General features: G+C 46.0%; 1 protein-coding gene across 4 annotated transcripts; it reads right to left on the bottom strand.

Annotated features, from left to right (window-relative positions):
* Positions 1-8,876: 8,876 nt before the first annotated feature.
* LEF1 (lymphoid enhancer binding factor 1) lies at positions 8,877-110,491 on the bottom strand (the record flags this gene model as incomplete). Of its 4 annotated transcripts, none has more annotated exons than XM_080915585.1 (11): positions 8,877-8,956; positions 23,065-23,113; positions 26,743-26,850; positions 31,071-31,233; positions 32,698-32,820; positions 34,699-34,782; positions 36,304-36,394; positions 41,233-41,365; positions 106,474-106,607; positions 108,111-108,177; positions 110,285-110,491. In XM_080915585.1, the coding sequence occupies 11 exons, from the start codon at positions 110,489-110,491 to the stop codon at positions 8,877-8,879; spliced, it is 1,239 nt and encodes a 412-aa protein (XP_080771711.1). The 4 variants fall into 4 exon arrangements, with proteins under 4 accessions (XP_080771711.1, XP_080771713.1, XP_080771712.1 ...); XM_080915586.1 differs by lacking the exon at positions 8,877-8,956 and adding an exon at positions 22,447-22,481; XM_080915587.1 differs by lacking the exon at positions 34,699-34,782.
* Positions 110,492-124,634: the final 14,143 nt, after the last annotated feature.

Here is a 124,634-nt window from a genome sequence, read left to right as displayed (position 1 = left end):
CACCTAATGCTTTGTGTGTATGGCAGAGTGAGAAAGTGCACACCTAATGCTTTGTGTGTATGGCAGAGTGAGAAAGTGCACACCTATATGCTTTGTGTGTATGGCAGAGTGAGAAAGTGCACACCTAATGCTTTGTGTGTATGGCAGAGTGAGAAAGTGCACACCTAATGCTTTGTATGGCAGAGTGAGAAAGTGCACACCTAATGCTTTGTGTGTATGGCAGAGTGAGAAAGTGCACACCTATATGCTTTGTGTGTATGGCAGAGTGAGAAAGTGCACACCTAATGCTTTGTGTGTATGGCAGAGTGAGAAAGTGCACACCTAATGCTTTGTGTGTATGGCAGAGTGAGAAAGTGCACACCTATATGCTTTGTGTGTATGGCAGAGTGAGAAAGTGCACACCTATATGCATTTCTGCCTCAGCAGCACCTGGCTGATGATTGGCTGATGATACTCTTACGTAGTGCCTGGTCCCGGGAGGGAGGCTCTGTGGGGGACTCTGCCCCACTGTTTCTGGGTCACCTGTGGTCTCACAGCTCTGCTTGTTCTCAGGCTAGCTCTTAACCTTTGCTGTGACCCCCGGCCCACAGGTGTCAGTTTGTCACCCTCTAACCAGAGTCTACAGAGGATGTGGGCACTCATCCTGAAAATGGCCACGCTGTTTCTTAACCACTAAGTTTCAGGGAAGAGAGTGCCCTCGGTAGTGTAACCGTCGACTCCCAGGGTGGAGAGAGACAGAGCACTGTGTCTAGATGGATTATTAAATGTACTTTGACCCTTCCAGATGCTCAGAATGCTCAGCCTCTGAACTCCTTTGCTATTGTATAATATCTTTCCCACAAATTCTGTTCTTGGGGTGTGACCAAGTGGAACCTGGAACCTTCTCTGAGTTAGCACTTGGAGAATAGGCTCCTGTGCCCTTCCATGGCTCTGCCTGAAAATCAGACCTTAGTAGGACCCCCATCCCTGAGCTTTTTTGCCTTGCTTTTGGTCACCCTTGTTGGGGATGAGCCTGGTTCTCAGCTCCTAAAGTTGCCTTCTGTTAGCAGTATGAATCTTTTATAGCATTTGGAAGTCAATACCAGGTTTTAGGTAAAAGACAAGAACAACAAACAAGGAAACAAGCCATGCTCCTTCCACAGACCTCCCGGTGACATTAATTCCTCTGACAGATGGGGTAATTTCAAAGGAAATTCTTTGGTTATTTTGCAAACACGTTACAGAACAAAATCTTTTCAAGATTTAAGATTTATTGTTATGGTTAACAACAGCGACTGAGGGGGAAACATTGTTTAACTTGCTGACACCAGGTCTGAGGTCTTTTTTTTAGGAACTGTTGATTGATGTAGCAGGAGGTCACAGGGAAGCTGGTGTTAGCCCAGTGTGGGGGGTGGCACTTGCCTGTAACCCCTGTACCTGGGGGGTGGAGACAGGATGATTGTGAGTTCAAGACTGATGTGGGCAAACCTACATCTTGCAAAGTCATTCAAAACCTTTTCTAAAACTGAACACTGCCAGGTGGTTAAGTTTGGCTAAGGCCAGCTTCCAGGAACTCCTTTGAGATTGGGCTGTTTGCAGCTGAAGAAAGTAAAACCGGTATGTGCCGGTTGACTTACACAGCTGCACACACGGCTGGTGCCCGCTCTAGGTGAGTTAAACTGTTCCTACAGGAGACATGGGCTTTTGTCTTGTCCCGCCTTAACTTTAATCTCCTTAACATTTCAACCTAAGTAACTAAGTCTATTAAGAATACATGGTGTGGCTACAATTCCATGGGGGAAATTTTCTTGCTAACAAGCCTTGGGGTAACAAAAGTCATCTAGAAACACTTGCACGATGGCATCGTTGTTATGGTCCCTCTTACCCCCCACCTGGAGACAGCGTCATGTGTCCCAAGCTGGTCTCAAACCTCATACAGAGCCCAGGATAACCCTGAACCTTGATCCTACCGCCCCGCCCTGCCCCTTTGAGTGCTGGGAACCGAACCCAGGACATACTTTGTGCCTCGAAAGCACTCTGCCAACTGAGCTATAGCTTCAGCCCCATCACCATGCTTTGAAAGAACCCATTTGGTCATGTCCTTTTTTTTTTTTTTTAAATGTAGTCACCATGATCGTGGGTTTTTTCCATCGGTTTTGTCACCTTTTCTTAGTTACCCTGTTGAGATGACAAAGCCGAGTTTCACCACTGAAGATAGACCGCTGTCTGTGGCACTGATGCTGGGTTTTATTTCCAACCACCAGTTGGAGCTGCTGTTGGGTTGCCTGTTCTCTTCATACCCTGGGTTGTGGTCTTTGGCGGGTTGTGGTCTTTGGCGGGTTGTGGTCTTTGGCGGGTTGTGGTCTTTGGCTGCACTTTGCCTGAGTAACACAGAGGGGTTCATGTCTCGTATCTGGTAAGGTGGACACGGTGCTGGAGCCTTTCCTTGGGTTGCTGATGATCAGATCTCCAGGGGTGATACATATCTTATGTCCGAGAGAGCCACACTGGAGAGGAAGCCATGGGGTTACCACAGCCCTGAGTACTTTATACCTAGGCCTCCTTTATACTACTGGGCCTCCTGGTTCCTACATTTCCACGGCTACCAGGGAAGGGCTGGAGAAAAAAAGGAGTGGCTGTCACATTGGGAAAGGTGGCATGCAAATACGGTAGTAAGTTATCTTACCGTTTTGTGGTTTTATTTACATTCTTCTATTTTGTGTGTGTTGTCTACATATGTCTCTGCTTTGCTTGTGTGCTGTGCCTTTCGAGGCAGGAAGAGGGCATCATTACCCTGCATGTGGATTTACAGATGCTTGGGAGCCACCATACCATGTTGGTGCCCAGAATCAACCTCTGGTCTTCTGCAGGAGCCAGTGCTCTTAACCACAGAGTGGTCTCTCCTCCTCTTCACACACCATTGATTTCTTGGATTATATTGGATGAGCTGCTAAGGATTTCATGGGGACAGAACTGTGGGCGGAGTCCCCAGTAGGGAGGGAAAGCAGGATTGTCCACACTAAGGCTGATGTTGACTTATATTTTAGGGGGATTTGATACCATAACTGCCTGAAATAGAAGTCTATGTGTGGAAGGGAAACCTCAGGTTAGAGTACTGGTTAAAGCCTTTGGGGTCCTCAGACTGTGGGGTCTAGATGCTGTCTTCAGGTCTTGGTAAGATGCCTCGACCTCATTTTTGTAGGTGACTTTGCTGGAATGTTTGCCAAAGTCATGTCCTGTTCTTGGGTGGACAGGCATTATGGGAAACCCTCCAGTAACTGCCCCTGCTGGCCTCACAGGAGCAGTCGTTGACTCAGAATTACCAGGTGGAGATTCTGAAACAAAATAAAACCGGGAGAAAACCCAGAAAACTGAGTTTTCTACGTAGGGAGGTTTCGGTGAGTGGACTGTCCTGCCTCATTCGGGATCCATCAGTTCTGAGAAGACAGCAGAGAAGCTCTTGCCCAGGGTCACAGTCCCTGCTGCAGGGAGAGCCTTTAGGTTCTGCACACACTTCCTGTGGCATGGTGGATCTTTGGTATTATGTCTGCAAGAATCACAGGCCTAAGGGAAAGTTGTTAATACAACTTTTGCGTTACTTGCTTATGAGATGGAGTCTTCCCATGTAGCCCTGGCTGGCCTTAATCCCACTATGTAGATGAGGTTAGCCCACTTTGGGCAGTCTTAAGTCTTGGGTGAGCACACTTGTGTTAGGGATGGTTTTGTTGAAAGAGCAATGCTTGGCACCCTTGTAATTAGAATCAAAAGGATTCCGAGTTTGGAGGTCTGAGGGGCAACAGCTCATGGATGTGATCTGTAATTAGCAGCTCCCTCCTCTCCTGAGACTCTGTATCCCACAGTTTCTGGTAACACTTGACATTCCACATCTCCACTGGCTGAAGACCTTATCATCCAGTCTGAGATGCTAGTCTATAAAGGGGAGGGTGGGGAAGAAGGGAGGGAAGGGAGTGGGGAGGGGGGGAAGGGAGAGGGTACAGTGGTTTAAGCACATGCATTCTTGCAGAGGATCCATCTTGGTTCCTAGTCAGACCACTCACAGCTGCCTGTAACACCAGCTCTTGAGGATGCCATCTACTGGCCATTGAGCATTGCATGCATGGGTACAAATTCACACACAGCCAGGCATAATTTTAAAACAAAAACAAATAACCCCAAACCTTTAAAGTAGGTGGAGCTGCAAGGTGACTCACGGAGCATGAAGCAACGTGACATTTGCAAGGGTCATCTGGTGCATGTGAATGCTTTAGGTCAGAAACGGAGAGGGAGACTCTGCTAACTGGAACCCAAGGAAGGGAGCTGATATAATCTCCATTCCAGATGCCAGCAAGGGTCAAGAAAATTAGATCACTCACAGTTTACCTGTGGACGTGCTTAAGCTCCCCAAAGTAAACACCACACAGACCTCGTCTTGGGAGTTATACAAGTTGGGCAAGCCAGACCTGGGAACCCTTGTTCAACAGCATCAAATGAAGGAAAGCCTACAGTGCTGAGAGATGGCCTGGTGGTTAGGAGCACTAGCTGCTCTAACAGAGGACCAAGGGTTGGTTCCTATGACTCACAACCCGCCGTAATTCTAGTTCGTAGAACTCTGACTTTCGAGAGCACCAGGCATACACATGGTACATGCGTGCATGCATGCACACACCTGTACATACATGCAGGCAAAACACATATATAGGACTCCCATAAAATAGTAATTTAAAAAAAAAGCCTTAAGGACCAGTGGCAACAATAACTAGGCTAGTTTGTGGGGCGTTCTATTCAGTTGCCTCATATGCCCTTTTCCTTTCATGGAGATGACATCACAACAAAATATAATTCAACAATACCACTGACTTCAGATTCTGTGAGAAAGGTAGAAAATGCCCGCTCCTCCAATTCTGCCGTGATGGCAAAGACACACCGGAGATGACCTGGGGCCACATCTGCAATTCACGCGGGCTATTCTCCTTCCCATCTGGCACGTGTGTTTGATGCCAGTATCTCCCACACATCTAATCCGGAGATAAATTGATTTCGCCATTAACATCTCAAGCTAGACTCAGCAGAATATTTCATCTGTAACCTCAGCATTGGAGAGGTAGAGGCAGGAGGATTGTGAGTTTGAGGCCAACTTGGGAGCACCTAGTAAGATCCTGCTTAAACTATATGCTAGAGATCACAAGACGGCTCAGTGTGTAGAGTGCCAAGCGTGACGACCAGAATTTAGTGCCCTGGATCCACATGGTGGAAGGTGAAAGTTTTTACACGTTGTCCTCTGGTACCTCCCCTTGACAAAGTGCTATACCGTTCTTGAGTTCAAAACAGGCTGGTTAAGGCTCCCTTAATACTATACCCTGAACAAAACCGCACCAGCATTTTATGACTCAGGCTATACAGACAGGGCATTTTTACAGTGGACCGAAACATTTTTTCTAACAAACTATATGCCAAGAAGAAGTCCATCTCACATACTGTGGCGTAGTTAGGAAGTGCTCTGGGCTCTGTCTACGCGCTGTCTACATGCCTGGCTGGTCACCTCGGGACATCCTCATAGTGACTGATAGATGGTAATGAATATTGAAGCATCATTTCTTCAATAAAGAGAAACAAGCCACCCCCTTTTCGACTTGGGTTCTTGAGCGTATAAATTAAAGTTCTGTGTTGTTATTGCCTGTCGTTCGCACATCATGCCCCTTCTTCATCCTCTCTGAGGACGATTAAGTTTGTTCATTAAGCAGCAGCAGGAGATTAAAGCGGCGGCTTTAATACTGGAGAAAGCCAGACACCTTTATCATTAGAGATGTACGATCTCGTTCTTCTGGTAGCACTGAGATGCTTAGCTACTCACAACTCCTACCTGAAAGCAGTTCAGGCTAGTGAGTGAAGCGTTCAAGGGGCAGCTCTTAAAACTCCCTGGCACCTGGAATAGCCGTGTCCCATAGAGGTCCCAAGTTTAACTAGCACTCAATAATTTTGTATTTGCATAGTCTTTTCCTGTGGTATGGGAGGTTTGTGACATCGTTGCTATGTCCTGTGAAGTTTGCATTTCCCCTCTGTTGGGGTTATCCGTTCTTACTCCTGCTAAAGGAAAGCCACACAAACATCTTACCTCTGCTCCCCAGAGGTTTCAACATTGTTGCAGCCTTAGACCCAGCTGTGGGAGGAACATTGTTCGCATTTGGACAGCCACAGTCATGAAACAGTTGGAAGGTCCCTCCCCACTGGACAGGTAATCCTGGCAACCAAGTCAACTGAAACAGGAGGGAACACCCATTTCTAAGGATAGCTGTGCCAACTGTGACCTCAGGTAAGGTGAGGCTCCCAGAAAGGCTGTGCTTTGTGTTAGCTGCAGGGCAGGGAGACACATCACTTTTAAGATCAAACAGAAGTGGCCAGAAGAAGCTCTCCAGCCATGGGCAACTTTTGTAATGTCTCTTGGAGCATTGTCCTTTGCTAGGACAAATGCCTCCTGAAAGCAGGTTGGCAGATGGCTGGAAATGAGCCTTACCCTTAGCTGTATCTTTGATGAACATATTTTCCAGACTTGTAAACTCCACCCCATAACTACCTGGCAGTAGCCAGGCATGCTCTGCCCCAGTTGCCAGGCACTATATATGTATAAAAGGGGCTGCTTGCCCCCTCCTCAGTTTCTTGTTCTCCTCTTTACCTCTTCGTCCCCCCATTCACATGCTCATGGCCGGCCTCTACTTCTCTTCTGCCTCTGCCCCCACTACCCTCTTTACTCCCCTCCCCATGCCCTGAATAAACTTTATTCTATACTAGTGTGGCTGGTCCCTCAGGGGGAAGAAATACCTCAACATGGGCTGTCCAGAGGCACCTCCTTGTCCCCCACACCTCACCACACCTCCACAGAACATATCTCCTCTACTCTTTTTCCTAACATTGGTGCTGAAGCCCAGGACATATCTTTTATCTTTTTATAAACACATCAAGAAGAGATTCCATCTCTCTCTTGCAGAAAAGTAGTCCACCATATTTGCTCTCGAGGCTAACTCCCCAAGTAATCACCATGGCAGAGTCAAACAGAGCGATCCCTGAATGAATAGCTGAATATTAAACCTTTAGAACAAGTAGGACCCCAGAACAGTACGGTTTTTCCTGGTCTGGGTTTAGGATTGAATGGAGAGGAGTTGGAAGGGTTCCAGAGGATGGTAATGAAAATGATTAAAGGGCTGATGATGAAAGCCACAAGGACTCGGGATTACTTAGCCTGGAGAAGGGAAATCTGAGGGGTGATTTAGTGGCAATCTTCAAGTGCAGTATGCGGAGGGTTATTACAAGTATGGGAGCCAGCTGTTCCCCAGCTGTGTCCTCAGTTGAAAGAAGAGAACTAGGTTTCAGCGGGGATTTCAGTTAGCCCACCAGACTCAAGAGTCAAAGACCAGCATTTGAATACACGCAGTTCCTGCTCTAGTTTACGGGGGTGGGGTGGGGGGTATGGGCTGTCACTAAACACTGAGAACATAGATCCAGTGAGTTCCGACACGCACTGACGGTGAGCCTCTCCACACCGTGCTGGCGCCCCTGGTGTGTGGGGAGAAAGCCACTACCCTGTGGCTCTGGTGTCTCCCTTCTGACCACGCTCCGACTCTGTGCCTGACACTGACACAAGAGGAGACTCTGGAGTCGGCAGGTTGTACACTCAGAGCACCTTTCTGACAGGCAGCTGCTCCTGTGCCCACCAAGTCCTGGCCTTGGGCCCAGTTCACTGCCAACTTGCAATTATTAGCAACTTTATTCTTAATAAAATGACACTTTTAAAAAAATGTTTTATTACAAAGCTTCTTTTTAAAAATTGCTCAGCACGTTAACTCAAACCGGAATGACAAACGTTAAGATGACAGTTTGGGGACAGAGGCTGTGCCTTGTTGTTTGAAAAATAACAGGTACATCAATGCTCATTTTAACAACTGGCATAAATTCCCACTAATCGGCTAATAAAAACAGATACAAATACAGAACATTTAAAGTAAGAACAATTCAAATGCTGGGCTTTTTACAGGAGTGAAAGGAAAGAAAAAATTCCATTGCAAATGGGTTCGCTCCAAGGAGATGTTAAGGTTTGTTGTTATTAAAAAAAAAAAAAAAAGAAAAAAGAAAAGAAAACTTAAATGAGACGCATTGCCAAACGTGGCCTCTAACAAGAGTAGGTTTGGCTCTCTGTTTACCTTTATCAGACACATCACAGGGCAGAGGCCACCGTGTATCAGAGAAGCCACATACTGAACAAAATCTCTCAGAAAAAAAAAAAAGGCTTCTTTTCATCCTGTTTTTATTTCAAACTCTTCCAGACCTATGAATTTCATTTAAAAGCTCAGAGCTAGCAAAAAAATATACAAGGAAAATAAAAATTTTTTAAAAAAGGAAATTTAAAAATTCAAGTTAAAAAAAAAAAACGAAGCAAACACAAACTTGATCCTTGTGTACTGTTAAATAAAGACTTGAAGAGAGGAAAATGAAGACAGGAACAAGAGGAGTCTTCCACAACTCTCACGCCAGGATGCTGGTGCCTGCTCTGGTCGCTGGCTCTAGACGCACGTGACAAGGCAAACACAGCCAAGGTACTGTCTGTCCTTGCTGGAGGGTGACAGGTCTGCGCAGGAGATGCTCGAGAAGCGTACGGGGACCGGAAGCAATGCCACTCAGTGGGCACGGCCTGCTGGCATTCCCACGGGCTTTTTATTCTATTTTTTTTTCCTTTTTCAGAAACCACCATTTTCGGCTTTCTTTTGGAAGTCAGCGCTTGCAGTAGATAGAGGGGAGGGCTGGCAGTGACTGTGTCTGTGGGTCAGCGCTAGCAGTGACCTCAGGGTAAAGTTGCTGTCAGTGCTCCTTGGGGTCAGCCGGGCAAGCTGTGGAGACAGTCTGGGTTTTCAACAAGCTTCCATCTCCAGAAGAGGGCCTGGGGTCGCTGCCTTGGCTTTGCATGTTGGAAATGAGCCTCGTTTACCACCTCAGGAAGAAACAGATGAGATGCCATTAGTGTGAAGTTACCACAGGCCTTTAAAAGACTGTACCATCTAGACATGTTTACATTATCCATTTCCTTAAGTTCATGATGGCCAAAATGGATTGCTGGGTACTGACCAAAAAAACCCCAAATACATCCCAGGAGAGGTATTTTTACTTGGCTTTGTATAGGCATGTGCAGAGTTACGACATGGATTTAGAGTTGGGTCTTAGTTGAACAAACAAATGAAACCATGTTGGATAAAAAAACATCAATAGAAAGCTGGACAGGAATTGGAGAGGTGAGCAGGAGCCGGGTCAGGGTTCTACACAGGACCAGAACATTGCAAATGGTTCGAGCTTCAAACATGACAAGCCCGGCACACCCAGGAAATACAGTTTTGGTCCAAGGGGGTGGAAGCACCTCCATTTCCACATAAAAGTTCTCAAGAGGACTCCCTCCATGTAGATGAGAACTTTACTGTTAGCCTCAAATGAATTACTCTGCAAGTAATTGAAAAGAACGGATACTTTTCAAAACGAAGAACCCCTAGTCACCATAGTTTTAGCGACCAGAGATTTTACCAGGCGGTTGAAGGTTAAATGAAAGAAACACCGTGACAAACAGAGGCAGGGGAAATCAAAGTCAGTTCCTTCAACCCAGGATGGACTGGTCTCTACAGCTTTGAATCTGAGGCAGAGGGGCAGAAGCCCTGTGTCCCACCTGGAACCTGTGACACTCTCAGATGAACTCTCTGTGTTTGTGGTTGTTATAGACCTTTACAAGTAGACTATTCCTCTAAAAGATTAATTCTAAGCGGATGGCTCCTTCTGCTTTCACTGAAGAGGAAAGGGAGGCAGATCAGGCAACCAATAGAAAACCGTGATCATAAACACCTGATCCAAACTGAAGTGCCTATATCCCCTCTCAGCTACAGAGAAAAAAACGGAAGAAACCACCACAATACTAGAATAGTGAAGTCTCCAAAGATTTAAAATTCCTTCTCTGCAGAGCTAGGCTTTCCCTAGGTAACAGAGGAGCACACTGATCAGGTTGCAGATCTTTGTTATGAACCAAGCAAGCTGTCAGTCCTTCATACGGGAGGATCAAAGCTTTGAGAGAGGCAAGGCCTTTCTAAAGAGAGGAACAGGACTGGAGTCTGGCATGGGTGTGGGCCCCAGAGGCCCCTGTTTACTTTGTGCTTTTGCATGAAGGTTGTTCAAAGGCTCTGTCCAAGTTGCTCTTCCTGGGCGGTTTTCCTATGAGTCTGTGACAGGAAAATATTGTTTCCTAAGAAGGTACGGCCTTCAAGTCCCAGGCTGTTGGCCCAAACCAGGTTGTTGGGGGTAGATCTGACTGACACAGGGCGCTGGGGATGTCTTCTACCACAGGAGACAACTGTCTGTCTGCTGGGGTACAGAACTCTCTCTTGGACCCTAATTCTAGAGCAAAGCCACACCCCTTTCCTGCCTGCCTGCCTCACCTACAAGCTCTGCTCTTCCTCAAGTTTGGAGTTGGTCTCAGTCATAACAGAGATAGCATGGCTGCCTAGGGCATCATGGTCCTCATGGGCAGAATCCCCCCATCTCCCAATAGTCATTTCCCTACGCGCACATGGTTTGGCTGCCTTTGCTTCACTATTGTGTTGCCCTGAAACTGCCCCTGACAGGTTGGCTGTCCTCAAGAGGTCCCCTGAAAGGCAGCTTACCACCCTGGGGTTGCATTCCTGATGGAAAACTGTCCTAAAAAGTGTCAAGGAGCCATCATGACTGTCCTTGGCCACCCTGTTAAAAAAGAAGACCAACTCTTATTCCCCACTGGAGAAACGGGGCCATGAGTGTGTTGTCTCACAGATGTAAGTGGGTCAAATCAAGATCCGTTTGAAGAAACCAAGATCCAGAGATGGAGACTTGCTATGGTCTGCAGTGGGGATGGGTTGCTTGTTCAAGAGGGACAGTGCTCTACCCACTGAAGCCTTGCTGGAAAAGCAAAGCAGCACTTACCCAGCCCCCACCATCAAAGGGAGCTAGTAGCTCTCTTACAGATGTTAAGACCAGTGCCCTGCCATAGGCCACTTGTGCAGGACAGACACAAGCACAAAGTACAGATCCCTGCACACCCTGACTGTGACTTCCTTAAACCTCCAATCTGACTCACCACCTCTCTACTTAAGTGGAACCAAGACCTCATCTGGCTTATGAGGCACCTGAATGCAAAGGGCAGACCTTGAAGGCTCCTCCTGGCACATGAGAACTGGTCACTTCTGTAATGACCCCCACAGACCGCGTCTATGGTACAAAACTGAAGGGGTGGAGGGGAGGGGTAGGCAGGAGGAGGCCCTAACTCTATGAAAACCTCTGGAATTCTAGTAAAGGCCTGGAAATGTGGTCCTGGCCACCTATGCACGCTAGCAAGGAGGTTCTCTAGGAGCAAAATGCAAACTCTCATATTCTTTACAACAGGTTCAGAACTGGTACGCAACCAAAGGCACTGAATCGAGATCCCCTCCCCAACTCTCCCCATTCCCCCACCCCACCCCTGTCTAAATGATACCAGGCATTTCCTCGGGATGTAAGACCTAAATGATATGTCAGCTATGACATCATCTTCGGGGAGAGGGAATTAGAAATTAGTTTTGTGAGGGATGAGAAGTTTTAACTGCAAGAATTGCCTTGTGACAATACGTCACACCCCTGGTGCCAACTGTGTATTCTCTGCCTCTTATGTCAGGGCGTGGATTCCTGTGTTGTGTGCACCATCTGATGTGTGTGGATGTTGGCTGTGGAGGATTCCAGGGCAGGAGGCAAGCATGGCAGAGCCGTCTAGCCACATCTTTCTGCACAGAAGACTGAGGCAGATGGTGACAGGACAGGGCCAAAGGTGACCCCTCTAGCCAATCCCCAAGCATTCTGCTTCTATCGCCTTCGCCTAATAGTTGTCAAGGTGACTGCGCCTGTCGGAACCTGGCACTGGGAAAAACTTTACACATCAATTTCGTACTGCTGAGACCATGCTGGGGGTTCTCACTCATTGTAGGAGATCAAGATCACCAGGGAGGTGAAGAACTTACCTAACGTCACCCAGGCCACGATGGGGGACACTGCTGAGCTCAACACACACTCTTACCACCACGCTTTGCAATGATTTTATCATTTTATTCTTCCTACCTTCTCTCTGCCCATCACTAGGCAACCGCACCTTTCTCCTGACAATGTGCTTCAAATCTAGAATACTGTGGCTTTGCCTAACCCAAGATGCCGTGTGGTTTGCGAGCAAACCAGTAAAGAGGCTTGATGAAAAAAAAAATTTCATTTCATCACCCAATAAAGAAATCCCAGCCCCCTCTGAGCCTGGCTGTGGGTCCTTGGTAGTGAGACAACCTGGGCTTTGGGAAAAGGAAAAATGGAAATATGTGGTCAGCGAGCTTGACGCTGAGTTTTGTTTCTGCAGCTGAGTTAGTCCTGAGTTTCACTCTTAGGACTACTGTATTCCTGACCACAGAGTTGTGGGAGGGAGTCAGGAAGAGCCCTGGCTTTGGACTCAGATTGGTTCCAGGCAGGGTCGCAGTGTATAGCCTTCTCCTTATGTTAGCCAACTGTGACCAGCTAAATAATACTTTGTATCAAAGTGACTGACACAAGCCTGGGACTTGGACAGTAATGGCTGCAGGGCACTCTGCCTTCAATCTATACGTACAGAGGACACACACATCTTGTGGGAAGGCTGCAGCTCCAGTGACTGCTGGACCGATAACCTGCAGACACACTTAGGACAAGTTCTCTATCGGTGGTTATAAACCTTCCTCAGGCTGTGACCCTTTAGTACAGTTCCCTGTGTTGTGGTGACCCCCCCATAAAGTTATTGCTGCCACTTTGTAACTGTAAATTTACTGCTGTTATGAATTGTGACGTAAATACCTGATACACAGGGTATCTGATATTCGACCCCTATGACAGGGCCTTTTGATCCCAGAGAGGTCAGGACACAGATTGAGAACCAATGCTCCAGAGAAAGGTTATGAATTAAGAGAACATCAAAGCCCCGTTTCATTCCTGTAGCCAGAAGCCCACCTTTAAATTCTCTACCTAGTCCACATTTCTCTCATCTTGACAGAAGTTCTCCCAGAGAGGAAGAGACTAACTTCTCCTTATAAAAACGAGGCAACCAGATCCATGTGTGCTTCCTTTGTACTTTTACACTGGCTTGTGAATCAGTGTGAGTACATGGAGTGCGGAGAAGAGATGGTACACGTGGACTAAGACCCCACCCCCCTACCCCCGCCGAATACACAGGCCTGAGTCAGGCTGCGATCCAGGCCTTGAAATCATGATCTTCCTTTTTTCAGGAAGTCAGCGGTGTGCCCCAGACCCCAGTTCCTCCTCTGCAAGAGGCAGGTGCAGCCTGCTCTGGCTCCCAGTGCGTGGAGGGCGCCCTCGGGACAGCTAGCCTCGGCCACTGCCCTGGGATTGAAAGTGCATGTGTGAACACCACCACGTTACCCAGCAGGCACTGTGCGAGGGTCACAACCTCACACCCCAACACCACCCGCCAAAGGCTAAGGATGTGGGGTACCTAGGCTGTGAACACTAAGACAGAGGATCCGCAGGCTGACCGACAGACAGAGAACCAAGGCCAAGCAGCGAGGAAGCAAGATTTACGGAATAAAGAACAACGGGATTTCTGGATGTTTTCTAAAAAGACAACGGCTGAGAAGGCTGAGGCAGAACTGAAGTGTTCCAGACACGCAGAATATACCTAAAAACTCACGGACTATCAAGCCAGAGCTGAATTAAAATCCAAACTGTGAGCGATCTTGCTTTGGACTTTTCTATCACACGATGTTCGAAGGAACGATGTCTCCCTGCTAAAGCTTTGGGCACCCAGGCAGGAGAGCCCAGTGACAGCGCAGCTTCCAGGATGGAGAGCAGTGGGGAGGTGCTATCACAAGAAGCCACAGTGATGCCATGAAATCCATGCACAAACCCATCACATGTTGTATCTACACGGCACCCCAGCACCTCTAAGTCGGGGGGGGGGCCCTTTACTTTTGACTCTTACTATCAACAAAATTCACTTTTTGATTCCTCAACTCCCACTCCATATTGCAAGGAAGGTAACAGAAAATCAGAGACAGCAATTTAAACATTTCTATGTTCCTTGGAGTCATTCACAGTAATGCTGAGCCGTCGTACTCCATGTGGGACATACACTCTGGAGAATGACGGTGTGAAGTGCTGAGAAATGTCAGTGAGCCACGGTGAAAGCAAGACTATACTTACTGATTTCAAAACATATATTTTCTGTGTATGGGTGTCTGACTGCATTCGTGTCCCCTGGAGCATGACAAAGGCTAGAAGAAGCCCGATCCCCAAGGACTGGATCTGGTGTTTGCGAGCTGCTCTGTAGACTCTGAGAATCGAACTCAGCTCCCCTGGGTAACCAGGGCTCTTAACTGATGGACTATCTCCCCAGCCTCAAATCCCTTCTAAAATGTCCAAGGGAACCTCTCACAGCAGTGGAGCCTATTGTCTTTTGAGTTTTTGTTGATGTGATAAAACACTATGACCAAAAAGCAACCTGGGGAGGAAAGGGTTAATTTCATTGTCCACTGCCCAGGCCTAGTCCACCATCAGGGGATGTGAGGCAAGGGGCTGATGCAGATGACAGAAGCTCTGCTTAGCAGCTTGCTCCTCCTGCCCAGGGGAGGAACCACCCATGACCGGCTCGGCCCTCCCTCCTACATTAATCACTAATTAGGACAATGTTCCGCAGGCTTGCCGACAGCCGGTCTTGTGGAAGCCTCTTCTCAGTTATCTCTTGTGTCAAATTGACAAAGAACAACCAACCAACCAACCAAACCAACCAACCAACCAACCAAACCAACCAACCAACCAACCAAACCAAAAGCAACAACAACAACAACAAAAAAACCCACCAACTAACCAGGCTACCTAGAGCACACCAGGTCCAAGTTCTAGTCTTAGTACCACACACACACACACACACACACACACACACACACACACACACACAAAACGGTTTGCATGTTTTGAGTCTCCAGGTGTCTGAAAACTCTGATACTCAGGAGGTGGCATTTGCCATAGCTTCAGGTGCCCCAGGGAGAAAAGGATTCTACCAAAATGTGTCTAAAGCAATTCCTTATTAGATAGTGTTTCAGTGCTGAGGTGAAACTGCAACTCAATCCGTAAACACCGGGGCAACTCCAGATATAGAATAGCACAGGGGCGGTGGGGCGAGTGCCCTGTGCATCTTTTCATGCCCAGTTAAATATACTCTAAATGTTAATTTCTAATACTCTGCCTGTGTGTGTGTGTGTGTGTGTGTGTGTGTGTGTGTGTGTGTGTGTGTGTGTACCTGGTGCTTTAGAGGCAGGAGATGGACGGCGGTTCTGGGATCTGAACTTGATCTCTGGGCCTCTGGAAGGGCAGCTGGTGGTCTTAGCCACGGAGCCGTCTCCTCTGTCTCCTTGGTTAGGGTTTCCCCGACCTGACCAGTGGTTGCTAGCTGAGTTCTACTTCCTAAGATCCCAGCACTAAGGTCGCCGCTGGCTCCGCCAGATGGTTACGTAAGTCAGACACAGGCTGATCCAGTACAGTTGCCCCTTGGTATCCATGAAGGGTCCTTTGCAGTCATACACACAATGGCACATATCTGCACATGAATGTCCTTCCTGTGCTTCAAACCATCTCCTGATTGCTTCTGATCCCGAAAGCAAATAACACGCAACGGTTGTTCCTCTGCATTGCTTAGGGGACTGCATGTCAGGGTGAAATGGCATGCAACATGTCTGCTGCAAACACGACTGTCACAGGTTCAGCTCTACCGGGCACAGGCAAGAGAGAAGGATGATGTTCAAGAAGGTTGGAGAGGCCCACTGCAGGACAGCCCTACCAGACATCACAGAGCGAGCACAGCGCTAAACGTGCCACAAGCCAAGATTTGATGTTTTGGAACTTCCTGAAATTTGCCTCCAGAGTCTATAATCTACAGTTTTCTCCCACCACCGTGGATGCCAAGACCTGGAGATCTGACCGAGCCTTTCAATATGCAAAAGCACCCATCACAAGAAGACTATGGTGGTTTAAGGGAGAAAAGTCTTCCGTAGTCTCAGCATCTAAACTCTTAGTCCTCACTTGGTGTGGCTGGGGAGGCTTAGGGGGTCTGGTATTGTTGGAGGAAGTATGTCACTGGGGGCGAGCTTTCAGGTAGGCGTTTCTAGGTCACTCGGCTTCATACTTGGGGTTCAAGATGTGAGCCCTTGGCTTTCTGCCATGCGTCCCTGCCATGGCAGAACCACCATGAGCCCAGATAAACTCTTCTATAAGTTGCTATGGTTATAGTGTTTTATTATAGCAACAGAAAGTAGCTGAGATGCTGGCCACAGGCATCCTGGACATGGGGTCCGACTATGAAAACCTATCGTTACACAGCAGCAGCTTCAACCACATTGTTAATTACGTGACCATGTCTGTGACCAAGACTGTCTGAGGTCCAAACTTCCTGAGGAACACGACAGTCAAGAGTGCTGAATTTAAAAGTCTCTAAGAGGTTTCTACCCTTCTGTGACAGCCATTTGGACAAGAGGAAAGTCACAGGTAGGCCATTCCTTCAGAATGGACAAGTCAGGGACAGAAGCCATGGAAGAGAGTCCCTACAGGGCAAGATCTCCAGCTTCAAGAAAAGTGAGCCAGGGATCTCAGGCAAGACAGATGCAGCCCGCAGCCTCTTTCTTGTCTAAGATCTGAACTGTGTTATGAGGGGGGCAGAAGGTGGCCTCCGCTAGGGGGCGCTGCTGAGCACACAGCAACTGTGTGCCTGGGAGATGCTAACCCCAGCTGGGTGTGTAGTACAGACACTTGGCCTGTCTAACCTGCCTGCTACTCCTCTCCAGGCTTCTTTCCCAGAGTCTTTAACTCCCTCCCTTGTAACAACCCTTATCAGTGCTTCCTGTGTGTGTCACAGGATGAAAACGGAGACCTCGGCTCAATGTTTCCACTTTCTAGGTACAGGCAAGAAGAGTCTTCCCTGCTTTGGGACTCTGAACAAGTCGTAGGGTTTCTCAAGCTGTCTTTAATTCCCCTCTAATTTCACCATTTCAAAAAAGAAAAAAGGAATAAAGTCTGGCTTTGTTTTCTAACTGAACACCAACCCAGAGGACACCCAGAGGCTTAGACACCTAATGAGGTTGGCTTCATGTATACTTGTGGAGAGAAGGAGGAACAAAGATTAGGAAAAAGGCTCAAAGATGCCGGGATGAGCCTCAAACTATACAGGAAGCAAATGCTTTTTAAAAAGACTATGAAGAACGTTTGACCACCTCGAAGAGGGCAGGGTGGAAGGGGCTGCGTACCGGCTCTCCCAGACCCTTAGCTTCTGCCTTCTTGTTCTGTAGCTGGGGGGTTCTGTGGGAGGAATCACAGGACCCGGGAGCCTTGAGCGTTTAAATGCCATCATCAAACAGAAGCCAGAAACATGTTTTTTTTTTTTTGTTTTTTGCTTTCAACATAAATCCAAGCGCTGCACAATTAACTCCTGCAGCCTGAACTGTGCTGGCAATTACTTCTCCCACACAGCTCCTGGGCCCAGGGCAGTGAAGGCTGAAGGTTCTACTTGGTGATAAACACACTTCTTCATTTAGTCAGCAAGCCTCTGAGATAAGGATTAGGTCGAAGCCAAAATGGGGATGGGGTGGGTGGGGTGGGGGTGAGGGTAAGGGGGGGGTTCGTGGGCATCTGTGTCCTTAGGTGGGCGCTTCTGTGCCTTTAGCCAGAGGAGTTGTCTACCTCTGCAGCTAAATTAGTTTGTGGATACTATATAATCAGAGAGGCACTACATCCAAACCGTATCTCGGTGTAATTTTGGCTTTGGGGTTTGTTTTACTACACTAAACATTAATAAATTTGTTTACAGGGCTGGTTTTTAATTAATGAGCTCCAGTGATCCGTTTTCCTGATGTTTCAAAAGTTCTGATTCTTTGCTTACTTTCTTATGAGTCCTGACTGAGCCAGGAAGAAAGAAGAGTCAAACCTTTGATAATAATGTCTGACTACCTGCTGAGGTGTTGCAGGTTTCCAAATCAAACCCATGCCAAAGCCCTAAAACCTCCCAGGAAAATGGTCAACATGCTTCGGAACCTAGGGACCTCCTTGCCAATCCACAGCCCACCAACAAGAGTTTCAGAGTGAATTTGCATATGGAATGTTCGCATATATTCATTTTGGTTGGCTCACCTTCTCCTCCCCAACTTCTACACGGGGCTCGAGGAGGTCACAGAACAACTCCCTCCCGTGCCGCCTCCCAAAACACAGAAGCATAAAATAAAACTCATGCACTTTAAGGAGTAGAAACACAGTGTTTAAAGAACATTTTAGCATCTGAGCTGTATATTTAGCTGTTTAACAGGAATTGAAGCAGTCTGCGTTAGCACTGACTGACCAATGAAATGGAAGAGAGGACAGAAACAAACCCATGAACCCACAGACCACTGACTCTTGACAAAGACTCCATAAATGTATGCTGAAGACAACTACTTTAAGAAATGTCGGAGGGAAAAGTGAATACACACATCTCAAAAGGCTGGAACTTGACACCTAAGTCTTATACTATATGGAAAAAAAAGCATAATGTAAGGCCTGAAACTTTGAAACCACTAAAGGAAACAAACATAAAGAAAATGCTTCAAGAGATTGGCACACACACTGATTTCAGGACCAGGACTGCAGGACACAGAGAGTAAACAACTGTACACTGTAGCTCACTGAATTAAGGAAGCCTTTGCAATGGAGGTGACCTACAGGACAGAGGAAAAAATCTTTTCCAACTAAAACCTGATGGCGGTTAACATTCACAATATATCAAGAACAAACAAGGAGACCCTCTGGGGTCTGGAGATTGGGGCACAGTAGGTTAAGAGCATATACTACTTTTACAGAGGATCTGAGCTGGGTTTTCAGCACCCACATCAGGTGGCTCACACCTGGCTCTAACTCTTGCTTAAGGGGACTCAGCGCCCTCTTCTGGTATTCCCAAGCACTGCACTCATGCACATAACCCAAGTCATTTAAGAGCAAACAAAAACCCTCAAAAACCATAACGACAATGAAGAAGCAACACAATCGATAATTTACATGGGAAAATTATCCAAACAGATACTTGAGAAAATGTCCAATATCTTTAGCTATGTGTGTGTGTATGTGTGTGTGTGTGTGTGTGTGCGCGCACACACACACACACACACACACACACACACACACACACACACGCATGCGGGCAAATTAAGATACCCTGAGAGTCTATCTCACCTAGGTCAGGATGGCTAGACACACTAGTCACGACACATCCATGCAGGATGGGAATTCTTGCATATTGTCGGTGGTGATGTAAGTCAGAATGACCATACAGAGGCCAGTTTATTAAAATAGACACACTGTGTAATCTGGCTTCTGGGTACATGCCCAGAGTCAGCATACCACAGACATGCTGCCCACACCCATGATTCCAGAGGGAATGTTCACAATGGCCAGAAGCAGCCCAGGCGCTTGGCAACAAATGAATTAGATAAAGAAACCATGGTGGACAGACATACCCAATGGAGTACTATTTAGCTATAAAGAATAATGAAATTGAGTCATTTCTAGAAAAAAAAATAGAATAAGCTAGGAATGATAATGGTAGGCAAAATAATCCAGACCCAGACAGAACATGAATTTTCTCTCAAATGTGGAAGCTAGAAGTTGCAAATAGCACATGTATATCAAAGTATCACAACAGTGGTGGGGCAGGGTATCATCCAAAGTGAAATATCAAAATTCCATATGGAAACCCACTACTTTGTGAGCTAATTTAACAATAAAAATGAATCAGTTTTAAAAGAAAATTCTATAACAAACTTCATTATTTTGTGTACTAACCCAAAAAGTTAACTAATTTTTCCCTTAAAAATAAAAGAAAGAAGATCCTGAAAATTCAGGGGATCTACTAGAAAAAACAAAACAAAAACAAAGTAGAGGAGTTAAGGTGGGAGGTAGGAATGAGCAGGGTGTGTGTGTACTGGAGTGTCACTGTGAAGCCGTGAGTGTGGAGTTAGCTGTATGACTAAGGCCTCCTGGAGGCAGAGCCTCTGCCCGCTTCCTGCTCAGGCCCCTGTGGGTGGGTTAGGGGATCCGTCCACTCTGAACTGAAAAATGGCTGTGGGGATTCCACATCTCTTTCGAGGAGTGGCTCTCAACCTTCCTGATGCTGGGGCCTTTTAATATCGCTCCCCATGTTGTCTGTTGTCCCCCAGCCATAAAATTACTTCTATGGCTACTTCGTAACTGTAATCTTGCTACTGTTGCAAATTGTAGTGTGAATTTGGAGATAGAGGTTTTCCAGAGGGGGTCGTGACCCACAGGTTGAGAACCACTGCTCTACATAGAGTGTGAGTTCTAATCAAGTACTCCATCTGTCCTGGGCTTGCTTCCGAGGTGAAATTGCTCAAGCAAGACATGACCTTCCTACACCATGGGAGAAACCAAACCCACGTAATCAGCAGTACTTCTGAGTACCTGTGGGCACCAGAAAACCACTCCAGGGAGGGGAAGAGGCTTCAGAGGTGATCTGCGCAGGAAGTGACAACCGACTGTTACACAGAAACTATCAGGGTGGTGGCGAGTTAGGGAAGGGGGACCAAAGGGTGCCTGTGGCAGCACCATGAGGCAGTGCAGACCAGAAGTTAGATGAACTAGAGGCCGTGGCTTCTCTTCCTTTTCTCTCACCCTGTGCTGCCCCAAGACCAGAGACTATGAGGGGGTGAGGGGGTGCTCTATGCTCTGCTCCTCCCACAGGGCCTGTGAGAGACCTGGGTAGCCCAATTCCTGGTTTCTCGGTTTCGGTTCTTCCAGTGGAACTAGTGATTGTCACAGGGCCCTCCTGAGTACTTTCCTGAGGGCCAAGGACACTTTATTTTTATTTCAGCATTAGGTTTCTTGGTAAGACTCCTACATCAAGTGCCCTTGAGTGTCACATGACAGCGGGGCCCTTCTCTGTTCCTTGCAATGCCTTGCAATTCCAGGTCTTATAAAAACCTGGCTCACAGCAAAGGAAGGGGAGAGGTGTGGAGAGCAAGAATTCCACCATCACTAACTCACCGGGCTCTTTCTGGATGGCAGCCTGGGTGTCTGCTCTGTACCTATCTTGTGGCTCTCAGTTTTTCTCTGCACAAAAGGACTGGGATGTGTGTTTGTGTGTGTGTGTGTGTGTGTGTGTGTGTGTGTGTGTGTTTGTGAGCGCGCAAGCGCGTGTATACACATGTGTATATGCTTTGATGAGGTCCTCTTGCTTGGTCCAGGGCATCCATATGGCAGGCCATTCTAAGGGATGCTGCCCGGGTCGGCCTGTTCAGAGTGAGCAGACTTTCCAAGCACTGACACTGGCATAGATGGTGCCTCCACCTACTTGTGGAACTGCTTGCTAATTTTATCTGGACAGAGCACATAGGCCTCACACCGGCCAGTTTGGAAGTGAGAAGAAACCTTGAACAACTGACCTGAGGCACGAACACAGGACAGACAAGGCAGTGGCAGATCTCTACTAGGAGATGTGACTGTACCCTTCCAGCAGTAAGAACTGGATGGCTTTACGAAGCAACATCATTCATTCGTGTTTCAGGACTGTTTAAGGAAAGTCTGTGGCCATAACACAGTCCCAGTGGCTACAAATAGTAGTAATGTAAAAGAGTCACGGGTTGGATGGTCCAGAAAAGGCGAGAGGTAAAGAGGAACCAACGGGAGCCCCAAGGGCTGGGTGACTGACAGCACAGGGTTCTAGAGAAGGGACAAAGCAGATTCCAAAGTAACTGTTGTGGAGAACGGCTGTGCCCTGACAATTCAAACTTAACACCCAGCCTCATTTCTGAAGCCACTTTCCTGGGTCATGCGGTTAGAAATCAGAGACTTAGCATAAACATGACTGAGTTAGGTTTTATTTACAGATCCTAGGGTAAGGTCTAGCAATGGTTAGCCATGCAGAAAAACTCTCAGTAGGTGATACTTTAAGATAGAAAAAAAGCACATAAATCTTTCTCCCGACAAACTGTCCACACATCACTTCAACCGAGTCTTTACCATGTACCATGGCTACAGAGCTGACCCCCAGACTCATCCCCGCCGGTGGTGGAGAATGTAAGGCTGCTTCCTATTTTTTTTTTTAAAAGGCTGTTTTTTCACTGTTTAGTAAGAAATACCTGAGTAAAATACACATTGAGGGCAAGAGATCAGAGAAACAGCAGTGCAAAAGGTGTAGTAGAGGTGAAGGCACACTGTGTTGCAAACACAGCCAGGATAACAACTGTGAACGCGTCAACAGCATTAGACTGATTTGGGTGACGTTCTCCTCTTTCGGGAACGATGCTGAGCGGGGAGATCGGCAAGCCAGTGCCTCTTGCTAAGAGCTAAGTCAGCAGCAGGGGCCAAGAGAGTTGATCTTACCATGTTTCAGATGTAGGCAGCTGTCATTCGGGGACCTGTACCTGCAGAAAATTGTTCCTTTAACAAATTTTTATGGAGAGGTTTCCGTACATTGCAAACACGTAGTAGCTACAACATCATGTGGTCCTGCTCACTTTGCCCTTTTTGGTTCTCATGGTTTCTGTTTGTGCGGTGCATGTGGTGGCCCATTAATGGGAAGGAAAAGGGACCAACGTGGGCTCTCACTGTCTCCTGCCACACACAAGCCCTGGCACCGTGTTGTTTAGTATTAAAAACCCCAAACGCATGAAAGATTCTCAAGGGAATACGAGGTAGCATTCAGGGGTATGCAAACAGAGCGGACAGAAGCAAAAGAGAAAAGACAGCAGACGGGGAGGGGGGATCAACCACACCTCACAACTATGACTCCAGGGCACAGGGATGGGAAAGGAGTCTCTACAGGCACCTTAGCATTTAAAAGAAGAGTCTTTTTGAGACGTTAAAGAATCAGGAAAGAAAGCAGTAAGTTATGGGATCACACGTGACAGTCACAGAAGGCAGCAGCGTCTAGGAAGATGCGGACTATTTACCACGGGTCTGCCAGAAGCAGAAAGCAGCGCCAACAGAGGGCCACACGATACCTACCTGACGTAGATTCCTGGAGCTTCTCCCTCTTCCTCTTCTTCTTCTTGCCCTGGAAGGACAGAGACACGAGTCAAGTCAGAGGGTGAACGGGGGCATGCAAGGGTGCCCAGACAGAAGGAGGAGGCCAGCCAGAGAGGCACTGGCTCTCCCTTTCCTCACCACCACCTGTGTGTAAACACTGCTCGTGCATGTGTGTGACTGCCACGCTCAGATCCCAGCTCTGCTGGTGCCAAGCATGAAGCCCACTGTGAGATCCACGGCACCGTATTTCACGTCTGTGGTGTCAACTGAGTGTCCAGCCCCCAGTGGCAAAAAAAAAAAAAAAAAAAGAAACAAAAAAAAAAAAAAACCAAAAAAAACAAACAAACAAACAAACAAAAAAAACAACAACAAAAAAAAAAACAAACAAAAACACCACATGGTATCATAAGCAAGGAGAAAGGCAGAGGAGGAGGTGGAAGCTGAGAAACTGAGGCTGCTGCTTCAGACAGACATGGCACCAATACAGGAGCAACATTAAAAAGATCTCAATGACACGGTTAGAAAGAAATTGGTCATATTTTAAGTGACTTAAATTTTTCATTTCTCCTCGAAAACTCCCGTCTCTGCCCCACCTCCCCTTTTCTTTCTTTCACCTTGAAAAGCACTTCCATAGGGCTACAACCAGGGCCTACTCAAGCGGTTAGCCTGTAACAGGTATTTTCAGCTGAACCAACAGAACTTTCTTTGGAGCCTAAACACAAAAGCAAACAGCCTGGATCGGCGACCATCAAAAACCACCATCTTCAGTGTGACCAGAGGTCCTCCGGGAAGGGAGCAAACGGAAGAGCCTCCTATAGTCACCAAGAAGTCTCTAAAAAGACTTCCTGCAGTTCCTGTGAGGCAGTCTCACATTAGAACCTTCTGCACCCTGTTCTCTTGGCTCCTATTTGCATGGGTCCAAAGTGACCTCTCTTTCAAGAAATTCCATAGACTATATTTATTATCTTGGGAGGTAGGACACCTTCCTTCAAGAGAACGAATGTGCTGTTGCTCCACAAAAGCTTCATATGTTAGCCCAACTAACAGAAGTAACCTTCAACTGCAACGACGAGAGTGAACGGGCCGTTTGAACGCTGAGCCTGGATGTACGTGGAAAGGTCTCGGCAGAGCAGGAGGCATCCTCACTGCACATCCTGCTGCTGATGCTAAAGTCTGGTCAGCAATACTGTTAGTTAGCAAGGGTGCTCTCCCCGCACAACAACAAAACAGGACAGTATGAACAAAGCTGGGGTTTCCCTTCATTCAAGCTAAGCATTCACAAAACGATTTCCTGTACCAGTCCTGGAGAGCAAGATCTTTAAGGATAAACTCACAACCCATCAGCTTTCCTCAAAACTACTTTTTTTTTTCATGTGCGGGGGGAGCAAAAAACATGGAATAAGAAAGAGGAGAAAGGGAACACATGCCGGTATCTTGTGAAAAAGTTCTAAGACATCCGGCAAGCAGTGCTATGTATGTATAGAGACATAGCTTGGCACAGCTCTTTCGTGGGTCAGAGTCAAAGTCAGTGGTGTCCTAACAGGAAAGACACAGCCAAACAGGTGTGCGAGGCGGGATGAGAAGAGGACACTGCGAACCCCTTTAGGAGGGACTGAGCAACCCCCTTAAAGGGCGTGGCAAAGGCTGGGGCATGCACACGGTAATTACTGTTTAGGGAACAGTAAACAGGGAGCTAATCCTCAGGAGAAAAGCCTTGCAGAACATCAAGTCAATATTATGTGGGTTTAAATTGCAGTGTAGCGACCTTTTCCATGGCTGGGGACAAATTACCTAACCTCCCCGACCTCACACGCCCTGAGAGGCAATGACGCTGGCTGTCCAGTCCTGAGGATTAGAAAGCAACAAAAAGAGTGGAAAGCACTTTCTACAGTCGGCATATGGCTGTTATTAAAACAACCAAAATAACACCGTGGGAGAAGACTGTACCGTTGCTTCCAAGTAGCTGCCCACAGAACTCTATTTCCTGTGTCAAAATTATATCTGATACATAAACTCCAAATTCTGAACAGTAAAGTGGCATTTTCAGTAGAGTATAAACCACTACAGAGTGCACCATATTATAGAGGGGGAAACAATGTTCAACACATTCCCAGAAAGATGCATATGTGTTTAACTGCTGTAATGTCTGTTACGGGACATGTGACCTTAGACCCAACTTCTCATTGTCTCTATGGCAACAGAAGCTTCTACAGCAAACGCCATTGATAAACTGTACACTGGTTCATGGTTTCCCATGTGGTTGAAGGGACAGCTCGTATATATCAAGACTGGCCTGGAGGACATTTCTGCTGCTGGTCTCCTACTAGACCAATGTGTGTCCCCCACATCTCCTCCTGCTACCCTCCAGAGCGTGCTGGAATAAGGTGGAGCCTTGGGAGGTGGGCATAGACCCTATGAATAGACTTGTCCTTGGGCAAAGTGTAGCCAAATGCTTGGGAGTGGCCCTTAGACACCAAGAAGCTGGTGCCCTTGGTCTCAGGTATCTGAGCCACTAGAAGAGTGAGCAGTAACTTTTGCTTTTCCTAAGCCACCTGTTGTAGCGATCTGAGCTAAGAATAATTTTCAACGTATTCTAGTAGGAATCTAAGCAATCAAAAAATTAGCACTTTATACAAAATGGCAGAATTTTCTTAATAAAGAGTTACAGACAATGTGGGAAAGATATCCAAACTCTCCAGTAAGAGAGCTGGCAATGAGGGAGACCTTGAACAATAAAGCCAGTACACTTTAGGACTTGGCAATCCCTACTCTGCTTTTGGTCAAAGGACATAGAATATGAGATTAAAAAAACAAAAAACAAAACAAAAATCCCAAGTAGTTCTAAAACTGTGTCAAAGACATGGGGTAAGATTTGTAAAGCAAGTGTCACCTGGAAAGAAAGCTGACATGTTCCAAGAAGAGGCTAAAATGGTTTATTCTCTTACCATCCTCTTACTATGAATCTACCCTGGAGAGATGATGGATGGCACAGGGGAAAACCCCTATTTTGCACAGACATTTCCAATGCAGGGTGATTATGTCTCTGAAGGGGGGGGAAAAAAACCACCAAAAATATCAAATCAGGAGAACTCAGGAAACTGAGACATTCACTTAGTAGAATAGGGACATAAATACCACTTCAGAGAAGAAAAGTACATTTCTAGACAAGAACAGGAAACGTGATAAAAGATATATATATATATATATATATATATATATATATATATATACATACACATATACATACACACTTATATTTTACCTATATGCAAAACTGAAGCCACACAGAGAACACAGCAGAAAGGAATATGAGCAGTTGGCAAGATTAGTGATAACTATTTAATAGCTAATCTTGCCTTTACATGGTGAGGTTATAGAGGGATTTTTGTTATTTTTTTTAATCTTTTTTTCCTAGTATTTATTAACAATGATTTACGTTTTGAACTGCAAAAAAGCTTCATTTTACAAAGAAATTATTACTCATAGCCACAAAACAAAAAAAGCTTCAAGTTTTTGGAATGTAACATACTCATGAAATCTTTATTATACAGTTCGCTAATTCCCCAAAACAGGAAACAGTACCAACACATGCATCCTCCAAACATCCCTTCTGAGATGGAGAGCGGGGTAAGGACGAGGGATAGAGAAGGGTCTTACATAATTGTCTCTCGCTGACCAGCCTGGGTAGAGCTGCATATGTAGCTGTCTTTCTTTCCGTGCTAATTCATAATATTTGGCCTGCTCTTCCCGGGAGAGGGCGTGCCACTAAAACAAAAAAGGAAACGGGCAGAGAGAAAAGGTAAATGGGTTTGACGTAAGCAGTTAAACTCAGACTCCCGGCTTACTAACGGGGAGCAGCCCTGGCGCGCAGAAACCTGCCTGGAGTCTGCTGGCTGGAGTGACACTTACACTTTGGTTTCTCTGCCCTGTGGTCCTTTATCTTGTGCAACACATCAAAGCATTAGGAGTATAAGGATCTGTCACCCACCCTTCCCTTTTGCCAATATAAATAGGAAAAAACAAACAAACAAAGCACCTCTCACAGGTGAACTCTGATATCTAGCTTTCCGCTTTTATTATATGGAACTTACACTGATAACAGAGTCCAAACATCTCGCTTATTTATGCAAAATGTGATCATTTCCTGATGCCTTTTAGGACAAACCAATCTCCCCTTTCTACCCAGACTCTCTCCTGTCGTTCGAAGTCTGGGACCCGAATCACGTGACCAGAAGCCAGCCCGTCTCCTCAGACTTACATACATCTCCACGCCTACAGAGAACTGATAACATCGCTCACACAGCACACTCTGACTGTGCTTAGCTTCCGGCCAGTAGAAAGCAAGAAGCCACATCTAAATTTGTTTGTCATGAGACTGGGGTTTCTGATACAGAACACATCGCTGCTGACAACCTTTGAGGTTCCCCTCTCTCGACTTTTGAATGTAACCACCAATTAACAAAATTGTTATTCTGGAAGCAAGGTATCCATTTGGGATTGTGAGGACTTTACATCTTACATTTCTTTGCAAATATTTGTAAACCTCTTTCCTGGGTCCCCAGAAGATGGTTTTCTAGTATTTCCCCCAAATCTCCAGTGTCAGATCCACGAAGATGTGGACACCGCCTAACTGTGAGGTGACCACACTAAAATAATGTGGCCAGGAGTAAAAAGAGCCCTTCCCCCAAAAGGTCTGAGGTAGCTGGGAGCCTCTGCCTCCTCCGTTTCTGCACCAGGCTGTCTGGTACATTGATTCTAATTCTAGTACCTACTCCCTTTTCTTCCCCACAAAAATTAAAAAAGGAAGAAAAATGGAGGTGTAAGTGTCTGAGGTGAGGGAAGAAGGAAAAAGCTGCCGAGAGAAGCTCCCACCAGCGTGGCCTTGGACTCGAAGATCTGACTCAGCAGTTTTCCGCAGGAAACAGGAATGCCTGTTCTGTGTAATAAGAGAAGCAGGGAGCCATCTCAAGGGGCTCCTGGCTCCTTCCTGCCAGGCCAGCAGAGCCCACGGGCCAGGCAGCCACACTCATGGCTTTTGAAAACCCACTTGAAGCCAGCCTCGGGGCTGGGTCAGGAGATGCGTGTTTTTAATTATATTAGACGTGCATTCAAAGTTAAGGAACATGGCACACGGGTGACTTGATGTGAGCAGAAAGCCAAGGCAGGTCATACATATGCATACATATCCATACATATGTATGTACACGTGTATGGAATGCACACACATATGCACACATCATTGATATTTACTAACACTTGTAATAAATGTGACCAGTGAAATGCAAAATGTCACTAAGCTGTGTGAAGAGAGGAAAAGTCAAGAGACAAGACGTCTGCCACCTTTAAATCTGTGCCTCTACTCATCTGCCAGGACCTGTGCCCTGTCTCACCTTTGACAACAAGAGGGTGTTGGCCTAACTGTATATAGCTTATGGAGGGATAAGCTGAGAAAATAATGTAGAACGGCAGGTTAAAAACGAAGTCCGAAAGATGCAAATCGAATCTGCATCTTCCATCCAAACTGCCAGCGTTTACTCTGCAGGGCAATCAACGGGGAAAGAAAACAGGGTGTCCGACTGGCGTTCACAAGTGACTCATGTCCCTGATAATCTCTAATGCACAAAGCACCAACTCGGGCTCCACGGCAGAGGTCATTTAGATACTAACAGGGTAGGTTCTACAGCTGTATTGGAATTTGGCATTGAAGACAAACTTTTTTTTTAAACTAGAGAGATGGCCTTATTTCGGGGGTTTCTGAAACATAGAAAGGAAACTAAGACTCAGAAAGCATTTTTCTAACTCCTCGGTTACTGAAAAATATACTTTAAAGAGATCAATTTTCATTATTAAAAATTGCCTAGTTGTAGGGGGAAGCATTTGTTTACTTTTAAGAAACTGCTAAGACATTCTAACCATCAAGCTGTAAAGCAGGCCCCTGGCAATAGTTTGTTTTAAAATAAGATTTGTGCCATGTCTATTTATGATGTATATTAAAAATATTTGATTCATTCATATGAATGGTCATTTCAATTCTAGAGACAGTAAAGATGCATTTTTTTTTTTAAATAAAAAGATAAAATGTTCCAGGATGGATTTAAGATCCACTTTCAAGCAGTCTAATCACGCTAGTGTAAAACTTCATGATTTTTAAAGACAGAACTTTAAAGAGCCAGTAAGCAGGGCTCCGCCAGAGGGGAGCTCAAAGGGCAGAAAACCTGATCTTAATCAAAGATCCAGAGGCCTATAAATAGAAACAGGTGTCTAAATCAAAGACAGAGAGAGACCCCCAAATGAGAACCATCCGTTGGGACACATATGCTTGGATCTGGGGACCGTTCAGGGAGCCGAGAAAGTAGCAATTGTTGGAGATGTGCATTAAAAATAGGAAGCATACCTCAAAGATCACATTCTCGCTCTCTTGAGCAGGAAAATAATCCCTGCTGCGGGGCCAGGGGGCATCTGACTCAAAGATGAGAAAAGGAAAAGAACTAAGAGAGGTATTCCAACTTTGAAAAAAGGAAAGAAAAGGCATCAACCCCTCTTGGCCTCCGCTGTCTTCCTTTACAGAGTCAGAGAGAGTGGTCAGCAGCCTTTGGGCTTGTTAATGTGGAGCCCTTCAAAGCTGAGATCTGGCTTGGGAATCACTGTAATTATCATTATTAAGTGTTTAAGAACCCATAGGGAGATAGGCCATCACACTCAGAACAGAGACTATAATCTGTCCCTGTGCCCTGCCCTTGAGAGCTTGGCGTCTCAAAGATTGGAGCTGGCACCGGGTTGAGGCTCTGCAGTGGGAATCGATGACCCAAGGCCCGCTTCTGTGTTCTGCGCTGGCTGAAGGCCTTGATTGTCTTCTGAATGCTCCAGGGTCCCGAGCTGGGAGCCTGATGGGGAGGGTCATTGATGGAACCTAACACAGAACCCTCACTGCGCTTCTCCAGGGTGGGTAGAGAATCTCCACCTCAGCTGAACTTAAAAAGAAAGAAAAGCCAAACCCCATATATAGATGTCATGAACCAAGAAAACTGCCTCACACACCCTGTGAGCACCAGCGTGTAGAGATGACGCATTCCTAATAAACCACAGTGCAGCATCAGTAAAAGTGTAACCTTTGAGCTCACACTACAGTTTTACAGACATCAAGCTAAGACCACATTGATCCTGTGGGCAAGCATCTGGGAGAAATGGCTAGTCGTTAAGAAAGACGTCGAAGAAGGAATTTGAAGAGTTCCCATAGCCTGATTATAGTCTAGGACCACTGTCTATGACAGACAAGAGCTACATAAATGTACCAACGTGGGTTAAAGGAGGGAGTCGAGGGAGAAGGACAACCCAGAAACAGCACATGTGAGCTTTGAGCTGTACAGTGCATCTCCTCTAGATCCTAACAGAGCAGGGTAATTCTGCTTCTGCTTGAGAAGGCGTGGCTTCCTCTCTGCTCGTCTCCCAGAAGCCTTGCTGTAGCTCAGATTTAGAGAGCCCTCTCCCAATCCACAGTCCCAGCCGGACTCGGGCTGTGGAAATCCACCCAACCAACTGCTACTGGTCTTCCCTCTGCTGGCCCCTGCTGTTCCTTCTTACATAACCTTGCTAATTACACCCACAGTACTTACTGTAAATCTTAAGTTTTGTAGCTCACTGACTGGAGGGGAGGGGGTGCTCTTGTCTATATCTGGTCACGAACCATCATACTCCAGGAAGGTAAGGGCCTTGGCCGATTTATTCAATAATTAATGCCAAGCATCATGACAGACAAATAAAGACACTTGGTAACTATCGTTTAAAAAATGGCTCCAAGCAGAGTCGACACTGTTTACAACACACACTGCACACACCGGATCTCGTGTACCACAATGCACAGGTGTGAATGAATGTAGGCAGGCACATCTACGAGTGTGCAGGGTACACACACACCACCTGACAGGTAACTAAATCTCAGCATATTTTAAGGAGGCCATAAACACCAGCCGCACGCCGTTACTTACCCTTCTGCCCAGGATCTGGTTGATAGCTGCACTCTCCTTTAGCGTGCACTCGGCTACCACATTCGCTCTCATTTCTTTCATGTATAACATAAAAGCATTCAGAGGCTTCTTAATGTGAGGTCTTTTTGGCTCCTGCTCCTTTCTCTGTTCATGCTGAGGCTTCCTAAAGGGTGGTGGTGGTTAGGGAAGGGGGCAGGAGGCGTTGGGAAGGGAAGGGAGAGAAAACCTGTAGGCATTGCTAGATTCCATGTGAGGATGACCGCACCCCCCCCACCGGCTCTTTGCAAGCCTGCGACAGCATCAACCCGGAAGAGCCTGTGTCTCACCCAGTGAAACCCAAAGTTGCAAACAACCCAACCACAGGATTTCTTCATTTACACAGCGACACTGGGAATCAGGTTCCTTCGCTAAGACAAAGATCCATTTAGGGCCCCAAAGATGATTCCTTTAGTCATCTCCAAAGAAGCTGGACACAAATTCTGGGTGGTCATTCCTCTTCTCGGGCAACGGAGGCTTAGTTTTGGGGCAGAGATTAAGGGATGCTTTCTTTGCAAAGCAAACAAGCTCGCACTCCCCTCCCTCCCCCACCCCTCTCTCCCTCTCTCTGGGTCAAAGCTTGGGTGTTTATCCTCAGTTGACATCAGTCTTGGCTGTTCAGAAAGTTTACAAAGCCCGGGGCCAGGCTATCTGGTCAGCAGATCCTAGGGTCCTCTCGTCTCTGCCTCCCTACTGGTGGGATTACAGGTATTGGCCGCCACACCTAGCTTTTCTTACACCAAACTCAAGTCCTCATTAGTACAACACAAAGCTCTTTACTGACCATGCTCCCTAGACCTGATGAGATTTTGACCTTTCTCACCAACAAATACATATCTTCTTTCAATATATTTTTTGGAAGCCTTATAGGTTGTCAGAGCTGCTTGGCCCAACCTTCTCAAGCATAAATTCTAAATAAGGGGCCCTTCCTCCCTCCCTCCTTCCCTCCTTCCTTCCTTCCTTCCTCCCTCCCTCCTTCCTTCCTTCCTTCCTCCCTCCCTCCTTCCTTCCTTCCTTGGACTTATTTATATGTATATAAATGCTCTATCTGCAAGTACACCTGCAGGCCAGAAGAGGGCATCACACCCCATTACAGATGGTTGTGAGCCACCCTGTGGTTGCTGGGAATTGAACTCTGAACGAGCGGCCAGTGTTCTGGTTGCTCTCCAGCACTGAGACACCATTGCTCACTGTTCCACAACAAGGTAAGATAGTCTGGCTCTAAAACTTTCAATCAAGGCTGACCCGGTAGGGAATCCATGCCAGTGGCCACTACTTGAATTCTGTGCTGCAGGACTCCAGCGTGGGTAACTACACTTGAACATCCATGTGCACTGAGCTTGCCCCGGCTTCAGCTCCCTGACCAAAAGTCTGGCATGGTGAGTGCTCTACATTTCAAGATTCCTCGAAGCTATGTGCAGAACCCTGCTCGTTGTAGTGAGTGCCCATGAAATGTTAATCCCCTGGCCTTTTCATGTCTCAGGATTAAGCCCCTGTCTCAGGGACAGAGCCTTCCAGGCAGAGCCTCACGGAATTTTACAACAGAAGGAAGAGGGGGCTCAGAAACAGCAGGATTGGGGGCTCTACTTACACGTGCATTAGGTCACTGTCCGTGTGGGGGTGCTCCTGTTTGACCTGAGGTGTTACAATAGCTGGATGAGGGATGCCGGTTGTGTGGGGGCCAGGGGGACCAGGAATCATATGATGAGAAAACCTGTACAGAGAGATGAAAAGGCCATTATGTCCAAATCTAGACAGCACTACAAGACAACTCCCTAACTTCGACTGGCTATGCGTGAAACCCTACCTGCACACACCCTAGAATTGACTATACTCTGGAATAACAACTGGTTTTTCCCCCCTTTCTGTATTCAGCTGGGAAATATAATTACTCCCTATATTTTTTTCAAGTGGCGTTTCTCCTCAGGAGGGCAGCAGGCACAGATAAGGGAAGCTGGATCAGTTTCCTTGCAAAGCAATTTTCCAACAAAAATTTCAATTTCATTTTAAGAGAAGTTACCGGAAAACACAAACCTTCACTCAGATCCCACCAAAGACACCACATTTCAGCAATGGGACACAGAGAGTGTTCTCACACCGCTGGCTGTTGGCGTCAGAAGACGCTGTTTCTAAGGTTTCCTTCTCATTATCCTTCTCATCATCTACATGGCAGCAGCGGTTGAGAGGTGGGGCCGAGGGTTAGCTGACTGGATTTAATGGGAGGTGGGCCCGAGGGTTAGCTGACTGGATTTAATGGGAGGTGGGCCCGAGGGTTAGCTGACTGGATTTAAGGGCGAAGGTTGAACTAAAGGAAGGGAGAGCATGCACCTGGGCAGCATCCCTCCCAGCTTTTCTCCTGGGCATAGGTATGTAGCATTAAACAGTCTACCCACCAGCAGCCATTGCAAAGGAAGAAACCTGCCCTGCTGGGAAAAGAGATGGTGCATCCCAGCAAACACTGAGTAACGTTGGACGTGCCTTACGGAGTTGTTTTTCTTCCCAATTTGCTTTAGGGAAAAAGCTTCAAACATTCTTCCGTTTTTTCACTTGAGCCCTTTGTCGGGAAGGGAGAAAGAGACCTTTGCTAGGGTGCCTAGTGTCTCAGAAACAAATGCCCTAAGGGACAAAAATACAAATATTTGACCAAATAATGATGCCCTTCCTGCTAAACAGAAAGATGCTTGATGCTGGTTATGTGTCTGTAAGGAAATCTTTGTCTTTAGTTCTCAGTGTTGAAAACTATAAAAATGAAGATTATTAACCAAATCTAGTCTTCTAGATTTACATATCACTGAATGGGTGTGTGTGTGTGTGTGTATGAAATCTGAAATTTACCACACAAACTATAAACATCAAACCCACATCAAAAAAACAAACAAAAAATAAAAGACAGATGTACAACCAGTTGATAGCTCAGTGACTTCCAGCACAGTGACACACTGGCTTCCTCGAGAAAGCCACACGGGACACACAGATGACACAGCACAAAGCTGTGTGTACAGCAAGTTCATCAAGCACAGGGCACAGCATCCCTTCCAGAAGCAGAAGCGACACACAGAGCAGCCCCAGAGAGCTTCACTTGCGGAGACGGAGACATGTCCACACAGGGCCTGATTCACACACTAAGATGTACACCCACTAGACAGCCTGTGAGTACCATCCTCTCTTCCCCCAAAAGCCTCGGGCCAGTTGAGGACGGATCTGGGCTATGGGGTGTTTTCAAGTGCTGCTTCATTAAACTTCGTTAAGTTTCCAACAAAGGAAGCAATTGTAGAACTCAGACCCAGCTTGTTTTCAGGGCTCCCACTCAGCCCACCCACCCCCAGCACCATCTAAATGAAAACATCTGAAATCTCTCCTAAAGTCCACTTTGGAGGTGTTTGACCTCCCTTGGTAGGTGGTAGTAAATTCTGGTACAATGTTTCCTGGTGTGGCTGGTGCCCTGTGACACCTAGTGTGGGAGCCAGGCACACTGTACAGACACACGCGGGGCTGGGTTATGGGGCTCCTAGCCAGCCAGCCCAGAGGCAAGCGGGGCGGGGTGCGCACAACAAGAGCAGAGGAGCAACCTGGGCGGTCCACCTCCACCTACCTGGACATGGAAGTGTCGCCTGACAGTGAGGATGGGTAGGGTTGCCTGAATCCACCCGTGATGGGATAAACAGGCTGACCTTGCCTGAGGTCACAGAAGAGAGGAACCCATCAATGACAAAACACGAGTTACCAGCTAGAAGTAAGAGTTGGGTGACAGGACCGAGGGGTGTTGGAAGGCTGCCACCCCCAGCATTTTTACAACACTGTTTCCCTTCCTCACCCTCCCACATCTCAACCATCAAAGCACCGCGGGGCCTCAAAGAACCCCCTACCCAGTTCTCAGCACAGGCTCAGCTCATCAATGGTTCCTTTATCCTTTTCCCTCACCCAACACCTTTAATGGAAAGAAGGACTTAGGAAAAACACTTATAGAATATAAGGCAGCCCACAGAATGGCAAACCATCCCTTCAGTGAAGCAGCTTAGCTAACTCTTTATCCAAACCTTTGAGAATTTAGAAATAGAAAGGGCATCAACTGTTCTATTTACATAAAGTAAATAAACATTTCAGGGATACTGCCCCCCCCTCCCCCTTCTACACGCCAGATTCTCTGCAGCTGCTTTTCTCCTCTCTGAGAGTTCCCTGTCTCATGGTCCACTTTTTTATTTTACACTCCTTATTCCCAGCTGCCAGTGACAGCATAGGTACATTGCTCTGGAGGAGCAGAGTACAGACAGAAAAATTGAGCCAGGGCTCAAATATACACATAATCAATTAAACTCTCAGATGTTAGAAGGGGAGGGGGTGGCGCTTGCTGGAGAAAAATGTCAGGATGTCTGGTGTAGTGAAAAAGCCATGATCTTGGGAGCTGCGGGGACAGCAGGCTCAACAGAGAACCAGGAGAGAGATATCTGCAGGACCATTGTAGTGAGGGGGGAGGAGGCACGGAGCTAAAGGAGAGAAGCTGTGTTAGGACAGCCACACTGCAAAAATCATTCTGCTCGGCACGGATTTCCTTTACCTTCATAAAAACAATTAACAAGGTGGCAGCAGCAGGATTGTCCCTGGAAAAATAACCAGTACAGAAAACAGATCGGCATTCGAAGTCTGACGGCAATCATGCGCCTAAAGACGCTTCCTGCTGCCCCAAAATGAGCTTGGGTGCTTGCCTATTAACATCTGGAAGATGCTTTCGTTCAGGAAATTTCTCTTTTAGGCTTGCTATTTGTCTCAGTTGGTCACTTAGAAGCAAAAGTTGCTAACTAGCGAGTCTAAGTTCGCGTTTAAAAATATGAGTTGTTTAAAAAAAGAAAAAGAAAAAAGAAAAGGAAAAAAAAAAACTGGAAAAGCCACACTGAGCCTCAGCCTCACAGGACATAGCCAATGCCCAAAGCCACAAATTGAATCCATAAAACTATAAGCTTGAAAGCACACGCTGCGTAGTCATTTTCTACACGTATTAGTGGACAGATCCAATCTATTTCAAAGTCTGTACTTTTTAAAAATAATCTTTCAAATTGAAATGAAACAAAGTTAGCACCTTGCTTGTTGCTGGAAAATGTCCTGCGTTCCACAAGTGTGACCACACATGGAGCCCATTTCCACGAATGGGCAGTGGAAAGACACGTGTTCACTCAGCTGAAAGTTACAGGAAGGCTCTTACCAGCCAAGGGGTGGGGTGATCTGTCCAACGCTGCCCGGAGACAGAGGGTAGAAGGTGGGGATTTCAGGAGCTGGAGGGTGTCTGGACATGCCTGTTGAAAGGAACAGAAAGGCATGGTGGTTATAGTGGAGGGACAATCAAACGGAAGAGCGAGAGAAAACGCAGTAAAAAGCTTCGTGTCACTAGCAATTTTGGTATAGAAACCGTCTATCAGATCGGGTGAGTGGACGTACGTGCATCTTAGGATTTCAACATCTGAACACAAACAGGGTCTTCAGATGGACAGCTGCAGCTTAAGAAGTCCAAGCGGGAATGTATGCTCGGCGGGACACAGCCATCCGGACAGTCCCTGGATGATTTACCCGAGTCTCACTATTTCGCTTGGAGAAAGTGGTAGACAACTCTTTCTGTGTGGAATGGCAAGTGACAGCCCTTCCTAAGAAGGTGGCCAGCCATGGGGCTCAAAGATTAGGGAAATTGCCATTTTCATTGGTTCCCTTATGGACATCTAGATTGGGGAAATATGATGCCTCAGAGGATCGGAGATTAATTAGGAATCCTCTTCAGCCTGTGGTGGCCACAGTTGATATGATTCATTTGTTCCCTGCTGCCATTTGAGCTCCCTCTAAGCTCTTCATCAACGCTGGTCCTCTGGGCTCCAAGGTCACACTGTTCTGGATTAGCTGTATTCTCCAGCAAAGGAGAATGCCACCAAATTGGTCCTCCTGCTTGAGCTCTCCTGGGAGCCCAGTGTCCTGCAACCATGAAACATACCTAATCCTAGTCCCAGATGACATCCTGTTTTAGACCTTACCTTAGGCATAGAGAACAAAACTGGCAAGACAAATTAACAATATGAAAATGTGAAATTAAATTACTGGGAGTTTTTTTTTTTTTTTCCTTCTGAAAAGTGCTAGGTAGAAGACCACGGCTTCAAAAGACCATTTCCATAAAGACCAATGGTTCTCAACATGTGGGCTGTGATCCCCCCCTCGGGGGTCACATATCAGATATCCTGCACGTCTGATATTTATATTACAATTCACAACAGGAGCAAAATTAAAGTTATGAAGTAGCAACAAAGTAATTTTATGGTTGAGGGTCACCACAGTATGAGGACCTGTGTTAAAGGGTTGTCCAGTTAGGAAGGCTGAGAACCTCTGATATATGCTATAAGCACACCAATGACTATAAATACATTGGTTATTACGTGGAAAGAGATGTGCACATGAGAGAGGCCCTTTAAATAGCATGAGGTTGGACTGTCTAATCTGCCCATGGACTTCATGTGGATCTTAAGTTGCCGAAGGACCGGAACATGAGAGAAAGATGAATGTGCCACCTTGAATGTTGGTATTACTTGTGTACTGAGGACAAACCTCCTCTCCACTCTTACAAAGAGGAACAGATGAGAATGGTCTCCATGCCCCACTCAGCAGGGCTCCTCCCTCACGCCAATGCTCAGTTTGCTGGTTTCAAAATCACTTGAACTCTCCTGTAATTTCTTTTCAGTATTTCCTAGACACACTAATTTCCTTTGATCACATCCAAGAGGGTCCCCAAATTTGTTCTTTGAGGTATATTTCTTGTTTTTGGAAAAGGGCAGGGGTGAGCTGAGGTTGATGCTTCAGGACCTTTGGTGAGATTTTCAACGTATTGCTTGCTCTCTGACCCTAAGATGTTCAAATCCTCAAATCTCAGGGTCTTCTGGGAGGCTCAAGTTAAAAACAAACTAACAACACTCACCCTGCACTAAAGACAGCCAAGAGCATCACAGAACATTAGAAACGTGAATCTTACTATTTATAAGAATGTTTTCAAAGACAGTTTCTATTTTCTAGATATTTCTCCCTAGGGCTACTGTATGGACATAATGCCGTTGTCCCCCCATGAGACAAAGCTGAGTGTCCTACTGGGAACACTGACATTGCTGGCTCTGGTCTTTAGCCGAGCTAGAATTAGTCTGTCCAAGAATGACATTATATAAACTTAATATTCTGTAAGTGAAGACTTTCAAAGCAGAAGTACATAATGATGAAGCTCAGGACAAACATAATTAAAACCAGGATATCCACATAAAAACAACTAGGAGTAGTTATAATAGTCACAATTTAAAAAAAAAAAAAAAAAAAAGGCTAAAGAAAGCAGAGAACTAACTGCTCACATCACTAGTAGGGTCTCTAAATGTGCCCAGAGAAGTAATAAAATAAGTTAGCTATACAAAGCAAGGGAGGATAGTGGCAGCCCAGTCAACACAGGGGAAACCAAACGTATTTAGTAGGCTATAAACTGCTGTTCAAAACTAAACTGTCCTAGAATTCTTCAGAGAAAAACCACTTAACAGCAGTGCTGTTTTCTTAAATGGTGACTGTTTCAAAGTGCTCAAGCAAAACACAGAACACGCCTTTTCATCAAAAAATTAAATAAAAGTAATAACATGCATTTGGTGGTTTTTTTTTTTTTTAAGCTGAGAATTTTTTTAAAAGACTTATTCATTTTATTTATGTGAGCACACTGCCATTGTCTTCAGACACACCAGAAAAGGACATTATATATCATTAGGGATGGTTAAGAACCACCATATTGTTGCTGGGAATTGAATTCAGGACCTCTGGAAGAGCAGTCAGTGCTCTTAACCGCTGAGAGCTGAGAATTTTAAATCTCCAGTTTTATCACTCAACAGCACAGTCTGCAGACATGTATTCTAGCTCAGAGCTGCTCTGACATTGCAACCCACACTGGACAGCAATCCACACTGGACAGCTTACATCATCATGGCCCCTCTAGAGATAGCCCAAGGACACTCCAGGTCATCGTGGAGAATTCCATACTGGCCTTGATTTTTGGTTTGTCTCATCCCCAGCACTAACAACAAATAAAACAACCTAAACTAAAACACCAGGATCTCACAAGTTCTGAAAATTTTCTGTCACCAAGCTACATGCCCAGTTCCCAGGCCAGTACTCTCACCTTTTCTGCAGAGACTTGAGCTCTCCTCAAGCCCAAGTCTGACAGGAAGGCTTCTATTTAACCTAAGGATCTGAGACCGCTGGAGAGCGACTGCTAAGTGGTCAGTAGTGAAAAGCAAGCGGACTCAGACACTCTTTTCATGTCAATAGAGGACATCCACAGAGGGTCAGAGGGCAGAAGGCATGCGTTGGCTTTCTTGTCTTTTATTGAGCCTTCCATTTTGGTTTTCCAAAGCCCAGTTGAATGCCAACCTCGCTTGTGCAAGGCAAGACTGACAAGCTATGCTGAGAGGACGGGCCCCAGGCTGAGGGAACCAGAGAACAGTCTGTCCACCCCACCCCCCATTACCACAGGCAAAACCCAAGCATTTCAATTTTGTTCAGACCTCACACAATGTGCTCTTCTGCAGATGAAGAACAAGTGGAGCTTGTCATTAATGTGGAGAAGCCAAACGGAGCTGTGCTGACTCTAAGCAGAGATGGGTTTGCGCTTCATTTACACTATCTAAGCTGCGGATGGGGACACGGGATTATAACAGAATAAAGAAACCAAGAGGCTGAAAACAAAACTCTTGGAGAAAAAAAAAATCCCTGCTTCAACCCCCCCATCTCTGTCTCTGCCCCCCCCCCCTGTGTGTGTGTGACTATCAACAGTGGCTAGAGATGTACCTCAGTGTTGGGGTGTTTAACTAGTATGTGTAAGACCCCAAGTTTGATCCTCAGCACTGCCAAAAGTTAATCAAAAGCTGTAAAGCCACTAACATCTTACATGGTAATCACCCCCACCCCAGCCATGGCTCTGTTCTCCATGGCCGGCTGAAGTCTAAAGTAATACATGGCAAATATTCAGAAACAAATAATTTTACACCCTTTAAGCTAAGTGCATAATGAAGTTGTTGGCTTCTTGTTGCCTGCGTAGGATACACACATTATCCCTCGGCCCACACCCACACCGCATACACCGTCCCCATGATTCAGGTGTTGTCTGGGGAATCATGTCAATTGATCTTCTCTCCGAGCGTTACAGTGTCTGAATAACCCTGATGATATTTAAAAATGACCCCCAGGGCACAAGCAGCTACCCCGGTAAAGTCGATATGCCAAGAGCAATCTGTAAAGTTCCTCCTTTCAATGGAAAGGGACTGTTCTGGACTTAATGCGGAGGTGCAAGACATCGTGTTTCTGGCTGGAGAGATGGCTCAGTGGTTAAGAGCACTGACTGCTCTTCCAGAGGTCCTGAGTTCAGTTCTCAGCAACCACATGGTGGCCCACAGCCACCTGTAACGAGATCTGGCGCCCTCTTCTGGTGTGTCTGAAGACAGAGACAGTGTACTCATATACATGAAATAAATAAATAAATAAAAATGTTTTGATTTCTCAGATCTGGGAGAAGAAGCAATTTCCTACCTGGAGAGAGAAATCTTCGTTAGCATGCTGTTCTTCCTCAGACCACAGACTTATGGTTCTCATTTGTTTGCAAAGATTTAGTGACGGATTAAGTTTGGGGTCCACATTTATTCAGTGGGCACCGGGACCTGGGAGTTGAAAACTATCCCCGTGTGGATACTGTAGCGAGTTAATGGAAGGGACGAAGCTTCCACTGTTTGCTGCCCAACCTACTGGTCTGTACTGTGGATCGTACGGGCTTTTTGAAATCTGTCCCTTGGATCATGACAGCATTGTGCTGCTTATCTGCCATTGTTGCTGGTTTGGGGTGTGTGTGTGTGCGCGTGTGTGTGTGTGTGTGTGTGTGTGTGTGTGTGTGTGTGCGCGCGCGCGCGCGCGCGCGCGAGCGCGAGTGTGCACTTGTTTTTGTGAAAAATTAAAGCAATAACAATTTGTATGGTTTCCGGAAGAATTGCCAACCAACTGTGGGAACCTGCAGGTCTATTTTCAGCTCACGCGGGGCAGATGCCTGTGGACCTGGAATGGTACCAGGCCTGGGGTGGGAGGGACTTACCTTGTTTGGAGTTGACATCTGACGGGATGTGTGACGGGTGTGATCCTGGAGAAAAGTGCTCGTCGCTGTACGTGATGAGGGGGGTAAGAGGGTGGACCGCGTGTGAGGGCTGCACCACCGGCACTTTGTTTGACTGCAAAGTAACCACAAGGCCAAAGGTCAATATGGCCTCCTGACTCTCCCTTGTCCCCTCCTCTCCCCAAGGAAAAATAGTCACGCAGGGACAGTAGGCAGTCATTAAGGGAACACAGGACCCGTGTGGGCAAAGTTACCAGTGTTTTCACGCAAATACTGGAGTTCAGGAATATTCCACAAGGGGGCTTCATTAGTCACAGTGCTCCATGTGACCCGAACCTCTGGACACACATGTTACATACATGCCCTTGCCATCCTCTCCTTCTTTCTTTCTGATAAAAAACTGCTAGATCCAACCCCATGGACTGTAACTCTCCACACCGTGTATCTAGCTGGAAAACACCATCCGATGAAAACTGTGTCCTTTGCACAGATCTCGGAGTAAGTACTGCCTACCTGAGCAACGCAGTCGGCACAGATTGATAATTTACAACTCCGAAATGCTTCAGCACTCTGACAATTTTGTCACACTTTGCTGTTGTGTCAGATGTGACCGCTCGCTTTTGCTGCTCGGCTGTCCCCTGCTCCTCTGGCAGCCACACAGAATTCCCAACTTTGCATTTCCCAACCCAACTATAACAGTTCGAAGCAACACTTTAGGTTGCTAGCCTCATGCACTGTAACGCACTTCGGCGGGGATGTGGCTCGTGCCTGTAGCCCCAAGTGCTCAAGAGGCTGGGGGCAGAAAGAATGTGTGCTGGGGCCAGCCTGGGCTACATATCAAAAACAAACAAATTTAAAACAACAACAATAGGGTTGGGAAGGTGGCTCAGTGGGTGACATTAATGGCTGTATAAACAAAGCACCCTCTTAAGTCTGGTTCCTCATAACTCCCTAGTGTAGTGGAGCCCGCCTGCAACCCCAGCTCTGCAAGAAAGGAAATAGCTAGATGGAGCTTGCTGGCCAGCTAGTCCAGCCAAAATGGTGCGTTCCGTGTTCCCTGAAAGCATAGGCACATGTAAAAACAAACATGCCCATACTTTATGAATCATGTGATGTATGACATATCCATGTGTATAAATCATATACAGATATGTACACACACATGTATAAAGCTATTTAACAGTACATGTTTTAAAGGATTCATATAATCTAACTGTATGACATTTATTTAAACTCTGCCATCATTTTGACTGTAGCAAAGGAGTCGTCTCTCTCCACCCAAGCCGGGTGTGGTGGCACATCCCTTTCCCCCCAGCCTTTGAGAGGCAGAAGCAGGTGGGTTCAGTGAGTTCAAGCCGGTGTGCTCTCTGTAACAACTTCCAGGCCAGCCAGGGTTACATGTTAACTGCATCTCAAAAATAAAAAATTAACAAGTTTTCCTTGTTCAAGGAAGTGTGTGTTTACAAAATTAATCAGTAGGGTAATGAAGAGAGAGGCTCAGCATAAGGATGACCACTTTTAAAGAAGCCCTATCTAGTGGAGAGGGGGTGGGGTGGGGGGATGAACAGAGTATGAGATCAAAGGATGCACTGACTGACTGTGTAGACCAGGATGTCCTATGTCCTCTTGCTCCAGGCCAAGCTTAGTAGACTGTACCACCATGCCCCATCCCTAGTATGTTGTTTTCCTGAAAACCTGCTGAGAGGATGTTAACTTTCATAAAGGAATTCAGATGTTAATTAACCGGATTTAACCATTCCAGGGCAAACCATGCTATGTAAGCACATACAATTTTTTTTTCCAAATAAGAACAACAGCAATGAATATAGAAAACAAACAAGCAAACAAAAAGCTTCCTGATTCTCCCAAAGGAAGGAAACGTAACACACGGAAGAGGTGGCTATGATTTAAACCCTGTGTTAATTACAGCAGCCTCGGGAAGATGCCGGTGTAGAAACTGTGGGGTAAGGAGGGACTCAGATTTAAGAGGAACGGTATGAAATGAACTCGCTAGCTCAGGCATGCCCTCCCCGTAATTAGTTTGAATTAGTGACATTTTACTGCACTATGCCAGGCTAAGATTAATGGGAAATGCGTTTCTCAAGAAGTAAATAATCATATTAAAAAGAAATCCGGGAAGTGGCCTGACGTGTGTCCCAATATGAACTGTTCAAATGCATGGCCATGTCTGGACAGTGAAGGACTCCACCGCCGGATGGGGGGTGGGGTGGGGGGGTAAAGGGTGGGGATGACGGGTGGCACCTATGGTGCCGCTCACATTAAACTTGATGCTTTTTTTAACCAGTTAAGCACCAGAAGGATGTGGTCTAATGTGAAGGTTACCCTCAGGAAAATTAAGAGCAATCATCCTGGTGATCTTTAATGGTCTTAATGACTGTCATGGCAACCGCTGACCCCCAAAAGAAACTCATGTGGCCCCAAAATTGGCGGTGGCACAAAGTCACATTTTGGACAAGGATAGGATTTCTATAGCGCTTACTATAACAACCCTAAAAAGAAAATCTTTGTAGATTGTTGGGTAATTATGTCTCTGCTCGGTAATTACCGGTTCCTCTCTAATTTACCCTTGTGTGGCTCATATAGCCCTTGGCCTTTATTAAGCAGAGCATCATTATCAAAGCCATGCAAGCTTTCTCTACATATATTAACACAAACATCTATGCATATGAGTGTGTAAAAGGCTTAAAAATACTCTAATGATTTTCAAATCCTAATGATGCCATTTACTAAATGTATAAGAAGGCCCTTGGAAACACAAGGAGTCCAAAATGCCGGAGAAGGTGGGTGCGCCGTGGGGGCCAAAAATCACAAATTATTTTTTAAGGTGGAATAACAAAAACCTTTTGCTTCCCAAACTGGAAAAAGTGTACATGTCTGCTCTAGCTTAGAATAACTACTCTGACCCTTAGATTGAAAATCTCAAAATTGGTGTGATTGCCAAGTAATCAACAAAGATATTTTCTTAGGTGTTGTCATCATTGGCGTGGAGATCTTCTGGAAGGATCTCTACATTTCGCATGCCTTCCTCGTTTCTAGAGCAGCACCCTAAGGAACGGGTTGGCAGGCAGCACTTCTTAATGTCTGACCTGTCCCTCCAGCCATACGGCTCAGACTCCGGTGCCATGAATTTTTGCTAAATTATGCTATCCTCGCTCTCCCCGTAATTTTACGGTTTTCAACACAGATTTGCTTTCCTGTAGGAAGGAGATAAGAGGCTGAGCATTTTTAATTTAAGCTCTGGCCTTGTCTTATATTTTGCAAGATGGATACATCAAGTGGCGCCGGTGGGTGTGGCAAAGCCAGCGTGGATTATGGCCATTTTTGTGGCCAAAAATAAAGGTCACATTAAGTCCCAGTACTATGTGTGAGCCGAATTCTAAGGGACCATCGCCATGATGTCTATGAATGAGGCAATGTGTATTCAAGCTACACGGAACTTGTCTGCCACTGTGGTCCTCTGGCTGCTGTCCTCAGTTCTATGTGTGTAACACGATGTATACATGTACACACACACACACACACACACACACACACACACACACACACACATACACACACACAGTCAGAACAGGGGTCCTGTCACTTGGGTTAAATTCCAAGACAGAAAACAATTATTACAATTCTGAATTCTGCTCTTTTCATCTGCAAATAGCGTGGTGTGTTTTCTGGCGAGAAGCAGATGAGGGGAGACTCTTAGACCCACCGCATTAAGTCTGGGAGACAGAATTCCACGGCGACATCATATGCAGTGACGTACATATGTGGGTGCAGGTGTGCCCATTTATTAAGTGCCTGAGAATTTCCCAAGCACCATCCTAGCATCGATAACATGGATGCAGGCTCTGTTATCACACAACTTATCTCCCAGGGGCCTGGAGGTGGAGACAGCCAGCATAGTGGGGAGTGTGTGCCGGAGACAGACAATGTTTCAAATAACAGAATCAAGCCAGGTCAAGTGATCTGAAGCAGGCAGTGGGGGAGGCAGTATGGCGTCTCTGCGCCTTCACATCACTGTCAAGTTGCAAGAAACCTAAAGAACAATTATAGTCCTGACATAGTAAAAGGCAGGTAACAGAAACAGATGTCACCAGGGAGTGGGTAGTGAAGCCAGGACCTCTAGCAACAGCGTGAGGGTACAGTCCTGCCCACCACTCAGTTCTAGTAAACACAGCCTCAACAGGGCCCAGGACTGTCCCGCAGGCATGCTGTGACGTTCTCTCTGTGTTGAGTACTGAGCACACCAGTACTCTGTGTGGCAGCTTTCTCTCGTCTGCTGTAGGGGAGGGAGTGGGAGGCCAGGCTGACGTTTGCTGTTTCTTCACTCAGGTAGTAAATCTTACTTTCCAGCAAAGAACCAGCAGATGTTCCCAAAATGTCTTCCCAATTTCTTTGTCCCCAATGGCTGCCATACGCAATCACTCTCTTTCCAAGACACCCCAGAAGCTCTTTGTCACCCCAGTCTATTGCTTGGAGATGTTTAATTAAACGTCCTAAGGTCCACAAGGCAACGTGCGGCAGGGTGAGACCAAAATCGGATCCTAAATGTACATGGTGGGTGAGCAAGGGTCCTGTGGGACAGCAGAGACTGAAAGAAGGACTGGGGTGGGTGGTGGCAGTGGTTCACACCCCCCTTGAGGGTGGGGGAGAGGGGCAGGAAGATTGCTGAGTTCAAGGTTAGCCTGATCCGTAGACCAGCGCAAGAGAGCGAGGGATAAGTAGAGAACCCATCTCGAAAAACAAAAACAAACAAAACCAAAACCAAGACAGACTGCATGGAGGGCAGGGACTGAGAACGGCTGTCCTGCCTGTGCTCAGCACTCATACGTGGTTATTTAGAAAAAATGGCGGACGCCTCGAAGGCTCAGCACTGGGCCACGTTGAACAGAACAGTCATGGCAACAAATGCTGACCAATTGCTCACTGTTTACCAGCGCTTTGTCTGCAAGCCCCTCTGGCGCAGGTGTGATTATTTGGCACTTATAGATGAGACAGTTTCATGGGGGCCTTAATTTCCCAGGAGCATGCAGCTAGTGTGGCAAAGTCTACTGAGTCTAGCTCTGGAAGCCAAGATCATTTCCAGCATATTACGCAGCCTTGGACTCTGACCATCCCGGTCATAGCTGACAGCGTGTGACATCTATGTGCTGACTGTGTGGTTGCTGTCCCGGGCATAGGAATTGCCTCAGACAAAGAGGCACCTCAGCAGAGGTGGCCAGAGCAACACAGACTCAACAGCCACATTTCTCCCCACAGCTGGAAAGCATCCCAAGGCAGCAGGCTGGCTGCCGCCCAGGCTGGACCCTGCAGGTAGGAACCGCTTTGGCATCACAGCCAATAAAACCCACACCTCCTGTGGATATGAAGTGGGTGCCACTTAGGGATCTGAGAGCTGTCTCCAAAGCCAGGTTCCCAGAAATGACCCACTCACCACTGGCTGGCACTGGGGTGTCCTGAAAGTCGTCATTCTCGGATCGTGTGGTCTGGGGAGGGCAGAGTGTGGTTCACCTCCCTCCCAGCTGAGGCCCTGGGACTGCTGGGGAATGGGAGAGCTGGGTGAATGGCTGCCCGACCTGGTCATCTATCTCCAGATTTCAGCTAAGCTCACAGGTCTATCTCCAGATTTTGCCTAAGCTCACAGCTTGGGACCTAGCCGTGCACAGAATTGGTACAGGCCATTAGGGCAGCCTGTGCATTTTATCAGCCATGTTGCCAATCATAACTTGAATAAACACACTACCAGCTTACCAAGGTGAGAAATGGGACCTGGCCTCAACCAACGGTGAAATTTTGCTTTTGAAAGAAGTTCGGTGCTCCCTAAATGCAGTTGTGTGATGGTTTCTTCTGTACTCTAAGAGCAAGAGGGACAAGTTAACCTACGCCCGGGGAACACTGAGTTCCTCATCAACTAGATAATATTTTTTTTCTACAACACTTGTAACCATCCTCCTAGACTGAGTGTTAGGGGCAGGCCGATGTGGTTTTTCATATCTGAGAGCATCCCTACTGTGAGACGGGGGCCTCTTCCAGGTAAGGAGGGGGGGGTCACAGATTCTTACTATTGCATTCTCTCCAATTCTTGCCAATTCTCCCCAGCTCTGGAACAAAGGGAGAGTCTAGAGACCTTCCTCAGCACCAGACAGGGAGGTTTTTTTCTTCTCTTCTTCAGAGAGGAGGGAATGAGGATGCCCTGGATGCCCTGTGGGTACCTGCCACTACAGGAATGCTTTCAGATAGGCTCTGGCACGCCTCCACCCAAGTGGCTATCATTACCAGGAATTTACAGATGAAGGGGCGGAGCCCTTTTGAGCACTGAGCTAAGTAATAATTAGTGGACAGATGAGCTGTACCGGTGTTGGTTTGATACCAAAATCCTGGCTCTTCCTACACCAGACTGCTGGGTTTTCAGCTCCTCTCTGTCTCTCCTCTAAGCCAGTTGAGGGTAGACTGCTGTGCGTCGAGAATGCTTCTAGTTTAATAAAAATATCACAATAGAAACAAACAGCAGCTTGGAGAAAGATGGTACCCCACACCCCGCCCCCAAGGCAGATCTCCAACAGACTAGTGGACACGCTGCTTTTAGACAAAGGAAAGGGGGGGGGGCAGGAAGTAACCAGGATTCTTCAAGTTGTCAGGAGCTGATAGCACATGGTCTGTTACATGATTCAAGGCAGCTTTGTGTGAGGTGCTAAGATTCCTGTTTCGCAGAGATCATTGATGTACAGTTGATTACACAGAACCTTATGCTGCAAGGTAGAATTTGAGCCCAGATTGGTGTGACTCCAAAGTCCACAGCTTGTGCACACCAGGAGTCAAGCCCAGGTAGCCCTGGCATTCTCTGGCTGGCACGTGCCAGTAACAACACAGCTTATTAAGACACGGAGGAACCGGGGCAGAGTTCAAATCCCGGCGTGCAAGTGCGAGCCGGTTCTTACACTTGGTAATCCACTTAGTTCTCCTCATTTGCAAACACCAGCAGATACTAGCTCACGGGATTACAGCGAGGATTCATGAGCAGCACAGATAAAGTTCTGCCACATCTGCCCAGGAAGTGTTCTGCAGAGCGGGTAAAGGAAAAGAGACCTATAAATAAATCTGTATGCTCCAAACCTCCAACCACACATCTCTGAGACAATCTACCATGGGCTTTAGAATTCAACTTTTTTTTCAAGCGAATTCCCATAATAAACTTTCTTTATCTGCTCTGAAATACTTTTAATTTGCACCTAAGTTTCAAGAATTTTCCTCTGATCACCGCTGGCTGATCCTCGCCCATCGTGTAGGACCAATGGTGTCCTATGCGTGCAGCCATAAACAACCCCACGGTTGGCTCTGGGTCTCACTTCTGTGTGCAGGAACACAGTGGTCACTGGTCACTGTACTTGCCTTCTTCCAAAGCACAGATCCCATCTGTACTTAGCTTACAGGCCTTTTCCAACTGTTTTTATGTGGGTAACCTTTACACTCTTAAAAAAACCACACGAGGCCAGCGAGCCTTTGCTTATGCAGATTTATCCAGAGGCAGCCGTCATATTCAAAATTGTAAGAAGAGTGTCGTTGTCTGCCTTAATAAAAGACATGGATGTTCACTGTGGTTTTAAGATTCTGACTTGTGATATGATATTTCAGCCCAACTGGACAGATATACTATTATACACTGGAAGCTTTTCCAGACAACTGTGGACCGCCTCTTCTGATACTAGATCAAACCTGACAGGTGGCAGAGGCTCTCCTGGGGGTTAGTCAGGATGCACATCGCAACTGATGATGACGTAGCTGCCTCCTCCTACTCTCTGAAGTCACCCACGCATGATCGATACAGAGCAGTGGTCGTTTGGATAAGGAACACGTTAGGACATCACCAGATCGAAACATGTACTTACACAGTATGAAAGCCCCATGCACTAACGATCCGATCCCAGTGCGAAAGCCTTAAGGTCAGAGCGCCGACACCGAGCTCACGGTAGTGAGCATCAGTTTTCAAAATTCTAACTTTTGTTCGAAAGCTCCACTTCTTCATCACCGGTAGTACACGGTGCCAGTCATTTTCACTGACGTGACAGCTGCACTCTGCTCATCTCAAGAAAATATCCGCCAGACACCAACGTCAGCAGAACCCTAGCTGTCCTTCAACTACACACCTGGAGGTCAAAGGTTAATTAGGTTGGTCATCTTAACTGACTTATATCAGTGACATTTGTCCTTCCTGGCAGCATAGTGCAGAATGAAGCAACTAAACATCCAATTAGCAGCTGTTTTATCCACCCTTGCTTTTGCGTCAGCACTGTAAACTCCCACACAAAAATAGAGACTGGAGTGGAGCTGGGGGTGGGCATACGCATGGGGGTTCTGTTGCCATGACAACTTTGACTCACGGACCCTTGACTTAGGGCACACTTTGGTAACCAACGTCTTGCCAACAGGAAGCAGCGACTTTGTGGTTTACATATCCAGAAAGGTTTGGATAGGGTTAGGATCCTATATATTACACCTTGTGCTGTTGCTACGCACTCGGGTAGCTGCTTTTTCTCCATAGAAGGAGGCTGTAATCAAGTCGTGTATCCCTGACATCTAACTCAGGTTCTGGCAAACCCAAGACTGTCCATGTCTGCACTGGGATCATCTGAGCTGGTTCTCGAATGCTGTCAGCTCCTTTTAAAGACTTAGTTCATACCTTTATATTGCAAACAAGGATTTCCATCTCTATTCTTTTTCTATGTTGCTTGAAACATTAGAATGCCGTTATCTGTCTGCAGTTCCCCAGGAGAACTCAGCCAGTTTGATCAGGTCCTCTGCCCCGGATCTCACAAGGGCCAAATTTTGGCACTGGCCAGCCTGAGTTCTGTGGCTATTAGAATTCAGTTCACAGTTCTTTATTGGATGTTTGTGGGAGGAGACGGGGGTGGGTGGTGGGGGCCACTACAACATTTCTTGACAGGGTTCTCTCTGTCAGAAAGCCAGCAGTGGTCAGATCTTTCAGGTTTTTCATCTCTAACTTTTTTCTGCGGGACCAAAGAAATCTCCAGGGGACTCTCCCTGGGTTTTCTGGAGGACAAAAGGAAAATGGCAGCCACACCCAGACCAATAAAAGGCAGTCTGGGGAGATGGTACTGTGGGTAAGGCGCCTTGCTACTGCTCATGCTTGGGGCATGCAGCTCAGAGCCTCAGCATGTGTGTAAATGCTGGTGGGTACGGTGGCCCAGCTGTAATCCAGCAAGCAGAGGAAAGAAACAAGATCCCGGGAGCAATCAGGTTAGCTAGCCAAAACTAGCTCCTCCTCAATAGTTAACATAGACAGCAACCGAGGAAGACACATTGGCACATGTGCACACACATGCACACACGTTCACCCCCCACACAGAGAAAACATCATTTCCCACCCCACCCCCGTTATCCTCCTTTGCAGGTGAAGATGAAGCGTTGTTACACACCATTTGATGCTGTAATCATTCTGATGACTCTAGGAAGTTCTGAGCTCACCTAGTTTTCCCTGTTTGTCTTTGTTTACCCAGAGGCTTCAGGTGTGGGCTACTCACTCTTACCAAGGCCATGCCTCAGAAAGAAGGGACAAGAGGTAGGAGGTGCATGCCCTCTTCTTCCCATATCCGGAAAATATGGCAGAACTATGTGCAGGGGCCTTCCACATGAACTGCAAAGTCAGGGCTCAAGGGATTTGTGAGGAGGGTATCTGCATACATACTGTTTCTCTCTCTCTCTCTCTCTCTCTCTCTCTCTCTCTCTCTCTCTCTCTCTCTCTCTCTCTCTCTCTCTCTCTCCCCCCACCCCCTCCCTCTCATATTAAGAATACAGTTAAAAGAAAACAACAAAAGCTTATTTAGAAGAAAATTGAGAAAAACTTTAGCATCTCTTTGGCTTCTTTTAAACAGCATTTAAGGCTCCTGTTTGCCCTCTAGGAAAGGTGATGTCAGAATTTAAGCTTTAATGTAAATGACCTGACCCCTGTAGGGTAGCGGTTCTCAACCTGTGGGTCTCAACCCCTTTGCATCGGGAAATCTGCATGTTTGCATTATAATTCATAGCAATAGCAAAATTACAGTTATGAAGAAGTGATGAGCTAAATTCATGGTTTCAGGTCACCTAAGGGTATGGAACTTGTATTAAAGGGTCAAGGCCTTGGGAAAGCTGAGAACCACTGCTCTAGGGTAACTGGAAAGACACAGAATTGTGCTTCCTTCTGTAAGAGAGGAAGTGTGGGGAGGAGTTAAAGCCTACTGGATTGTTAAAGTCCCTTCTCTTTAGGGAGCAGTGCGCCCAGTGTGAGCAACATATGCTCTGGAGAAGACAGGCTGTGCGAGTCACCTAGGAGGGATCAGCTCATACGCTAAGGTGTCTGTTGTTCCAGATCATTAGCCCACTTGCACTCTGGGACTGCCTTATTTATTTACTCATTCTCCTAATGAGCTGTCTTTATTGTAACCACCACTGTGCTCCCCCACCCACAGCAAATACAAACACAGTGCAAGATGATTACTTAATCGCCTCTACAAACCCAAGCATGCTTCCATCCATGAGCAGGTAAGGAAGCCCAGGCTCATGAGGACAAAGCTCAGCTGAGATCGCATCTGCTCTGTGCCACTAACTGAAGGAAAGGAGGGATAACTAGAGAAAAATATTCACACTGAGGGCCCTTTTCAGTGACTGGGGTCTCTGAACCAAGAGACTGGGGTGAAAACTCTCAATCATCAAACTGGTCTCCCAGCCCAACACACCCCTAATCCTCTGAGCACATGATAGTTTTCATGTTAAAGACTATCCTTTGAAAACAAGGGAACCAGAGCAACCAAGATAAACAGCCAGAGACAAACCTAAACAAACCTGAGGTTTACTGTGCTAGAGGCAAAGCAGTATAGGTAAGGTGACAAAGTGGCTCATTCTGAGGCCAGGTAAAGAGATTAGGCATCACAGATGAAAGGCTGGCCAACATCTTAGGAGACAAGATCACCAGGAGGATGCATGTAGGTAGAAAATTGTCTATGGAGGAAGAATGGGGACACAGCGAAATATCAAAGGGTCACACACGTTCTAGATCATGGATACTGGAAACCTCATTTAATCACAGATCTGTGGGTTGGATTTGGGGGGTGGGCAGCTGCAGTTTGCTTAAGGGTGGACAGGGAACAGAAAGGCCCACAGGCCCTTGATAAAAAAGAAACTTTATCCAGGGAGAGAAGTGCTTAGCTCTCCACCGCATAGTAAGCCACCAAGTACTGACATGCTCAACTTTAGTCAGTTCGATGACAACGGTATTTGTAGCAAACTCGAGTCACCACTGCCTCCTTCAGACTGGCCTATGGGGCATTTTCATGAGTAACAAATGGTTGTGAGAAGGCCCAGGCCACTGTGGGTAGTGCCACCCCGGCCAGCAGTCCTGGTAGTGTTTGAAAGCAAGTTGAGCAAGCAAGCCTCTCTTGTCTCCCCTTGAGTTTCTTGGTTTCCCACCATGACGAACTGTAACCCGAAAGACAAACAAGCCCTTTCCTCTCCACACTGATTTGGTTACGAAGGTTCATCACAGCAACAGAAAGTAGCTAATACAGAAGACCAGGGGGGAAATGGTGATAAAGAAGCCAGTGGTGGCTTAGGGGAGAACTGTGGATGAGAACTCCTCCTGGGCCCATGTAGGGCTCTCTGTGCAAAGGCAGCGGGCTGTATTTTTCTTTGCAATCCAGGGATCACGTCTCATGATGCTGGGTGACGGGGAAAGACACTGCTCTGGGTGGAGTGCTCACAACTGCAACAAGTTCTTCTCAGTGTAGATCCAGTCAGATCCTGTCAAAAGTTTAAAAAAAAAAAAAAAACCAAAAACTATCCCTCTACCACCAAGGATAGGTGACCTCGGAGAGGGTCTGAAATCCTCTTCCCTGCTTCTGACATTCAGAGGGTACTAGACCTCTGTGTGGCATTCGGAATACCCACAGGGAAAGGAAGCATGTTCCAAGCCCGAGAGAGGACTATAGATCCCCTGAGGTGGGGCAGCCAGCTGGAGCTTACACAGGGTCAAGGTCAGAGAAACCCCACAACTGTGCACGTGGGGTTTACACACCAGTGTATTTATGCTTCACCTGCAGGTGCATGGTGCAAAATTCCTCAGGGGAGAGGCCAGCCGACTTACACCTAATTATGTCACAGCGAGAAGGGCCCTCCCCACCGGCTGAAACTATACCAAGACCTTGCTTTTTACTCTAATTGGTTTGTGTCTTCAAGTCAGGTGTGAGATGCTGGCGTGAGGGACGCTTATGTAAGAATGCGTCATTGAACCTTCGTGACTTCGCTGAATGTGACTGGGTCTCAAGTCACCTCTGCTTGTCACCAGGTGCTCACGAGGGGAAAGGGTCAGGCTTAAGTCTGGCTTGAGTCTTTTTTGTGGAGAAGTTGCTCAAGAGCCTTTGACAATCAAAAGGAAAAAAAGCCTCACAGATTACTTCATCCAAAGGTCCAGTGGAAAAGTGTATCTGTGAGCTAACACAGGGAAACAGAAGACATTTCCTAAGAACAGACAGATGTGCTGTTGACCCTGGAAGACTGTCACTGAGACTCTGACTGACCCTCACTAACCAGTTAAATCACTGGCTGGGGTTTGTGATCTGCAGCGAGTTGAGAGGTGTTGTTTGTATAAAATATACAAGTTTCAAACAATGCTGAGGTTGCATTCTTTTTCTTTAAAAATATTTTTTTGGGTGGTGGTGGTTGTGCTAAGGATTAAACCTAGGGTCTAGCCCATGGCGGGTAAGTATTCTACCATTGAACCACACAGTCAGCTTTATTATTTTTAATATAGTGTATTAACTAAAATCATTACTCATGTCAGTTTTTATTTGTCTATGGTTACACTTTTGGTGTGGCTATGGAAGAATTAAAAACGAGAGCTATACAGTGTATCTGTAACATTAATGTAAATATACCGGACATTTTCTTTCCATGAGGAGGACCCCTCATGATCTGAGTATATCTGAGGAAACAGCTCCTTTTGCCTCATGATCTCCAATTTGAGTTCTAAAAAGTAATTGTGTAGGGGCCAGAGAGACGGCTCAGTGGTTAACAGCACCCATGTGGCAGTTCACAACCATAGGTAACTTCAGTTCCAGAATAGCTACACCCTCTCCTGGCCTCTGTGGGCACTGCACGTAGACACAGGCAAAACTTAAACATTAAATAAGTACAGGAAGGAAGGAAGGAAGGAAGGGGGGGGAGAAAGGGAGTGAGGGAAGAGAGAGAGAAAGAAAGAAAAAAGGGGGAGGGAGGAAGAAAGTGAGGGAGGAAGAAAAAAGGAGGAGGGGGGAAGGGAGGAAGAAAAAAAGGTAGATAGATGGATAGATGAATAGATAGCATTTAAATAACTATTGTCTGGGTTTCTCTTTGATGGAAAAGAAAAATTATGGATAAAGAACTGAAAAATCAGCAGAACGTGGCATCGCATGCCCATGTGTGACCCAAACACTTGGAGACTGAGGAGGAGGTCTGAGAGTTTGAGGCCAAGCTGGGTCCCACAGAAAGACTCTTGTCTCAACATAAACACAAACAGCAAAGGAAAATTTTACCAAAGGATAAATGAATGAATAAAAAGGAGTGAGGGGCTGGTGGGAGAGGAGGGAAGGGGGAGGAGAGAAGGGGAGAGAAAGAAGAAGCCCGAGCAATGTCACTCTAAACTTAGGTTTCAAGTCTTCTCTTAAGGAGCAGTTCAGAGAAAAGCTAATTATGTAACAAGCAGCACAAAGTTCTACACCATTTTCTGTGGGCTATGAAGAGAGCATGCGCCCCACGGAAGCAGTCCTGTGCAGTTCCAATGGCCCCCAGGAAGGACTGCTGTGGGCTCTGGAGGATCCTGGACTAAGGTGCAATGGGATTCAGTACTGAAGCCCCTCCCCTTTTCCATCACCCACTCTACCTGCACAGACAAAGGTGGTTTGCCGTGAGTAAAATTGACGCTGTGACGTCACTACTTTTAGGATGCACTTATGAGTCAAGGAAAAAAGGCGCCTTTGCTTTTGGATTTAAGAAAACAGGATCCTGAAATGAGTTAGAAACAGAGGCTGAGCAGATCCCAACAAGCATGTTCTATATAATTCTGCACATTCTGAGTCATTTTCAATGCCCAAAGAAGTCAAGCCAAAGCACGCTTCTCAAAAGAGTGGGGGAAGGGGTTAGGAGGTAGGTAGGTAGGTAGGGGGAGTGTGAGAGAGGGTGTGCGTGTCTTTTAAAAGACTTTCAATTCTATTTATATATTTTCAGAAAAGAGTCTATTTTCCACACACAAAAACCCTACAGTAGCAAAGATGACACGCTGCTGTGACCACAGAATCAAAGTCAAGTCGAATCTGTGTCACTCAGCATCAATGGGAAATGTCTGTCCATCCTGACCTCACACTGGGGTTCTGTCTCTTTTAGGTGCACATTTTAAGAATTCAGAGCAACACTGAAGGCCCAGTGCACGGATCTTTTTTAAGGACAATCTACACAGCTCTGGATATGTGGTTGTGTCCTAGAGACAGTGCTGGCTTGTTCTCCAGTAAGGAAAGTGATCGCTGGACTTCCAGGAATTTTAAGGGCTTGTTACTGTGCAGACTGGAGCAGGTCTGCAAGGTTATCTGCACTCCGGGGGGCCTGGGAAACACGCAGCACGCCCTTCGCAGGAGATATCAGCTGCTAAACACTGAGCCCCACAATAGTTCTTAGGTCACCCTCTTCCTCAGCTTATTTCTCTTGGTGACAAGCATCGAAAACAAAATCTTGACTCTTGTCTAAAATATTTAAGAACAGAGAATCACAAAGGTGATCTTTCGATTCTTTATATTTTCAGAAAACAATCTACTTTCTACACACAAAACCGTTCAGCGTGTGGTATGCAGGTATACATGCAGATAAAATGTCCGTGTGTGTGTGTGTGTGTGTGTGTGTGTGTGTGAGCGCGCGTGCGCGCCGCCAGTCCTTCCCTTGCTGTTGGAGCTGAGAGTGCAGGGGTTGGTAGAAGCTCTCATGCACTACAATAAGAAAAGATTTGAAGGTTTATGGGCAGTTTCTTCCCTCATTTTTAAAAAGATTTATCAAAGGAATAAATGTAGACCAAACCCAATGAAAAGCACTTGCAAATCAGAGACAGGATCACAGCCCAGCAATTGGAAAAAAAATACCCATGATTCATGAGCCTAGCATGCCATGATAGATGCCCAGAACCACTGGGGTACAAACGAATAGACTCCTGAAGACTGTCCTTTGATCCTCACAAGTATGCTGTGCCATGTGTGCCCCTCCTACGAATGTGCACACACACACACACACACACACACACACACACACACACACACACACACACATTTTGTCTGCATGTCAGAAGGGTGTGTTGTATGTGTTACATACCCTGTAACTTGAGTTCCAGATAATTGTGGGCTTCCTTATGGGTGCTGGGAATAGAGCCTGGGTCCTTCGGAACAAGAGTCAGTGATCTTAACCACCTAGTAACTCTTAGTAACTGGGCTAGCTCTCTGGCCCGATAATATACATATTTTAAAGTTATCTAAAGGAATAAGGTTTAGTGCTTTGGAGATGAGCTGGGAAAGTGCTTGCCACGGTATCAGGAGACAGAGTACCCATAAGAACGTCTGGACAGGGTATCTGTAGTGCTGGAGTACGGACACAGAAGGAATGGCTCCTTGGTGGGCGGCCTAACCACACATCAGTGAGTGATCTTGTCTCAAAAACCCTTGACATCAACCTCTGGTCTCCACACGCTCATCTGCACACACGTGCACTCATGTGTGCATGTACACACCTCCGCATATGAAGAAAGGGAGATGAGTTTCACATAAAAATGCAAAATGATGACTATTTTGCTTGGGCACTCAATGGATGAACATGACGTTAAACCTGGTGGGTGGGGTGCAGGTTCGTGCATCAGAGCAGCTGCCCAGGCCAAAGGCACAGGGGCTGGTGTTGGTTAGGGAATGTTAGAGAGAGCTGGAAAGCTGTTGCTTTGCACCATGCAGACCCCAAATAAATACTCTCTCCAGGGATCAGGGCAGTTGGCTTAGAGAGTTTTAAGACTCTCAAAGGTTGTATCTTGGTGCGAGAGACAAGATGAACAAACTTAATCTGGGGCCGGAGACTGAGGGTGGAGGGCAAGAACCCTCTTGGTTCTGCCTGGTATTGTGTGTTACGGCCCAGTCAATGACTTCTTACCCTTCTGTGTTTCACCTTCGCTGCTGAGGGAGGGGGACACTTTTCCCACGCTGAGTTTATATTAGGATCAAGGGAGAGCCCATTGAGAAAGCACATTGCAAGAACGAGAAAATGGTATCCATTCCATTCTGGTTTACCGGAAAGCCTTAAGGTCGCTTCCTACCTTGAGAACACTTGACTATAGCCAGCCAACATGTATGGTCTCAATGAACAGCAAGTAAATCTCACTTTGGGTTTTGGAGTGTTTACAATGACCTCAGAAGATCATGTCGGTCTCTGTGCCTCACTGCCCACTGGCAGCCTACAGGAAATCTCCGCTTTCTTAGAAAGACAGCGTTGTGTTTTCTGTAGAACAATATGGTCCATCTACCTCAAGCTATGCCGATTTATCACATTGCCCCATATGTGGGGGTCCATTTGAATGCCATGTCTTAAAGGCACCTGAATTGATGACTAGCCAAATAAGTTCAATCAGAAGGTGAAGAAGGCACAACACTGAGATAAGTCGTGAACATAACAGCTTGCAAGAAAGACATGCACTGGAGGGAAAGCAGCACTTTCCATCCTGTTGACAACGGAAATAATTTAATGTAAGACCTTGAGTGTGATATCTGTGGCCACGGCTGGAGAAAGCTGAGTTCCTAAAGAAATGGTAACATGTAGGTACTGATCATTCCCCCCAGGCTCTTACTAGCTCCAGTGGCCCCATGAACACCAGCTGAAAAACTCAGCCTTCCAACCCTCTGATAGTTTGTAGTTTGTCTCCACACCCAGAAGTGACTCTGCAAGGAAGAAAAGATGCTTTTTGATGGGCGGTGTCTTCAGAACTGGGAATATTAAAAACCGATTTTAAGACAGATCTCTGCCACCAGGTGGACCATGAGTTGATGGCAGGGAGAAGTGACAATCTAAAGAAGCACAGTGGATTTCACAGAACAGATGTGATTGTCATTAAATTATTTCCATTGTCAATAGAATGAGAAGTCCAATTTCTTCCAGTAGAAAAACTCACTAGGTTGTGTTTATCCTAAAGGCTGAGGGACAGGACCTCCAGATGTGATGCATTCATCCTGCCCTGCCAGGATCCAACAAGAACCACCACAGACAGAATCCCCGGATCCTCCTATACCCTGAATCTACTCAGATTCGAACCTAACCTCCCACAAACCCAGCTGACAGGTCTATAGAGGGACTGGGGAGGGAAACGTGACTGTGACACTCAGAGCTAGCAGCGACAGCAGTTCTCTCCAGTGATAAGGGTGGCTGAGCTGAGGCACAGGGCTTATAAACTCCTTGACTTGAATGCTTGCAGGGCACTGTGAGTTCTAGAAGTAACTGTGGATGGAGAGTCTCCACCACAGTCCACGAATCTAGCCTACAGGTCTTGAGACCTTCATTTGGAAGTGCTATGAGCAAGATCCTATCTCAAAAAGCTAAAAATTAAAATCAACAGAACAGCCATTTGTGCTGCACAAAAAATTGGGCCAGAGCTGGAAAGGAATCACAACACCACCTCCAGATGTACAGCAGGACAAAGAGATTCACCCCTGTTGGGTAGCAATTTCCTCAGAATGTTCCATTCCAAGAGGAGACACTAAGACTTTGGAATAAACAACTTACAAGTCTTAGAAATCCCTGAGATTACAAGATTCACAAGCCCTTCCCTTCCCAGTTTTATATCAACAGTAAAGACAGCTAGAGAACTCAGATAAACTGTATCCTTTGCTGCCTCCAAGTTGTGCAAAGAGCCCCAGGGGCAGGGATGCTGCTTGTGTGAGACTCACCCAGGACCTTTTAGATGATGCCGCTGCTGTTGATGTTCTGTTAAATAACCTCTCAACCACATTCCCTTAAGTACCTCAGTGCATACATTCCAGCAGGTTGTACTTTGTGGGAAATTGTTGCTTGGGTCAAATACTGGTTCTGTTTGGGGTGAAAAGATCTGTTGACGGTCTGCCAAAGGAAAAGTCACCAACACTGTCTCATTTAGATCTCACAATCTCTCAGTAAGGAAGGTGTTTAGAGCTCCACGTCTCAGAGAAGAAAGTCCCAAAGTCCCCAAATTCCACAGAATGCACAGGACTTGACTAATTCCAGTTTCTTTTCAAACTGTGTCAAAGCCTGCTGCCTGTCACCCAGGGGCAGTAGCTCTTCTCAAGCACTGGGGTCTCCCTAGGACAGCTGCAGGGGCATGGGGCCTCAGCAGCTCAAACAGCAACCATGGTACCATCCTTCCTCAGACATGCCACTGTCCTCTGTATGTATTCCCCAGAAATGGTTGTGCAAGGTCACCGGAAGGCACCAACCCCCAGGATCACCATTCAATAAGTCACTCTCAAGTCCCACGCTTGAGCCAAGCTCACATGTGAACATCAAGAAGGGCTGTTCTGTTTAGAAAATGTCACATGAAGCAGTGCCATTAAGAAACGTCCTGTCTCCCCTTCATTGTCCAGTTCATGCTGAGAACGACTGTCTATTCATCAGACTTTCAATGGAAGTGGTGTTCTAGGCTCCTGGTCAACTGTATAACTGTAGGTTTTTAAAATAATTCAACATTTACGTCCAAAGGCTATGTCCAAAGAAATTTTGGGGACACGTTTTCCTACATTTGAATCCAGTGTCAGTCTTTAGGTGTGAACATATTGTTAGACAACAGTGAAGAGTCTCCTGTTTGACTGACATGCCTTGAGTATGCTGGGCTATCTCTAGAGCAATGCGCTTCTTCAATCCTCACCTCTTTAATTGGTTGATGTCTAAAGCTTTAAAAATATTTAAAACAGAGGGGAGAACTATTTTACAGTTCCTCAGTAAGTTATACATGAGTTACATTACTCAACAAATTTATTCTTAAGATTCAAGAGAGCTGAAAGCATTTATTCACACAAATATTGGTATATAAATATTCATACTCAGGGGGCTGGAGAGATGGCTCTGCGCATAAGAGCACACTGTCTGCTCTTCCAGAGGACCTGGACTCAAGTCTCAGCAACCACATGGCAGCTCACACCTACCTGTAACTGCAGTTCCAGTAAACACCCTCACTCAGATAGACATACAGGGCAAAACACAGATGCAGAGAAAAAATCTTTATAAAGATACATTTGCAGCACTGCATGTAACAGCCATAAAGTCCAAACAACCCCAAAGACCCAGACACAATCGCAGACTGAGATGTATATGCAAAGAAATATTACTCAGCCATAAAAAGGAATAAAGAACCAATATATGGTTGATGAGCCCAAAAGCATGATAGGTGAAATATATCAGATGCAAAAAAGAGGCACAGCTCGCATGAGTTCCTTTACATATGTGCTCAGAATGAGCAGTTCCTGAGGAGGTGGTGAGCAGGCTGGCCAATGAAAACAGTCTGAAACGAGACGGCATTGACCACACACATTCTAACGACACCTACTGAACTGTGTACTTCAAAAATTATGGCTGAATCTAAAAAAATACAAAGGATAAAAATGGATTTGCATAAAAGGGCTTATTTTCCTGTATTTGTAGGCAGAAAGCCAAGATTTTGTATGCATATTGACTCTCTGAACCTTGTAATTTTACATGCGCTGATGATAAGATAGTCTTAGGACAAAAATGGTATGTACGTGTACACACACACACACACACACACACACACACACAGAGAGAGAGAGAGAGAGAGAGAGAGAGAGAGAGAGAGTCTCACAGGCATGGTGGCACCCACATTATCATACAAAGGACATGTCTAGACGCCATTCTTACTTCCTGAACCTATCTTAGGATGACATAAAAGCTCCCTGGTCCCCTTAGACCCCGACTGCCTGGATGCTAACACGAACAAATGGGAAAGGCAATGGGGGACTGCCTCAGACACCCCCTCCCATCTACTGCGGGGCAGCACTGCGCACACCTTGTTTGCGGCCAGGTGGATAGATGGGAGCATGATTTCCAGATTCTGATACCCAGGTTACAGGAAAGGCAAACTCAGGCCAGATACACGTCGTCTACATCAACCCTGAAACCATACACTCTCAACTGAGGACTTAGAAATATCACTTACCCTCCCCACATTTGGTCACAAGAACATTTTTCAACTGAGAAGAGCTCGAGTTCACGTGGATGCAATTCCCACCCTCTAAGACAACTACAGACCCCAACATGTAGGAATTTTAAATAACATTAACGACTTCACTTTCACTCACATTTTCCAAATTAACTGCAGTACTGTCCCGAGTCATGCTTTCCAGCCTCTTGGGCACGAATGGGATTTAAAGTCTTCATCTTCTTCTTTTCTACAGTTTCTGGCCAAGTTCTTCTGGCCGAGACCTTCTGACGGAGCCATGGCTAAGATCACATGTCCCCTGATCTGAAATCTCAAGGCCCTCCTTAACTGCCTGTCTTGGGATGTATGCAGAGACCTGTGAGGCTGGTATAAGCTGTCCAAGTATTTGCTATGAAAGGGCCAACCCTGCCCCTTCAAACTGAAGAAGTATAAGGTAGTTTGCCGATGGAAGGTTCTAGAGCTTGGGAGAGTCCATGCTGGGGTCGAGAGCTGCATCAGGGACTCTCAGCTACTGCCTGACCCTATTGTAACTGTGCAGAGGCGAGCCCGGTCCAGTCAACACAGCTTGCTTCCCTGCGGCTCTGTGAACACGGAATCGGACACCTGTGTGTGTCAAAAATCTGTGCCAGGGGAGGAAAGAAGGGACAAGGTGATAAGATGAGCACAATGTCCCTGCTATGCCCAAGGACTGAGTCTCTACCTGGAGACAGATGATGGCGTGCAGGAATGTACACAAAAGTCTGGGGAACGGCAAGGACACTTACGGACCTACACGGGCTGGCATGAGGGGTGATGGGTAAGGATGAATGGTCTGATGGCAGTAGCAGAAGGAAGAAGTCACACTGGTGTGACATCCATGTGCTGAGTATTGGATGTTCATCAGTGCTTTCTGCAACCAGATGATCCAGGCGACTGGCATGAGTCACTAGACTACGAAAGCACAGCCACAGGCCAAATGAGACTTCCTGTTCCAGGACCACCCTAAGCCTCCAAAATGCTGTCTAGCCCAGATGCCTTTCAAAGATGAGTTGCAGAGGCATAGATTCTGTTTCTAAACCACAGTGGATTTGGTAAAAATGGAAGAATATATGACAGCAGCAGGGCCTGAAACTTTGGTGATTCTGGAGAAACTTTGTATCAGAGTCAAAAGGTATGTGGATATATCTCATTGGTAAACCTTTACCAGGATGCATAGCCCTATGGTCCCATTAAAACAACAATTTTTTTTTAAAGTCACATTACATGGTCATTTTAATTCTTCACTGTGCTGATAAAGGAGTGTCACAGTCAGGGAAGAGAACATGTTACAGGTACACACTGAGATTGGTGGCGGGGTAGTATGTGATTGTTTTAAAGAGAGGGTCTCACTACATGACCCAAACTTGCAATCCTCCTCCTCAGCCCCTGGGATTATAAGTAAATGAATCCATTCTCAACTAAGTTTTAGGTTGGAGGAGGGAAAAGATGGACTAGCACTAACTCCAACACTCCGGCTGTTCCCCCATCTGCCACCCTGCTGCCTTCTGCTGCCACTGTGTGACTGGGACAGAAACCTGCATGGATAGGGACACAACTGTAGGGACAACTTCAAGATTCTTGAAGTGGAAGCCAGCAGCGAGGAGTCAGGAGCAAGGGCAGCTCTCCCCTCCTGGACAGCAGAGATGGACACCCACAGACAGAGTCATGGCTGCTGAGCCAGTGACAGGTGCCTGAAGAAGGGGACACTCAGGCACAACCACCCACTCTGGCTTTGGGAAAAGCAAAGGAGCCACACCACAGACTTCCGCAGGTTCTGAGGGTGTGGCCATGGCCTGCCGGTCTTCTTCACTGACCAGATTTCCCATGCCAGTCATCAGAAGCTGTACAAGGAATGACTCTACCAGGAGAGAGGCTATCTGTCACGTCTGTCCTGGTGCCTTACTTTTAGATTCTTCCAGGTCTCCCTCCCTCCCTGTAAATCCTCTCTTCTTGGAGCTTTGACCCAGGTTAACAGGATAACTGAGGTCAGTTTTCTTTTCTGGACTTGGATTTTCCTATCCATATAAAAGCATGAGGCAAACTCCTGTTTCCCTTCCTTATGTGTTCAACACTACACACACACACACACACACACACACACACACACACACACACACACACCAGCCCAGAGCAAGAACAAGCGGGATCAGGAAGCCCTGAGCTGTGAGGTAAAATGCCCTGGCCCATCCGACAAATCTTTCCCAAGCAGCAGACAGGATGACGAGCAACACCGATGCAAAGTCCAACCTCCTCGGGTCTCTTGCTTATTGGGACGCTCACTTTGGCTTAGGATGAACAGTTAAACGTGAGCCTTTAAAAATAAACCGAAAAGATGCAAACAAGCCCTTCCCCGTCACACTTCAGGTTCCCCCTCCACTCCTGACACTATTAACCCCCTTAATTACATCAGAAAGAATCTGCAGTGAGATCTTACACATAATTAGGGTTGACTGGTATGTGTTTTCCATTTCTCTATTTGCAACTGAGAATAAGGGGCCGGGGACGGGAACCAGGCCAACTGTGGAACTCGGTAAGGCCTCTTTCCAGTCCCAGGTTTAACGCGCAGACCCGGGTGTCTGAAATCTTGACATTTCTATCTATGTATTCTGGCTTGTTAACAAAGGCACTTGGCAGACAGAGGGACAACTTGTTAATTCTGTTTATCTCCATCTAAGCAGCCTTTAGGTGCATCTGCCTGAGCACCTGTGTGGAAGAGCCAATTAAACACAAAGCAGGACTGAGCCCAGGCAGGAGGCCTTGGCACTGGAACCTCGGGAACTCTTCTGGTTCCATTTGTCCCCGTGGGTAACAGGAGGGAAGTGCTGACTTACACCCTGGCTACCAGGACAGTAAGCATGATGTCCCCTCTGCCCGGACTGTGAGGCCACTGCTGCCACCCACCAGCAGGGTGTCCACTGGAGAGTCATTCCACTATTGTTCTCCCTCATTTGGACAATAGTAGGGAGACCTGGAACAGCCCCAGGAGGTCCCCGTGAAGTGCTCCTGGTAATGCAGCTGAACCTTATGCTGCTGGCTGTCAGCGATAATGCAAAGGTGTGTGAAATGTTGAGACCCAGGGCCAGCAGGCACCAAATGTCCCAACTATTCTCAACTGGTACACACTAGAAACTAAAACTCACACCTTCAAAGCATTTGAAGACACTCTTTGTTGTTACAACCATGGCTTCCTGTTGTTCCATACAGGATTTGGAAAAAACAGGGAAGCCCTGTTTTTTTTTTTTTCTTTTTTTCTGCCCCCCCCCCCCCAATTGCAGGCTCTTGGCTTGGATGGGGGCAGGTACCACAGTCCTCAAGTCCCCATAATTATACAGAAAGCCACCAATGGCCAACACCACTCCTTTTGAGATTTAGCAGCGTTTTACCAATACAAATTACTTGCCACCAGTCTTTCAAGCAATTATCACTTTTAAAGGCTGGAGGGGGAGGGGTGTGAACGCAAAAGTAATGAGGATTCCCGAGGACAAGGTTCTTCCTTCCCAGGCTTCTCCTCAGCAAGGGCCAGCAGCTCCCACAGGCGAGGGAAGGAGAGGAACAGTGTAGCTCTGTTGGCTAACCAGTAGTCCAGGTAGAAACTTAACAACCGCCAAACAATACTTCCTATGTATGAACCTGTGTGTGTGTGTGTGTGTGTGTGTGTGTGTGTGTGTGTGTGTGTGTGTGTGAAAGAGAGAGAGAGTATGTGCATGTATACCTGAGTGTTATATGTGAATATGTATGTGCCTGTGTGTGAGGGAGTATGTGAGTGTATGTGCATGTATATCTGAGTGTTGTATGTGAATGTGTGTGTTGTGAATGTGCCTGTGTGTACATGTGTGTGCTGTTGTTCCTCGTTAGTACAGACACACGGAAGCTGCTCAGCATTGAAGTCCTTATCTCTGCACGCTTTCACTTTCTAAAAGTAATGCCCCTCCTGATTTTATTCTGATTTCTCTGAAGCTGAAGTCTTCTTTAAGCACCGTATATACTAGACACACTGCCCCCAGTATATACTAGTCACTTGGCCCCCAGTGGTACAATTACTGTCTGCTGTCTAAAAGATTGCTAAAAAGGATAATTGTCTTTGAGATGGAACTTGTGTCGCCGAGATGAACGACACAAACACTATTTCCTCAGCCTCCTGAATCAGTTCTCAGCCTTTGGCCACTGTCCCCCAGCTTCTGTGCCCTTCTTCAGTGGCTTAACTCTGCTTCTAACGACAATAGTACTAACGACCATAAACTCACATTAGTGCTTGGGGCAGAGACAGTAGAATGCTGTGAGTTCAAGGCCAGCTTGGTCATCATAAGTGAGTTTCGGGTTAGTCGGTGCTATTTAGCGAGACTGTTTCTAAAAAAGCAAGCATGTAAATAAATCAATAAATGCAAAAACAAGTACTCATAACATTCACAGCCCTTAGTCACTACTCAGTAATGACATGGCCACATATACTGGTGAGTTTTTATTGTCAACACAAACTACAGTCACCTTGGGACCATGAAATCTCAATTAAGAAATTGCTTCCATCTGATTGGCTGTGGGCATGTCTCTGGGGGCATTTTCTTGGTTAGTGAATGATGTGGGAGGGGCCGGTCTAGTGTGGGAGGGGCCATCCCTGAGCAAGTGGTGGTCCTGGGTTGTAATGAGAGAGCAGACTGAGCAAACATCAGAGAGCCAGCCAGCAGTGCTCCCTTGTGTGGCCTCTGCTTTTGTTTCTTCCTTGAGTTCCCGGCTCCCTTCAGTAATGGACCCTATCTGGTAAAATGGAATAAACCCTTTCCTCCCCTGGCTGGATTGAGTCAAATGTTTTATTATCCCAGCAACAGAAACAAAGAAGGACTATCCTTTGTATGACTGACCACTTGGGTGGGTCCTATCCCCTCGGCATCTTTGAGATTTGTCCAGATTCTTAGTAGCAATTTGTTTTATGATGTTTCAGTGACTTTGAAAGATCAGCTTCACGGGAAAGACCGTAGATCTTCATGGAGAAAAATGGCCTACAAGTCAGATCAAATTAGGAACAGCAACCTTTTTGGGGCACTTTAGAATCTAAGGGATAATCAACTCCCATCCCCTACCTCCAAAGGGACCAACAGAACTTAAGAACCAAAAGTGCCAGAGGCAGCAAGGAACTTTCTTTCTCCTGAGTGACGTGTCCAGGATGAGATATCCACCTCTGTTTTCTGTCCCCCGATTTTCCTCCTGGATGTGTCTAAAGCTGTTTAATTCCTAATGGTTTAGACTCATTTATCTTGATTTTCAGGGGCCGATATTTGAGAACAACGCTTGCTGGGTATTTCATAGACCCAGCCTTTGACTACTCAGGTGGTTGAGTCAGAGAGCATCAAGCAGGCCGGATGCAGCTTCACAGACCTTTTGGGAGGAGAGAGACAGAGGGAAAAGCAAGGGGTGGCCGGTTCTTCCGGTTCTCAGTTCCCACATAAACTCGGTCACCCCCAACTGTTCTTCATTCTTTACTAACAAGTGGGAGAAGAAAGAAAGGATGCTGGGGAGGCAAGAAAGATGCTGGCCTACCAGAAAAGTGGGCTTAGGCCTGTGCCTCACCGAGTTTTCAAAACATGTTTTGACAGAGACAGATGGGACCCACGTGGTGATGGCAAGAGGTGTGGCTACTGAGCATATGTTGGGGAGGAAAGCCACATGGGCCCCAGTGTGACAAGCCTATACACAAAGAAAATGGATTGGTGTAGAGGTTGAGGGAAGTGAGGAGCAGAGCTGGGGCACCCATCCTGCCACAACCACACAGCCTGCAGGCAGGCCCACCCCAAACATCCTGTTTTGCTACACATTTTGAAGGCACCCCAAACCCAAGACTGCTCCCAGGGCTGTCAAAATACCCAACACCCTCGAGTAAGCTCCTGAGAACTTTCTGGTCCAAGAACTTTCAAAGCCAAGGATCAAGCAAGGTGGCTGGGACCCCCGTTGGCAGGGCAGAGCAGGGTCAGGGTGGGGACAACAGGCTGGTGGGCAGGAAGCTCTGCACAATCTCACATGAAGCCAAGTGTCACCAGGCATTCACCAGGAACAATCACAGAGTCAAACCCAGAGAGACCCAGGTCGGAAGTCCATTTGTGTTCTATTTTCGGCTATAAAAGATTTAGCTCTGGACCCCAAACCCATTTTTTTAAAAAAAATCCCCACTCTTAAGACCAAGAATGAAAGGCAACATGTAACTTAAAAGCGATGTGAGGTTCTCTTATTCCCCCTTAGTGAGAAGTGGGGGATAAACCTAAACCTGGAAGCACAGGCGGCTCTGGGGACTCGATGGCGGACCCAGGAGCGACCCAGCTGACAGAACACAGGACAGGTAAAAGGTTTCATGTGAGTGGAGTGTCCTGATTAATCTCCAGTGTGGCTGCACATTAAAAATCAAACAACACGGGGGGGGGTGTTCCTCTAACTTCAACAGTCCCTGCTGTGCTCAGTGAGGAGAGGCAAGGGAGACTCTGGGGAAACATCAGCCTGGGGCTGAGCCCTCCCTTTGCTTCTCGAAGGTTGTGTTGCCCTAAGCTATGATCACCCCACCTTGGCTCAGTTTCTGAAGTGTGGGCAGCCACCTCACCACACAGAGCTCTGTAGAGGAATGCGAACCTAAGAACAGTGCTGGTTGGAGTGCAAGCACCCTCGGGGCATCTTGGGGAACGGTTACACACCGCAGCTCCAAACCCACAAACCCCCAAGGTGTGAGCCCGTGAGCACAGGTGTCCTCAACAGGAGACAACCCTGAGCAACTCAGTCCTGCATTCTCTTCTCTAAGAAGTGAAAACTTCCATCTGAGATAAATTGGTTTCTCTCTTTAAACCAAAAATTCAGCTGTTTCTTCTTAATTCACGTACAACACATAGAAAATCCAAATTTTAAAATTTGGGACACTGCACTGAGGTAAAACAGCTTCAGCAGAGATAACGCTTTCTGGTGTGTTAGAACTTTGTGTGTGCAATCAAACTAGCAAAGCTCTGAGCCTGGTGAGGGTGCACCCTGGCTGACCCCCTGTTTGACCTGACTTCGAAAACAGGCACTGCAATACTATTTCATAATCTGGTGTTGTGTTATACATATTTCTCCCTTGACTGTGTATTTTATCACCCGCTTTTGAGGGTCACGTTGTCTGACAGTCTGTAAAAGCTGTCATCGTCTTTCCTATAAGATTTGATTTCTGTCTTTCTTTCCAAAAGACAGAAGCATAGTACAGCTTTTGGACGGAGACCCTCCAGCTCAAGTTTCTCGGCTCAGCCCCAGTTCCTTCCTTTTCCCTAGAGCAGAGCAGCCCGCACAGAGAGGTGAGGGAGGGGCAAATCTAGCAGCCAGCTCAGGGTCACTCCAGGCACTGCGGAAAGGCCTGACCCTTCTGGGGCTTTGATCTAACAACCTCCTGCAGAGCTGTAAGTGGTGAGGGGGGAGGGAAGCTGCAAAGACAAGAGCAGGAAGAACAGGGAGGAGGGCCACACTGTGAAGGACGCTTCTCAGCATGCCCACACTAGGTCCTGGGAGGTTGACTCAGGCTGGCCGGAAATGGCCAGAAAAGGGGGAGGGGGCGGGCCTGGGGACAATGATAGCTCACCTATCAACTCCCCATGTTAGCAATCAGGCACGAAGGTTTGGGAAGACAGCAAGACCTAAGGTTCGAACTTGTGAAACACAACCTCGTATTAGGAGATAGTAAGACCTGCAATTACTGCCATGTGGGGAACCAGGAGCCAATCACCGCGCAACTAATGTTTAGTCCTTCTGACAACCCTTCTCCGTGTTTTGAGGGAGGGGGAGTAATGAGCCTTGAAAAATAAAACAAGTTGCCCGAGACCCCATGGTTAGAGACAAGTAGGGAACGGAGGCCCGTGCTCTCATCAAGCATGCGTGCGGAGGGTAATTTTCACTAGACACACTCGGCAGCCTTTACTGCCGAGTTCGGTGGCCGAGAAACCAGTGCCTTCTTTTCCTGCTCATCATCCCACGGTGCTGCAGGCTTCTGTCTGCTCAGGAGTGGCATCAGAATACTCAGCGTGTTCATCCGTCCATCTACCCTGGTCTGTCCCCCCACGCTTTGTAGGGTAGGGGTGCCAGGGACCACCAGGATGCCAGTCAATGAAAGGGGAACCGCCACAGTGTGTCCACCGCCACAGCTGAACTAACCAGCACGGAGATAAGACGACACAGCCATCCATCCGGTGAGTGTCCGTCCAGCCCTGAGAGGCCACTTGGGGTCTGGAAGGAGGCCTGGGGACTCCGTGCGTGTAATTATAATGTTCCTCTTAGGTTGATTAGCAGGTGGAAGGGGAAGATTTCAAGTAGTTTGTTTACTTACTTTTTAAAGGCTCCTTCTCAGAATGAGTCATGTGAACAGTTTAAGCAAACAGCTGTGGCAAGGCAAGAGAGGGCCACAGCCACCTGCTCTGCGGGTAGGATGCGCTCAATCTGGGAAGTTAATTAGATCAATCTTGACTCATTTTCTTTAATGAGACGCTGCAAAGCACAACATCCACCAGACCTGTTTTCTGGGTTACCTTCACCAGCTTATTTCTCCGTCCCATCTATTCCTTGAGCTTTAGTTTTGGTTGGAGCAAAAATTTGTCATTATTTTTTTTTCCAAACACAGATTTTCTGTGAAGACTTGAAACAGCTCTGGAGCCCCAACACTGACTTTCTGACCCATCATAATCCAGGGGGCAGACATTTAGAGTGGGGGAATAGGTGAATATTTGCCTTTCAGGCATGTTAGCTACATAGAATTTGCTTTTAAAGTGGCTCAATATGCTTCTTCTCCTTCCTGGAGTGTAGGAATATGCACTAAGGTGATTTTCTCTGTCTCACTGTGTTTCTGTAAGAGTCTGAGATCTGCCTTGCCCAGCAGCAGACAACTCCCTCACACAGCATAGGAGCCCAAAGCACCCACCACACACTAGGGAGATACATGCATCTCTGTGTTAGAAGTCATTGGTTAAATTTGTGCTTTGAGCCAAGATTTTTCTTGGTGAGAACGGCATCCTTTAGAGCCAAAGTCTCTATTCACTTAGTTTTGATAAGAAAGTCTACCAGACAACTGAATACCCATATTCAACCTGTCAATCACTTTTAATAAAGAAAGAAAGATAGATGGATGGATGACATTAGGTCCAGGTGTGTGTTTTCCAGGACCTGGTGACTTCCTGGCTTTGTTATGTGACACAAACTTTTCCCCCCAATTTGGGAGTCCACAGTGATAGTTCCCTAGTATTCTCAGGGCTGGGGTCACTGCCATGATTGGCACCCAGTCACCAGCAGTGTGGCTGCTCAGTGCTCTCTTAACATCAGTGCAAATGTCAGCACTGAAGACTAAAGGGACAAAGATGACATCTGATTGTTGTGAAGATGGCTCTGCTCTCAAGGATCCCAGAAGTGCAGACATAGAAAATCTGTGTTCTAGAGTGGATCTGCTCATACTGCTCACACTGCTCACGCTGCTCACACTACTCACACTACTCACGCTGCTCACACTACTCACGCTGCTCACACTACTCACACTGCTCACGATGCTCACACTACTCACACTGCTCACACTACTCAGGCTGCTCACACTGCTCAGGCTGCTCACACTACTCACGCTGCTCAGGCCTGGGCTGGAAGAGGATCACACTTCTGAGAGGCCCTGAATTTGATCTCTGGCAACACACCCACATACCCTGACACACACATCACAAAGATAAACAGACACATGTACATACATACACACAAATATACACATCACAAAGACAGTCACACACCCCAGAAGAACAAAACCTTGACTTTGTTAAGTTTTTCCCCCCTCTTGACCAAAAAAAAAAAAAAAAAAAAAAAAAAACAAGGTCCAAGACAGCAAAAGCATAAGTTGATTGTGCTACTGGTTCTGGGCAGAGCCGTCCCTTCCTTTTGCCTGAACATGGATGATATTTTCTGGCCAAGATCATCAAAGGCCTCTAGTAAGATTATGAGCAGGGACCAGCATCTTCCAGCACAAAGGATGCTGGTACCAACTTGTGATCATTCTTATCACCCGCCGATCCCTTTCACATAGCAGATTTGGACTCCAGATTTTCTCATTTGCTACGCTGAACATAGAAGACTGCAAGTTTCCCTCCAGACACCCCATGGCTTGCCACTGGCACTGATTCATAAATTTCTTATTGTTCAGACCTGAATATTTGCCTTGACTTTGGGGATCCTCGGACAGCACACTAATGATTGGCATACCTGTTCCATTGATAACATTTGGGGGAAAGGGCGGAGCTTGGTGACCTATCATCTACTAGTGAATTCAAGTTAAAATTCCTTACTAGAAAGTAGATTTCTCATATTCCCTCGTGGCCCTGTCATTTACCTTGAAGCTCTGTTATATATGTGAAAACTCAGAACCACAGTTTCCTATGACTGATACTGTGGTTCTATCATGACTGCTAATCCTGGTTTGCAAATACTTTCCAGACCATAGTTTCTATAATTGTACCTTTTGTCTCTCCGTAGGCTATGCCTTTCCAGTTTCTGCCCCATTTCATGAATTCACCTAAGTCTAACCTGCTATTAAACCTATCCACTTTGGTTTTTGTTTTCTTTTTCTTCTCCCACAGAATGGATTCTGTCTTTCAAAGTGTAGCCACGCGCATCTCACCTGGTGCCTGTGTCTCTGTAGTTTCTGATCACTTCCACACTGAGAGACAAGACAACCTCCATTTAAGATTTTAGTGTCTGACTCAACCAAATGTGCCAACAGTGGCTATTTTGTGCTGTAATTTTTCCGTTTCTTACCCATGAACATCTTCTGATCAGTTTGTCTATGGGTACTTTTTGAAGCCTCCATTGGAGGTAGGTGCTTCTGACAAAGATTTTTTCTTTTTCCCATGTGCTAGTGACCATCGAACTGGATGTTCCCTACAAACAATTAACAGGTTGAAGGCATTCATCCCTAATTTTTAATATGCATGAACTCAGACTCAGAGAATACATCTCAGCCAGGGTCAGCTGTAGTTACAGATCCCTGAAGTACAATCTTCCTCCTCGAGGTCGTGGGAATGTGACACACTTCCCTGGCAAAGTGTGTTTACATCTAGCTCACCCTGCCTAACGGTTGGTGGGTGGTAGCCTTGGGGAGCTCCACTTTCTGCTGGAATTCATTTCTCACTGTTCCTGTTAAGCATCTACTCTATTCTATACTTTGGGTTGTGTGAGACCCAAAATGCCACTTGGCTCATCACGGCTGCTTATACCCTACTCACCCACTTTGCCCCTTTACTGATCTCTCGGTGGCCTTTGCTTTCCTTCCCAGTCAGCCCTGGGATGCATTCAAAATGTACATTTTGAGAAAAGTTTTACAGACTGGATTATGTAGTCATGTTTCTGTCTAAATACAGTACATGTGCCCATGCTGAGCATTGGTGTGAGTGTGTACATACATAGAACACATGTGCCCATGCTGAGCATTGGTGTGAGTGTGTACATACATAGAACACATGTGCCCATGTTGAGCATTGGTGTGAGTGTGTACATACAGAGCACATGTGCCCATGTTGCTTGTTTGTGTGTACATGTGTGTACTTATGTAGACTATGTCTCCTGCTCTCAGCTCTTTTCTTCTTTTCTGTAGAACGGTGACTTACCTTGCCTGCCATGATGGTAGACCGTGCCAAACAGTTTAAGGCACCCAGTACCAGTTTTAAATTTAAAATTCATAAACCCACCATAAGCTATCTGTCTTGCCTTATTAAACATCAAACCGTGTTTTGGAAAACTTTCTTTTTAAAAATAAACTTTATTATAAAAAAGTTATAAATAAGAAACCCCACTCTATCCATCAGTGAACTTGCATTCTCAGGCTGTGGTGCCTCCCATTGGACTTCACAATTTAGGTATTTATCCACCATCAAAACCAAAAAGCCATGACAGAGTTCAAACTAGAGCACAACTATCTTTATGTCCCTTTCCATAACCCACCCAGTCCTTCCTCATCCTTCATTTTTAACCTTTCTTGTTTTTATTTAAATCATTTATTTAGTTAGTTAGTTAGATAGCATTCTACTTGCACACCAGAAGAGGGCATCAAATCCCATTACAGATGGTTGTGAGCCACCATGTGGTTGCTGGGAATTGAACTCAGGACCTTTGGAAGAGCAGTCAGTGCTCTTAACCACTGAGCCACCTCTCCAGCCCCTAGTCTTTGTTTTTTTAGACCTTGAATTTATACTAAACGTGGCCACATAACCTTAGAAAGGAACAAAGAAAAGTTGCCTCCTTTACATGCAGAATGGAGCCAATAATACAAGTATATATGTAAACAAATGTATGTGAGTGCAGTATATCATACTTTAGAAATGTAAGAGTAACCCTGTACACTAAATATTATTTCAGAACTAAGTCACCTATGTACAGCCACACAGTGGAATACAAAATCAAGATGGAAGACTGGCTTTGTGTGATGTTACACACTTTTCTGTTACAGCAGGCATGGTGGTACATGCCTATGATCACATCATCTATGAGGACAGCTTTGGCTAGATAATGAAAGCTTTGTCTCAAAAGTAAGTACTGAAGGGATGGGTCTGCAGATAGAGGTGCTTGCTGTGGAGCGTGGTGGGAGGAGAGAGCTAACTCCTGCAAGCAAGTTGTCTTCTGTCTTCTATACGTGTGCACATGCACGCGTGTGTGCATGCATGCACGCGAGTGCACGAACACACACACATACACAAAATGCATTAAATTTTTGCAAAGCAGAAGAAAACTCGATCTGTTCCATCAGAGAAGCCACGCAGAAGTACTATGTGATAATTGATGCTCTGTTTGTGTGTTAAGAGAACCCTCAGAGGCAAATAAATTCGCTTCACAATTTCCTTATTTGCAAGGAGGGCAGACTGAGCATTGCATTAGATAACACTCGCTGAAGGCTGAGCAGTGGTTCTCAACCTGAAGGTCATGATCCCTTTGGAGCCATGGGGAAATACAGGTATTTACATTATGGTTCACAATAGTAGCAAAGTTCCAGTTATAAAGTATCAATGAAACAATTTTATGGTTGGGGGTCATTGCAACATGAGGCACTGTATTAAAGGGTCCCATCATTAGGAAGGTGGAGAGCCACCGGTTTGGAGTGTCACCGTTCACTCAGATACTTCAATTTTCTTAGTGAAAATCAATTAAAAAAAAAATCACATTCACTGGGACTGATAAAGGACATAAAAGATCTCACATCATTTTGGGGATGGGGTCCTCTTTCACCAAATACTTTTGAGAATGACTTTAGGGCTTTGTAGATTTCAACATTCTTTTATTACAAGTGGTGTGAACCTAGGACCTAAGCTTCCATCCCCAGACACTGCTTTCTAGACAGCCCAGATCGGTCCAATGATGGCACTAAGCTTGGGGACACATTGTTCTTGACCTGTGAGGTGTCCACACAGAAGACTTAGTTCCTTCTGACTGAGAATATGCAAACATCAGCGTAGACAAGTGACTTCCTCTCTGAGAAAATACACTGAGTTTACTGGTACTCACTGCAGTAATCAGCTCAATAAAATTCAGCCAACAAAATACTAGTATCGCTGTCAATGAACACATTCTTTGTAATGTGTTTCTTTACATGCAATCATTTTCTTCCAATTTCCTACCATTGCAGGTAGGATGCTCACACATCTGTTTTATAATTCACTGTATAAATTCAAGACACATATGTAAGATCAGTAGGTATATGTTAATTACATGACATACTAAATTAGTATGTGTATGACTTTGAGATCTCACAGAAAAATAACCTGCTACATCACATAACATCACCACATAAGATTTTAACAGAAATCACAGACCCTCCCAGTTCCCAAGAAGCAGTGGCCATCTGCCTCGGTCTCCTTGCCTCTGGTGTTCCAAGAAAACTGCAATTCTAAAAATAATTGTAATTTTAGGGGGAAAAGAAATCACAAAATCATAGTTTCTCTGAAACTTCAAGTTCTACTGTTTCTAGTAAAGATCAGTTAGTGACTCATATTATGTATAGATTGCATAGATTTTTTTATGCTTTACCTTTTAAAAAGAGTTAAATAAAAAAAACAGCAGTTTATAAATAATAGGACAGCAGGAGAAAACAATCGGGTCAAAAATAGCTTCTTTTTTAATTTTGAGAAAATTCCCACCGGGATGCTCCACTTACCCAACAACAAATAGGACCACGTGGTTGTTCCCTTTATTCTAAATTTCCAACAGCAAAGTACTGAGCAGTAATAAGGCCAGGCCTATATAGTTTGTAATGGCTCAGTAAAAAGGATGTGCTTACAGTATCTGTTAGACAAAGCTGGGCAGACACTCAACAACGCAGCCCATTCATCTGTTGCCTCACAAGTGGGTAATCACGTTAATCATACTGTATGTTCGCTTAACGACATATTAGTGTATCTGGTGTGAAAATGAAACAGTACCCATGTAGGAAAGAATGCCACATTTTGGGGAGCCTTGCTGTTTATAAAATGAGCAGCAGTCCACCTTTCATGGCTTCCCTTCCATAAAACACTCCCAAACTACTGCTTCATAAGACTTCTCTGTGGATTTCAGAGTGAGCTAACATAACCCACCCATTCAATTTGTCCCTTCAGATGGGGACATTTGAGAATCGAAGGTCAGAATTATTAGGCTTATAGGAGAGGAAAGGGCTGGGGAGATGGAGCCAGTCAATTAAGTACTTAATTGCTCTGTAAGCCCTCGAATCCCCATTAAAGTTGGGTGCAGTGACCTTAGTACTGGGGAGGGCAGAGACACATGCATTGCCTAGAGCTTGCACTGGCTGTATGTACATACACATGAGAGAGGCAGACAAACAGACATACATACATACATACATACAGACAGACTGACTGACCGACCAGGGCATGTTTAGTGAATGCTCTGAAACAGGCCTTAGATTTAGGTAGACCTAGAAGGAGATTTCAGACACAGGTTCAAGGTTCTGGATGGTCGTCTGTCTACACGATGATCTACTCAAACGATGAGGCTGACAGTTAAGGATTAGGCTTCAGACTAATGCTCTGGCCATTTCCAGGACAAATGGAGTGAAGTTCTTGGGTCCCAGAAGAACTGACTCTGTATCCTCACGATGGGAGATGGAATCGTTTGGCTGATAAGATCTAGCACTGTATCTCAATCTGGGCAAGACAGGGATGGCATTCTATGTCTGACCCAAGTCCAATCTGTACTTACTTCTCAAGGCTGACTTCCCTACAGCCCCTCCTCCTTGGACCAATTTTACTTTCTTCTTTTTTATTCTCCTGTTTGTGCACTGCCTCACCCCACCCCTTACACACAGTGGGTTCTGCCCCACCCCACCCCCTACATAGTGGGTATATAGTAACTTAAACCTGTCTTCTATAATCTTTAAGACTCATAGATTCCTTCATGAAGAATACACAATGCTTACTAATTTACCCTGCACCACGATGACCTGGGCAGATTAGTAAAACACCATTTCCAATCCTTGACCTACAAAGTCCGGAGAACAGGCTTTCTAAGCAGCTTCCAGACCCAGAGGAATACGATCTGAGACCCACAATGAGTAAGATTGGCTTCTGAATGCAAGTTTATCAGACTTTCGTTTAAACTTTACCACGAGAATATAATTATGGGACTCAAGTAATAAATGTAGAGCAGTAGTTGACTCCTGCACGAGGAGCCATTTTCCACAGCAGGGTGCTGGCTTATTTTCTCAGAGTGGGTCTGGGCTTTGGGCTCTGTCTTCAGAGGAACCTTATTTGGAGTTTTTTCCCTTCACACTAAATGAATTGTCTTTTAGATTAGTAACACAGGGCTGGAAGGACTCCCAATCATGAATGGTCTGTGTCTGGACACTGCCCCCTTGGAAAACCATTGCATTGTCAATGATGTGGCTAATGTGTTCCTTAAAGATACTGCCGTTTGTCTTGTTAGGATGGCCATCGATCCAGTGCAGGCTCATACCCCTCACACTGGAAAAAAAAAATCACCTCATCCTATTTATCAAATGTGTCAGGGAAGTCTTCCCTGAAGACACAGGTATTTCTCTGGTTAAGATGTCCACCTACCTAGTGTGGACCCACAACCTCTAATCACATGCCCTCAAGGGCCACTAGTCACATAATTTTAAATCTCAAGATTAGAAAAGGTCACGTGACAAGCATATTTCATAGTATATATTGCCCCTAAATATAGTACATATAGTCCACTATACATAGTATATATACTATATTATATATATAGTATGTGATATGAGAGAGAGAGAGAGAGAGAGAGAGAGAGAGAGAGAGAGAATATAATATATAGGGGACTCGGCACATTTTTTGCAATGAGGTGTGCAGGTTCTCACAATTAGTGAAATAGATATCTTCACACTGATTAGCATAGAATTTTACCACTAAATTTTAAAATCTTCTATTTCCAGATTATCTGTCAACTGCAAGGTTACAAATAAAAACACCTGCTTCTGTTTTGTTTTCAGTGAAAACAGTAGTACAATCACCTGCCTCTCCACGTGAGGGGGACTGCACCTAGCTGGGATGGCTGTCACCATCCTCCCCTGTACCGCCATTCCTCTGCTAAACTAATCCTTTGCAATTAAAGAAAGCCAGGGAAAAGCTCATAGCTTCATCCAAGTCAGCTTGCTGCCTTTAGCATTCAAATGTGTAGGGAAGCACAGCCCTACTGAATGCTTCTAGACAGTGCGTGAGCCACTTGATAGGAAGAGCTTCTTCTACCTGGCTGCCACAGTGTGCTGGGCAGCTTGATGCTATCTGTACACACCTGCATCTCATCTCCACATGACTCTGTGAAGAAGGAGACATCATTCCTTACAGGAGAAAATTAGGAACCTGGGCAAGTGAAGTTATTCAAAGTCATACTGCGAGCCAAAGGCAGATCCAGGCTTCTGAAGCTGAGCTGGCCCAGGCCCCGTACCTGCTGTCAGTCTGACTGGTACACTGGCTACAGAGGATGCAGGTGCTCCATGTGACAAAAAGGGAATGACTGACTGTGGTCACTTGATCCAAAAAAGTCCCAAAATGGCTAAGAATGACCAAGTGATGTGGAGAAGGGACACTTCAAGACAGATAGATGGTGTGACACCGAGAGGGAATGTGCTCGAACACTAACATGGCAGACGAATAGAAGCCTTCTAACAGTTGTCCAGTTGTCAGAACTGCTAAGGCTCTAAAGGCCAAAACTGCCACAAGGGAACTCTAAATTCTCCATGACGGAGGGACACTCGACTTCAGCCTTGCTCTGGAGGGCGTCAGATCTACTCTCAGATGCTCGGGATAGGCACAAGTGAGCCAAAACAGGGGGCAACATGCAGAGGCTCGCCAGAGGGGCAAAGGCCTTTGGAGCAAACATTAGGGCTTAGAAGACCGAGGTGTGTTCTGTCCAAACAGTGACAGGTAGCAGAGGACAACAGCCTCCAACTCACGTGGAGAGTGACTTGGAGTGGTTTTGCTGATGGCTCTAAAAATGCAGAGCACTTCCCAGCTGGGTTCCAGTGGTGGAGCTGGCTTCCCTGGTTGAGGCTGCTTACCAGGTAGGATGTTGGGTTAGACTTGTGTGTGTCTTGTAGGCTTGAGGGTGTGTGCTGTAAGGCAACAACCCCCACTTTGTGGAGAGCCTGGACCAGTGGGAACGGAACTTGGGAACCTGGGGGTGGGGGGTGGTAGGCCAGCTGAGTGACACTTCAGTGGACTGCCAGCAGGGAGGGGGGAGGGTTTTAGGCAAGTGGAGACTTGAGGTCCCCTCTAGCCACCCCTAGCCAGGTGGTGTTGGTAATTACCGGACTCCTTCAGTCCTTCAGGGGATGACCTGCTTGGAGTCTGGTAGTTTGTTCCTTCCTCTGCTCTCCTCCCCCTCCCCTCCCCCTGTCGGCTGGCTCCAAGGAACCTTTAGATTTTGGCTCCACTCCCTTCTTGAACCCTGCCCAGATGGGGACATACATCAAACAGTGTAATTAAAAATCCTTGAAGCCAACTTCGTCTTACTCAGCCTAAAGAAACTTGTTCATGAAAAGGCCAAACTGGTCAAATGAACCCAAACTGGCCTCCGTTTGCCTGGAAGTAACACAAATGCTCAGAACAAGGTTGGGCTGTGGTGCAGATGGAGATGAATCCTCCAGATGCTGCATTTCAAGTGGGAAAAGAAAGCCAAGCCTGGTCAACAGGAACGGGAAGAACCCGAATTTAAATGCAGAAAAAAAAATTGAGATTATTGTAGTAGGTGTCTAGGTTATGAATCAGGATTTATCTTTTCTGCTACTGAAGCCAACACTTATGTACCATAAAGAAGTCTCACTAAATAAATCTTTGATACTTGCTTTTTATAAACGTTCCAATTTATTGACTAATCTCTACTTTGTCCTTCTACTGAATAAGTCTTCCAAAGTTTAAAAAATAAGTCCCCAGACTATTCAATTAAGCATCTGAAAAGCAAACGATTGGGGTGGGTGGGTTTCTCAAAACATCCATGTTCTGCATAGCATGGTGGCAGTCAAATGCTTCTAATGAAACAGCACCCACCTCCTCAAATTTCTCTTCATAAAATAGTATTTGGCCCCTTGCTGTAGAAGGACAATTCCAGATCTGAATGTCCTGCCCACATTAGGAGAGCTGTGCAGCACATGATGCAGAACACGTGTGCAGGACACACGCTGCGCACACACACACACGCTGTGTGGTACACATGTGCAGGGCACATCACCAGTGCCGGAAGTCAGTCTCTTCTGGGTCTCACAATAACAAGTTCAGCGTCATGATTTACATGCTGCACACTGAAAACAGTTTAACTCTTAGTGTGCATGAATAATAAACTTTCAAAAATCTAGGATCATTTACCCTCAAAAAATTTGTGGGTTTTTTCTCTTTCTTTTTTTTCTTTTTTTTTTTTTTTTTGCTTATAAACATCAGTGTTTGTGATTATTTACCAATCATACTAAGTTTGTGAATTTTTTAGAATGACAATGTAACTTGAAATGTGCAAGGACAAAGGGGACTCATCTCCAGTTATTTTTATGAAGTTATTATGGAGGTGTACAGTCACTGAAAAACTTGTTAGCAATGAAAACTCTAAGTGCTCCTTGAAATGACAGGTGTTTCTGGTACAAGGTTCACTGTGAGTGTTGATGTTTAATTTATACTGAGCACATTTTTATGTTAAAAAAAACTAAACAATCTATTTAAACACTTCAAGGTTGACTCCAACACCAATCACCATATAAGCTGGTGACTCTCCTCTAAATAATTACAACTGTTCTCCAAACAGGGCAGAATTTGCAGCTAAACAAACAAACAAACAAAAAGGTCTTCAGAAGTCATTCTTTAACAACCAATAATGCAGGTGATTTCTCATGAAACCAGAGGGTTCAAATCAGAGTTTAAATCCCACCAGGCTGTATTTACTCTGCAAGAATTTGAATTTGGAGTTTGTTATTGGTGTGTGTGTGTGTGTGTGTGTGTGTGTGTGTGTGACAGAGAGAGAGAGAGCGCAGCAATGGGGGTCCTGTTATTGGTTGTGTGTGTGTGTGTGTGTGTGTGTGTGTGTGTGTGTGTGACAGAGAGAGAGAGAGAGAGAGAGAGCAGCAGCAATGGGGGTCCTGTTATTGGTGTGTGTGTGTGTGTGTGTGTGTGTGTGTGAGACAGAGAGAGAGAGAGCAGCAGCAATGGGGGTCCTGTTATTGGTGTGTGTGTGTGTGTGTGTGTGTGTGTGTGTGTGACAGCAGCAATGGGGGTCCTGAGGGAAGCAGTGCAGCTTCCCTGGAGTCCAACAGGCAGGGCGGGGCTTGTGAAGAAGGGGGAAGACCACGACAAGGGGGAGGGCTGTTGCTTCAGCTAAACTTTGGGTCCAGGACAGGTTTCATCTCAGAAAGCTGAAAATCTGTGACCTCCTTTTCTGACATCTGCCAGACCCTGGCGTACCCTGAGGGCAGTACGGTTTAGACCTTAAACTCCTACTGTACTTGTTATTCAGAAACCTGAAGACAGCTTTCTCTTTAACTACCGCAAATACTCAGCAATAGAGTTGGTGTAAAAACGTAACCTTGTCATATAGAATATGTCTCTCTATACACAGCATGCAGAAACACAGCACTTGTGTAATTGAAAAACCATTTTCTGGTGGAATACATATAGCTAATTCCCCTTGGGTGTACAAAAAAGGGCAGGAAGACAATATAAAGAATGGTTCTGCCTCCCTAAATCTAAATCACTGAACCCTAAGAGTTTAACACATTTGGGGGTACACATACTCTGTGACCATGCAGCACCAAATCTGCAATAGAAATACAGGCTTAGAGGTACATGCTGGACTCCACACTTCCGGCCCCACCCTGGGCTTCACTCTGGAAATAGGTCAAATGTGGACATATCAATATCAAGCAAACAAAAATTAATGATAGTATATCTCAAAATAAAAAGTAATGGGGCGGATGAGTTTGATACGCCATTGGTTAAACTGGTCATGAGTACTTGATGCTTGTGTAGAGGACCCAGGTCCAGTTCCCAGCAACTACAGCGAGTGGTTCACGAATACCAAGAACTCTAGTTCCAGGGCCCAACACCCTTCTTTGATCTCTATGGGCACTGCACACACATGTGCACACACATGCACAAACACCCAAGTCATAACTGTATGGCAAACAGGATCGTGTTTCCAACAGCACTAAGTAGCACATGCTAGCATCTAAGTACCAAGGATGTTTGCATTTCTCTCACCTTAATCCACCTGAGTGTTGACAGTCTGTCTTTTGAGCTTTAAATACTACATTTATAAATGAAAGTGCGTGCACACACATGCACAGGTGACTGCAAGTTTCTACTTCAAGAAGGCTTCAGAATAGCAATTCGGTTGGAACAAGAAGTTGGTTGTTGAACCTTGAAGACTGCTTTTGATTAGCAGCCATCAGAGGTGGTTCAGGACCCCTCTGGAGATTGTGGAAGCTCTCCACTCTTTTCCCAACCTCTCTGGAGATGCCGGTGAGTACTTGTGGTGAACAGTGTGGGGAAAAGAAGATCCTTCTAAGCAAGGGCAGAAGGGAGCTTGCTGCACCCCCATCAGCAGGCACCACACTTTGCCTCACTTCCTTCCTTACAGGTCAACACGAAGCCACTTACGACAGCATCCTGTGAGCAACCTGGAAGGCTAACAAGAAGGGATTACTGATAGGAAATGGTCAGAGACTGGCGTGGAAATGCTGGCTGAAGCCAGCCTGAAGGAGGGCCGGAGGACAAAGACCTAAAAATACAGCCTGAGACTGCCCCATCTCAGCTTCCCTTTAAGAAACCAGAAATAATCGCACCTCTCTTCTCGGGGGCCCAGGGCACACAGAGCTAAGCTTCCACGTCTACTATAAAGTACACTCATTAATGCTTTTTTTTTTAAGCCTTAGACGTATGGAAACGGCTCTGCCACTGTTTTGCTCATTAGCTCCACAGTAGGAAACCTTACAGCAGTGTATGCTTGTTTTCCATTTGAGTTTATTTAGTTTTCAAAACAGTGACTCATCTGAGCTATGCAAATGAAAGTTGGGATGTCTTTCCTCAAATGATTAACTCCGGTTATATATAGAACACAGTTCCTCAAATAGCAACAGCTACCTCTTACAGTGCCAAGATGACTTCCTTTTCTCCTGTAAAACCTGAAACCAAAATCCGAAGGGCTGTGCCACGGCTTCCCTGGGCTTCCCTGGGGTGGGCAGGACAGTAGCTAAAGAGGTGGATGCTGGGCCAGAGAGCACCACCCTGCTGGTGCCCGTGGTAACTCAGATCACCGCTCTCTGGAGAAAAGACGAGAAGGAAGGCTGGGGACCATCTGGGAACCCTCAGGTTGGCAAATAAATGCACCGCGTCTTAGCTCAGAAACTATTAGGTAAAGTGGCTGCTATTTTAGAAGACTACACTTAAAATGTGAGCCTTTTTGGTTTTTTACTGTCTTGGACTCATCAAAATCCATGCTGGCTCATGTATCAAAACACAGTGCTTCCAATGGTTATTTTCCAGATAAACCTGATACTGACCACAAGAAACAAGGCAAACACAGATGTCTTACCTCCAAAAGAATGCATGGGGCTTTCCGGCTATTAGAAACCTGGCCACAGAATGCACACACGGTGTAGAGGTTTGCCTAACATTTCATGTAACCCTCAGCATTCAATAAATGCATACACAAAACACACAGACCTACTCCCCTCGATTTATATTCAAAATACTAAGGGATTATCAAAACCTCTAATTTGCCACTGAAGTCAGTGGGGAGTGGTATGCAGTTCGTGGAGTGGGTGGAGCGGAACCTCATTCCAAGTTGATTGTATTGAAGGGGGGTGGAGGGGAGAAGAAAGCAACCTTACAGAGAAGTCGCTGCTCTGGATCCAGTTTGAAGGGGACTGGCAACCAACCCTCAAACTTTGTGATAAGATAAAAGTCCATTGATGTTGGCTTACAAGAGGCCCACTTCAACTCTTTCTTGTCCTCCATGTTTTTCTCCCTAGCCTATCTGCTCTCTTCCTCTTGTATCTGCTTTAGCATAACTCCACTTTTCTCTTTCATCTTTCCATAACTGCACACGGGAACCGGAGGGGATTGATTTGTGTGTGTGTGTGTGTGTGTGTGTGCGCGCGCGCGCGCGCGCGCGCGTGCGAGCACGCGCGAGTGTTGTTTTGACGTATTGTTTGAAGATCTGTAACTCAAAGCAGCTCTCACGCCTCTGATGTCTAAGCTGGAGCGGCATAAAAGGTAAAGCCAGGGCTTGGGTATCAAACTGCGCGGTAGCAGTAAGGGGTTTTCTTCTTATTTTGTGCTGCCCTTCCCCACCCCCACCCCCAGCACTCCTCGGCTAGTGCAAAGTGCAAGATGACTCCTGCGCTTTTGTTAGGCGTCAAGAACGAGTTAAAATAAAAAATGAATAAATAAATGCCTCGATAGCTTTGCGTGCCAGGGCTTCGAGATTAAATAGATGTCTACTGAAGGCAAAAAGTTATTTCCTATGTAGAAAATTGGCCTTGTTTTTTTGTTCACAATGAAAGGAAATTTAGAGGCTTTTCACAAAAACAACACCTGAAAACAAGGGAAGACCGTTCACCTCGACAGCAATTACTTTCCAAAGGGCTCACATCAATGAGCAAACGCTAAGGCCTTTGGGAGACAGATTAGCAGAGTCTAAAACAAAATGTTATTCTTGAACCAAATGTCTAAAGACAGACCCACGTATCAGGTTAGAAATTGTGCCCTCAGAGCCCGCTGTGGGCACAGTATACTCTCCAAATGAGCCCGATACAACAGCCCCAAGTTAAAGTTTCTTTCTTCTCATCGGGCACAATCCTAAATTACTTGGATTATTTTGATCTTTGATTCTGCAGATAGAAGTCACGTGCTAGTACAAATACAGACGCACACGGATATTCGCAGGAGTTTTTAGGGGTCTATTCCCTGAAGTTGTTCAGCTTGCTGAAATATGGCTACATATGCAAACATTATCTCCCAATTGTAACCTCATTTTCTGCTCTGCTGGACAGCGTGACCAGCATTTGTCATTGGGCCTCCCCCGCCCGCCACATCATTCATATGTCTATAATTGTCATCGAGATGTGGCATGTCAGCAGGACTCCAGTGTTCTCTGCTCCCGTCTCGGCGCAGACACTCAGGTAACAAACCCGGTAATCTCGTCCTGTTTTCATGATGGTTGAATTACACATAATTGTTTCTGCACAGTGATTGATTTCTGCCTGAATAGAGACCTCTGCCTTTTTTCAATGTAAGCGAGTGGCAGCCAAGTCTCCCCATCTAGGAGGAGGCAGCAGCCTTTGAAGAGATCAAAGCCAAGGCCGCGAGCAGTTGTGCGCCCTGGGAATATGGAAAGCCTTTATGCTCTCAACCCCATTTCCAGCATCATGTTGGACTGCAGCTGCTCTGCATTCTGCCAGCATTCTTAGTGCTTTTAGTATTGACTCTGACATCACTGATAGCTGTTTTAAAGTAACAAAAGCCGAAAGATGACTTATTTTCACAACTCTGTAATTGGAACATGCAAAGGTGGGGGTGGGGCGAGAGAGCCAGAATGAAGGGGAGGGAAATACATTTGCTTTTAATTTAAAGCAGAGAGAGAGAGAGAGAGAGAGAGAGAGAGAGAGAGAGAGAGAGAGAGAGAGAGAGGAAGGAACACTGGGGAAAAATTATATAAGTTTCCACAAATGAAAAACATGCTTTTCGTATGGAAAAACCAGCGGGGGCATTTTATAACTCAGACCACACAAAATGAGCTGATGGCTAAATACACACTCTTCCAAGCCAAAAGGCTAAAATGGAAACGAGGGGGTAAGTGGTTCTGATTGGGAGAGGGACCCTGACAGGCACTGGGGCTGGGGCTTCAGCAGACATGGATGCAAGGTGGAACCCCAGGGCCTGCCCCTCCCCCTAACCTGTTCCCTTTTCAGTCAAGAAAGCATAGCTGACATCTGCATTCTCAATATATTACGGGCTTCTCTGGGAAACCACAAACACGAGATCCTGAGTATCAGAAGGAGGACCCAAATCAGAAGTTGAGCCTGGCTTCAGCTGCAGAGCCACTAATCAGTCTGCCAGGATCACAGCCTTCCCGTTACACTTGGAAGCCTAAATATGTCAAGGAACCTCTTCAGGTCGTGGGGACCAAAATACAGCCACAGCAACATTCCACCCTATTTCTTAAAGCAGAAAACAAGGATGCACCCATTTCTTACTTGGACTCTATTATAAATAAGTATGTACTTAGCTCGTTATTTCATTTAGAATTAACATAGACAAGCAGGTCAAATACTATTTCTAGGGTTATATATATATATATATATATATATATATATATATATATATATATATATATATAGAGAGAGAGAGAGAGAGAGAGAGAGAGAGAGTTCTGCTTGTATCTGATCAGTGCTACTGTCTAGTACGACATCTTCTATGTTATTATTTTTGAGAATTTCATACAGTATACTTTGATCATACTCTCCCTGGGTCCTCTTAGGTGCTCCTCATCCCTTACTCTCTTAACTTCTTTAAAAAGACACCCACCCATAAAGAACAACATACACAAAAAAAACAGAAACACACACAGTCACAAGACAAGTACTGATAACTGCAATTCCAACATTTAAGCGGATGCTCTGGGAAACACCCACCCTAATTAGCCCATCTACCTCAGTTTGGGGACTTGGAATGTAACGAAATGACAAGACCTTTCTATGAAGAGTGAGGGAGTAGAATCTGGAAGGGATTTTTGAAATTAGCTGCATCTCGTTCAGTAGCCAGCGGACTGTTCACGGCGGAACTTTTCCAAGTCCACAAAGTTCTAAAACTCACTGACACTGAAGGAATGGCTGCGATGTGTGCCCCCTTTCATCCTGCACAAAATCTCTTAGTCCTGAAACACCAATTGGTGAACAAAAGCTGCCTTTGTGTGGTAGGATCCGGAAGCAACAGACCTGCTTGTAAGGTAACCAACTGTAAATTTTCTTTGACGGCTTTGCCTGGATGGTGCTGAGCTGGAAAACCGGTGATGTGAGCTGCCCGCTTCCCTCCATTTACCAGGTCACAGCTTTGCAGGCCAGTTGCATTTTGTTTTGCTTACACACTACACGGACTGGACAACACGGAGCAAACACAACATTAAGCAGGAATCATAGTATTTTGAAGTCTAGATCTTTTCCTTTTGGAAAAATGAAATCATTCAATGTGCTGTCAGCCAAAATGTTGTTCTTAAATGACCTGGTGTTCTTAAATGTTTTTCTCTAGGTGCATTCTTCATAATCTTATTAGACTTTCGGCAACCAGGACCCCAATCTAACTTTGGGTTATCAGCCCCAAATCACTTCTTTTATGTATGATTCTATCATTAGCTTCACTCAGCAAGGTACCAGACAGAAGAGTCAATGGGGGCATCTCAGGCTTCTCACTGACACCTGAGGTAAATGTTATCTGGCTGCTGACATACATGCATGTGGCTGTCCCTAAATTCTTTCCTGTATGCCTAACACTCTTCAGGGCTCGAATCTGAAAAATCTGCATTTAGGATTTTTGTCACCTTGCTGTGTGGCTGAAATACTATTTTCTCAGCTACCAAACCTGAGATGCCACGGAGCTAGGCAGAGACAAAGCACACGGGGTCAATAGCCTCTGTGGCTGTGGGCTCTGTACATTCCTAAGATTGCCATAATTGAGAACGGGGTGTGTATGTGAGTGTGTGTGTGTGTCTGTGTGTGTGCGAGACAGTTCTGTAATAATAATGCACAGGAGACTCGTTATATAGCATGATCACTATGCTGGCCTAGTTATTTTCCCCTTCAAGAAGTAATGTCATCTCTTCTAGAACCCATAGGGTCAGGGTGCTGCTCGACAAGATGAGAAATGAGGAGGCGGGGGCGGGGACAGGGCAGCCGATACATTCTAAGACCAAGGTCCCCCAAGTGACCATTTCAATCACTTCAGACAAACACTGAGCTTTAAAAATGTTAGATAACCAGGTTCTGTGCTTTCCTGTCATAAAGCTCTCCAATGCTACTAATCCCTCCCTCTGAAGAAACTCTCCCAACCTGAATTCTTCAGTCAACTGAAGTCTCATTTCCTTTGGCTCTTTCTTTAGCAAGAAACAAAGCTGCTCAGATTCCTGTTATAGAAACAGTCTTTCTGTTTATCGATGATTTTCTCCCGCCTTCCTATGTGCTCCAGGGCAAGTGGCAAGCTGCTTGTTAAGGCAGACACACCCCTGGGGACTAGGTTTTGTCATTGGGACTCAAGACTAGGAGCAGCTATGTCACCTCTGGGTGTCTTCCCAATGGATCCAGAGGCAAAGCACAAAGGTATATGTCTGCACAACCATGTTGTGATTCACAACAGCCACCCACATGATGAATTGAGCTAGGCACTACGTAGCTCAAGAAAATGTGGTATGCATACACACAAAGGAGTATTACGTGGTCATAAAGAATGAAATTGCACCATTTCCAGGAAAACCAGAGAGAACCAGAGATCATTTTAGTACAGGAAATAAGGCAGACTATGAAGGTCAAATAGTATATTTTCTCTATACTATAAAAGTATATGGACTCTAGATGTCCTTTTTAAAGACATAAAAATAGAAGGCTAAATATGTGGCGGGAGGAAGGGAGAGTGATCAGGACTGATGTCGGAAATATTGTATACGAGAATGAAACGTCATAGCGAGCCATTATTTTATGTATGTAGTGCACATTAATAAAAATCATGTAGGTCTGGGGTTTAAAACTGGAGTTTCTGGGCCTAGAAAACCAGTAGTTTCCAATGGATTAACCAGCTTGTGAGAACCTGAGGACTGGATTCTCGGCAGCAGCTTGGCCACCTGCACGGCGCACCTACGGTTTTAAATAAGAGGCGCCGTGGGTCTGAGACTGAATCCCGAGGGGAGGCAGGCAGCGGGGTTCCCACACAGCTGCTGGAGAGCAGGGCCATGAGAAGGGCACGCTGGAGACACTCTGGGGTCAGGGTGGGCGGACTCTCCAATGATGGAATTCAGCTGACTGCCCGGCACCCAGCAGCCTGTACCCCCAGCAGCCTGTGCCCCCAGCAGCCTGTGCCCCCAGCAGCCTGTGCCCCCAGCAGCCTGTGCCCGAGGCAAGCTGCAACCAACCCACGTGACCCTAGACAAGCCTCAAACACTAAACAAAAACCAAAACAACAAAGACCGAGCAACAATCAAAAACCTGAGCAGCACTGAACCCAATTAGATGAAGAAAGAACAGTCTCCCGAAGACCATAATTTGCTGGAAAGCTCCTTCACTTGAGACAAGAAGCACCAGAAAAGGCAGAAGTCTTGCAACTCGACAGTTCCCTGGCTTCCTATCTAGAGCAGCTTGAAGTGCATCGGCACCACGCTGTCCACTGAGACACAGGAAGGAAATATTATGATCCCAGTTTCCCATAAGGAGAGCTTTATCGAATATGTAGTATATAGATTGTCACCGCCCCCATCCCCCTCATTTGCTTTGCTGCAGATGGGCTGAAGTCGGGGGTGGGGTTAGCAGCCCAAGCCAAACATCAAGAGACAAAGGTGACGGTTCTTTTGATATCGACTCTCTATAGAGATTTGTATCCACACTGAAATAGTGGGATTGGTAAAGAGGCAAAAGAGGGAAAAAGGAAATGATACGTTTATGGAAAATAACAATGTTTTCACTTTCCATCACGAACATTGCCATAGGTGACTGTGATCTGATAAACAATAATTACGAAGTCCGAGGTGTGTTCCTCATAAGTATGAATACAATGTTCAACTTAAAAAAAAAAAAAAAAAAAACTGATAAACGACCTGCCATCAAAAAATATTTCCACTGCAAGTGCAGGCATCGGAGCCAGCAACTAGCTTTGGCTTTTCTTCCCCCCACCCCGACTAGACCATCTTACCTCTCTGCCCACTGAAGCTTCATCGACCTCAGACCTCACCTTGAGGAGTAGGGTGCAGCCCTCAGAGGCCAGCTGGGAAAGAAAGTCCTGGCTGTTAGAACAGCCCTCAGCCTTCACAGGGCGTGTTAACTGATCAGAGTCTGTCATAGCCTAGAATCTTGGCACTTGGGAGGTTGGGGCAGGAGGATTGAAAGTTTGAAACCAGCCTGGATTTACGTAGCAAGACCCTGTTTTGGGTTTGGGAAGGAGCAAAAAAAAAAAAAAAAAAAAAAAAAAGAATCACAAAAGATTTGCACACTATGTATATAATCTTATTTAGTGCTATGTCTCAAGCAGGGCAGTCTCTTTATACAACAAAACAGATCAAAGCTCAGGCTTGGGTTGGGTGCTGAGGGAGGCAAGGTTAAAGAGGAGGAAAAGGTACAGGTTACTTTCTGAGGTGGTGAGAATGTTTTCTAACTGTGTTGATGGCTTTGAAACCCTGAATATACTAAACCGCCCCTCCCCCACTAATGGTGTACTTTGGATTGGTGAAACTTTGTTGTGTAGGTAATTTAGTAAAAAGTGAAGAAATTTAAAAAGTAAGAACCCCAAAAATCAAACTAACGATCCAATCAATTAAGAGATTCCTTGTCTTCTCATTAAAAATAAATGCAATGATTAAATTTAAAAATAAAAAAAGGAAAAGTCACAGGGGAAAGAAAACCCTCCTGGACATGTTCTCCAAGAGGAAAAGTACCATGTGGCTCACTTCTGGGGATGGAGATACCAAAGTCTTTTCCCCAGAGAGCTGCGCACAGGGCAAGGAGGGGGAGTGAGCCAGGGGGCAATAGCACCCTGAGGTGGGCAGGAGGTGGGGGAGTCTTTCCATCCAGCCCTTAGATGGAATCAGGTCAGCCCCAGGTGTCTCGCCTGATGTGGTTGCCTGCACTTCTCTCCTGAGACTTGCCACTAATGCAGATGGCCCATTTCTGGGCCACGCACCTCTGCTTTACTCTACCCAGCCCGCATAACAAACCTTTATCTCACAAAAACTCAGATGGAGTAACGTGATGGGGGTGGGGAAACAAAACAGATGGGTTTCCATCTGTGAGCTGGTACCCAGGAGTTGAGGGGGCTTTTAAACCGGAAAGCATTCAGGCTAGACAGTGCCTTCCTTAGCCCTCGTGACAGCCCTTTGCTGAGACTCCTTTCCAGAGGAGAAAACTGCTCAAAGAAAGTAGTCACTCAAGACACGCAGCGGCCCGGAGCTCAAGAGCACTGGCTGCTCTTCCAGAGGACCTGGGCTTAGGTCCCAGAACCCACATGGCAGCTCACAACTGTCTGCCACTCCGGTCACAAAGGGTCTGACACCCTCGCACAGACATCACATACGTGCAGGTAAAACATCAATGAACATGAAATGAAAATACATTTTTAAATAAGACAGTGTCCAACTCAACTGTTCTTTCTTCACAGCCATGAGTTAGCAGAACCTGGAAAAGTTTTAAAAGCCTTTGGAAGGACTTTCTTATGTAGCTATTGTTTTCAAGTGTCATTCTGCATAGATACCACTGAGTTCATCTAAAGACTATTAAAATAACCAACGAGGATGAAGAAAACTGGCCAGATGCTGACCACCGATGACCTGTCTCCTCGTAAGCACCATGAGTGCCACAGTTCCCCCACCAACCCAGGGGCATCTGCTGCCTCCAGAGTCCCAGACAGGGTAAGAGGGATTCTGTTTTCTTTTGAAACCCAGGATGTGTAGCTCCGACAGTTGGGTAGAGAAGCCCCTCATGGAGCCGGATAATTTAAACTTGCATCATTCGCATCATTCATCTTTGCACTTAGCCTCATACTAGTAAAATAAAATTCTATTGTTTTTTTATTTTTAATTATTTTTATGAGTGTTTCGCCTGCATGTATATATCTGCGTACCATGTGTCTGCCTGGTGCCCATGGAGGGCAGAAAAGGGTATCAGATGCTCTGGAACTGTAGTCATGTGGTGATAGGAACCAAATGCAGGTCCTCTGCAAGAGCAGTAAGTGCTCTTGACTGCTGAGCTCTCTCTCCGTCCCAACTTCATACTGTTCCTTAAACAGTATGGAAGACTAAAATCTATCACTGTCATACCTCAGTCCAGTTCATAGACCAAAGTTGGCACTTTATTCCCCAAAGTACTGTGATTTCTTGGCATGGATCCTGACCATGTTCAAGTCTCTCTCTTTTTTTCCTTCTCTCTTTATTTTTTTTAAAAAATCAACAGCAACTAAGTTATGCCATTTCTAAGCAGTAATCTTTCCTATGTTCCCAACCATCTTTAGGGGATCAAACATCTTTGTATTTGTGAGCAGGAAATAGAAAAGAAACAGCTTACCTGCTCTTAGAACTGACAAGTGGCTCTAGCTGGTTTGGGATTGAGAGCTAAAGATGCCTGGTGTAAATGCCCAGGCAAATCACAATATAAGGCAGTTTTCCCTCCTGAGACTGAATACTCAGGTCTAGCTAGTCAGGTTGGATGCCACCACAGGGTGCCATCAAAAAAGCCAGGAGTGGGTTCCAGTTAACTTGCAGTAATAAACTTGTTCAAAGGCTCTATAAATACCTGAGTTATTTTCTTAAATCATCTTAGGTTAAGATGAGTGTTCTTTAAAATGCATACACACATGCATGCACACATAAAACATGTATGGGTGCTTTGCTTATATCTAACCACACACTAGTCTGGTGCCTAAAGGCCAGAAGAGGACACTGAATCTTTTGAAACTGGAGCTGTAATGGTTGTGACATACGATGTGGTGCTAGAAGTTCACTCAGACCCTCTGGAAGAACAGCACTGCCTGTAACTGCTAAGTTAACTCTCCATCCCCAGGAATGTCCTTTTAGTAACAACAACAACAACAACAAATATCAATCTGCTTTCCTAGTTGAACCTCAAATTCATTATCTACAAAATCATTTCAACCAATAAGTCAAATATTTTTGACCACACGTCCAGTTAATCGTGCGGCTCTGAATTCAGGTTAAGAGCAACACACAAGGCCAGTACCACAAGCCTCCTGTGGTAGCTGGCTGCCACATGCCAGAGTCACAGGTGTGTGCCTGCTCCCTGCGGCCTCTCCAGACCCACCCATGATGAACACTAGTTCCTGCGTGCTCTGTGAGCCCCTGAAGATGCCCAGGATGGGACTTCCCAATGCCAGGGAATGTCCTTCCGTGAGTATGGGGTGAAAAATGGAAGTTCTTAAAATGTAGCATTCTTTGGTGCCTGTCTTCATTGCGCCAGAAAACCTGCCCAACCCTAAACTGTTGGGTCGATTCAGGTGTTTCCAGTTACTGCCCCACCCTCCCAAGGCCAAAGGACCCTACCCAGCCCAGCTCTCCTGAGATGGGATGTAAAGAGTGAGCCAAAGGAAGGAGGAGAGGCATTTCTCTTAAGGACCTAGCTGTCTGCATAATCGGTAGACATCAGGTGTGCAATGGCCAAGACATGGAGAGACGGCATACACTGTGCATGAGTGGCTTTGAATTATTTATTCAGAGTACTTGAGGGATCGGGGGGGGGGGGGGGGGAACATACGCTATAATGCCAATATCTCAAGAAGCCGGGGCAGAAAGATTATGAATCTGGCCCAGCCAGGGCTACCTACATAGAACGACCCTGTCTTTAAATGAAAACAAAAATGGACAGATGAAACCAGTGATTAATTTACATCGTTATAGTTACTAAATCAAGAAAGACAGAAGACAGTAACCGACACGTACAAAAATAGGTTCTAAAGTCATTGACATGGCTTCATTGAGGCATTTGTTAAAACAAATCAAATCCCCTAACAGCCAAAACGGGAAGATAAAAATAGTCATAACTAGGTGACATTCAGCACGTAGAGCTGAGATACAGGTCTGTGTTTATTCACATAGGGATATAAGCACATAGAATTTTGACTAAAAACAAAATGATTAGTAGAGAATAATTCTATGTGTTCATGAGCTACTAAGACACAGGTAGATGTAAGTGAAACATGTCTGAAAGGCAGAAATCTAGGGACTTTTTCTTTATTTCTCTGTTCTGTTCTGGATTTCCCCTGAGTTTATATATACATACATGCGTGTATGTCATATATATGTGTGTGCGTGTGTGTGTATGTGTGCATATGTATGTATGTATGTATATATCAAGGAGGGGGAGGGAAGATGCTGAAAGAGATGAGGGAGGGAGGGAAAAGTAGAGGAGGAGGAGAAGCAGAGGAGGAGGAGGTGAAGAAAGGGGGAAATTTCCTTGAGAGAGAAATACTAGTCCTAATAAATACGTACTTTAAAAGTTTATTCACGGGCTGGAGAGATGGCTCAGTGCTTGGGACCGCTGACTGCTCTTCCAGAGGTCCTGAGTTCAACTCCCAGCAACCACATGGTGGCTCACAACCATCTGTAATGGGATCTGATGCCTTCTTCTGGTGTGTCTGAAGACAGCTACAGTGTACTCACATGCATAAAATAAATAAATAAATCTCTTTTTAAAAAAAAAGTTTATTCACTTCTTTTTAAAAATATTTGTCTATTTTTATGTATAAGTACATTGTAGCTCTCCTTCAGACACACCAGAAGAGGGCATCGGATCCCATCACACATGGTTGCTGGGAATTGAACTCAGGACCTCTGGAAGAGTGGTGAGTGCCCCTAACCACTGAGCCATCTCTCCAGCCCCATTTCTGCACTTCTCAAAGAAGCCACTGCTGCAGAGCCTCAGGAACAACCATGATTCCTTCCCATTGCTATGAAATTAAATTCTCTTATTTACTGTGACGTGATGGCATCAGAAAACCCAGCAGTAACTGAAGGTGAAGCACATCCTGCAACACAATCACTGGCGTGCAAAACAAACAAACAAACAAAAAAACCTCTTTACAAGAGTTTTGTGTATAAATGCCTGGCTCCTATAGGGAAAAAAATGTTACATCATTTACCAAAGAATCCAAGTCCGGACACACAGCTATCTGATTAACTTACTACTTACTTACTACTAGTACTGTGGGCCATTTTAGAAGTGAACAATAAAGGTCCCCTTTAAAATAGTAAACAAAAAAAAAAAGTGGTCTGTGAAACACTAAACAACTGTTCCCTGGAATTTTCAAAACCATACTGAGTAATGGCATGGTTATGTGTTGAATGGAGCAGATGACAATCTTCAGACACTCTTAGCATCTACCATTTCTGCCACCCCTGAGTCCTAGCCATTTACATCATCGCAAAGCATAATAGTCATTCTTAGCTCTCAAATTAGTTTACTGAGGATGGAATTCCTCAAGGCCCTTTCGTGGGGAGCGTTAGCTTATGGGTTGAGTGCTGTCACTAGAGTCAGAGACACCTGCCCCCAAATCCAAGCTTTCCTGCTTGCTGAGCTTTAGCTCTAGGGACAACTGAGCAACTTCTCTATGCCACAGGTCCTTCATGGGAAACCTGAGGGCATCATTACAAGCTACTCGGTTTTCTAGCGAGGGTTTGACACAAAGCTGTGCAAAGTGCACGCATTAGCCAGGAGGAAATGTAATTACCAATTCTGATTCTTGCTTCATCCATGGACAGCGTTTATTTCTCACGATCACACATAAATGGTCAAGGACCAGGAAGCTTCACGGGTGAGGCTGGTGACTTTGCAAGTCACCAGGAGCTTATACTTAAGGTTAGACAAAAAGAATGCTCATAACACGGACGACTTGGTTCTAGATCTCAGTTTTCTTGCTGTTGTTTTGTTTTCTTGACATAAAAATGAAGATATAGAAAATGCCTAAGTAAAACTCATAAATATATGTCCTACAAACCTGCTCCTCATTCTAAAGCCGCTATGGAGTAAAAGCCCCCTCTTGGCCTTCAAACTAGAACACTCCCCAACTTCTTCCATCTGCTTTCCCCGCCCCCGCTTCTTGTCCACCCATGCTGTAACAACTCTCACCACCAAAGGCAATGTGGGAAAGGTCACACTTTCACATAGCATCTTGTCTATCATGGTACACCTCTCTATGAATCATTTCTAGTGACAGACCTGACTTGAGTCTCCTCCAGCATCTTCTGGGTATCAGTGGTGACAAGAATAAAACAGGGAGCAGCCAAGCCTAAGTCCCATTCATAGTTCATCTACAGGCCAGCTGTGACCTTCCAGTTCTTGACTTTCTCCCTCATCCACTGCCCTGAGGCCAGCACTGGCTTGCCTTGAGGATGCCATGACCTCATGTGGATGGAGTATAGAACAGTTCTGGCATGGACCACAACGTCATGAATATTGTCAAATGGTATGAAAATTTCTAAACCCAATCTTAGCTTTACGATACAGCACAAATCTATACAGTTTCTAAGAGTTCTCAAAGGTGTTGGCACCTTTTACTCCTGAAGTTTAAAATTCTTAACCTATCCCATTAAACATCTGATGAATTACCTGGCCATGGCACGCGGTATAAAAACTTGTGGGTTAAACAGAAGATTAAAACTTGTTCTCTATCCTCAAAGGGATTCACAATAAAAAATAAAATCAACACGGAGATACCTAACTCATACAAAACATACATAGGGGCTCAGAGGTTAAGACTACTTACTGCTTTTGGAATGTGAGTTCAGTTTCCAGTACCCATGTTGGGTGGTTTACTATTCTCTACAACTTTCCTTCTAGGAGGCTCTAGAACCTCTGGCCTCTTCAGGTACCAACACACATATGCACACACGCACGTGAACACGCGCGCACGCGCACACACACACACACACACAAATATTCACATAACCACACACATATACAAAGCCACACAGAAACTCAAACATGCACAAGTTTTTTTTAAAAAACAAGCCCTCATTTTTAAAATGTATAAAGAACCAGAAGATCCGATTGCACCTCACAGGAAAGCAGGACCCTCCTAGTTGGAAGGGAAAGAAATGCTTCACAGCGGTGGCACCTTAAGTATGGACAAGAACATGAGGGACACTTGAGCCACAAGAACCCAGAGACAAGGATTTGGAGCAAGGCTTAGGATGCACGCCTGGGGAAGTAGCCGTAGTAGGACAGAGAAGCCAGGAGGTGAGGTCTACGAGGCAGCAGCTCCAGATTGCAAGAAATGGTGATGAACAATGTGGGGTTTGCTCTGGGGTCAGGAGAGCAAGGCACCAAAAGAGAACCCCATGCAGTCTGCAGGTAAACACACCCTCTGCCTGGGCTTCACCAGGGTTGAATGATGAGACCTTGGGTTTGTTGGCCTGGCGGCCTGACATGGATTTAGGGAGCCTCACTGCTTTCTTTAATGTATGTGCAAAGAAAGAAGTGTCAAGGGCTCCAAGGGAAGGCGTTTGAGCTAAAATGTTTCTTTTATCTTCATACACACACACACACACACACACACACACACACACACACACACACAGTTAACCAAACCAAGTAGCTTGGTCTGATCCCATTTTTTTTTAAATTCTTTGATACAAATGTGACTATTTTAGTGACAATAAACAAGTGTATACCTAAGAAGACCCTGACTGTACAATTTATTATCTATACCAAAGACAATCTACTGACCTAGAGTGGGTCCCTTCCCTCCTTCCGTCAGGCTTGACTTTAACACAGCGATCTTAACCCAAGCCACTCCTGAAAACAGTAAACTAAGGTATGAGGCAGTATTGTTTTAAATGCAGTTGTTTTCCATTTTCACTTTAAAGTATAAAACAGTGATATATTAACCTAAAGCAAAGAAGGTAAATAAATATTAAGCTAAGGATCTTAATATATTCATAAAATGACCATACAAACACAGTGAGCAATGTTTGAGAGATTTATTCTCTTCCTTAATCCTGCAGGAAGGCTGACTGGTTCACCAAATAATGGTAGATGGTAAACATTTTTTTTTTTTGTCTTTGGCACTTTTTTTTGTCTCAGACTTTAATAATCTAAATTTAAAGTCTAATACATCTAAGATAAAAATAAAATTACAGTGCCCTTTTCTTAAAAAAAAAAAAATCTTCAGTACTGGTTGGAAGTCAGTTCATTGTCCTCGCTGTGTCTAAACATCAAGCCAAACCCTCACCCCCTACTGTGTCTTTTCTATGATACAAGTCATCAGAGCTGATGGGCAAGGTGATGAAGGCTAGAAGTGCCTTACTGCAAGCGACATTAGAGAAACTGGGATTTCCCACAGACTGGGTTTTCTTCCCTCTCTACCCAGCTAACCTGTCACTTGAGCCAGATCTTTTTTGGTACCAACAGAGACAAAAAGACTTAAGCCTGAAGAAAATGTAAAAAGAAAATGTGACTTGGCCCTTGTCCTCACGTTCTCAAGGCCCTAAGTTCCTCTCCGTGTAATTCTGCAACAGGGGAAAGAAATCCCGAGCCTGAAAGGTTAACTCAGAATATACTCTCTTCTATGCTGTGCAAGGAAGTGCAGGTCACTTGATAACTAACTCCCTACCAAATGTTGGAAGGATATGAGACTTCAGCAAAAATCTGGAAGCCTATTCCCTTACACATCTCGTATCCTTAGAGGGGAGAGGGGTGTTAAGAAGTGAGAATGAGGGGCTGGGGAGGTGGCTCACTGGTTAAGAGCACTGGCTGCTCTTCCACAGGTCATGGGTTCAATTCCCAGCAACCACATGGTGGCTCACAACCATCTGTAATGGGATCTGATGCCCTCTTCTGGTGTGTCTGAAGAGAGCTTACTAACATACATAAAATTAAAAAAAAGAAAAGTGAGAATGAGGTTCCCCGAACATCTAGGAGAGAAAGGGAGGCCAATTAAAACACCACAAAGAGATGAGGGTGCTGCTGAATCTCCAAAAACTTCGTAAATATTTCCCTAAGGTTAGGATAAGGTTTTCCCATGTGCCCTGCTTTCTCCCAAGCTCCAGCCACGCACCCGTCACTGCTGCAGAAGTTCTCCCAGAAGGGAATCTGGGCACCAGCTCACACCGTTCTAGACTGTTCTAGACTTCTACTCTACAGCTGTGGCCAGGAAACAGCACTTGCCCAGGTTTTGTGCTACCAGAACCCCACATGGGCACAGAAAGGCAGGTCAGCCACACAGGAAGGTGCCATTTTGTAAAGGAGGGAACAAAGGCTGGAAAAGGAGAAAAAGTTCCAGAAGGGGGCTCCTTTTTATTCTTCCAATGAGCTGTTTTCAGCTGTTACCTGATACAGACTTTCTTTAAGCACAGTGGTCTAATGGCCCACAACAATAAACAAGAGAATAAATAAAACACTACAGGACAGAGTCATGTAGCAGATACTTTCAGACTCTACATTTCATAAGAAACTTAGTTTGATTAAAAAGTGAACATACTATAAGAATAAAAAAAAAAGATACAGGAACATACACAGTCCCTGTTTGCACTTTATTGATTAGGCAAGCTGAGTGGAGGCATCCCTTCTGGTCTAGGCTGATGTAACTATCTTAGTCTCGGATGAACTCATGACTATCACTTCTGACAGTGTTTATGACCAAGCTCATCAGATTAGGGCATGGAGAGATGGCTGAGCAGTTAAGAGCACTTACTGCTCTTACTAGAGGACCCAAGTTCTATTCCTAGCACCTACGGATCATGTGGCTCAAAACCATCTGTGACTCCATTTGCAGGGGACCTGATGCCTCTGGTCTCATGTGTGCATACCTGCATGCAGACACACACGCTCACACGTAATAAAAATTGTAATTTTTTTAAACTTTAAAAATTAAAAATTGGGGGCTGGAGAGATGGCTCAGTGATTAAGAGCACTGACTGCTCTTCCAGAGGTCCTGAGTTCAAATCCCAGCAACCACATGGTGGCTCACAACCATCTGTAATGGGATCTGATGCCCTCTTCTGGTGTGTCTGAAGACAACTACAGTGTATTCATATACACAAAATAAATAATTCTTTTTAAAAAATTAAACATTGGAGCAGATTTAACATTTTTTGTTTGGTTCAGAGGCTGACAGCATTTGTTTTCCCAAGTGGAGCATCCTTGAGGCATTCCTCTTTTCACACACCACAGAGCGTCTCCACACCAGCATCCTCCTCCTATCTGTCTCAATGTTGCGTATTAACAGGCTCTACCATTCACTCATATTGCCATCCTGGGTACTGAGTCCGGGGCCTCATGCACACTGGGTAAGCATCTGCCCTGGACCATTCCCAGTCCTATTTTCCCTTCTCTTTTGAGACAGGATCTTATAGATCCCCCCCACCCACCCAGGCTGTCCTGAAACTTGCAAGTTTCCTGCCTCAACCCCCAGAGTAACTTGGATGGCAGGCTTCTGCCACCGGGCCTGGCTAATCATTTCTACTGAACCAAACTTTCGTCATCTCAGTAATTAGTTACTGATGGAGATCAAAATGTGATTTCAGCTCAACTGTCATCAGGTGCCAAATAGGATTATTGGTGGGGAGAAGTCACAATGACCAATGACAGAGCTGCGAGAGACTCACTGCCCATCACAGTTACAAAAAGAAAAGAAAAAAAGAAAATGTCCACTTTTAGACTCTCTGTGGCGCAGCTTCCCTGCCTCTAACTGGAAAGTGAAGGCAGCACAGGAGACTCTCATTCCCTCCTGAGCTTTGGGATGATACACGCAGCAAGTTCGTGGTTCCAGTCGGCTTAGCCGGAGTGGATAGTGTATTTAAATGTCTTCCCTGGCACGTCGGCTCATGGCCTGAAGCACACACAGCTGAGTCCCGAGAGGTTGAGTTAGCAGCCCCTACTTGCTGCACACCCTGATAAAGAGCCCTGGTTCTCCACCTCTATTCATTTCCAGGGTTTGCTGTTGGGTTTTAACAGGCTCATCGTTTGAGCTTCAGGCCTCCAATTTTTACCTATTGGATTATTTACATTTTTAAAATGATTTGCAGGGTTATAAGAAAACAATGATTCCTATATTGAGATTTCATTTAAAAAAAAAAAATCACAATAGGACCAGTGAGATGGCTCAGCAGATAGAGGTGCTGTGTTTACCTGATGACCCTGGAGTCCACAGTGGAAGGAGAGAGAACAAGTAACTTCCCAAAGTTGTCATCCTCTGACCTCTACACACACACCCACTGTGGCGTGCACACACTGGAATTCACTGGTATGCACTAAGCAGACCACACATACATATGAATAAAAATAAATTTTAAAAAATTTGATATACACACACACCTTGCTATGCAGACTCAGGCTGGCCTTGAACTCCTAAACTCAGTCTTCCTGCTTCAGCCTTCTAAGCAGCTATGACTACAAGTTGTGTGCCACCCAATGTGGTTCCAACAATTATTTCAATAAAACCTACGGCTCTGCCCTCCCGCCCAGCTTTTTTTAATTTGACATGGGGGTTTCTTATAGCTCAGCTTCTTCGTAGCTGAGAATTAGCTTAAATTTCTGATGCTCCGGCCTCCCATCTCCCAAGTCTCCTGGGTTTACAGACATGTTTACAGACTAGTTTACAGCTAGTCTGTGTGGCCCAGAGCATGGAGCCCACCAGGGCTTCGTACATGCTAGGCAAGCACTCTGAGAAATGAGCTACATTCTCGGCCCTTTCAAAATGAAGTAGGCTCGGTGGAGTAGCAAGAGCAGAGCTAATTCTTGACTACCAGGGTAGTGATTTCCCATACTGGACCAGCTTGCTGCAGTTGCTTATATGCCGGTTAAAGGGAACAACTTTTAAATGGACACCTCCATTGAAAAACCAGTCTTCGGTCCTATGACAGCCACTTGTGCGATATGCCAGCTGCCAAGTGCTGCCTGCACCTGGAAACAACGAGCACCTTGCTTTTTCTGCTAGTCACAGACAGCACCGGAACGTCCTATCTAAGCTCCCAAGTCCTTCTCCAAAAATCAGAGGGAAACCAATTTGTAAAATCCTGATCTTACCCATAATATGCAAACGGAGAAGAGTCGGAAAGGACAAAAAAAAAAAAAAAAAAAAAAAAAAAAAAAAGGAAAGAGAGAAAGAAAGAGAAAAATGGGAGCAGATCTGACTGCTTAACATTTTCAGTAAATAAATCCAAAGACTTAGCAGAATTGCTTTTTAAACTCTCCAGCTGCGGATACGCTCAGCCAGCATGCTTGTCAGAGTCCAGTTCACTAGACTTCCTCAGTGTGTGCTGAAGACTGCGCTAGAAGGTTAGTGAGAAGGGAGCCAGGGCCTGTGGGGCTGTAGAAACACTGTAACACCAGGATTCGGCTGGCCGCCATGCCTTTAATCCCAATGCTGGGGTATCAGAGGCAATTGTGTTTCTGTGAGTTTGAGGCCCTATATAGCAACGCCCTGATTCAAAAAATCAAAACCAGCCAAACAACATCAAAAGATTTGCTCCCGGTTTGAGGTTTGTCTCTGTGAAACAAACAAACAAACAAAAACCTGCTAGGGCCAATTCAAAAGATGTGATTGAGTGAGGACCAGTACTCAGTACATACTGCACCGACTCCTACAGGGCCCCGTGAAGCACGGCTTCCTGGCATAGGACGGTGATCAAAATCATTAGAAGTTGGAGGTATCTGGGGGGAGGAGGGGGAACAGCTCCAGATTCTTGTCAATCATGAGTCTCCCCCTGCTTTGTAGTAGTGTAAGTGAGCAAGGATCAGACAGAATAACCCCGGGACTCTGAAGAGGAATTTCCCCACACCTCCTCCTGGTAGCCACATGCAAACAGTACACAAAATACACTTGGAAAAGATGGCCTACCCCTGAGGGTGAAGAGGGAAAAGCCAGCAGTTAGCTGAGAGAAATGAAATTGGAATCAGAAAATTCAAATGAATTTATCAGGAAATCAAATCAGGTAACCCCTGGCAGCACAAAGCCCCCCTGACTCCTCACATGAGGTACAAGCCACAGGCACACTAGCCCTGAGCTACCTTTAGTTTTTATTTTTTAACCATGTCTCAAAGCCATACGACATTAGCATATTGATATTCAAAAGCTTCATGGTTAGGCAAATCTACCTCAGTTCCTTTGTCCCAGAAGTGAACATAGACAAAAAACGAATCTTAGTTGTTTGTAAACATATTACAAAACCAGGGGTGGACAATCTACTAGACAGATCTGTTCATCCACAATAAAGATGTTTATTCCCGGAAACCATCAGTCAACACAACTGAACTATTCTAGACAACTCAAGGCTAAATAACTAAAAGCCTGTAACATTTCCAGTCATTCCCACTTTAAAAATAAGGATTTACAAGGGGGCTAAAATGAGGCCATAGACATCTTCCATCTCCTACCCACGAGGTCTCTCTGAGGAAGATCACAGGGAACCAGAAAGTTCCAAGTTCCCATGATTCAGAGCTCCTGTGGTCAGGGCTCAGGGGCAGCTTCCTGGCTCTCCCTCTCTCCAGGCATCAGAAGAGATATGGAAGGCTTCTCTTGTAAGGTGTTAACCATTTGGGCTGCAGGAGGGACAAATGGAAGCATGGAGGGCGATTACAATCCTACCCCACAGGGAACTTCCCTGTGTTAAAGCAGCTGAGTTCAGGGCTCATTCACACAGCGCCTAAACACTCAGCTCTGCCACTAAGCTCGGGACACAGAGGCACTGGTTTGAGGGTTTTTGCTGTTGTTTTCATACCTCAGCACTAGCCTTATTTTCAGACATAAGCTTCAGAGAAAGAAAGGTTTGGGAATATGTTTTAATAAACTTTCCTGGAGTCCTGGCTCTGAAATATTAACAGGTTTGCACATCTTATCATCTGTGCTTGAAGAACTGACACTGACACCAAGCAGGTCGCCATAGCCACCTTCTTGTTTATGTGAACTAAAACCTCCTATTTAAGATTCCAGGAGAGACTCGTCCAGGCGATGCCTGGTATAGATACACTCCCTTAAAGGTTCCAGTTCTAAAAGGAGGTCCCAACTAAAATGTCCTTGCAGAAGAGAAAAAGATGGACGGCCGAAGGTACCATGATGCCTGGCCTGGCTTAAACAGGAGCAACAGCATATGGTTATGGGGAGATTTCAGAAGAGGCCTCCTTCCCTGTGTGTGCCACTTGGTCACAGCTGGAATCTTAGGGCAGCAGTTAAGTCACAGAAAGGAGAGGGGCCCTGTTGGAGCCTCACCGGAGCTCCCACAGATGTTTCTTCCCAGTTCTCAGAAGCAGCAGATGCAATAAACGGGGAATTGTTTGTAATGCAAATTCAAGTCACCAGGCTGCTCCCACTCTGAGACTCAAATACAAATGGTCCACCAGCTCCTGACACCATCTAGGAAGCCTACCATCTCTGATGTCAGTGACACAAACAGTCCTGCAGGGGACAGAAGGAAGGAGGAAGAGAGAAGTGTGGGGAGGCCGAAAAGGCTGCCTTCCTGTTAAAGTGTTTTTGATCTCAGAAACATTACAAACAGCTGTTAGGTATTAAAAACCAAAGATTGTAACTCACTTCAGTTGGACTCTTAAAAAAAAAAAAAAAAAAAAAACTGACATAGCCTTGTGGTTAAATCTGAAAGGCTTCTGGAATTGTGCAAACTGCAGGGTCTCTCAATAAAACATACCTAACATGAATGCATTTTTATGTTAAGAGGATTCAGCCCAGACAACAGAAAAGAGAAGAAAGGTTCTCTGGACAGTCTACACCTAGTGACATTTGCTCAGCCCACAAATCTTTCCTAAGCAATGAATGACTGATTCATAGATGTCAACAGTTCAATACATACATAATAAATACCTTCCATTCCTCCATCATTTCAAAATGGTGCTGAGATATGAGGTACATAGGCGTGTGCACACATACACGGGCATGCACATGCGCGTGCACACCCCAAAATGTATACACTGGAGAAAAGGCCACAGAAACCAAAGATGGAGTATTAGCTTAAAGGGGAAAGGATCATTTTCAATATTTATAGGCATTGTGTATAAATACCAGGAAGATTATTACACTAATTCCCCAAATTCTTGTCTGAAGTGAGGCACATCTGGTCTTTCTATGGAATAAACCACACAATGCAGTGCACACTGCAACCGTGGATACAAAACAGTTTGGGGAGTGAGTTTCTGTTACCAGAACTCTAACTTGATTGGAAAAGTTTATTTGTTCACCTTTTAGACTTTCCACAGAAATCTTCAATTGTTCCTTATCCAAAATGCAGCCCATAAAAAACAAAAAACAAAACCCTGCACAACTCTTTTATTTAAAAAAAAATAGATATATTTCTTTATCTGGATCAACAAGTTAAAACCCAGAAGCACTTTTCAGCATGTGTGTGTGGGGGGGGGGGGGAGTGATCTCTAAACAACAGACTATGATTGATTTACTAGTTGATCCATTTTAGGTAGAAGATTCCTCACACCACACAGACATTAAAAACCATTACATAAAATTTTAAAATAATGAGGGGAAAGTTCCTTGTAATGAACATCACAAAAATCTCCAAGATCTGATGCCTATGAGCTCCACACCAACCACTTTGTGAAATTAAGACAAAACACGGTCCCTGCCCGAGTTTAAATATCCTTCTGGAGTTTGCAGAAAAATTATCCCAGTAAGTCCGCCATTGCAAGGACCACATACCTATCTTTTTAACCAGAGGGCTCATGACACAAGATAACCCACAAGCCCCCACTCCATTTGATTGCCGGCAGTTTCCTGTCTGCCAGTTTGGTGAACCTCCCAGCTCTCTGGCTCTGCCATAAGGCATCAGTGACAGCCCTCGACCCAAGGGTTTCTGGGGGGACTTCTCAGTTTGTACAAGTGTTGAGTCCCACTAAGACCGGAGATTCAACCCCAAGAAGTCAGTCAGGGAGACTTGGGTGGTAGAGGTGTGGGGCTGGGAACAGGCAGCTAATTTGACTGCCCCAGCAGCTCCTCCAACAATCGAGGATACACTGGGAAAGTATGATCACAAGCACACCCTCTACAAGTTACCACCCATTTGTTTTCTCCAGACACAGGTGCCATCTTACCCCCAGTTAAAGAGACATTGCACCAAATAGCACACGTGACATTCATGATGCTGTACAAGCCAATAACACAGTTGTACAACACTGCATGTTTTAACAACTTTAAGTAAAGCGAACAAAATATCAACAACTTTCAATTACATAATCTCCAGATATATTTTCCCAATTGACAACAAAGTGAAAATGGCTGTCTGTGGCCGCCCTTTAAAACAATAGCTAACGTAATAAAGCAAGACATTTTCAAAAGCCAAATAACATTCTGGATGTCCAGATCCAAATCAGCCTCAGTAGGTTTGACTCTAAGCAGTTTAGGGTTTTGAAAGCTACCTGGTCCTTAGTTAACTGGATGATTAAATAATCCCCTTTCCTCTGCTCATAAGCACAGAAACACAGTATGTATTAAAAAGAATCATGGATCTGACTTGGCTCCATCTGATTTCATAACTTCTGAATCTATACTTGAATTCATCTTAGCCCATCAGCCTAAATCTAAAAGTCCAAATGGGAGACATAAAGACAGCTCTGTTCTCAGGCGGCCATTCCTTTTGCAGGGCTCTTACGGAGCAATGGGATGACTAAGTATCACGCAAGGAAGCCACTGCAAACGTGTTTGAGGGAATAAGCACTCTGTTGAAATACAAATTAATTTGCACGTCTGAAAATAATTTTTCAACAGCAGCGTGTTACTCACCGTCCTCGGGATGGGTGGAGAGAGGGATCCGTTTGACATGTATGGGTCGCTATTCATGTTGGGCATCATTAGGTAGCCAGAATAGCTGGAGTAGGGGGGGCCCTTGTTGTACAGGCCGCTGTCTGGATGCTTTCCTGGGAGAACCCAAAGAACAATCAAAGATGTGTCAACCTTGCCTTGATACCACATCGTTCATCAGAGAATTTTCTGCTTCTAAGACAGGCCAGATTTTACATGCAATACGTGTTTATAAAACACTAACTGGACTACTGTGCTCTATTTTAGATTGACAGTATTCATGCTCCTCAGTGGCTTAACAGCAAACCAGATGCTTTAAAAGAAAAAAAAAAAAAACAAAACATGTGGTTCAATTTACTTCCACTACTGACTGATGTTTTTACAAAAATAAGTGTTATTCATCTAACCTAATTCATTCTAATGCTAACAAACTGGACTGCAAAATACAGAGACACAAGGGAACACACACAAACTCAAAAACTGAGATGTGAATATGTGAGGGCATCTACCCCCAACACGCATACATATTTACTATTCAGTGAAGGGTCCTTTTTATAGACAAACTCAAAAATTCCACCTGTGTCTCTGAATTTCTACCAAATGTTAAGACTTTTATTGAGGGGGAAAAAACCTGGATCTAGTGTACAGTTAAAACCCAAATTTGTAGTGAATTAACTTTTGGAAGTCATAATTTCATGGCTAAAATTACAGACTGTCAAAGGAATGTTTCTTTACTTTTAATTTACTGTATACAAGAAACTTATTTACTTTATATTGCTGTATTCATTTTTAAATACCATATGTATTTTAAAATATGCTACTGAATTTACTGTATGTATTTTATTTCCTTCAATTTATTGTATACAAGCTACTGTATCTACTTGTTGCCAAAAAGGAAGGCTGAGATAGAGCTCTCTCACTGCCCCTGGTCTACACACTGAATGTACAAACACTCCATTCTAGACAGGCCAATTGTTAAGTAATTGAAAGAGACCAGAAATACCAACCGATTAACAAGTGAACCCTATGGTGATCTCATTAAACATGGAATGAGCAAAGAAGGAGGGAGGGAGGGAGGGAGGGAGGGAGGGAAGGAGGGAGAGAGGGAAGGAGGGAGGGAGAATATGAATTTGTGTGTTTGGGAGTGTATGTTAGCATGCATGTTTGTGCGTGTATTGTGTGAGTGTGTGTGTGTGATTTCTTTTAAGAATTGACAAGAGTCAACAATAAGGGAAATGCCTATCATGTGATATATGTAAGTTCTAACAGCTTTTCTACTTTACAAGCTAAGTTACTAACCCTGGCACATCTGCCCATACATTGCCACTGCCTACCTTCACTGCCCTGAGAACCCACAGGCAGCAATTTGCAAATGAAAAAATACTCTTTATAAACATCCCTGCTCTAAGAATCTGAAAACCAAAGGTCCAGACTCATGCAAGGCATGGTTCAAAAGGATATGATATGTACCATGAGAGAGAAGCTATGAATCTCTAGTCATTCTGTTAAAACAGTACATGGGCACAGTTACCCTACCCGAACAGAAGTATCAAAATAAAACCAGACATTCAAATTGCAGTGCCCCATAGTAAAGTGGGGAGACAGAGAACCTGGCTTACCGTCATCTGGGTGTTCTCTGGCCTTGTCGTGGTAGGGCTCCTGAGAGGGCTGTGCTTGTCTGACCACCTAATGGCATAAATAGCCACCCCAAAAAGAAAGAAGATCACCTTAGAGTTTGTAACACATGGGTCTGCTGTGAATTCAAAGGCAAAGATTTAGGTAAAACTCAGTTTACTTGAGTCTTGGGAAATTCTCCTTGTCAATATGTATTTTTGAGTGATTATTAGGTACAGATGTAAGATTTTTTTACAAATGACCTGTCCTGTTCTAACAACCCATCAATGCTTCCTGGGTGCCCAACCTCTAGAATGTGTAGACCTCTTCAGCCTTGGTATTCTTTGGCAAGACCTGATTAAAATCCACCAGAAACAACATTTTATAACCGAAAATGAGACCTGGAAACCTAAACAAAAGAGCTACTTTGCTGAGGTCTGGGGGAATTGGCCTGATAAGAGTCCTCGCTGAAACTGCGTTCGTTCACTTACAACTTTCAGCCCGAGTGCTATCTGGCTATCAAGAGTAGAGCTTGTGTGTGGTTAATGGGAGGGAAAATTGAGAGTCGGGTTATAGACATCTAAAAGGCAGCCCAGTTAATATCAGTTTTGGTAAGCACCACCGACCGACCTGACTCAACCACGTGCAAATCAGTGGTTGTAACCCCTTCACCCTCTTCCGTGGCTCCACTTCCACCGCGGGAAGGGGAACAGTTCACCCAACCCCGGCAGTTTTCGGTTTCCTAAGCATGGCTTTTCTCCTCGGGCTAGAAAACCGTAGAAATGTGAGGTGGGTTGAAATGTGTAGACTGCTTCAGTAGAAAGAAAGGACTACTCTACAGTCTGTCAAAAAAAAAAAAAAAAAAAAAAAAAAAAAAAAATCCAACCACCAGAGTTTAAATGGTATTTCATACTTTGGACCCGTCTGGCACACTGAAGCCCTTTTTACCTGACTTTGATTACACTCTCGCCTCTATTTTTTGTAGAACACTGGGAATAGAGAGGCCCCTTATATTTTGAAATCAGCCCCCCCAGCCTTCTCAGATGTGTACTCACCCCTGCCATCGGGACAGAGAAGGTAACTCTGAGGTGTTCTTAAAAGCACTCTTTAAACCCAAAATGTCCCCGCCCCTGAAACCACCCTTTCTTTGGGGTGGGGGTGGGGGCAGAAGGCTGCCATTTAAGGAAAAAGCTATACTCTCCAAGTTTCTCTGGAAGGAAAAAACGTTGGGGACATCATTTGGGTACCAGAACTTTTCTACTGGATGTCCCCGTGAGGTTTCCTCAGCTGCTGAGCCCGAGTGGCTGCTAAGGTGTGGGCTTTGGGGAAATCTACGCCCATCCGATGCTCGCGCGCGGCCCGGCTCTCCGCTCCCTCGCGCCGGCACCCACGTGTCTCTATTTACTCTACTCGGGTTACCAGCGCCGTCGCCTTGAGCTGGCCCCGAGATCTGATAAAGTGCGTCCCTCCTCCCTAGCCGCGGCCGGGCTTCCGCCGAGGGCTCGCCTTTCTTCTGCCGAGATCCAGGGCCTGATTCCCAACCCAGCCTAACCCCAAATAAACGCTTTTCTTTCCACTTTAAATGCCGGGGCTGCGGGCGGAAGGACTGCGGTGTCTGTGCCGTTGGCTGGCTCGGATCGGCTCGCCCACGGCTCCCGGCAGCAGCCTCTCCTGCTGTGGGGACCGGCCCCGCAACGCCCCCGCAGTTAGGGCGCGCGCCCTGCTCCACGGCGGTTGGGACGGCCCCTTCTGCGAGCCCCACGCCCGCCTCTCCTTCCTCCCGCCTGGGGCTTCGCTCCTTGAGCCCTCGGTGGTTTAACGCACAGTACCGAGGGAGCTAGCGGATGCACTTTGTTTACGATGGACTTCGCAGTTGTGTTTAGACATCCCTGTTTTAATGTATCGTGTCCCTCAGAGCCTCCGAAACGTCGGGGAAAGAAAGCGGTCGGGTAAAGGCCAGCGTTTCCTGCCCATTTGCCAACGTTTAGCCATAGAACCACTTGGAATAAATCGCCCTGCCCGCTGCTCACACACGTGCGCACCATGAACGAGGGGCCGTTATTCCCCACCCAGTCCACGAGGGACCAGGGCTTAGTGGCCACCGTGGATGCGCGCTCTGCTAGCTTCCCCTCCGCGTCCCCGGGACCCGCCACGCCTCTCCGGACAGATGCCCACTCACCTCATGCCCATTGCTGGCTGGGATGATTTCGGACTCGTTAACCAAGGATGACTTGATGTCTGCTAAGTCGCCCTCCTCTTCGGGGTGACTGATCTCGGCGAAGATCTTCTCCTTCTGGGGATCGCCCTCGTCCTTGAAGGGGATCATCTCATCGGTGGCGCAGAGTTCCGGGTCCCCCCCGCCACCGCCTCCGGAAAGTTGGGGCATCCCGGCGGCTGTAGGAAGTGGGGTCGATGTGGGGGGGCGGTTGGAAGACTTGAGTGCGGGAGGACTGTGGATGGAAGCGGGGTGGGCAAGCGAGGGGCCCACGGCTGGAACAGCTGTAAGAGCCTCTGCGATTGCCGCGCTTTCTCACTCAGAAAGACGCCGGCGCCCGGCCCTGGGGCGAAGGGCTGCAGACTGCGAGGGCGGCAGCCGCCGGCGCCTCTGGGAGCGTCTGCGCCGCTCCGCGTGCACTAGGCTGGGCTGCCAGGGCTGGGTGGCCACCCCACGCCGCCCTCACTGCTGGGGTCTGTACTCCGAGGGCACCGGTTCCGGAGGGGACACGACTTTCCAAAGTGCAAACGAGGGTCCCGTGGCGCGTCACCGTGCAAAACCTCTCCACGGATTCCTTGGATGCTGATTTCGGTGGTTTTGGAATTTTTTTTTTTTTTAAGAATTAGAGAGCTGGGCCAAGAGGTTCCGTTTGCCCCAGCGGAGGTGCGAGGAAAATCAGAAAATACCGAAAAGTCCACTTCCTTCAGAGTAAACAATAAAGAGCCACCCCGGCTGCAGACGTCCGCGTTAGAGCTTCTTTCCTTCCCTTTCGCTTCGGTTTTCCTTCTGGAGGAGCATTTAATCTGCTGGAGGGGGAGGGGGCGGAGGAGGAGGGGAGAAAATGAGAAGTTTGCCAAGAATAAAGTTTGTGCTGATGAGCGCTGGGAATGGGCAGTGGCTGGCACGGCGGAGTCTTGGGGAGTCACAGCAGGAGCTTCGGGCCCAAATGTCCCAGCCCGCAGCTCGGGCCGATACACACGTACACACACACACACACAGACACACACACGCACACACACGCACGCACACACACTCGAGCCCGATCCCTCTTTGTTCCCGGCTCGAGTTTCTGCCTGGCTCGCTGGCGCTGTTACTCGCCTTTCTCCCCGCCTCCCCTCTGTCAAAGCGAAGAGCTGCCGGTGGCCCCTCGGCTCCTCCGGGCAGACCGGCGAGGGAACACCCGGAGCGTGGCCTCTTTGCAAGGCTTCGGGGCGAGTCCGAATGCCCGGGGCCCACGAGAGCGCAGCCCGGTCCCTCCGGTGCGCGCTGCCCCGCAGGTGAGCGGTTGCGCCTTCCCACCGCTTCTCCTCACCGCGCCGAGCCGGCGCAGCAAAGCTATTCACTTGCGTCGCTTCTCCTCCCCCGCCCCTCCCCCGCCTCCTGCTCTCCTTGGCTGCGGGCTGGAGGGGTGGGGAAGAGGGAGTCTGCTAGGAGAAGGAGGAGGAGATCCAGGTTCTCCCCCAGCCCTAGTTCATTTCCCAGCACCCAAAGGACGAGTCATAGTTTGGGGGGCGCAGTGGGGGTGTGTATGTGTTTGCGCGCGCGCATTTATGACTGGAGGCTGAAAAAAAAAGCATACAACCTGAAGATAGACTGGGTGCTGTGTACAGCCCACCCCAAAGAATGGTGTGGCCCACGTGAAATTGACGAGAAACTCTACTGGAATGGCTTAACTTCATCTAAGCATCTCTTCTTCTCTTGCCTTGCCACCTCCCGCCCCCCCCTCCCACTTCTCGTCCTTTGCCAGTCTCTCTCCAACCTCCTTCCCGCCGCCCACTCTAGCCCCCTCACTCTGGCAAGGAGAGGAAGATGAAAGAGAAAGCCGCCGGCGCTGTGGTCGGCACCACGTTGATAGATGCTCTGACAGAGGGAATGAGGCGAGAATTAGGGACTAGGAGAAGGAAAAGGGGGAAAAATGCAACACATTGCTCACCTAACCAGAGAGGAGAGACGCAGTAAAGGCAAGGAAAAGAGTTGTGGCTCTACTGACCGTGAATCACACACTCTTCGGAGACGAGGGCACACACCCTAGCGAAAATAAAACCCCCAGGCTTACCAGGGGAGAAGGATCAGTAAGAAGGGAATGAATGAAGGTTGAGCCTCAATTATCGCTTTTACACTATCGCATTCATTGTGTCCTTAGCACCGAATGAACGCGGGTTTTTGGAGATTCACGACTCACCGTTTTGAGACCTCGTAGAAAAGGAAAATCCATCCCAAACGGAGAAAAAGGAAGAACCTAGGAAAGGGAGGCAGCACTGGGCATTTGCTGACATCCTGGAGACTGGAGAAAGGGACTCTTCAGGATGTAAATACGGATCAAACCTCACAAATTCTCCAGTCCCCACTGTCTCTTTGATGCATTTTGTTTAAAGGACAGAACTTTAAGGGCGATGCTTTGTGAAAGTCACTGTGTACATGAGGCTTAAGTTTGGAAACACATTTTGTCCTTTGGCTCTCAACTTCTCCCCTCAAAGTCAAATATTCCGGCAAAAGCATTAGACCAATGGGGCAGCCATCTCTGTAAAAGCTGGGAGCAGTGGACGGGATAGGAAGAACCATCTCCACGGTCCTTAAATTGAAAATAAAACGCCACCGAATCGTGTGCTAGTGACATTGCTTAAGAACGCTTGGGGAAAAAATCTTTTAAAGGCAAAATTGTGGGCTATTGAGCATTGTAGACTTTAACAGCTCTTTTAAGTCGTCATTTAAAACTTTGCTTACTGATAACTACCAGTTTGGGAGCTTGCTAGGAAGTGGTTTTCAATGCTATATGTTAGTTCGGTTGGCTCCATAGGAAGTGGTTGGTCATATGCAATCTAATAGATTTAGGTACAGTAAGGGGCTGGCGAAAAAAAAAGTCAGAATAACGAAAACCTTCCTTTAAAAATTAAATAATCGTCAAGGCTATACCTTACAGAAGCAAAAATGGCATTTTCCTTCAGGGTGCCAGGGAGAATAAAAGGAAGGTTGGGAATAAATCCATCTTTCTAGTGATGCTCTGCAATCTCCGGTGCTGTTAGTGTGGTGGGGTGAAGAGCAGGGGACATCGTTCCAGACATTTACAGCTCCTGCTAACAAGAATTTAACAAAGTCAGAATTCCTCGTCCGAGTGAGCCAATTTGACTGAGCAAAAGATGCAGCTTCATCAAAGAAGTCGGAGTAGACGGGTCCTTTTCATCAAACCCAGAAGGGGGAGGGGGCAAGAAGAATAGCCAGAGGGTATTTTTGAAAGCCAAGAAGAGATTAAATGAGGAGACTACATCTTCCCGGTTTAAGTGTTGCAACTAATTCGAATTCCCATTTTCTCCTTCGAGTTAATTATCTGGACTATGTGAGTCATACGGAGTTCAGCTCTAGGTGTCCCAGAGATTAGGAGCTCAAGATGGGAATTTTTAGAGCGATACCTAGTGAAAATGCTTTACTACAAGGGCTGGGCTAGGTGGCTGCGTTTGGTACCTTGCTGTAACCCTCTTTGGAAGCCTTGGTTCTAACGAAATTACCTAATGGCCTCGCTCTGCATGAGTGGCCGTGAGTGGTCTCCGCAGTGTGCTGTCTTCAGCAGAGTTGCAGATCTTAAATAGGGCTTCCCTTAAAACTATGCTCCCACGTGTTTTAAAGATTTGTCGGTAAAGGAGGACGACACTGCCCTATGAAGTAGTCTCTCTTAAGACAGAATACCAAGGAGACACAGGAGGGGCGATGTAACCCCAGGAAGTGGTGTCTCTGGACTGCGCCTTCCTGGCAAAAGCATTCCAGCCGCCGGGCAGTCTCTCCTAATTCCTGTGGGACTGTTATTAACATAGGCAGCAGCTTCTTCCCTTCTTGGGGCTGGGCGAGTGGGATCCTAGGTCTGAGATGTGGTGGGTGCGTCACAGGAGCAGCCTCGCCGCCCCCTACCCTCGGATGTAGAGGCAGGTTGTTCATATGAACTCTAGCGAACCACTAGAGGTTGGCTGTAGTAGGTTTGCTCCTTCAGGATGTGGGTTTCAGGGGGGCGTTTTGATGTGATTTAATTCCGACCGTGAAACAATTGCTAGGGGCTGGCTGCGCTGCTGTTGGTTTTTCTCCTCCTGGTGGCTTTGGGTTTAGTTTGGGAGCGAACTTGTTTTATATCAACACTTCCTTTTGCACGAGGTGCCGTGCCTCTGGGGGTGGGGGGGGGAGAGGTTAAGAGAGTAGTGGGGGCGAGGCGCCCAACCCCAGCCGGAACCCAGGCTGAGGGGAGCAGAGTTGGTCGCTCTGCCCCGGGGTGAGCATAGCCGGCGTGGGGGGAGGGAACAGGAGGGAATGACCCACACCCACACAAGAAGACCCTCCCTCCCTTAGAGATTTTGCAGCCACGTGGAGTCCTCTACAGACAGTCCGGAGAGTCCTTAATTACAGGGATGAGAAGCGGAGTGCCCCCGCACAGCCCTCTCCGCCCCCTAAGTCCTAACACCAGCTCAGGCCCCAGGTCTTCCCTTTGTGTGGCCTAGACTCTCTGCCAGCTGCAACCTAGGTGGGATCCCAAAGGAAGGAGGTGGCGGGGCCTACGGAAGAGGATGCTCTGAGAGACAGCTGAGAAAGGACTAGAAAAACGAATACATGTGATTCCAGGGGCGGAACCGAGACCTCGGTTTTCCATCCCAGCTTCAAGCAGGATGCTAAATCTGTGAGCATCTTCAGTTTAACCGACGTCGCAGAGAAGGGGAACGACTAGGGAAGTGGCAGTTTGTGTCCCAGGGGCTCTTCCTCAAGACAAACAAACCCAAGGCCCCTTCCTTCAGGGTCAGGAAACTCGCGGGACCGTGAAACCCTCCTTCTCCAATCCGGCGCCTGCAGACGCCCGGTTTCCGCGCGGCCGGCGCCCGTTGGCGTCTGCAGCCCGGCGCGGTCTCCCGGGTGGGTGATCCGAGCACGGGATCGGCGGAGCGGTCATCCTTGTCGCCCGCATCGCAGAGTGGAGGGAGCACCATCCACTCTGCTTGTGGGATGTCAAGCCCAGGCTGGAGTGCCTGCCTCCAACGCCACAGGCAGTGCGGACCTGAGGGTGGCTGAGGACAGGGAGGGGTGGGGACCGGGGAGTGATCGCAGGGGAACAGAAATGAGCTAAAAGGGGTGCAAGGGTTCGGCTCTGCACCAGGAAGTCGTGATCCGGTACCGAAGAGCCTGCGTGGCATAGGGACAGGGGGATGCCACACTTTGACTTCGGCTCTGGGATACACGTGCCAGCAGAGGATCCGCTAGTTTAGGGGGCCCGAATATCACATTCTTTCCCTCTCTTTCTCAAAACTTTTTCTCCTGCCCCTCAACTGTGGCTTGGGCACCGATTTGCTGAAAGCACGCCCCCTCCGACCCCCTCCGCCGACCCTGCAGTCCGTGCGCCCCGGAGCCGGGTCGCGCGCGGAAGGGCCGCCCGCGCACCCGGGTCTCGCTTTTTATCGGCGGAGGGCGGCGCCTGCGCAGGGCCCGGCGCGGCGGCGCGGCCTTTGAAGTCGCGGCGGCTGCGGCTTTCATCCTTTCTTTTTTCCCTCTCAGGCCCCTTTGTGTGACTAAATTTGGCAAGAATATGGATCCCAGCCAGTCTTTCCACGTGTGCTCCCAGCTCCCAGCTGAGAAGGCCAAGGGTTCTCTTCCGGGTAAGGAGACAGGGAGAAAGATCAAAGAGTTTGGGGAGCTGGATCTGAAATGTGAATTGAAAATAAAAATCAAGCCTGGACACATTCCAGTTTCTAAAGCAAAACCAACCCTCTGCAGAGGCCATCTCACTATGGCGCCCTTTCTCCCAGCTCCCTTCTGCTCCCCCTCTTTTTATTTCCCTTCTCTAAATCACTCACGCACATGGGAGAAAATAATGACAACATAGGGAAGCACTTAGATTCTCCAGATTTTGTTTTGCAGTAATTTTATTAGGGAAAATATCTTGTTCATAATTACCGTTATGTGAGGCTGAATTTCTGCAGCCATAAATATTGTCCTCTTCCGGCAAGCTTCACACTTTCTTCTGCGGCCACATTTTGTGAGAGCGCTGACACACACGTGTGCGCGCACGCTGTTTAAACATCCTGCTTTTTAATCCCTCTACACACGTTCTTAACCCCTGTACACTGCATATTTCTTCCACAAAAACTAGATTCTGGAAAACCGAAGTTAATACCATTTTTAATCGCTTTCCCAGTTGGTCTCGACAATTTGAAATTATCTTGTCGATGGGTCTGCCCCCATGTTTCATTCACAAGACTCCACAGAAACGTTTGGGTCTATGGTGAAAAGCCTGTAAGTTTTCTCTGACGCACTTCCTGAATGATGTTCCCTGCAGAGAAGGGGATGCAGGAATGCCCAGTAGTGTGTTGCAGAATCAGACATCCCTGGTCCAAGATGGGCTCGGCCCCCTGCCTCCTTCACAATGGGTGAAGTGTGGTAGAGCATTTAACCTCTCATAAGATTCATTTTCTTTGCCTTACTTTGTATTATGCAGCTTCCGGGGCTCTGCCAACATTGGGCAAGCCCCTAATCCCGCGTCTGAGGCTAAAAGCCAAAGCCACAGCCTTCTTGCCTAAGGGCAGCAGTGGAACCAACCGAAGCTCAGGGAGATGAATGCAGAACAAGGTCATTAGTCTCACTGTCCACCCAGTTACTCCCAGCACACACTGATAGGACTTCCACCTACAGGGACTGCAGCCTGCCTTTGATGTGTGTGAGCTGTACAGTCTAGTGTTCTGGGGGAAGTGTCTGACTGACAGGCTCTGCAGCCAATGCCTGCAAAAGACATCTCCACAGGCACTGCCTTACATAGTATGGAAGAGTTTTTTCAGTGTGGGTCTCATCAAAGTCAGTCAATGAACCTGAGATGGAGCCTCCAGTTTTCATATGACCTTTGTGGGGGGTGGGGGGAATCCTCGTACTGAATATGTGCTTGTTTTCCTTAGACACTGAGTAACTGTTTCAAATCTTCATTTCTTTCTCAAAAGTGGGAGTTGGCCTAACTGCAATTGACCTGGAGAAAGCTTTTTGTTTTAAAGCGCTTCTGTCCATAAAAGCAGTCTCACTGGATGAAATTGTCTTTACTAATGTGGGGGGGGGGTGTGAGTGTGCGTTTGTGCAAAATACTGTTTCTGGCTCTTAACGGAGCCTCACACAGACACACTTAACACTCGGAAATGATCAGCGAGGGCAGAGAATTCGGAAGGCTGAAGGTGCCAATACAAATAGTTTAGACTGCAAGCATTCTCATCTGGCTCCAGTAAACATGTCTTTGGCAGAATGAATCTAAATGACCTTATCTGAATTGGACTTAAAAGGTCCTGAAGTCCCACTCTGCCAATCCCAGATCTTCAGGCCCCTTAGGTTGACTTGGCAGAAAACAAAGCCGAGAGATTAATTACTCTCCTACCCAGCTAGGCAGTAAATTCTGACTGCCAGTTCAGATAACTCTCCAGACTCCCAAATGCGTTTTAGGGCTTGACTTAAACAGATAACGTGGTCTTTGTTCTTCGGCTTCCCAAGACAGCCTTTGGACAGCTTGACTTTGCATTACAGGAGCAAAAAAAAAAAATGTCCTCAGTGAGACTTCTACTCCTAGGGTGAATGAACTGGGCTCAGCACACCTGTAGTGGACACCCCGCTAGTCTTCCGGCTTCCACAATTCTGCGTTCCAGGCCTGTTCTTCCTTGCTTCACAATAAACTCCTTTGTTTCATGGCCTCAAGGACGAGGCTTCCCAAGTGTTATGTTAACTAGTTCGTGGCTGCCGCTGAATGCTGTTGTCCGGAACCATTGGTCCTCCAGCTGAGCGCTCAGAGCTCGTGATGTGCTTGGTTGGACCAGGCTCGGAGGTCCTGCTCTTGCAACCTCTGTGGGGAAGCTTGCACCTGGGTGGATACCTCAGGCCTTCCTGCTCAGCTTCATCCCTCCTCCTGACATCTTCTTTGACCTCTTCTGAAAAACAGCCCCACCAACCTGCCTTCACCCAGACTGCAATTCTGGTTACTTTATATTTTTTTAATGGGCTTTATCCAGTGGTTCTCCACCTTCCTAAAGGTGTGACAGCCCTGAAATACAGCCCACCCCCCACTGTTGTGGTGACCTTCAGTCATAAAGTCATTTTGTTGCTACTTCATAACTGTAACTTTGCTACAGTTATGAATTGTGATGTAAATATCTGTTTTCTGATGGTCTTGGCTGACCCCTGTGGAAAAGGGCTCGACCCACAGGTTGAGAAACACTGGCTTCATCTTTGGTTTCCCCTTCACTACCTAGCTCCTTTATTGTACTTGTTTGTTAGATTTCTCTCCCCTTGGAACATGTGTTTTATGAGGGGGGCATTTTGTTTTGCTGTGTCTTTAACATCACAGAATATAAAGTAGAGAGGGAATATAAAACTACCCAGCATGCCGTCAGTAGTAACCATAAGTAACCTGATCTTTACTTCGAATGGAAATAACAATGAAAGATACATGTTGCTTTAAACTCAAAATCTAGAAAGCAACACATCAAATTTTAATATAATTTTCTTAAATCAAATATCCAAAATATATATAACCCTCTGTTTTCAGGACAGATTGGTTCTAGAGCCCCCAGGACCTGGTGCTCAGTTCAAGGGTGATCATGGCCTTCTATACAACACGGCTGTTTGCTGTGTTTACATATAACCTAAAATAAATAAATAAAAATTAAAGAAAGAAATAAAAAGGAAAGGACATGACTGCCCCTAGGTATGATAGAGGAGGAAGTTGATTGTACATATGTGAGTATAGTCAAGGGCAGGGACATCTGGGAGAGCGCACAGTGGACTGAGCCATGGGAAGACTTGGGGAGGGGAAGGGAGAGAGGGGAACCAAGTGCAGCAGCCAAAGGTACAAAAGGGCAGGTACCCAAAATGTCTTCATCATAAAGGGAAGAGCCTTTGGGGTAAGGGCAGCCCAGAGCCTGGGCTGGAATGTTCAGGGTAGAGGGCAGAAATGCTCTCTGTAATGGGTAAGGACTGAAGGATGCTGGGAGAATCTAGAGGCCAGGTCTGCTTTGAAATATTAAATTGGTATCTCAGCCTTTGTCTGGTTTGAAATTTAACACTGTGTACTCTCCTGTATAACTTTATTTTTTTTAAATAAATCTGTGAGCAGATATTCACTGTGCAAAAGTGGTGGGCTTCCTCATGGCATATTCTCTGAAGAATATCATAAGATTTTAGCACATGCAACCTCATTACCCTCTCCTGTCCTTACCCCCACTCATCCCAACCCCACCTCCAGCTACTCTCCTGCCTCTTCCCAAATAGTCTACTTGTCAGATTCAGTATCTGGAAGAAAGCACATGATATTTGCCTTGAGTCCTCAACCATGCCTAAATCTCGAAGTATGTTTTCTGTTTCACTCCAGCAGTTTCTGAATTTGAATTAAGAGCTTTGATCTGGCTGGGCAGGCGACAACACACAAGATTAATCCCAGCATTCTGGAAGCAGAGGCAGGTGGATCTCTGAGGCAGCCTGGTCTACAGAGAGAGTTCCATGACAGGCATGACCCCCTGTCTTAAAACAGCCCCCTCCCCCATAAGAACGTTCATGTGTTTTAAGTTAATTTTTGTATGGCAGCAGAAATATGGATGTAATTTGATTTGTCTGCATGTGAGTCTCCAGTTTCCTAGCACCTTTGTAAAAAAATTAGGTATCGGTAGCTGTAAGGGTTTCCTCTCTACCACCGGTCCATGCGTCTGTTTTGTGGTGCTGGTACTGTGGCTCTGTAGTACAATTCAATAGTCGGGTATGCCTCCAGTGCGGCTCTTTCTGCCGAGGAGGGCTTTGGTACTCAAGGTCATTTGTGCTTCATATCATTTTACGATTTTCTGTTTCTAAGAAGAATGCCACTGGATTTAGTGGGGATGGCAGTGCATCCAGAGATCAGTTTTGGTAACTTAGCCATTAGCCCTCTACAAACAATAATAATCTGCTGACTCCCGAACAGGAGGCCTTCCTGTCATCTAGTATCAACTTTAGTTTCCTTCTCCTGTGTTTGAAGTTTCGTAGAGATTTGTTGTAGAACCCCGGTGACCCACCAGCTAAAAAGAAAATAAAGACACCGAGACTTTTCGCTATCTCGGAGCTTAGGCCTTAGCTCATTTAAGTTAACTCGACCATCTAGCACCATCTGGCCATATGGCCAGCAACACTTGCCCGTCCAACAGTCTCGATTCACATCACCTGGCTAAAACACTTATTCTTCCCAGAGACCCTTTCTCTAACCGGAAGTTCCGCCTTCCACTCCCTAGCTATTGGCCATCATCTCTTTATAACAACCAATCAGTAGAGAGATACGGCTGATACACCTCTTAAACTGTCTGGGGACCTTGTGCTGTTGTCTTTAGGATTTACAAAACAAAAGGCAGGTAATGGGTCATAGTAATGACAGTACCTGAATCTGGTAGCATTTAGTGCTGCAATTAACAATTTAATATACAGAGACACACCTTATTACAATGTGAATGGAGGTCACCGCTACACACACCTAGACACACACACACACACACACACACACACACACACACACACACACACACACACACACAATTTTAAACATTCTTTGTTAGGTTTATTCCTAGGTAATTTTTGTTGTTGCTGTCTTGGATGGAATTCCTTTCATGATTTCTTTTTCAGTGTGTTTGCTAGCATTTAGAAAAGCTACCCATTTCTTATATATAGTATTCTACTCCCTTGAGGAGAGGGCTCAACAGAGCTACTCCTACTGGTGGGCTCTTGATAGTCTTCTAAGAATAGAGTCAGGTGGTCTACAATCAGAATAGTCTGACTTCTTACCATTTCCCTTTTCATTTCCTTCCCTTCCCTTATTGATGTGGCTAAGACTTCAAAGACTATTTTTAATGAGAAGAGAGTGTGTCCCTTGTCCTCTTCCAGATTTCAGAGTGGCTGCTTTTCGGTTTTCCTCTTCAGCCAGAGATTTGTTGTTTATAGCTTTTACTATGCTGAGTGTATGTATCCCTTCCTTTTCCTACTTCCTTTGGACTTTTATCATTGTTGGGATATTGAACTTTACCATAGGCCTTTTCTGCATTTATTTATAGGATCATGGGATTTCTGGAAAGATGTGAGCTTGGTGGCTTGCATGTACTTTAAATATCTCTAGATTGTGTAAATAGCTGTTATATTGTGTTGATTAGGGAATAATAAAAACAGCTTTGCATATTCAATACAGATACAAAATATTTCTACCTGTAATTGGAACCCCAGTATGTTCTTGTATACTATTTGCATGACTGTCTATTTCATTAGGCAGCCAAATGAGTTTTTGTGAGTAGCTTAAAACAGTAAAAATCTTTTATAGATTATTTGGTTCTGCTTTTGTTTCGAAATGGGGTCTCACTATGTAACCTGACCTGACCTTGAGTTCATAAGTTTCCGGTGTCAGCCTCCCACTGGGATTATAGGTCTGTACCATGATGCCCAGCTTTTGTAATAATCGTTTTAATGTATTATAATAGGTCCGTACCCACAATCTATGTGTAATGAGTATTTGTGGTTCAGTGTGTTGCTAGAGTGAACATTTCTTCCACACTCCAAATAATGAATTTACCATTAAATGTGAAGCAGCATAGAACCTAAAGGTGTTCTGTATTTTATATTCTAGGATATCTTTTTTCTTCTCCCATATAAAACTGCCAAACTCAGAGCTCTCTGAGTCCTTTGGGATCAAAGTTTTCTCAGGAAATCTATAACATGGAGGGTATCTGTTTCCTCTACAGAGTTTATATTCAGCTACACTTCCTCATTTGTGTCTTGGTATGAGTGGGTAAGGTAGTAAATTTCCTCTGGTCTCTGCCTATAGTTTTCAGCAGAATGCCTTTATAAGCCATTCGTTCCATTCAGAGATGTAAGCTCTGAAATAAGAAGACAAAGGTAAGCAAAAGAAAGCAGAGCCGTTTCTGGAGGTAATCAAGAGGCTGATATGTCAGTCCTGGTGGCATATACCTGATTCAAGCACTCAGAGACTGAGGAAGGAGGAAAGTGAGTTGGAGGACAACACAGAACATGTCTGGGGAAACAGAAGAAGAGGAAGAGGAGGAGGAAGGAAAAAAATCAGCTCCTAAAGCCTTGCTGTGCCTTCACAGTAGAAAACTATATGTGTTGTCCCTTATTGCAACCTAAAAAATGACTTAAAAGGGGCCAGTGAAATGACCTTCCAAGTGAAAGTGCTTGCTGTAAAGAGAAGTCCAATGACCAATACCTGGAATCCACATAAAGATGATAGACACACATGTAGTATTGGTTACTTTTCTGTTGCTGCAGTAAAACATCAAGGCAACTTATAGAAGAAGCAGTTTCTTTTTGACTTACAGTTCCAGATAGCAGGAGCAGCATGGCAGCAGGAAGCAAGCGTAGCTGTTAGAACAGCAAGATGAAAGTTCACATCTTGAACTCCGAGAACAAAACATAGAGAACAACCTGGGAGTCGGGAGAGGCCTTAAGAGCTCAAAGCCACCATAAGTGACACGCTTTGCTCAGCAAGAGCATTTCTCCTCAGCATCCCAAACTCCACCATCTACTGTTCAAATACATGAGCCAATGTGGGACATCCTCATTCAAACCACCATAGACTAATAAAATTAAAACAATATTAACAGAACCCATAGACTCTTTTATAAGAAATTTAGATATTGGGCTGAGGAGGTGGCTAGTGGGTCAAGTGCTTGCTCTACAAGTCTGAGGACCTGAGTTCAGATCCTTGGCATCCACATAAAACCAAGCATGGTGTTTCATGTCTCTAACAGCAGTGATGGATCAGGTAAGAATAGGCAGACCTTTAGGGATTGCTGTTCAGCCAGCCTAGTCTAATGAGTACGCTCTAGGTTCCAGGAAAGACTCTTTGTCAAAACTAGGATGGAGAAGCGATTACAGAAGTCACCCCTGATGCCAGCCTCTGGTTACTTTGAGTAGATCCCTTTAATTCTGTAATTTCTCGTCTCCATTTGAAAAAGGCTGTGGGAGCAGAGTCTGCCTTCCTAGAAAGTATGCTAATCACATATTTTATAGAGAAGACGAAAGTGGAAAGCGGGTTGTTGGCTTGGCAGCTGAAGTATTGAAACACCAGCCAAGTTAGTGCAGTAAAGATAATATGTATTGCCAAGTAGTCTCAGCATAGTAGACAGGGGGAAAATGGCAGTGTATCCAAGACACCAACAGTTAGAAGAGGTCTCAGCCTCTGTAGACACCGAAATTTGGGGAAGGAGCCTCTAGGAACAAGTGATAGGTGATTTCCAGAGGCAGCTGCTTCTCTGGACAGAGATGGGTCTGGTGGGAGAGGAATCTGGGCAATAGAATAGGATGCTGCGTGCTGCGGCACACCTGAAACTTGGCAGCTGCCCTCGGTGCTAGTCCACACATACCGTCCATTAAACCCAGCAAGAACAAAACTCTGCTGGCCGCAGCGCAGAACTGTACTCATTAAAAACAGAGCATTTCCTGGCTTTCTCTGACGGTGAATGTTAAAAAAATAAAATACAGATCTGAGGTAGCCTTGACAAAGTCTCCATTGTGAAACGTGACGTTCCTCCATCTCTCTTCCTCCACTTCCAGCAGTCCTCCAGCCCCAAACACGTAGAAAGACAAGCTGCTTAAATACTGAATAGGAGCTCAGAAGCTCATCCCCCAAATCATCTGATCTACATATATTGTCCAGAATGGTCAGAATTGTCCAGAAGGAGACTATGGAAGGAACTGAAGTGTGGGTAAGGTCAGAAAAAATTAACCAAGTGCCAGATTTTCCTGGGTTACTCGCCCGAGTCCTGAATACCATTGAATGCTGTGAGGAAAATAAAGACACTGATGTATCAGCATCAAGGATTTCTTCCACGTGTGGCCTTCAGAGCTGGTCGACACCATGTCTTGCTCTCTGCCTTTCAACCCACTTCCTCCCCTGCCGACATTTCTCTGTAGGTTCTGCAGCAGGCCAGACGTGTGAAATCACTTGATAAACTGCTTCCACTGGTGTGCTATGAGAGGTTTTTCATAGCTTCCCTCCCGAACGTGGAAGGAATCAGAAGCGTCAGGGAGGATGATTTGGTGCCCCAAGAGGTGAACTGGTTGCCAGGAAGCCACCGGAGAAGCACCCTTGCACAGCAGGAACGGAGCTGAAAATCAGGATAAGAACTATTGCTGTCATGCAAAGACCAACTGGACAGAGATAAACAGTGTGTGCTATGGTATAATCTTAGACATGAAGCAGAAGTGAGGTGTCATATAACTAAATATTTTCTATTGTTTCTCTCCCTGTAAAGGTGCTCCAGAACTAGCTCCTTATCCTAACAATCACAACAGAAATAATCTT

Source organism: Micromys minutus (genome assembly GCF_963924665.1).
Source record: "Micromys minutus genome assembly, chromosome: 4".
NCBI lineage: Eukaryota > Metazoa > Chordata > Mammalia > Rodentia > Muridae > Micromys > Micromys minutus.
Note: the sequence above shows the minus strand (reverse complement) of the source record. Positions and strands in the feature narration are given on the sequence as shown.